This window comes from Protomyctophum parallelum, assembly GCF_964188405.1.
Source record: "Protomyctophum parallelum genome assembly, chromosome: 20".
Lineage (NCBI taxonomy): Eukaryota > Metazoa > Chordata > Actinopteri > Myctophiformes > Myctophidae > Protomyctophum > Protomyctophum parallelum.
This window is the reverse complement of record NC_139718.1, coordinates 26,080,775-26,207,164: the sequence shown is the minus strand read 5'-3', so window position 1 is coordinate 26,207,164 and position 126,390 is coordinate 26,080,775. Positions and strand designations below refer to the sequence as shown.

The window sequence follows — 126,390 nt, the reverse complement described above, 5'->3', positions numbered from 1 at the left end:
TGTACTGTACTGTAATGTATGTACTGTATGTTTATACATATATACAGTAAAAACCTCAGTGTTAGTTTATCTCTGAGAGTGTACAAATATGGAAGTGAAATTGCTTTTGGTTGTGTGTTGTTATGTGTTATTGGGAGAGACACTGTGTACATGATTTGTGGCCCCTCCTGCAACCTTTGGAAGCCAGTCGTGCCCAATTCGGAATGGATTATGAAAATAAATCTTGACCGCATAACTCTAATCTGCTATCACACTTGCCAGATTTGTACACTCTCAGAGTTATTAATGGATAAATGAACACTGAGGGTTTTACGGTGTATAAAAGTCAAAAGTGCATTCACCTATGTTGTGTTGCCGCGTGTGCATGCTTCCATGCGTGGGTGCGTGCATGTGCGTGAGTGAGTTATTGATAGACACATGTGCGTAACTGCGCATGGCAGTACAGTATGCATGTTGTCTGTGTGCACACCAAGTCATTTCTGTTGCTGACTCTGATAAAGACCTCGATACAGGATGACTGGGGAAATCGAAAGGGGCCCGTTGAGCGATGGCCAGGAGACACACATCCTCTGTCAGCATGTGCGATTTAAAGGAGAAACTAGCCATTAAGTTCTATGGTGTTTTCCTGTTTATTGATTATATCCATGTACAGTTTACATAAAAGGTATAATAGCAATTTCGAAAAGTCATCTGTAATCTTCGTCCTTTGGCTCCACCTACAGTTGCTAGTACAGCATCACATGTCTGCCACGTGCATTAGCACTAAGTGGGATGAAAGCAAAGGGGAATGAATAAGAGTAAAGGCACTGAATAGATTACTGTATCTACCTTGGCAGAAAATATTTATGATTATTTGATGGTTTTTCCAAATTGCTGGATGTCTTTATTACTCTAATTTCAGTATTTAAAAGTATTATATAACCCAGGGGTAGGCAACCTTAAGCACGGGTGCCAACATTGGCACAGGGGAAAATAAAATAAAGGTGTATGTATGTGAACAATCACAATCTGTTGGAAATAGATCTTATTTTGATGTGGTGTTATAATCAAACATGTTAGAGATATGGCACACTGACTATCAAGAAAATCAAAATATGGCACCTCATGTCAAAAAGGTTTCTGATCCTTGATATAACCTACTAACACTATATTATGGAGGAAATTAACAGAATCACAGTCTTTTAAGATTTTAGGGAAGCCAGGCATAAGACGTTAGCAATACTGTAATGTGTTTGCAGCTGGCAGCATCACCACTTTCTCTGGTGAAGCCAACCTGTGTCCCAGATGCAGCAAGAAAGTATACTTTGGTAAGTAATCCCAGACACCGCCTACACACTCGGATTCAAAACACAAAAAATTGTTAAAATGGTATCTGAGATGCTTTTCGTGTGTGTGTGTGTGTGTGTGTGTGTGTGTGTGTGTGTGTGTGTGTGTGTGTGTGTGTGTGTGTGTGTGTGTGTAAAAACAGCTGAGAAGGTGACATCACTGGGCAAGGACTGGCATCGTCCCTGCCTGCGCTGTGAAAGGTGCAGCAAGACCCTGTCTGCTGGCAGCCATGCAGAGGTAAGGGAGGAAGACGGACAAAAAAGCTGTCAGAATTTAAGGGAAATTAAATATTTTTTATAGACAAAACTACAGAGTGTGTAGGGAAGTGAAGAGAGGACATACCTGGTGGGGAACAGGAATATGTATGACTGTTCTTACTGTGGTCATGCTTTGTCTTGTTTTCTTACAGCATGATGGCCAGCCGTACTGCCACAAGCCCTGCTACGCTACTCTGTTTGGGCCCAAAGGTAACCGCTAGGGGGTGCTATCAACCCACCACATATCATCTGCACTTGACACAGATTATCATTACATTCAAGCACTGGATCCATGCAGCACATGTTGTACAGGAAGTTTTATAGTGAAGAGAGATTGCAAAATGTATTGTCAGCATCGAAACAGTCCTGTCGCAGTCAGGAAGTGTTCCGCAACATCTTAACGTGTGCTCAAAAGCGTTCTCATTACCCCTGTGTCTCAACCCGTGATACCCACTGTGCCTGTGGTCTTGTGCTCTTCCAGGGGTGAACACTGGTGGCGTGGGCAGCTACATCTATGACAAGGAGCCCAGTGCCGTGACCCAGCCCTGAGCCTTCTTCCCCAGCCTCATTCCTCTCTGCTCCGCAACACTCTCTACCATCCATCCACCAACAGTATTATCTGTAGCCCCTCTTCTCTCCCCATGTATATATATTCACCTGAAAACACAACCCTGTTGCTCACCTAGAACCTCTCCCCCGTCTCTGCCGTTCTCCTCAACTCTGACCCCCTCCCTCCCTTACGCCTAATTTATACTTGGTTGTGCGTCGACAACAGCAGATCTTCAAGCTCAAAATGTGTCCTGCTGCGACGCGCTGTGACCTTGTTGGTTTTTTTCCTGGTGCGCGACACTGGCGTACAACTAAGTATAAATCAGGTTTTATTCACAATACATGCTCCTCGAGTCTAGACTCCCCACCTGGGGTAATGATTCATTAATTAGGGTTTTACTGCATGTACTGTACTATTGGCCTACTGGTTTGATGGCTGCGTTTCTCTGCTTCACTTTAATGATTCATGTTATTCACCCCCACCACCCACAGCCACACATATTACATTTCACCTTGAGAGCTGCAAGAAGATAGGAATGCTCTCTACAGTATATATTTAAATTTTAGCACCCTTGTAACATCGCAATTGAAAGCATGTGTGTCAAGGGGGTGGGTTTGATATGATGCAAAGTCAAAAACCTTCTACTTAACTGTCTGAAAGTGATTCTCAGGTGTGAAGCGGTGCATTATGGGTGGCGATACAGTGCATTTACGTTCATGTGCCGATAGCTGGAGGAATATGTCACCTCGGAGGTGGCTGAAGCACACACAAGTGTTCCTCAGAAGCATGTTGCCAATACATTTGAAAAGGATTGTCTTTCCTTTTCTTCTCTATTCTATTTTTTGTTTTGTTTGAAGACTGCACTATATCTACCGTTTGGCTGCATGACAACATTCCAGATCAAATGGGTTTGGAAGGAGAAGACAGAAAAACAAAGTGGGGCTCAGTTACAAAGATGTTCAGATTATTGTCTGAAGATGGCACAGCTGATGCTTTAGGCCAGCGTATTTGTTAGGGGTTCTGTTACAAGTTGAACAGGCAAAGGCACTCTTTAAAAATGATTTAATCATTTTCATGTTTCTGGGTCTTGTTTGGGACGGCATGCGTGTGTACAGTGTATAACTTTTCAGCACAGTGTCATGGTAAAGTCAGCATGTGTGTCAATACTGTATGTGTTGAAAAGCCACTCATGCCGGCCTTGTCTCAAGCTAGACACATGCACATGTTTTAAGTGACCTGTTCTGTTTAAGAGTGAAGGCTGCGGGTGAAAATATGGGAGGGTAAGGGGGCTGTGGAAAATAGGTCCTAACCCATGCCAGGGGACAGGGTGGTATTTATTGATTTCTTAATCCAAGTCCTTTTAAAATTGCATTAGGCTTTGTACTACTTCCCCTATGGGACGCATTATAAAGGAGGGGACACTAGGCAACACAAACCGTATAATTCAATCTGACATTTTCTTGGTTATTTTGTAGTAAATAACCCTGCTGTTATTTTTCCTTTGGGTATTATGATGACGACGTGCTATTTGAAAGTATTGTTTTTTATTTGCCATTAGCGGATTTCTAACCTGTAGAAACAAATGAGCAAGACACTGCAGACAAGTCATTCATGTAAGAATGTGCATTCTAGTATTATTGCGACTGTTACTGTGTTACTGTTATCTTTTTGTCTATTCTATGTAGCGGAGCTCTGAACCTTGCAGGGCCAACAATTACACGCTGCACTTAAGCACCCGCTGAATTTGTGTTATTTAACCTGGATAAATATGTTTCCCCCCCATTGTTGTTTTTTTCTGGACTTGCAATAAACACTACATGCTCTGTGGTATTTGAGTTTGTTTGCATAAAGCTATTCAGATATTTGTTTTGGCTGTATGTGAAAACTTGCATTTGAAAGTTTACCTCAAAATTCAATTAAATTAGTTGACTACGGTACATGGCCCCTGTATTCACACCCTGACTGACTTAAGAGTGAATCGTGTATTGCCTCATTACCTGAGGAATCGGCTTCTGTCACAATACAAGGTGTTCCCAGTTTAGACACTAGACAGGTGTCAGAGAAAGAGAGACATGCATTGTTCTGAATCATGTAGCGTGTGTGTGGTGTGTGGCAGCCTAAGGCTTAGCTGTGTGTTAAAAAGAAAGTCCAAGCTTCCACACTGTAAATGAAGAGCTATTTGAATAGGGTCTTTTTCTATATAATGATGCCAGGTTGGAAGTATTTAATGATAACCTATGTTAATCTAAGGCCTAGGCTACTCCATGGTACGATGGAGTAGGTTAAGACTTCACCTGATAGGTAAGGGTTAAAATGTGTATTATGTGAGTAACTAATTGGAACGCTCCCACCTGCTTGGTGTGGGAGGTACGTCATGCATACACACTTGTTCACTGATTGACAGCCACAGGAATGCCTGGAACCTACTACAGTTTCAGCCTTACATCACACCGTTAGAAAACATGCAACAGTTTCACTCTGAACAGGTAGCACAGCATTGCTCTTGTATGCACACAAATATATACACACCTACTATAATTGTGTTATTATACTGTATAGTGTGTATATTATTAATATTAACAGCATAATTACTGATGTTTTGTAGTGTTATGCTTTAAATTCCATTTTAGTAAATGGACCCATAAGGATGTATGGCTTTTTATAGGTTTTACAGTAATATCTATATTTGGACCGTTTCAAACTGTGGAAACACCATGGCTCCTTTGTACTGGGTCTGTGTTGCGTTGGCCACACCCAAGGAAACTATGGTTCAACTTCATTTGGGTCCAATTGTATACTGAGGGTTTTACTGAACGGTTGCCTGGATACCAAACAGAAGTCCCTTTCCCAGCCAGTACAGACTCAAAGGGCTGCCAACATTGAAGACGTATTGTTTTTCAAATCAATGAATGACGACAGACCATACTACACTCACACGCGCGCGCACACACACACACACACACACACACACACAGTTGACCTTACAATATGATAGAGGTTGCCAAATAAAACAATGTGTTAAGGACAAAATTAGACAGAGGCACTATAAAGTATATAGTTCTCAGGGTGTGTGTGTGTGTGTGTGTGTGTGTGTGTGTGTACTCACAAACAGATGGAGAATTATTATCAGCCCCGATATTCACACCCATGTGAATGGGTGCTGTCCCAGCATGTACATTACAGTGTAGAATGTTTGTAGAGTAACATGTATCATTGATTCATTTGACATCTCCAGGCATACAGCAGTGTTTCTCAGCCAAAGGTTTAGGCCTATAAAGCTTTCAAAGTTTAAGGTTTAAAAGTTTGAAGCACATTGTTCTGACAGGATGGTGAATAAAGACAAACTATTATTCAGAGGTCATCGCCATGCTGTCTAAAGTCTATTTTTGCCATGGACATGCAAATGAGCGTACAATAATGCAAATAATAATGGTCACATCTCACATGCAAAGGACCAGAAACACTGAAAGAGTTAGACCTGAATTCCATTTGTACACTCAGTTATGGTGGTCCTTGAAAATGAAAAGGTTTGAGAAACCACTGTACTATTGGACTCCTAATTTTCCATAGTGTCATAGTAATGGGGTCTTAATTGTGATTAAAGAACATAATGTTATGGGAAAACCAAGAAACAATTGAGAACCACCAGTAGGCTAGTAATTCTCTTTTTTATTTCAAGGACCACCTGTTTGATATTCAATAGGCGATGATGGGGACCTCCTGGAATCCCCTCAAGGACCCCTGATGGTCCCTGGACTCCACATTGAGAACCAGTCCGATACACTATATTTGTGCTGTGCATACTGTTAGGCCCAAACCACACCAATGCAACTCCTTGCAAAAAAAAACAGTTTTAAGGACATGTCACACCAATGCAACTCCTTGCAACTGCTGGGGATATTTGGGGATAATGATTCCATGCAACTACTCGCAACCGTTTGGTTGCAAGGAGTTGCATGGCAAATCATTGCCTTAGGTCCTGCTGTATACCAGTATTGGGTGTGTCAGTGTGTACTCTGTACTGTGTACATGCATGCATTGTCGATATGTGCCTGCACACAGTGCACAGTGCACGTGGTCACTAAGGCAAATATGATGTACATTTACTGAACTTGGGTGATAAACCTTCTACAGTGAGTGAACTGTAATGTTCTTTCAGTTGACAGGAATCAACTGCTCTCTGTCTTTTCCTATATGGACAACTTTGCTTCACCGAGGAGAGCAAAATTATGTCTCGCATCATAAAACTATATTTCCTCCATCTACAGTAATTCCCTAAATAGAACATATATCCTTCCAGGGCTGTGAAAGTTCCATGGACTCAAGTCTTCTACCATATGGCCCAAAACCCTTTGTACCGATGCCAAAGCAACCTTACTGGAGAGGAGGGAGGAGTGTACGGGTCACTTATGGAACGGAGACAAGTCTCAATGGATCAGTTAGTCACTTTTCCCTACGTTCCAGTTTCCGTTTAAAGTGTAAACACTTCCGGCTTAGTAGATTTAGATGTTTGGTCATGTTACAAAGACAGGAACCAGACAAATCAGCCACTCCATTCTGAGAGGAATTCGATGACATTATCTCATGAAAGGGAGGTTGGTCGTCATTTTTAGTACCATGAGAATATTTAAACTCAGTCAAGGGAGGATTCAAGCCCGCCCCAATCAACTAAGTAATAGCTTACTGAGTAGAGTATTTAATATGTTAAATTTACAAATGGGACCATTATCTGTGATCAAATGAGAATACTCTCCCATTAAAACTCAGAGCTGTACATGCAGGCAGGAGGCAGGCTGACACTGAGCAACTAAAACAGTGGTTCTAAAGGGGTACCAGCTTTTGTCAGTTGTAAGAAGGGGGGCTGAGAACCACTGCACTACCAGGGAGGTATGCATCCATCACCATACTGGTTATGACCACCATTGGTCCAAATGGACCCTTCACGGGTCTGTAACTCTGAGAGTGTACAATGGGATATCTCTGGGACCCCCCATCTATGCTGTAAAATAAAATCTGTAGTATAATTAATTACAGATTATGGTTAAACCATAATCTGTGTATCTAACTCTGAGAATGTACAACATGCATTTGTACACTCTCAGAGTTACAGGGTACATTTGGTCCCTGTGGTGGTCCTCGGACATGGCGTTAACCGTGAGTTATGATCAGTATAGAGATCATCAACGCATTCTTTCTTCAGTAAGATAAAACACAAGGAATGCACATGTATTTGTCTGAGAAAGTTCAGAGAGGGAAATGGGATGAGTTACATTTGCCTTTACAATCAAGGTACCCTTGAGCAAGTCACATAACCCTGGCCTGGATAACAGTAATTTATTTATTATCCGTTATTATTACATATTTTAATGTTTATATATACCTTTTTTTAATCTGGTTGTATTATAAAATAATTGTACAGTATAAAGGTATTACTGTACATTACAGTATGTATTGTATCTGGTGTATTACAGTATCCAGGGTTACGAACTTACGAGGCGCCAAACTCTCAACTTCCCCAGTGAAGCTGAAAACCAGTAGAAGACTTGGGTTCTGTACTATTGATCTCTACAGCCTGGACCTCACTCAAGAATAAATTCACTGCGGGATCAACTCCCATTCACTTGGCTGACAGACAGTCAGAGCCAAACTGTTTTTCCTATTGCCTATTCAGTTAACAAGGCTGAATGAATGAATTATCAAGGCACCTCCCAGTAATTAGATTCCACTCTTCCCAAAGCTCACTGATCCACAGTTATTAAAAGGTCTGGATGTTAAACATAGCAACAATGCATTGGCCGTTGGGGTAATGGTTTTTCCAGTAAGCATTGTTTCTGTCATGCTCCTATTTTAAACAGAACATCTGCGATGGGAGGTACACAGCAATGTCTGGAGTGTTAAATTAACACTCTGGAGTTTACTAGTGTGTCCATTTGACTGATAACTCCACTAACATGCCGTCGCCCATCCCACATTTCCATGTTAGCACTGATCCCAGTTTAGTGACATGAGACGAGAGCATGTGCAAATGCTATCAGTGATATCTTCATTTCATTGATGATTGTGTGCATCAAGGATTCGGATTCCACCTTCCGACAGAGTTTCCTCTGACACACTACAGATAGGAATCTGACCCACAAACACACTTAGGTTTACCAGGTTTACAGGCGTAAAACAGTGGGTGAAATGTTTTTGTTATTTTGATAAGAGAAAGGGAGAGCTGGTTCACAGAATGATGTCTTGGTCGGACCCCTCTCTCCTATTGGCTTCTTCTGGTCAAACCAGGCTGAACAAAACAGATGCATCTATACATTCTGTACATTACGGGATAACTGTTGAGTCCTCATGACTGCTGGTGGCCCAAACACCAGCCTCCAAGCTCTCCTTCTTCCCTCTTCTGCGTGGCCAAGGTCATCTTCTCTCCTGCTGCCCGTCACGTGATCAGCAGCACATAATCGCATGGCACACGTGGACTGACCAGCATTTCAAACTGATGAGAGACGTGAGACCATGGCGCCATGTCCCTGTTGAGGCTATTGAGCCTTGCTTTTTTACACCTACACTTCAGTAACAGTTCTATTCCCCTCATCTCTCTCTCTCTCCCACTGGGCCCCTCTGGGTCCGCCCAGCCGTTCTCTCCCTCTGGGCCCCTCTGGGTCTGCCCAGCCTACTATGAGGGGGTTTTCACGCTTTGGTTTTAAGGGATTCTTTTATGCATTGATATCTGTAGCGAAAAGAGACCAGCTGCTTCTCCAGGGTTATCTCACATTTATTGTGTCACAGCTGCGATCAAACATGACACGGGTGAGGGCGGTCAGTGGGCTAGCAGTGGGAGACAATGGTGGTGGTGGTGGTGGTGGTGGTGGGGGGGGGGGGGGGGTCGTTTAAGTGCCGTCCTGGCAGAGCTACTGGTTTGTGCATGCCATGCCAGGAACGCACATCATCTGGTAGATCAGTCGGCGAGACACTGAAAACAGAGGAGCTCACTTTGGTTTGACTCCCAAGAGCAACAGCAAGGCTTTCTCTCTCCTCTCTGTTTTGTCTGGTCTGCACAGAGGTGGATGCAGTCAGGGAGAGATAATGTGTAGCTGCTTTGTTTCCTGCAACACTGCAGCTTGACGTGGTATTCTTGCAGAGATCTCAGGCAGCTGATTTAGTAACTGGTATTCAAGAGAGGTTACATGCTGTTGAAGTGTTGGTTGAAGTAATGGGTGAAAAACTGTCCAAGTTGTACATTATTAGTACAACTAAAACACCCAGCCCAAGCTGTGTTGAGGTTCACGTCAGGCCTCACTGCAACATGAAGGGTGCATATCTCTATGGCTTGCAATGTCACGTTACAAACGATTATCTGTATTTCAATCAATTTACAACAACTAACAAATTACAACAAGCTTCCACAACAGGCGAAGAGAAGATGCAAGTTTTATGATGATCAGATAATTTTCAGTGTGTTCTGCCACACCCCTCAGACATCAGGAAACAGCTGCAAAATTGATTATGTGGAACAGTTTGACCCGCATCATTACGTCATTAGTCTTTTCCCTCTTTTGTCACAGTTTCCTGTTTTTCTGTAGTTGTTACAGGTCCACATTGTAGACTTTAGTGCACAACTTAATCTGATTATGCATACCTGTATTTTCACCATTCTGCAGGCTATACATGGATGGCTGATGATTAAAAATCTTTTTTATTATTATCACCTATGCTGCTGCATTATCTGAAAGAAAGCCGAACAAAAATAAGTTTTCTCTTATACCGGCACACAAGATGTAAAAATCAAGTAATCACCCTGACATACAATTCAAATGTATAATGATTAAAAGGATCCAAAATGGGTTAACTCCATGACATCGTTTTTCACTGAATAATTATAATTTAAAAGTCACTGCATCTCATAATGAATGCTTATAATGCTCATAAAAAGCAGTTCCAGCGTTATTTCCCCACAGCAGAGCAGCTACATCATGCTAAAATGAAGTAGATAGCGAACAAGAGTTTCTTATAGTGTTTAAGAGCATCCCCACCGATCCAGTTATTAGCCAGGACAACAAGGTCTGGTGTGTATGTGTAGCAGAGTGGCTATTTCCCCCAGTCCAAAGGGATATCCCTTTAGACTAGTGGTTAAGATATTGGACTTTCACGTAGGAGACCCGAGTTCGAATCCCGGGTGTTACATTGGTGCTGTGACCCAGATCGGGTTTCCCCGTGGGAGGTCGTCAAAAGGGGGGCGAGTGTAGCAGAGTGGCTCAGAGGCTCTGCCCGATAGCCTCAAAAGTCTAATATCTCCCCTGGTCCAAAAGGGATATCCCTTTGGGCTATTGGACTTTGAAGCCCGGGCATTATATATGGTCACTTAAAACTATTCTACAGGGCGTGTGAAAGGCACTATTTATCTGACATGGTGTCAACTCCACCTATTTCTAATCTGTGACTAATCTGAGAAATAGGGACCAACTCATGAAGATCCAGTTATCAGCTGCATTGTTGGAACTGCAACGCTGATGCTAGTTTAGTGTACAAGTGGTTCTTTACTCCATTGGTATTAGAACATAAAGGTATTTACAGGGGTTAAAAGAGATAGATACTGTAGGCTAGATAAGAAGATGAGATTTCAGGTTCACACAGAAACTATATTAAAACTTAGTTTGTATTGATATACCGGTATATCAAAATAGATTTGTACCACACCATACCCGATGTTTCGGTATACTTCAAACTCATCTTCTGCTTTAAAGCTACAATCCAGGACTTATTTACAATAACATTTAAAAGATTAGTCATTTAACTTAATGAAATAACAAAAATAACTAATCAAAAATCTCACCATTCAAGAACGATATCAACCAGAACCAGGTACATGTATTTGAATGAATTTATAAATGAATTTGTTTTGCTTCAATGAAATTATGCAATTATGCTTTTATGCAATTCCAAAGAATCTAATCGGACGGAAACGATTGTGAGAATCCGAGGCCACGCCCAGTGATGTCACAGCCCCTTCAGTACTGTAGTTGTTCTGTAGCCGCCACACAGCCAAGGCCCATTTCTCCATACAATGGACCCAGTGTGCACACTGCAAAACTGACATGGAAAACTGCTGAGGAGGGGAGTTTAGCTGTAGTGTTGGAGGCAGTTTCCAGTCACTCACGGAGGAGGGAGAGAGATGACTGGAATGTCATTATTGACAGAAGATGGTTAATAGAGAAACCAACATGACAAGATAATTCATTGCAGAGCATGTTTGTGAAGTTCCCTTATTCCCCAAAACTCAAGTCTCTTTGTCTTTAGTCATAATATGGTGCAAACAAAAAAGAAAATAACTGCACATGGTTGAATTCTCCTTAAAAGTTAACATCATGCAACATAGTATTGTGCCAGCTTGCAAAAGAAACCAATGGGACTTGACAAAATCTCAAAGACAGAAAAAGGGGGCACAGACAAAATTACAATGCCGCACACCAGCATGTAAAGATCCCCAGCTGTTGCTGCGATATTATTTCACAGGATTCTTGAGCGGTCAGAGCTCTATTCCCACATACTGGAAGCCACCATAGCTTGGAGCCCTTCAGGGCTAGCCTATCACTTGGGAAAACATTTTCTCTACTCCCCCCCCCTTTTTTTTCCCTTTTTTTTTTTGTCTGGAGAGAGGATCATGGTTTGTTTTTGTTTTTTGAGGAGATGGTTACTAAGGAGACCAAAGTTTCTCAGACTATGGTAAAGTTATTTCTAACCTTTCTCTTTTATCATTTGTATCGTAAATAATAATCTTGGAGAAGTAGCTGAAAGCTTTTCCTCCTTTGGTCGAAGAAAGGTTGAAGAAACTAGATTAGACTCACGTTTAGTTTACATTTACAGTATATGAACGCTGATAAAATAACTTTTTCAGAAGATCCTGACCTCTCATGAGAATAACATGTTATTAGCACTAGATTATGGGATGCCTTGTTAGCTGCCAAAGCACGACAGGACAGGCATTGGTGCATTGCCAGAACTGTGGCTCAAAATCCCCCCACCACAAGAAACATCACTCGATTCAAGCCAATGGGAAACCACAGGAATATATGGCTCCAAAATACAAGAATGCAGCCTCATGAAAGTCCTTTCACAGCGAACCCATCTTCACTGATATTATCCAGGGATCAATTCAGTTTCTGTTATTGTATAGTATTGATGTATTTTTGGCATAAAAGTACTGTGTAAGCGGCTGTGTGCTTCAGTGGTTGCTAAGCAACATGCTAAAGCCTGAGGTTTCAAGCTGAGGTTGTGTCAAAACCTGTTTTCATCTTCACTCATTTTGAAAGCACCTCACTATCTGGAGCTCTGTTCAGTGTCTGGCTAGATCCCACTGCCATGAGTCAACTTCCTGGTTCCCCTCTGAGATGGAACCCACACAGGAGCTCTGCTGTTGGGCTGCCAGAAACCACATGACACAGCAATTACAAATGTCTCTAGCACTGACTTTGAAATAATCTATTCAGTTGGGCCTGAATGGACAGGGAAAGTACAGAGTGGGAGAACTGTTTTGGCTGGTTATGCAGTAGGTGAACCACAGTGGTCTGGGTACTGTAAGGCTGATGTCTAACTGTTGTACATCCTAACAGTGTCCTGACAGTGGTCAACAAACGTTCTCCAGGAGTTGTACTGTAACTCCAGTGAGTGGGAGCGACAGCATGTTTGCTCTGTATGCTTTTCATTAGTCATAATCATCTTGTGTGTGTTTCTCATTACTTATAATCCCACAATTCGTAGCCCTCTTCAAATTCACCAGCTCTTTCCGGAGTTCTGCCACACTTAATGAGTTGCATTTATGGCGAGCAACTGCCATCGTAAACAGGAGACCACATGGGTGGCCACCGGCCATGGCCGTAGTGATAGCAACTCCAGCAACAGCAAACAAAAATATTCAGATTATCATAATCATCGTTCATCGCTGAACTAAAATCACCTTTCCACAAAACCATTGAAATTGTGTTTCATTTGGATACAGGTTGTAAAAGACAAACCAGGGGACTGTCATTTATGACCTGTTAGATCAGAGGTTTTCAACTGGTGGTCCGTGAAGGTATTGCATGTGGTCCCTGGCCATGCATTTAGTATGTCTTTTATCAACCACTAGTTGGGAAACGAAATAGTTCATTAAGTGACCTGGTGATCTATGATGACATCAATGTCAGTTACTGGGAAGTCGGATGTTAAGAACTTCCACAGAAAGGGAGTTTGAATTTCAAGGGAAAGTGAACTGGATTGACTGGTTGAGTCTATTAGGAAATGTCAAATGTGCCCATATAATCATGCAATCGCATGTGTCTGCTATCTATGAGTTTAATATGGAAGGTTAAGAGAACAGAGTAAGGGCAACCATGGGAAAGGAATAGCTCCGGACGACTAGCATATGCCAGTTAAATTACTGACTGTTAAGGGCTTGATTTAATTCACCTCAAATTAACAAATTTGATATTAATTTTAATATCCCCTCACCCAACTCAACAGTGGTCCCCAGGTTGATTCTTAGTCAGGGTGGTGGTCCCCAGGTTGATTATTAGTCAGTGTGGTGGTCCCTGGTTCATAATCAGTTGAAAACCCCTGTGTTAGAGGAACGAGCTGTCAAAATAAAAGTTCTGCCATGATCCCATCCTGTCAAGATCATCATCCTATGAAACTGCTATCTCTACAGCATATCCATCATTATTTTCATGAAGTCGATCCTATAGTATTTATGAAAACATGGAGAGCTGTCACTCACATCGAGTGTCTAACAAGAATGATTCTCTCAGACCTCAGTATAATGTTGGGTCACTTTGGTATGGTGCCATTCACAGATTTTGTCCAGAAGAAAGACTGATTGCTTCTTCAGGAACACGGTGTCTTTGTGGAAGAAATACCACGAGACCTATTTAACTTCCATTTTTTCCAATTGGCTCGGAATTCTTCTATTGCACAGAGCATACAGTCATTGGGCTATTTTCCAAATACAAGCTTTCAATCATTTTGGCCCACTTATGCTACAATGGATCAAATAAACGTGTGTATGAGTGAGAATGATAAAGTATGATGTAGATGTAGATCAAACAATGCTGAAAAGGAGTAGAGAGAATGCAGAAAATTTACATACATCTAAGCATTCCTTTAGGAAATATGGCCAGTTGTGTGTGTGCGCACAACACACACATACACACACACAGCGTCTGGTTGCACCGCCTTGTGAGCTTGTAGAATCTGTAGATCTGCCTTTTCGGCAACGATAGACTGAGAAGTCGCACATTGAATTATTATTATAACTCTATGGCAAGGAGTTTTGAGTTTCCCAAACGTATTATTATGAATTGGATTATAAATTATGGCAATGGTGTCTTGCTGGGCAGCAATTAATAATAATAATAATAATAATAATAATGAATTTTATTTATATTGCACTTTTCATTCACAAGGAATCTCAGAGTGCTACAAGGTTAAAAACATATGGTCTATCATAAAAGGTTAAAAACAGGGTTAACAAAAACAGTGCAAAGCAACAGTTCAGCAACAATTAAGCACCACATGCCTTGGGTGGAAGAGGACGGTTGTTCCCGTTGAGCCCGTTCCCCAACGCTGGAAGGGTCTCATGTGGAGTTTCCATATGTTGATCTGACCCCCCATGCCAAAGCGCCAGTGCTCCCCCAGCAGTCTGCCGTCCCCCAGGCGGATGCGTGCACGAGACCTCAGGGTGTCTTACTGGTTATTATTATTACACAAAATTCAAATTGCATAGGCCTATCAACAAGCTCAAGCTCTAAATAGCAGAGAATATTAGGTAGAATTTCTGTGCCATCGGGTAAATGGCATTCCACTCCCCTAACAGACTCAAACAAATCTATTTCAAGATTTAAATACTGTATTACATTAGGTCATAAGTCAAACATGCCAACCTCATTCTTTATTTTTGCAAGTCATAAATATTTATGATTTAAGAGTAACTTAATGAATCATTAATAACCATGACGTGGTGAGCCTGCGTATGTTTTCTACTGCACGGTTGGTCACCATTGCTACTGGCTGTCCCTTGCATGACTTTACGAGTAGAAGCACAAGAAAAGCATGCAATTTCCTGCAGTTTGTGAACCATTAACAGTGACTGATTTGCAGCAGGGTTTTTCGTGGCATATTCACCGAAAACGTAACCTTACAAACCTTACAGTTGATGATTACTTACAGGATTGAAGACTTAAATGCACATCTTAGCTGAGAATGAAACGAACCATGAAGCTATATAAAGAATCAAAAGAAAACCACGGTGCAATTGCCTGTTAGGAGTAGTGGGCAGGACAGGCCATTCCAAACATTGGCTTTCTGTAAAGCTAGGAGCAGTTTCCAGGCCTGTTCGAGGGGACCTACTGGCCTTGTGAGCATATTGTATAAACCCCTCCTTATGGTGCAGTAAATCATCTCTTCAGTAGCGGATCTGTACTAATATTCCTTTTCTGCCTAACACTAAGCCTTTCTCCTACCCTAGTATTTTGTTATCATTTGATATATGAACATTTTATCTATTGTGTTTTATAAATTAGTAAAATTACATTGGTTATTACTCTCAACTGTTTGTAAATTCAATCTAGTCCTTTTGGTAAAATTCTAAGTATGTATCATTAGCCATAATAGGCATGGCAGAGAGATAGACTGGCAAAGTCATTGGCGACCACAGGATTCGTCATGAATCTACAGAAAAAAAACAAAAATGTCAAGGCAGCAGTCTCTGAAACAGAAGCCTGCTGATGTCATTTTTGAAACACTCTTCAAAACATTGTTTGAAACATTGGAAACCAAAAACGACAGATCAAAGTCTGCCCCCTGAGAGTCTGGACATGAAATATAGCCTATCTCAGCCTTAGGCCAATTGGCACACACATCTTGGCTCGCAGGCTGTGTAGCTCAAACATTGCACAAGGAGGATTTACAGTCCCCATTTTGTTGATCAAGTCGTCAATGAGGTGAGACTATAGGCCCATTCAGTCGTTAAAAGTGACTAATTACTTTTGGATGAGGACAATCCTGTGTTTACATGCATGTACTGCCATTTATGTTAAACAAAATATATGCCTCACAAAAGATTTTCTCAAACCTCTTACAGGATATTAACACTGTTATAAAGCAGCATGAGCTCAGTATCATGGCCAAAGATACGCTAATAATGTCCGGAAAGCCTAACATGTTGAGGTTTTTGGGGTACCGAAGGGAAAGCCGGTTGGTGTGCTAAATCACAGGGTTCACGGTTAGAAGATATCTGACACCTCCGAGGGAACGGTATTTTAATATACTATAAGGATCTGTCTTTATGGAAGAACTGTGCATGCGCGTGTGGTTTCTGTTTACAGTCAACTGGAAACACCTGCAGGGCTGAGAATGCTCAGAGTTGAATTACTGACTCGTATGTCCTGGAGGCCGTCAAATAAAAGAAGAATTGTGTGTTTTTAATAACTTGTCTGATGGAAGAAGACAAAACATAATTATGTGGAGAATATCTATATTTATTGGTTGTTATATGATTCAGCATCAGTCAGAGTTCCCGTTCATCCTGGGTCTCCCACAGAGAGCCACAGGGCTATTTTTATAGCACTGGTGCCATTGAGTGATTGTGGAAAATTGGAGTCATCTACTTAACAAATGCAAAACGCCATCATTTCAAGGTTGGCGTTTTTCAAAAAGCTGGTTGCCCATTTAGCTAATGACTTCCAGCACCGCTACTCTAAAGGTTTATGTGGTATTGTAAAAAGCTGAAGTGGGTTTCAGCAGAAAACAAGGAAGCCACAATGGAGCTGTTGGTGTTCTACTAGGATGCTCTGTTAAACCATAGACCATAAAGAATAGTGTTGAACGAGTATAGCTTCAGGCGAGCAATTCCATTGGACAAACATGCAGCCCGATGGCGCTTACAGTTCCCGCAAAGCTAACCCAACCGTGTCTGTATTTTGTTACAAACCCTACCTATTAAAAGAGCTCCCTACCCAACTCAGAACTAACCTAAAAGAATGGCTGGCCTTATTAAAATACAATTTAGCATATTATAGTTTAACTCCATGAACACCTTGGTATAGCATCCTCTGCCCCCTGCCTCTCCTTTCTCTGTAAATATACCTTTTGGCATAGTAGTAGCCATGCTACTGAGTTTTCTATCACTATGTATTTTATTGTATTGTAGTGTATTACTGATAAATTGAGTACAATGGACCAAATGGAAACAAGCCCCATGGGGCTTTATGCGTTATACTTTTAGCATAACCTTTGAGTACCTGTATGTTAACACATTTGTTAATAAAGCATTCAATCAATATAATCAAACAAACAAACTCTGTCAACTCTTGTGCTAACCAGATATGCAAGTAACAGTCATTCTTCTACATTACATCATGGTTGGTTGTAATCCCAATAAAGAATGACCTCTTGTGTGTTATTGCTGTATTGTTCAAGGTAGCCTTAGCCTGAGTGATGACCAGGTGATGTTCAATCTTCTGTCAGCACAGCTTTGTGTGGTTTAAAGCTTCACAAACATCACAGAATTCTATAAGCACGCAAGAGTTCAGTAATGTTGACACAAGTATGTTGACAAAGAGTTTAGGTTATCACAAGGCATGTTCTGTTAGCAATCAGATGAGTGTGTGTGTGTGTGTGTGTGTGTGTGTGTGTGTGTGTGTGTGTGTGTGTGTGTGTGTGTGTGTGGGGGGGGGGGGTTACATAGCTGTTGGAAAGATCTAGACTCAGAGCCATAGAGTTAAGGGTGAATTATGAATCTTCGGTGTCCAACATACAGTATAACAAATGTTGGTAAAGTTATGTGCAGTAGGTTATAGTACAAAGCATTCATGTACAGACAAATCTATCTCCCTAAATATGAACACAGTGAGTGCTCAAGGGGAGTCGTATACAAGCTTCCAAAACCACATGTCAGTGATATATGGACAGTTGGACACTTTGGGCAAGATTGTTTCCATAAGTATCCAAGTGGCAGGCTAATTATCTTTGTTGGAGAATTCATACAGATTTATTTGCAGATAAAGATTTCTTAGACCTACCATAGGCATGTCTGACTGAACAGCCTACTTTTTAACCACTTAAATCTTCTACACTTAATAAACTTGTCCGGGGTAGACTCTGTACTATAGCCTCTCTTTTTCCCCCTCTTTGCCAAAAGTAGCCTATCTGCATAGTGTTGTACGCGAGAAAATAGCTGATCTACATCAGCTATTTTCTGTGAATATTCCCTACAGAATAGTGATGCTAGCGTTTAAGTATTACAAATATTTTACAAAATACAGCAATCCACTGACAAAACCTGCAAATCATTTTAATTTGTATTTCCTTTTCTTGCATTGATTGGAGGATACCTCACTAATGAAGTTAGTGAGGGTTAGGCTATTAGTGTTTTCCAAGTTAGGTCAAGCTTTTTTTATTTGTATAACTTTTCATACAGGGAGACAAATTGTCTCATTTTGATTTGATACATAGATAATATACAACACTCAAACTATATTTGACATCATTGACTTTAAAGAAGCGAAAAAGACTTAAAAGGAAGTAGCGACAGGGCATCCTCAAAAACACACTGCTTTTTCAATTTCCTGTTATTGAGGAAACTGGTTGCCATGGCAAGAGGATGCAAACAAATACTTACCAGTTGCTAAGGAAATTGCAGTTTCACTGCCATGTTTATTTGTTTTAGCTTTTTCTTTTTTGCAACAAATACTTGTGTCCCTGCCAGGTCTGAGCCGTTAAATGAGACTTAATGACAATAGTTTAGTGGGGCAGGGTGGGAGGCTTTGAACTATAGCTAGCTTACTCCAAATGGTTTTCATAGCATCATTTTTATGGGAAATGTCTGCAGGATGTTTTGCTTTGAATGCAGTTGATAATGGCCATTTGGGACTTAATAATGTAATTCTCAAGATTCAAATGTATGTTTTGTGTGTGAGCGTGTGCGTGTGTACATGTGTATTTGTTTTGACTGTGTGCCACATGTGAAACGCAAATCAAACAGTCCAAATCAAACTAGAACTGGATTCTCTGCCTTCTTGCAGGAGGACTCTGGAATGTTTTCATATGACTATGCAAGTCCGACTCTAGAGAACTAGCATCCATAAACCCCACGACTCCAACAATACCTGTTGTAGTCACCTCATTCACTCACTATTAACACGTATAAAAACACGGGCGTGTGCTGGCAAAGTGGTGAAGCTCAGAGGATATGAGAGCAAAGTGGTCTGCACCGGGCCCGGGGCACACCTGATGAAAGATGATGTAATGTTATAATAATCTCTCTACAGATATGTGAGCAAGGACAAAGTGACATTATGTCTAAGGCAATTGAGGAAGTCTTTATGTACGTCATTGCGAACCATAGTCCTACTGTTTAGAAATACCATAAATGCGCTTAAAAATGCCAAAAGAATAAAAATAATCTGTCTCAGATTCTGCATAGTTATTGTCAACATCCTATTGTGATGAAGGTTCATTGACTAGATACTTTGTTTTGCTGAGTTTCTCACTTTAACAGAGTCACAAAACACTAACTCTACAAAGTATCCCATATCCCTTGAGTAACTGTAACAAAAATGCTATAGGCTATCTACATGAAATTCAATGTTTCTCCAACTGAGAGGCACTGAATTGTATATATTTACATAATATATACATATAAAAGTGTATAAGCATGTATTTGGGTGGCTGGGTCCCTGGGTCTGTCTGTCCTTGTGTCCCTGGCTGTGTCGAGCACAGAAATAGCATTATAGCGTTTGTTCACCACCAAGTGTCACTGTTGCACAGCCTAACACACAGATACACACAGGCCAGTGAAGAGGGCTTGTACAGTACAGTACAGTACAGTACAGTACAGTACAGTACAGTACAGTACAGTACAGTACAGTACAGTACAGTACAGTACAGTACAGTACAGTACAGTACAGTACAGTGACCACAGAGGAAGCCGAACGGACAACAGAAGAAGATTTTAGCATGCAGAACCTGTAGGCTACCAATGAGCATACAGAGAGCATGAAAGGTATTTTAGGTTAGGGGGTATAAAACATAAGTCTCCAGCTTGAATCTGGTGATGTTGCTTATATCAACACAGTAACGGTGGGCTCTATGAATTCTGTTGCCTGACTCAATCCTTTTTGGGGAATCAAGCCTGCATATGAGACCTTTCAGCTATGAAATCATCTGAAACTACTAGGGCATATCACGTATCCTCTTTACCTAATTAGTTCAGCTATAATTTATACTCTGTACTAGTATGACAGACGTGTTAGTGCTGACTGACAACACACGTGTGTCAGGGTTGACTTCTTCAGGCTCAATATTGATAATCACCCCGCCAAGCATTATTGAACCCAACCCAGCAACCACATGATTCTGCAGTGTTTCACACTCACATGACGTCACAAAGGAAATTACATCATCACAGGAAACTGATCTGGAGTCTGAGGTACTGTAATAGGACATCAAAGGAGAGCAGAGCAGATAGAGAGAGAGAGAGAGTGAGTGAGTGAGTGAGCGCCTATGGTGTGTATGTATGCGTATGCAACCTCCAACAGGGAACAGATTATTCAACAGTCAGCACATGTACAGTAGCAAAACAGGTGCTTTTACCAGCGTGATTACCTGTAGGCCACGTACAGTCTGTTGGCAAGGGTCATGCTTCCTGCGATGGCGTCACTGGACCAGCCCAAGCCATGATACTTTCCAACTTCAACCTGGCGATCTTGGAAAAGAGTCCATTATGTTTTGGTAGAATGTTCAACAAGATTTAATCCACAAGAACAAATATGAAAGGAGGACATTGTCCGAATATCACATTAGTCGTCTGCAACTTGTGGTCTCATGTGCCTAAGGCACTTATGCATCATAACACACACAGTCTGGTAGTATCCTGTCTGAATTCCATTGAGTCAACCTTTACCATCTGGAGCTGATCTGCTTTAATCAGGCCACCTGCTAATGCCAATCAAGTAACGACGCCCATAAATGTGCTGACTGGTACTGCTCAAAAGATGAATTCTGCTTTCAACTGTAACAATCTGGGGACACCGATGGCCTAGTGGTTAAGTATCATATACAGTAGGCTCTTATACAGCCTGACAGCGAGTCCAGGGGTTCGATTCCTGAGCCCGGCCAACCACTGCTGAGTGCCACTCACAAAAACGTTCCCAGTTTCCTGTCAAAACTCCGCTTTAATATCAATAAAGGAAGAAAGCACAAAAAATATGTGAAAAATAGAAAACTGTGACTGTATATACTATATACTGTACTGTATGTAGCAATGTTTGCCTTCTATGCACTTTGTAACTGGCTGTTCTCCCATTGTCTGACTGCACTGGCAGTGTTTATGTCCTTTGTACAAGGTATTCCTGTACTTCTGATTATGCGGACATAAATAAACATTTCAAATGTGTGTGGTGCGTGTGCATGTGCGCACGCGCGCGCGTGTGTGTGTGTGTGTGTGTGTGTGTGTGTGTGCGCATGTAACTTGTGAAACTGAGACACTTCCTCTTCTATCTCTTCTCACTCGCCATTGGTGACAGTATCTCAATTTGAAAGACACCATGCCCACGCTTATACAACTGCCACCATCTCTGAGGTAATGGTCTGTCTGCATCATGTTCGTCTTTCAGGCCTTTCAAGCCTCTCTTCCTTACACTGTTCCCAAACTTCCCATCATTGAAATATCTTCGTACGACTGATGACCTACCCCATAAAGAATTTTTTTTTTAGGCCTATGCCAAAAACATGTTTTTCAAATATATTGTAGATATTGGAAATGCATTATCACAAATGTGTTTGGGATATCCTGTAAAACTGAAATTCTATTTTACAGTATTTTACAGTTAAAGAAAATGCTGCATGGTCTACGTATGTCAACCATGTTGAATTCCCATGCAGGCCCCATGCCTGTCAGTCATTCTTCTTTTCTGTCAAGGCATTTGTAAGGCTTATGACCTACACCCTGCCACAGCTTGTTTTAATTCACTCCCTCATTACCTAATCACAAGTTCATGTTTGTTTGTTTTGGGTTCTGCTCTCTCATTCCCTCTGCACAGTGTGATCCATCAGTGTGGATAATTGCAGTTCCAACATGGATACCACAACCCTAGACAGTATTGGTTCAGCTAAAACAGGCAAAGTAGAGGTTATTTTCACACATGCAGGAAATGTATTAGTATCATTAGCAAGTTTGAATGTGATGCAGATGCTATACTATACTGTAATTTTCATGCGTATTGACTCAGACTTTCTTCCAACAGACTTGCAGCAAAATTAACGGGGCTGTAGTAGTGTATGCCTTCAGAGTTCAGCAGAAATGTAAAAAAAAAAAAAATTATATACTGTATTTTCAGGATTTGAGAATAGCTGAATGGTACAACATGCACAGTCGTCTCTCTTGTTATGACTGTAAGAAGCAACAAGAACAAGTTTGCGCAAGATCGGTGCTATCTCACCCCATCTTGCCCATCTCTCTCACTCCACCCTGTCTCTCTGTCTGTGATGTTGTTGGCTCTGTCCCTGCCCTGTGATGATGTCTTTACTATATGGTCCCTGCCCTAGCCTGACTGTGATGATGTGTTTTCTGTCCCTCCCTGTCTTCTCTATGACTGAATCTGATGTTGTACTGTCTGTCTTCTTCCCTGGCAACTGGAGCGATGGCGTGGCTTTCTCTTACAGGAAGTCCCTGTGTAGGCTGGGCAATCAGATAAAGACTTGGTGTGAACAGGATGACAGGAACAGAAAAGCCCCTGTAGATGGATAGTGGCTATGAGCAAAAAACAAAACCTGTCTGGGTCTACTACTGCTGTGTAGCACTGATTTAAAACATGTCTGGGTCTACTACTGCTGTGTAGCACTGATTTAAAACCTGTTTGGGTCTACTCTACTCACTCTACATACTGAATGCTGGTAGACTTGTACATCTAAGCTTTCCAGGGCGGCGTATACGACACTAACCTCAAACCACCAGTCCATAGCCATCATGAACTCAAGGGCGGCATATAGGACTGATCATTCAGAGATCTAATTACAGGGAGAGAGTCGTGATAAAAACAGGTGGCTACCTCTCTGTCTGGAAGACAGCCCAGATAAAACCCCAGATCTGAGGGCAGAGGATGGCACCGTGTGGTCCTCATAACCACCTGGGTGGCACTGGGATAGATGAGCACTTTGACTGAGCTGCTCATGCACTGACCTGATTCGAGGCAATTTAACTATCCCAGTGAACTCTGGAGAGTCCCTCCGTCAGAAAAGGTCTGCTGGTAATGACAGTGGAAACCTATTATAGCAAGTGCCCACTTGCAGGGGGCAGACAACAGCACGGTTCTTGGCTTAACCACATGAACATTCTGGCGCACACATTCAGCGAAAACAGCAGATCTACAAGATGTGTTGTGAGTATAGAGCCCTGATGGGGGTGTGTGGGGATGGCTGATGTATCCTTTGGGGTATGTAACTGTGTAATGATAGTGAGTCACACCTAGCTGTGAGTCTACCGAGTGTGACTCAGGAAAAGTGTGGCCACATAAATCTATCTAAGCTATTACCAGCCACTCACATATAATTCTTTTAGATGCTAAATTGAGTGAACAACATGGATGCAGCAATGCTCAAATCTGCACTCATACATGGATGCAGCAATTCTTTCACCCTGTTCATCCAAGGTTCTCTGGAGCAATCAGCATGCTTTTCACCCAAATAGATTATTTTGGGAACTTGCCTTTCAGTCACAAATCCTCAACTTGGACAGTTTACAAATGGTCCTGGACTATGGGAGCCATGGCTTTGGTATTTGTGGTTTTCAACTGTCATTCCATTTCCCCCACAAAATAGAAGCAGAAATAGGTCTAGCACTTTTGAAACACATAAAAATCCAACTTAGAGATAACAGAAAAAGTCAAGGGACCAATAAGTGAAGCTATATATTCTCAGGCTGCTCTCTTCCACACCACCGGGGAAATAAAGGACCAAAGGTCTGTGTTTTATCATCATACAATGGCCTATTGAGAGCTCTTTGTTTGGTTCCCATGGCAATAAGATTAAAGTATGGTGGTGAGCTATTGGTTGTGAATGCGTTTGCATCTGTGACGAGGTGAGGACGACCAGCTGATGTTCAAAGAATATACGACTTTGAAGTTCAAACTGCAACAGCAAATATAATTTCTTATACGGAAATTGCTCAGTTTTTTTATGTTGATCGTTATATCTTGTAACTGTTTTACAAATTACATAGAAATGCTACAGAACAGTGGTTCCCAAAGTGGGTTCCGGCGGGACCCCCAGGGGTCCTTGAGGGAGTTCCAGGGGGTCCCCAGCTAAATGATAGTAAGGAACCAAATGGAAGGGTCTGTAACTCTAAGAGTAGACAGTGTACAAATCTTGATTTTATATTATTTATTTTAAATAGGGATCCGTATGCAGGCACTTTTGAAATTAAAATGGTTGAGAATCACTGCTTAGAGTCATAAAAATCTTCTTTTATGTATGGGGGTCCCTGGAACATCTTTTCAAATGGGGGTCCGCAGGATAATTTGTGTCAATTTGGGGGTCCTTGACATGAAAACGTTTGGGAACCACTGCTACAAAGCATCATGTACTTTGACCTGATTTGTGTGTTTGGTAACATATATGCATCCAAGACATGATAATGCACATTATCAGGATGGCGTGTGACCAGATCCATCTAATAGAAGAGTTGCGATATTGAGGGTCACAGCCCGGTCACGTGGTTCATGTACTTGCACGGGCCCATAGACTCCAATTCATTCCGTAAACTTAGGGACAAACCAATAGAAGTCTATGTAGAAGAGCCGCCATTGGACTGGCCCCATGAAGTGAACGGAGTTTGCGTAACTCTGTCTTACTCTATGGCTCTGGGTGTGACCAGATGTTAGTCGCACAGCTGTGCAAAGACCTCATTCTGATTGTGGCTGATTGCATCATCAGTGACCCTACTCACCCTCTAGACAACAGGTTCCAACTAAGCCACCAGGGCAAAGGAAGGATCCTAGCTAAGTTTAGCCAAGTCTTTTGTTCCTTCAGCAATTCAACGACTTAAACCCTATTTATAATACTTCATCATTGACATGTGAAAGTGTCACATGGTGAAAGTAGTCGGTTTATTCAAGCTAGAGTTATGCAATCCAACTCTCAAACAAAAATGGAGGCAATACTGCATTCACTTCAGCTGTATTGCCAGAAAGTGAGCGATGGATACAAGGGGGAGGGAGAGTACTAACAGAGACTCTTTAAATGCTGTATAAACAGTAGTAACATAGAGGACTGTTCTGATCATGAGACGGCTATAAAGTGAAGATAGATTATGGCTCCTGCGAGCGACCAATGCTCTAATGCCTGACAGCGAGTCCCTGGTTCGATTCCCGGCTGGCCAGACCATTCGCTGCATGTTAGTCCCCTACTCTCTCTCTCTCTCTCTCTCTCTCTCTCTCTTTCCTGTTTACTGTCTCTCTCCAGTCTCCACTAATCTCTCAAGACAGATTTAGCAGACACCAAATTGTTTTTTTCCCTTTTTTTTGCTGATGGCCCAGGGTTCCCAGATTGCTCTCCACTGACTAAAGGCTAGACCCCCCCAAACACACACGCACACGCACACGCACACGCACACACACACACACACACACACACACACACACACACACACACACACACACACACACACACACACACACACACACACACACACACAATAATTATATGTCCCTTTTCCCCCAACATTTTTTTCAGTTATTGTCTTAATCTTCTACTACAGTATGTAAACAAATGAACTGCCAAGGAAACAAGGAGGCCAAAAAGTGTTGGACCATGAATATTGTGCTGGCCCAGATACATTGGACTGGTGCCATGATGAGCAGTGAACAGGTAGGGCCATATTCACTACCGGTCTGACAGCTCAATGAGTCTTAAATAATATGCACGGCCAGTCAAAATATCTGGAAGCCAATAGCAACGAGTGTTGATATCATATAATAACATTGAATTCCCATGCAGGGGTGTGCCGTGACAGCATATACCACTACCTTCTGCACCCTGACCACCTTAATGTCCTTACCCAGGATACATGAATCCTGAACCTGAGACGTGTATGTATCGTGTACAGGCTGTGTGCACAGCTTTAGAACCATAAATATGTGTGTGTGCGCGCGCACACACACACACACACACACACACACACACACACACACACAGAGTTGTGTGTGCTCTATCACACACACAGTTACCTAAGCTTACCCTTTGAACTGTGCATTGATAGAGTGTGTTCCCTGGACTTGGGTGTGATCAGCTAGCGTTGCAATAATTGCTTGAAGAGGCGGGACTCAAAATGGATTGAGTGAGCTGGGAGTCAAAACACTGTCTGTGCCAAACGCATCACGTATAATGACATCATGCCATGCATGGTTTTGCTACAGTATCATCACATGGGTGGGTGGATGTATGGTTGCTAGGCTGTTCATTGACTTTATGAGCGGCTCTGACACATGGCCAAGCCTAAAGGTTAAGTTACGCTGTAAACCTCAACGTTAACACTGAGAGTTTCCAATCGTCACCAAATGAGTTACAAATGGATACATTAACACTGAGGATCTGACCGTGTACTGCAACTTGTACTAATAACAAGTAATAATTTCTATTTTCTATAACATGTTCCATATGTCAAGGTACTTTAAAACGGAAGGAGCATGTAATAATAAAGTAAATAAATAAAAAGCGTATCGCCTCACTTATATCCCGCCCAGTACATTAGAACATGGATGTTTGCCTCCACAATCAGTGTCAATGTGGACAAAGCAAGCACCTTGGATTACAGTATCACCAGGCTAACCATTCTGCGCTGGACAGCAGTGACGTGTGGAATATCATATTATCAGTGGTGGAAAGTAACTAGTACTTGAATACTGTAATACTCGTAGTTAAGTACAACTTATAGTTGTATTTTTACTTCCTTTTTTAACTTTTACTGCCTTTACTGCATGTCACTCCCTCATCTCTCTCCCCCATTTCCTGTCAGTTTACTGTCTGTCCCTCTATAAAAAATATTAAATAAAGTCGAAAGCCGCAAAAAAAACCCAGTTAAAAGTTACTTTGCAAATTTCCATTTATTATTCCCAAACATGCATTGCCATTAACCAATTATTTTATACTTTGGCTTTTGAAAACATTTGACAGTCTTTTACTTCAGAGTATCTAAGTACTTGTCTGTACTTCTTCCACCACTGATCATATTTCAAACAGATAATTACAGAGCCAAAGGGGAGCTCCTCTGCTTGTGTCAGTTTCTAGCTGAGGGCAATCCAGGTAATACATACAGTTAAGAACACAGCTGTGCTTTCAAGAAAAGAACAGCATCATTATAGGCGTTTACAGTGCAAATGAATATTACATTTATTGCGACATTATAATAACGTTAGAGATTCCCAGATAGACCTACCTACACGCCACGGATACGAGAGGCAGGGTGCTATGTATAGGTAACACAATATTCCTGTGATCCTATGCACATAATGATAAGATAATCACTGCTGATAAATAACATCAAATGTATTCTTTTCCCTGTGGTTTCTTCACTTTGTTCTGGGAAGGTGTAATGAAGCTACCCAAAGGCAGCAGAGGTGTAGCCTAAATAATATAAAGGCTTTCACAAAAGAATAATTAATTCCCTTGGTGACATTTTACAAAACTACTTATGAAGATTAGGGGGTAGAGCAGAGTGTGAAATACACCATACTAGTAGGCCTAATTATTTGACTGAAGTTTCAGGTGTCATGGTGCAAAGCAAAGCCATAGCAGACAGCCTATACACAGCCATACAGAGTTAATGGAATGTGTAAAAATTGACCCATACAGTGAGTGACTGATAGTGGATGATATAAGTTCTTAAATTACAGACAGATGTGCTTTCACTCTGTGGTGTTTTGGTGTGGTGTAAAGGCTCTTGAGTCTGTCTTCCTCTATACACGCATGCACACGCACGCACGCACGCACACACACACACACACACACACACACACACACACACACACACACACACACACACACACACACACACACACACACACACACACACACACACACACACACCCCCCCCCCTTCTCTCTTTCTCTCTCTCTCTCTGAGTCAAGCCTCTCCCTCTATTCAGAAAAAGGGAAGAAAAAAAGCTTGACTGAGCACGACTATTTCCTGAGTGGTATAAATAGGAGAAGCCGCACACATCTGCACTTCAGAACAAGGCGTGGTCATTCTAACAGGTGGGATATAGCAGAGTCGCTACTTTGTTCATTTTTTAACAAGGATCATTTCTCTTCTGGACATTTACCACACATAAAACTGCAAAATGCCCAAGTGTCCAAAGTGCGACAAGGAAGTTTACTTTGGTAAGATCTTTTTTTTCTCTCTCTCTCTCTCTCTCTCTCTTTGATTGATATATTTTCTTGCTATATAGTTCCTCTAAGCAATGAATGTGTTGTTGATATTCTGTGAGTGATGTGCAGAAGCAGAACTATATGCATTCAACAACTGCAGAGTTAATATACTATAATATGCTGTCAGGGCTATTTCCTGATATTAACAAGCTGCCTCGCTGTGCTTTGACATAATTATGGTCTATAATAAATAAATACCAGAAATGATTTTTTTTTTTAAAGCATTATTTGAATTATAGCCTAGTTGTTTTTATTTATTTTATTTAACCTACCAGGATGGAGCCTCACTCAGTGAGATTAAAACAATATATACAAGAATGTGCTGGCCAAGACATGCCGGGCTTGCAGGCAGTAGCAGACAAACATAAAACTAGCTAGATTAAAAGCTCATACTAGGCTACTACCTTTTATGAAGGTGTGCTGCTGTTTATAGATGGTCTTGTTAACTGGTCTGGAGGTGAAGGTTAGTTCACGGTTACCCTCTGGGAATTGTTGATTTATGGCTATACTGCTTTATGAGGGACGAGTTTTACATGGAAAGAAAATACAAGATGGGGATAGGAAGTAAAATGTCTTTAAGCTGCAATAATGCATTATTCATTCTGTATGACAGTATGTCAATGTCCTACCTGGGATTCCATCCCTTGTTTCCTGCATGAGAGATGCCAATCCTCCTGTGCTTATGAGCTTCAGGCAATACTACTTGTCAACCAGTAGGTGTCCTACCTACCCCACACCATAGGCGATTTTAAGGGGGGGTTAAAAAGTTAAATATATTTTGTCAATTATAACTTCATACTCATTTATATTTTTCATTTCATTCATGCTTTGTAATGAACAGCAACATTACATGATTGATACTGTCATGACTCAAATGCTGTTCGGATATTGTATTCTCCAAAATGAGTAAATAAATCAAATAGTGTCTAGAAAAATAAGTATGTGTCTTGCATATTTAGTTGTTTATGTTCTATAACTTAGCCAGCCCATTGAGTTTTCACAGATGTGTATACCCAGATATTGTAGGCTATTATTATACCCCCTCCTCCCAAAAAAACTGTGTTTGGTACCCTAAAAAGAAATCGCCTATGCCCCACACACTTTTCTCTGAGTAAGACCACCTCCATCCAATCCACTGCAGATGTTCGTCTAGTTATATTTGTATTATTAACATACTCTGCCATGCAGATTGGTAAAACATAATGTTTTCATTAAATAACTTCCAGATAGCAGCTTTAAGTCTGAAATCCTCAGTTCATTTATCTATTTGTATCTCTCAGAGTATAAATGGCTCCATCTGTAGCCTACACCCTGTATGGGAGTGATCAGGGCACCTGGGGAAGAAAGGACGAGGTTCATTTCATGTGTCTTGGTCCATTTGTCACATTGTCAGTGCTGCGGTAGCATAAGAGAGTAACGCATCTCCGGAGACACAGAGCAGTGTCTAGTACAAGCCTTCAAAGCCTCGTTCTATATGAGCTGTGGCTTTGGACTGTCAGTCAGATGAATTGACCCTGTGGCTTGGGACCCATCGTTTCCATTCTTCCTTTTCGTGGATGAAATGTACCCTGTTGGCCAAAACAAGCAAAGCATTGTTTTGTATCATGTGACAGGAGAAAGTGCACTTAGGACTTATTTTATGTGTAAAATAGTTCAGGGCAAAAGTGCAATAAAACAATACTTTGTTTTCTTTAGGCTACTGTGATGCTGAGTTATCAGTTTCCTTTCAGTCCATTTCACTCTGGCATCCCAGCGTTTTTCTTTCAGAAATGTTCCACAATTGGCTAGCTGAAGTATAAATAGGGCTTCTTGATTGAGAGCATAGATGGATGAGCATAATGATGGCAATGCGTTATGTCCAGTCCATGGATTTGAGAGCAGAAAATGTCTGCATCAATAACCCATCAACAACACGTTTAACACACATCCTCCAATTTCGGTGGCTGAGCCAAACTGCAAGGGCAGTGAAATCGTTAACCCTTCAGCTTTTCCAGATGTCCACAGCAGTGTGCAACAAAGCCCGTCCAAAGACCTGCTCTATTATACTGTAACCTGCCTCATGTAATTTGACTCACGCCCTCAAGCTGCAGGAACCTGACATACTCACACTGTTTCCTGTGAGGACGTCACCTCACGACACCTCACATCCCCACACCGCACCACCCTGCCCTCTTTTCTCTCTCTGCTCGTCTGTTTTGGTGTAACTGAAATGCTCTCAGATGGAAACAATCATGCTACTGCTGCCTGCCTGCCTCGTCCAATGATGAGGGCTTGGAACGTGCTTTCCAGCGTGGCTGAAGCGGGCAAGAAGGCAATAAAAGCTGCTTCCCAAATCTCACTGGAAACTATGCAAGTCCACATACTGCCTTTGGACTATTGGCCACATACACTGAAGAGAGATTGACAGAGATAGATAGATTTATATCCTTTCTTTTATATCCTTTCTTTAAAAAATCGTAAAAAAGGGGGGGGGGGGGGGGGGGTGCAATGTTAATGGAGAAAGCTCTTATTCCATGGAACTATCCAGGTGCCATCCTAATTATTTTGGGGGATTCAGAACACTCTTCCATTAACAACTTTCCCATTAGTCTTGTTTCCTTTTTCTTTTTCCCCTATTGGACAGGATGTAGTGAATGGTGTGTGTATACTGGACATGATCCATAATACTCCAACACTTGATGCAAGGAGCAGATCAGCTCATTCTTTGTGCCTCTTACACCCTATGTCACAGCCAATTTGTCTTCCTAACACCGGGGGGAAATAAAACAACCCATGCATAAAACAATCTGCTCCATCATGTCCATGTTTGCTCAAACCCAACAGCCAACAAGGGCGGGAAGACATTTGAATACTTTCGCCTATAATGACAGGCGCAAAATAGGGATGCCAGGGTTAATATGATTAATACTGTCTGTCAACTGTGTGTGTCTGAAAGCAAGACAGAGGGGGGCCTGTTGTTGCCTGACCACAGTGACTTGTTATTGGAAGTGGAGTACAGTAATTAGTGCAGAGCATGCCTTGGTCGGGAATTCCATTCCACCACCGCAGTGTACTGGAACATGTCAACCAGTACCAGTCAGACCTGAGACTCTTGACCCTGGTCCATTCCACCACCGCAGTGTACTGGAACATGTCAACCAGTACTAGTCAGAACATGTCAACCAGTACCAGTCAGAATTCTATTCCACCACCGCAGTGAGTGTACTGGAACATGTCAACCAGTACCAGTCAGACCTGAGACTCTTGACCCTGGTCCATTCCACCACCGCAGTGAGTGTACTGGAACATGTCAACCAGTACCAGTCAGACCTCAGACTCTTGACCCTGGTCCCAGTGGTCTACTCTAGACAACGCTCCCAGCTTGTTCCGTAATCATAGCTCCCTTCATATCTATGCATCTTTCTTGAGAAAACAAGGATAATAATATCCTAATTTTCGGTGTATTACGATAAAATAAGGATAATAACATGATAGATGTGGTTATGGTAATATGGTGGTCTTAACATGTAATGCTTGGCATTATAATAGCACTAGTCAGAAACCAAAAGGCTTTTTTGAACTTATGCATAATACACAACTTCACCGATAACATATTTCCTCTTGCCATGGATTTGTCTTTTTGTCCCTTGAGTGTTTTTCACATCTCTGCTGATTCCAGTAACGTTTTTCGTGTTCCTTGAACATCTTTATGACAGATTTGTTGCTTTTAGCTTATATGGGACAGCAATAGCCTCAGTGCTCAAAAACATGAAGCTCCCGTCAGCATTTCCTGTCTCTATAGTTGGGTCAACCGCCTTGGCCTGATGTATGAGTCCTTCACGTACGCACACATGTACGCACGTACGCACACACGTAAGCACGTACACACACATGTATGCACGTACGCACATGGATACAGATGCTTGGGCCTTATGCTTGTCCTTATAATGATTAGTCTCTGCAGTCAACAGCCAGCCAAACTCTCAAATATATCTGGTCGTATAATATCCTGAAAACATATGACTCCCTGGAATTTTACGATCCTCATGATGGGTGTTTGTGAAAATCAGCCTCGCCGATAAAGAGATTCTTTATCAGGGTTTATGGTGTGTGGGGGGGGGGGGGGGTAAATTCCTCTGGGACTCTCCCTCCTCTCTATAAACCCCCCCCGCCCGACACTCACTCAAACACCACACCCAGACAATGTTCTCAAATTTATCGGAGAGAGGAATGTCGCTGGTGCGACTACCAGACTAGAATATAAATATTATCTGCTAAATCTCACAGCCTTATGATCAGACTCATTCCTGATAGCTTCTGGAGTTCATGACTTAGGCTGACCATGGACAGTGACACAACCAGTGCCGTCTGACAGTACATTGTCTGTGTATTGTGATTTTACTATATTTCAGTCCATGTTAACCACTTTCACCCTGGCGTTCCTATTTTGGTTGTGTCATTATGTTCAAAATAATTCACAAAATTTGAAAAAGTTGAACACAAAAATAATTGGCACAACACTGTGGTACAAATTCTTAAGTGGTTAATGGTGTATCTTTTGTATGTCTTTGTCACAGCGGAGAGGGTGACATCACTGGGAAAGGACTGGCACAGGCCCTGTCTGAAGTGTGAGAAGTGCAACAAGACTCTTTCGGCCGGCTCACATTCACAGGTAAGACACCTGAGAGACGCACACTCTGACACTTCTGTAGCTCCACTCTTATTAGGCACATGTATGTAAGCATACAGTATGTATGTACACTACATACACAGTGTATAATGAGATGTGCAGTGTAACCAGCACACATACTGTAACTGTTGCACAGCTACAAAAATAAAGCCATTCCAAGTCTGAGGCACAGTTAAGCTAGGTATATAACTACAGGTATACGAGAAAATAGCATAGAACAATAAATGAAATGCCTAGAATTTATGAACAAATGCTGATTGATATATAAATAGCTTAATACTGTGAAATGCCTGAATGTTTTCAGTAGTACTATAAGTATAATATACTGTAGTAGTAATACTATTCTGTTCCTTGTAGCATGATGGCAAACCATACTGTAACAACCCCTGCTACTCTGCACTGTTCGGACCTAAAGGTAAGAGTGGGACTCTAGTTTATCATATTGTTTAAAAGGTATTTTGTGATGGAGTCCAGGATAATTCAAAAATAATAATCTGGGTATCCCTGACCTCATCAACCTGTGTGGAATAATATTCTGCTTAGATAACACCCATAGACCGATAACACCAAACTCTCCCACACAGTTACTCAAAGGATTATCTCACTCTGGCCAATCAACATGACCATCAGAATAATATGAGGGTCAAACTCTTGGAATGATAGTATCTCCACTCCAATTAATCTTATCTGCAGTGATGGAAAGTAACTAAGTACATTAACTCAACTACTGTACTTTTAGTTCACTTCAGTATTTACATTTTTCAATACTTATTGAAATATTATACTTTTTACAGTTATTTAAAAACTTTGGTTGTTAGTTTACTTTGTATATTTAGATTATTAATACAAAACATACATTATAACCACTTAAGCACTATTTGATTCTTTGGATGTTTGAAAATAGCAGATCTACTAGATCTTGATCTACTTGTAGAATTGCAAATCTCTAAAACGTCAAAACATTTAGAAGAATTTGAGTATACTACTACTACTTGTGTATTGTGATATTTTACTTGAGTAATGTATCTGAGTACTTATTCCACGACTGCTTATTTGACAGTCCCATCTATACAGCTGTTGTTGTTTTAGACTGTAATAGAGATATCCTGAATTAGAGGAATAGCTGACATTCTAGGCTACATTTGGACAGGTTGTTTCTATAGCGACAGGTTGTGTTTGATTCAGTGTCGAGTCCATCAGATGTATTTTTAAAAGGAGGCCCACGGGGCAACCGGGGTCAGGAAAACATTGTTGTGGGTTTGCTACTCCCCATTTCCGCTTGAAACACAATACCTCAAATATGTTTGGAATTCTCACATGACATAATGTCTCTCGCTCTCTCTCTCTCTATCAGGATTCGGACGTGGCGGAGCTGAGAGCCACACATTCGCTAAATAAAAAATAGGTGACAAATATAGGTGAGCCCTGCATCTTGTTCATTTGGTTACATTCCAGTGCATTCCTGTTAATGTGCACATACAGTTGATATGGGTGCTGAAGATTCACATGTGTTGCACTTGGTTTTCAGGTTAACTGTCCACACCACAAATGGATACCTGCCTGAAAAATACAGTACAATCAAGAAGCCAACATTCACACAACCCAGTAACTGCAACCAAATAACGCTCTCCTCCAGAAGTACATTTTGTTATTTTTGTATTGATTTGTCAGAGTAGATACTAGTCCGAAGACATGAGAATTAACAATGCTATGTGTTCCCCACTGGTGGTAGAATGATTGTCCATTCCAATCTTCCTGTACCTAGGCTGACATTCTAATTAAACTCTTTTTTAAGTTTGCGTCATTGTTGTTTTATTGGTGTTACTTTAATCCCTCTCCTCCCTGTGACGCACAAAATGTTCTTTGGCAAGACAGCGCACGCACGCACGCACGCACACACACACACACACACACACACACACACACACACACACACACACACTGAGTAAGATAATTACATTGTTAGTCCCTACACACCTTGGCATGGTGAATCAATCTAATCCACATAGTATGGAATAATATGTGAACCTAGGTGGAACACACAATCCCTCTTTCAGTTAATATAAATAAATCAGAAGGAAAGCAAAAAGAAATGTGTTGGCTGTATTTTTCCAAGACATATTTAGAAGCTGTGATTCAATTCCCAAGATTGTATACTTCCAAATTGGCCACTTCTCAGCAATTAGAGCAAACATTCTCCACCTCCATCTAATCTAAAAGAATCCCATGCGTGTTGAAAAGGCTTCATAAACTCAAGGGTAATAATAACACATTAACCCAGGTGACCCTATTTGGGCAAAGACAAAGGATGTGACTTAGATGACCTATTTTCACTATTCGCCATACAACAGAGTATATAGGGCTAAAGTGGTTAATCAAATTGTACCAATGCAACTCCTTGCAACTGTCATTTTGGATAATGGTGCACGGAGTTGCTTCACAATTTCACAAATCATTGGTGTAGACTGGCCTTAAAGGAACACTTCACCACTTTTCAACCTATCTTCATATAATAGGTCGTCACTAATAATCATCATAAAATGGCACAATTATTTTCTGCTCAGTCTGTGTCTCATAGGAGGGCTGTGGGCAGTTCAGCAACCCGTCCACCAGTGACATCACTTTTTTACAAAAGATTTTTATTATCGTGACAACGATGGCTTCCATTTTCGCATTGCAACTTTTCAGGAATAGAAAGCCTGCCGTTTCTATTAGCTTGGATTCCCCATCGTTGATGTCACTACTGGTGGACGGATTTCTGAACTGCCCACAGCCCTCCAATGAGACACAGACCGAGTAGAAACAAATTGTGGCATTTTATAATGATTATTAGTGAGGACCTATTTGACCTGTTATACTGTATGAAGATAGGTTGAAATGTGGTGATGAAGTGGTCCTTTAACACATCCTCCTTTGTCAAATCTAATGTATGTATAATACTGTGGCTATGAGTTAGGTGACTTCATTCTTTTAATTTTCACTTGATATAAGTTGAAGGTAGAAGGGCTCATCTGTGCTCAACGGGGATAACTTGAATCAGAGAGAGAGAGAGAGAGAGAGAGAGAGGAGGGGGGGGGGGGAGAGGGGAGTTGCACCACTCGGTTCACACAGGTGTGATTTTTTACTTACGGTAAGTAAAAGTATCAATACTGCAGTGACAGTGTAGATGTAATGTAGTTATGTAAGTACGGAAGTACAGAATTCTAAATGTACTTGAGTAAAAGTACAAAAGTATTGGCATCAAAAAGTAATCATTATTTTTTCAAATGTATACAAATATGAAAAACATAGCAGATCTACAAGCTCACAATGCATCGTAGCGACACATTGTGAGCTTGTAGATCTGCTATTTTCAAATGGCCGAAATGTATATAGGGCTGAAGTGATTAATGTATGTTTAGTAATAATAATCAAAATCTACAAAGTAACTAAAGTTTTCAAATAAATGTAGTGGAGTAAAAGTACAATATTTGGATCCGAGATGTAGTTACTCAAAATGTTACTCAAGTACAGTACTTGAGTAAATGTACTTAGTTACTTACTTACAGCACTGTAGAGAATAATACTGCCACGTACTTCAAGAGAGACTACCCAAATAAAATACTAAAATAAAACTGGAGGGGTTAACAGTAATGGTTAGCCATGACAGGTCAAATCTAAGAGGGCAAACAGGAAGAACAGGAACATGACTACAAAAGTAGAAAAAGCGACCCTCGGGGCACAGGTCTCCACCAGGGCAGGTCAGGTTGTGGCCTCCTGGTGGTGCTATAACAGGCCCCTCTGGTCACAGGTCTCCACCAGGGCAGGTCAGGTTGTGGCCTCCTGGTGGTGCTATAACAGGCCCCTCTGGTCACAGGTCTCCACCAGGGCAGGTCAGGTTGTGGCCTCCTGGTGGTGCTATAACAGGCCCCTCTGGTCACAGGTCTCCACCAGGGCAGGTCAGGTTGTGGCCTCCTGGTGGTGCTATAACAGGCCCCTCTGGTCACAGGTCTCCACCAGGGCAGGTCAGGTTGTGGCCTCCTGGTGGCGCTATAACAGGCCCCTCTGGTCACAGGTCTCCACCAGGGCAGGTCAGGTTGTGGCCTCCTGGTGGCGCTATAGGCCAATGTGAATAGGATGCCATTTCTTCTTATGCCTTGGATGGCTGGATGATTGGATGATTTGAGGCATTTTGTTCCAAAAATGTGTTTTGCAAAAGTCCACCTGCGCTATAACAGGCCAATGTGAAAAGGGTGGGATATATTCCTCAGCCTAGTAGGAAAGTGTGTGAAAGATTTCACGTAAATTGCACGCTGCGTTCATGATTTGAGGCTTTTTGTTCAAAATGGGCCAATCCTGCAAACTTTGAAAGCCAATGTTAGATTATTATTTTTTTGCGGCTTACGCCTTTTATTGATGATTTTTTTTGAAGGGACAGACAGTAGGCTGACAGGAAACGGGAGAGAGATGGGGGGATGACATGCAGTAAAGGCCGTGTCGGGTCCGGGAGTCGAACCCGCGGCACACTGCGACTGGATTACCAGTCCGGTGCCCAGACCGTTACGCTACGGCCTGGGCCTGAAAGCCAATGTTAGCCAATTAGGATGGAATATGAAATATTAGAGATAGAGATAGTGTGTAACGACTTGTGGGATTGTGTGTTTTTCAAAAGTCGGCATCCTGGTGGCGCTATAACAGGCCGTTCTGGAAAATGTGGGGCAGAGGTTCATCGTTGGCATCCAGGGATTGTGTGTGCAAAATTTGGCATTGAATGTAAATCAGGCAAACAAAATTAAAAACCTAAACTGAAGTCCAAAGGTCAATAGCGGGCCATTACAGTTTATACTAAGCGGTCCCTGAAATTAGATTTCAGGGACACAGAAGACTGCTCATAACCTACAACAAATACAGACATGTTGAAAACAGTGACAGTGTCACTTTAACCAGAAAATGTTGAACTTTCTCACACGCAGACGCGCGCACGCACACGCACAGATCTAGTGGGTTATAGTACTATAGCAGTTTCTGAAGCATGACGGTGGAACAGTGGAGTGCACAGCGTGGGAGACAGGGCTTTGGTGCAAATTGAGGAAACGGGCTGAGAGTGTGCCAGCTCTGAGATATCAGATCTCCAGATCCTTCCTGCCGGGCGTGATCTACGGCTTCCGTTCCCACTACATGGTTCTGCAGGGGCCAGCCTCATCTCCATGGTAACACACGCACACACACACAAACACACACACACCGTCATGGTCAATACCACTGACAGTGTACTACCATCCTCCATGGGCATTGCCGCCACAGAAGGTAACACACACATCATATGCACTGTGCGGACCACCGACAGCCGCCCTCCTCCAACGCCTCTGCCGTCACAGTGCGACGGTTGCCTGGTAACAGACACAAACAGGACCCAACAGACACCCGGTGTTCGCACTAGGCCCATCCCCTTTAGTCTCTAGCCCGGTTCTCTCCAACAAAGAACTTCACTGTCACACAAAATGTGCACCAAAATGGACCCAGACACCAAGGCACATGTCCAAGTGGTCTGAGCAGCAGTGCATCACTCCTACGATCACTTCACTCTGCAACTAACGCCACATCCTAACTGTATCTGAAGACTATACATGTGGGATCCTGAAGCTCCTCTTTTCAAAATACATTGCTACAGTAGTTTGTATAGCCTGCTACACTGCCAAAAGAAGTGGTTCTCAGACATGTTCATGTCAAGGACCCCCAAATGTATACATTTGAAAAGAAGAGTTTGTTTCAAACATAGCTGAAAGAAAATCACACCTGTGTGAAGTGAGTGGTGCAACTCCATGTGAAGGGGGGGGGGGGGGGGAGCTCCAGACCCACAGGAACGAACCCAGGGTACCGGCCCGATTCCGGCAAGCCACCCGCGTCCGAAACGGTTGAGAAATAACAGAGTTACCGTGTGGTGGTCCCTCTACTGTACCCTCTACTGTACTGTAGCCTACTGTACTGTCACTGTACTGTTACACCTGAAATAGGTTGCACACAGGTGGTGAAAAACAACCATGCTGTTTTCGTGCTCAGACGCACCCACCCACCCAGCCAGCCAGCCAGCCACCCACACAGCTCCGTAAGGGAGTGGTTGCACCACTCAATAAAATGGGGCTTGAGAGTTAAACTGTTCCTCATTTTGCTGGAGACCCTGGAAACTCCTCAAGGACCCCAGTTTGAGAACCACTGGTCAAAAGTTAATTTGTTTTGTTTGTGTAATAATCCTCATCAAGACCATCTGAGCAGCCATCAGCTGGGAGAAGAATGGGACTTTCCATTCCTTAATGGTAATGTGCATACAGTGTGTTGTCTGCCTACAGTAGCTAGATAATTGAAAGTAAACAAGCAAATGGACTTGAAGCCGTGGTTTACGTGTGCTGTACTGGAGTGTATATTCTGCACCAATAACTGTCAGGGACTTGGAAGAGAGGTGACCTCAGACAGCTGGAGCTCACTGTGAGTGGGGAGTGTTGGCTGATGAATGAATATCAACATCCTCCTGATACTGAGGGGGCAAATTATGACAGGCAATTCCTGCTGTCAAAATATGACCCCCCAGTCAAAAAACACTTTGTTTGAAATAGACACTCATGCTTTCCAAGGTGTGATTTGGGCTGGGAGGAGGAGTAGGTCTAAGGCCCTATACATCCTCTCTGGGGGGGGGGGGGGGGGGTACTACCTGTGAGTGGGGAGTGTTGGCTGATGAATGAATATCAACATCCTAATACTGGGGGGTCAAATTATGACAGGCAATTCCTGCTGTCAAATATGACCCCCCAGTCAAAAAACACTTTGTTTGAAATACCCACAATCATGAGTAATTAACTCAAACTAGACTAGACAATTACACCTTTCCTTAACAGACTCTGAATGCATTTCAGGCATCAAGTAAATCACAAAACAATTAACAAAATTAGGCAATGCATAGAATATACTGTAGGGTTACAACATTGGCCACTGCCTGCTACACAGATACACCTTCAAGGCAGCTTGATGACAGTCAATTAATGGAAGCAGCTGTACAGTGTGTTTCTAATGTTCAGTTTAACAATGTGGAGTCCTTTAGTGTGTATAGGGCACAGGTTGGCCCATGACAGGACCCTTTTGGTTACATTTTTTAACTTTCTGAATCAAAAGAACACAGTGGCTATCTTGGATCCAACTATTAGCCACACGGCTGGGCATGGGAAACGAAACTGTAGCTCTTCAGCACGTTCAATAAAGAACAAATATCCAGACATTTTTGCTGTTGGGTGGTGTTCCGATTGATGGATCACAGCGTTGTTATTCACAAAACATATTATATCAAAACACAGGCCCAGAGCCATCTAATAAAAGAGTTACGATATTGAGGGGGCAGAAAACAGCCCGGTCATGTGGTTCATGTAATTGTGTGAGCCCATAGACTCCGTAAACTTCCGGTTGTCTCCATTCAATAGAAGTCTATGTAGAAGAGCCGCCATTGGACTGGCCCCTATAAAGTGAACTGAGTTTGCGTAACTCTGTCTTACTCTATGGCTCTGCACAGGCCCAAACGGCTATAGGTAGCGATCTGGGCACCTAGGCTGCTGATGCAGCTTGAGAGCGTGTTGTGGGTTCAATTCCAGATCCGGATGACCTTTGCTGCTGTCATTCCCCATCCCCAACTGTAGTGTGCTTATTCTGGGCATGCTATAAGTATAAGAGGTGAACATTTGGCAAAAATAGGCAAACATTAAGCAAAAATGTGTAGAGGGAGGAAATAATAGGTGGTCAAGGATAAAACCCTGGGAGATGCCGGTCAACAAAGTACTCATGAGTTTAAGTGGCTCATTATGTGATAATAAGGCACATACACATTCCTGAAGTGATGGTTTGCAATTCAATTCTGCATAACGTATTACCAATTTTCCTGTTCAGGATTAATGAAGAAGGTCAGTAGACCGAAAGCTTGCCAAAAATAAACTGATTGTGCGCAGATCTGAGTGTGCAGAGCTTCCCTTTATTTTTCCAGGATTAAGGTTGGAAAATCTGATTGAATTGCCAACCAGGTTTTGCTGCATCAGCATGAATCAGTTCATCCTCTGCCATGAAGCTGTAAAATGAGCCCCATAAAACTGTTAATGGTGGAAAATTAGTGTGCAAGTGTCTTCCAGCCTTTAACTCAGAGAGCTGGAAGGGGATGAGGGTTCAATTTGGTGTGATTTACCTGCTCTACAGTGATATGCTTGGGTCTTTATATTGCACCTCCTCTATTTGCATGCTAATGCTCCTGTCTTGTTTAAGAGGAAATTGTTAAGGAGGCAATTAATGGCCGTCAGTCCCCAGTTATTGTTTCTTTATTTTGTGCTATCATGCATGATCATTCTGGGCCAAAGTAGTAGTATAGGCTACTGGTACAGCTATGAATAAGATCATGATAGCCTAAAGAGCGTGATATTACCACAGCATGCAGACATGCGGTCTGTCCTTCCCCGATTTTATGACAGGATATTTCTTAAGTTCCTGCAGTAAAACGGAAAATAACTGACTGTACAACTATATGACCACTGGAGACCTGGGAAACGTATATCCTGAGTATCAGAGTATACTTTGATGCACAAAAAACATCAAGTCACAGAATTCGTCATAAAAGAAAGCAGGCTTGCAAATTCAAAAGCTGTGTAGCCGTGTATCCATCCATCATTGATGATAGACTGTACAATATATTCATTGGGGATAGTGTACTATAAATGCATTCATTTACATTTATTAATAACTGTTGGTAGAACTGTAGTAGGCGCAATTTGCAACTATAGATTTTTTTATAATGGGATGAATCTAGAGTTGCAATACCCTCCATTGACTCCCCACTCATCTTTTTTGGTTTGCGATCTGCTTGTCTTAAACGACGTTAAACTCACCAACATTGCAGCTGTAGTACAAGCTTGAATTATCCTCTTTCAATCTGCCGAGCTTGTTTTTCATAAAAATCCACCGTAGAGATGTTATGAGCTACTTTCTGTCAAGACATTCTTTTTCTAGGTGTTGCAGTTTGGAAGCACTCGTTTTTATTAACGGGTCGCGCTGCTGCCTCCTGCATTATGTGCAAATTCGAAACAGGTGGAACGCAGGGCCGTTCAGTGACGTATGACGAGTGCTTCCAAACTCCAGCACTTAGAAAACTAATCACTTGCAGAGGATGTCTTGACAGAAAGTAGCTCATAACATCTCTACGGTGGATTTTTATGAAAAACAAGCTCGGCAGATTGAAAGAGGATAATTCAAGCTTGTACTACAGCTGCAATGTTGGTGAGTTTAACGTTGTTTAAGACAAGCAGATCGCAAACCAAAAAAGATGAGTGGGGAGTCAATGGAGGGTATTGCAACTCTAGATTCATCCCAATATAAAAAAAATCTAGAGTTGCAAATTGCGGCTAGAACTGTAGATAATAATAGATTATACATACTGTACTTTACTGTCAGGACCCAGGAAGTGTTTGTTTTGGAACTCAACATCAAATGTACTCAGGAAACCTGGGTGGACTACATAAACAACAACTGTAGTGTTCTCAAGCAGTGTATGGGACTGTCAATTAACACCAAGCTAAACCGCACAGCCGATGAAGACAGAATCATGGTTGGAATTGACCGTTTATGGTGAAAACTGTAAAATAATAAAATACAAACATTCAGGGTCTGTTCTTAATGACAGCATTAAGCATATACCTGCACTGCTCTGCAGACAGCAGTAAACATTGTTTAAAGAATTCCAAACTTCCAAACATTCACAAAACATATCACAGAAAGTTACAGTAACTGAATTCACCAGCACAACTTACGACATTGCATCTAAAATGCTTCCAAGTGGGTAAGATGTGGCTCAAGCTCTGAGCAGGTCTGTCTTCTCTATGCTCTGCAGCCTCTGCTGCATGCAAAATGGTGCTAACCGGAAGTGACTCATTAAATACAGTTTTCAAAGTAAAAGTAGTGGTACACAATATAGAATAGAATTGCCTTAAGGCAACACAACAACTTTACTTAGAAATAACATAATACAAAACAAGGTACACCTGGCAAAAACAGACCTAGAAACTAGCAACAGAAGAATAACCACAAAGAGCAGTCCCAGACAGACAGAATCTCTGGCCAACAGCTCACACCTGTGGACACGGGTGGAGCCCAGACTGTCAATCAAGGACTCACCTGGTGGGGACGGGGCAAGCAGACTGCAGAAGGTTGAAATCAGCTCAGCCCGTGCGAGCAGACAAGTGGTAGGACAGGGAAGGGGCTGGGAACAGACCCAAGACATGACATGTTTTTTACCACTCTCATTAATTGACCGGGGTCATGGGGGTCACGCAAATTGGGCAGGTTGTATCATACAAGTACCTGGGGATCCAAATGGACAACTAGCTCAAATGGAATGTCCATGTGGACTATCTGCAGTGTGCCAAATTGGCACAACGCTTGCACTTTCTCCGCAGGCTCAGGCTCTTTGGTGTGAGCAAGGGACCTTCTATGATGCAGTGCTAGGTAGCATTATTAGATATGGCATGTCAGCTTGGTTTGGGACACTCTCTGTCCAGCTCAAATCTAGAATAGCTAAAATGGAAAAAACAGCCATGAAGGTAATTGGTAGGAAAGATTCTCCATCTCTTCAGACAATCTTTGAGAAAACGGTGCTCAGTCTGTCAGATAGAGTGTTGTCTGATCCTTCACATATATTATCTTCAGAGTATGAGCTGTTACCCTCTGGTAGACACTACAGAGCGTGTCGTTGCATGAGCAACCGCTTCAAACTTTCTTTTCTTTCCACTTCAATTGTTCTACTAAACCGCCAGGTCCGCCACATAATTCATAGTTCTTAGTGGGGAAGGGACTTCTTGACCGTCATCAGTTATTTATTGCACCTGTGATACTATAAACTGTGAATACTCTAGTACTTTATATTTTATACCTCCTCTGATTGCAATTTTGCACTGATCTCTGGTGATACTCTTGTGATACTATACTTGTACATTGCTGCTACTGTGTATTGTCTATTGTGTATTGTCTGTCTGTTTTAAAAAACTTTGATATACTACTGCACTTTTGCCCAAGACAAATTTCCCCTTGTGGGACAATAAAGTATATCTCATCTCATCTCGTCCTCCAGCGTCTAGATACTCTGTCCCCTCCTAACCTTTTCCCCTACACCAAATGTCTGTGCCGAAAATAGCCGCACAGTCCACACTACAAGTTGGAGATCTAGCTGCCATTATGCCAGAATGTTTCCCTATTAAGCCATGCCCATAAAAGGGATGCTAGGGTTCATGAGGTTAAACTGATTTAGAGGCCAGGATCAGCACAGATTACAAACACCTTTATGTGAACCTGGGAATGACTATGACCAGTGCATGGACCTCTGCAATGTAACCATATAGCATATAGCTACATGTACATGCTCAACAGCTCATTTGTGGATGGCTATGTTTTAGGATTTTCAAAAAGTTCACATGAATTCTTCATGTTTATCATTTGGAATCTTGAGATTCAAGACGTGCGTATGACTACAGTTATTTCATTAAACGAATGATAGTAATAGGCTATGCATGTCTCTAGTGTCGGGAACTTGTCCAGCACATAAATTCCTCAATAAAATGTATACTCAACGGTCAGGGGATCTTAGTATATAATCTGATCGACAGGAGGAATTGACTTTAAAGAAACAGTTTTTTTCTGTTTGTTTGTTTGTTTCTGAACAAATATCAAATATTGGTTAGTTTTCCTAATTTTCTAGCCCACAAAAGAAATCAGGACAATGCGTCAATTTTCGATTGAAAAATAAATAAAAATAAACTCTGTTCTTGTATATCTAGTATATCTAGTATGTATGTATTGTATGTATGTATGTGTAGTAGCCTATATGTATTGTATGTATTATATCTAGTAACTTGTATATTTATCACCGTTTCATCAGTATTTCTTCACGCCGGGGTCAAATGAAGCACTGTGCAGCATGAAATCCTGAATCGTGTCTTTTGTGAAGTTTTGTCTTGAGAAATGGCAACACTGGGACCATAGAGTTATAAGACTGGGACTGACTGCAACCACTATGAAATATTCCCCAGTGACCCTACTGGAGTGAATTTCACTGAGCGTTTCAATCCCCATGTGGGGGAGTTATGTGCGTGCATGCGTGTGTGTGTGTGTGTGCGCGTGCGTATGAGTGTGTGTGTTACTGTTTAGAATCTGTTCCTTATTTCTGTAATTGTCTATGCATGGTTGTTTCAGAAACTCCTCCACATTCAATTCCTCTCTGCATCCCTCCATCTCTCTCTCATTCTGTCATTCTCCATCCACCCTTCATCTTCCACTCTATTCCCTCCCCGATTATTACACCCTCCCATCAATCCTCTGTCCCTACAGTTTCTCCTTCTACCGCTCTTATCTCACTCTCTTCCTTATTTATGTATCCCTTCCCTCCCACTCACTCTTTCTTTCCCACTGTACATCCTTGTCTCCTGCTATGTTCTGTGTATCTCTCCCTCCCTCTCTCCATCCATCCCTGTTTTTCTCTCTCGTTCCATCCTGTCTTCTCTATACGGACAGGATCTGGATGATTTCAGAGAAGCGGGGCATCTGTTTTCAGTGTTCAGCCCGTCTCAGCAGATGTGTAATTGCTAATAAGGGTGGAGGAAGTGGAGAAAAGAGGCTTTGCCCCTGTAAGCTGCTGCCATAAGCATCTGCCTGGCAGCCAGAAGGCTTCCTTAAAAAGCACACAGAGAGTGATCCATCAGTGGCTCCAGACCCCAGCCCAGGAGGACGCCTCTGCACTGGGATGGATAATGACGTTTCCCAACTGGGGCCTCATTTCCTCGATTCTTTTCATCTTCTTTTCTCCTATGTCTCGCAATTTAGTCATTCTTTCAATTCTGAAGACCCCCATGTTCTGAGCGGCCATCGGCTGAGTGAAGATCATGTAATGAATTTCCCTGCTGAATTATAGGTCCCCTCCCACCTCCTTGTTCTGTAGTTCCTTATCGCTGCTGTCCCCTACTCGTTGGTCTTACTCTTGTGAGGGTATAGGAGTGTCTACTCTGATGCACGTGTCACCCCAATGAACAGGTTCCTTGACCAACCTAGCAGTTGCGACAATGGACAGAGAATGCACTCCCCACCTGGCTTGAGGCTTCACAGTTCATACCCAAGCCCTATAGTCTCTGCAGTGGTGGGAAGGATCAGAGTGCCCGACAAACTGGAGCCTCATTTCTTTCAAAATAATTTAGAGATTTATTTTAGAAACTCGAAACTGAAACAATTATGAACAAAACATATATAGATTTTTGGGTATATAGGAATGGGGGTTATTTTACTTGCGACCCATAAAAACACTGGGAAACACTGAGCATGGTGATGCATCATGCATCATGAAGCTGTTATGCAGTTATGCAGAGCAGTTTAAAATGAGTGAGCAGATAAGCCCCCTGCTCCAGGACACCTGGCTGCATGGCTCACGCATGCATGGGAACATGCAGGTGGTACGGGTGGTCTCATTAACCGCTAGACCTCTGGAAACTGTCTATCGCACAGAATAATAAATTAACATTCCAACGTTAAAAAACACAATTACACTAAAATCCAGTTACTCATGTGCGTCATATTTTGGAATTTAAAGTCATTGTAGTATTATGGAAAGTGGCTAATTATGGACTGCAGGATTAGGGGCCTATGCCAAACGCACGCACACTCTGTTTGGCAGGAGAGACCTTCAGGGCTACAGTACTCCAGCGGTCCAGCCAACAGAGATAAGACTTTTTTTATTTAAAAGGAGAGAGGGCAGTTGCCGTCATATTATACAGACAGATTAGTAGGAAAGCTGAAAAAATTAAGACAGTAGGGGAGGCACAGGGGAAGGCTTTGGGGATGGGGGGAGGGGGTGTAGTACAATTGGTTCCAGAGACAGGGGTCTGACTCTGAAGCACCACTTATGGATTCCATTTGAGAGAGACAGCGAGCAGAGGGGTCTTCTTTCATTTACAGTTCAGTGCTGAGCCTGGCTTTGCCATAACATATTGGTGCAAGGCAAGGCGCGCGTGTGTGTGTGTGTGTGTGTGTGTGTGTGTGTGTGTGTGTGTGTGTGTGTGTGTTTGTGTGTGAGAAATAAAAAGAGGTTAGGAGAGTCGGTGTCGGTGAGGCAGTGAAATAGGAGCGAAAGAGAATTAGAGGGAAGGATGGAAAAGAGAGGGAATGTGAAAGGAAGAATGAAAGACAACGACAGTGGGGAGACTTTACAAGAGTTTTCTAGCAAAGTATAAAGAAATGCCTGCATCATTTCCCTGATGCACACACGCAAGCGCACGTATGCACGTACGCACACACACACACACACACACACACACACACACACACACACACACACACACACACACATGCAGCTTGTGCCTGGAGAGATATGGAAATGGAATGATTACAAGGGTGGAAATGAAAAATAACCCGTGGTTTGTGCATCTCGCTGATGAATGGACCGCACATCCTAAGTTCCTAACATCATCAACGATGAATTTGGCAGAAAGTACAAAGAGTCTATTTCCTATGATAAGTTTTCTCATACTGTTTTGAGATCCGAGCCATATTTAAAAACGGTTGCACAAAGTTGCACAATAGTCCAAGTAGAATCCAAGATTATGACACACGCGAGACAAACTCGTTTGATCCGAGTTCTGTCTGTTCTGCCATTGAGAACAGACAGATATATTTTAATGAGATATTTTTTATCTCATTAAAATAATTTGAAGTCACACTGATCTGTGATTTTCGGCAGCTGTGAGATGAACCGATGAACTCTCGCTGTGTTCAGAAACCTCCTTAACTTATATCCATCTGTGACTCAGAGAGTGTGCAGCTGTTGTTCACTCAGTTAAATGAACACTCAGGTTTATAGAGTGCACGGTTTGGAGCAGGCATGCAGGATGCAGACTGCAGTGTGTTTGAGGACACATCTGAGCCACATATTGCTATTGGCAGCTCTCCCCTCCATCTCCACATCCTAAACAGGTGACAAGTTTGATTATTATCAAACTACACTGCAATATGGCACATCGCTTGGAGGTGCTGCCATCGTGCCATGTGCCATATAACAAACAGTATTCCCACAAACTTGAGTAAGAGGAAAATGTGTGTCTTTGTAAACTGTTTTTGGAAAAGTGCTATATAAAGTTGATTTGTATCTCTCTCTCTCTCTCTCTCACACACACACACACACACACACACACACACACACACACACACACACACACACACACACACACACACACACACACACACACACAATGCATAACCCACAATCAAGGTGAAACCGATGCATTCATCGCCACAAGACAGCGCCAGCCCACTACAGTAACGGTTATGGCCACCACACACTCACAGAGACAAACCAGCGCTGCATCCAAACTGTAACCATACAGTTGGAGACTCCGCCTAACAACCACATCTGGGAAGAACACAACATCAGAGCCATCAGATACAGGCACTAATGGAACACAGCAGGCTGGAAGTTACCGGAGTCATTTCTGCACAACATCGCCCCCCTCTGGTCTTCCTATGTAATGTTAGTGCCATCACTGCTTTGTCAATGCTGTCCTCTTGAGGCAAATTGGTGAATTGACTCTGTCCCTTGGTTAAAAAGAAAAAATCACACCAGTGTGAACCGAGTGGTGCAACTCCCGTCTATTGGTTCTCTGTATCGTTCCAATTTGTATCGTCCAATTTCTTCTCTGTATCGTTCCAATTTCACGCATGCGCACACCACTCGTGCTCATGACAACAGGATCATTGCTGGTTGTAGGAGTGGTTGCACCACTCTGGTGCCCCCTACTGGTATAAATAAGTAACATACTTGTGCTCACTTATACATACATACATACATACATACATACATACATACATACAGGTACACACACAGGTACACGGACATTGCTGGATGTAGGAGTGGTTGCACCACTCAAAAATCTTAATTTTGGTTGGGAAAAAATATGCCATCTCCCCCTAAACCTGTGCCAGTCCAGCTAACTTATTTCAAGTCGTTCTGAATAAGCATGTGGCAATTAACCCCCTAGTGGCCGATGCCGTTATCTGCGTGTTAAATCAACAAATCCCTCGTGGCCAATGGCGTTATTGACGTAGTAGACGTACTGCCCTGTCAGTACGTCTTATTATAACAAAATAATGGAATTTTTTGATTTTTTTTATGTAATCTACCAAAAACCGGCCGAAACCTGCGCGATCGTGCACTGTCGTGCACGCGCGCCGTCTCTATGTGATTCGCGGCAAAAAAATTGATATTTTGGGATGTTTCTGGCCATTTTTAAGCTGAATTTGACTAAGTTATGAAAAAGCTAATGTTAGCTTAGCAATCCGGACAGCCAAGCTATGTGCTTGGGGTCAAACTAGCCTCGGTTGTTTACCTCCGTTTGACAGGAAGTGATTTAGCCAGATTTGACACTTTAGCCAAAATCAGCATAATGGTACGTTCCCGCCATCTGGTGGCAATTCTGGGTATTACTTTGAAAGTGAAAGTAAAACGTGATGTATTTTATTTAGATCACTTATCTGTGATTTGCATTAAAATGACGAATTAAGAAATGGGGCATTGGCCAGATTTGGCGACTTTTTGAATGGCAATCGAAAAATGTGAGATATGACCACAATGTCACGAAATGTCTCATTTTATAGCTCCAAGTCACTACTTTACAATGAAAAAATAATTATGATTATAGCTGGTTCCATCGTTTACTTATAAGCTTTTTAGTAGACCTTGGTTTCAGTGATAAGTCAAACCAAGGTGTACTAAAATGCTTATAAGTAAACGATGGAACATGCTAGGAACATAATGTTTTTCGGTGTAAACTAGAGACGTGCAGCTTTAAAATGAGATATTTCGTGACATTGTGGTCATATCGCACATTATTCTATTGTCATTCAAAAAGTCAGCCAAAGCTGGCCTAAGGCACAATAAGATGTTATTAAGGGTGGCCATAAGTGGGTTTTAATGATGAAAAAAAGATGAGAATAACATTCTTTCGTGAATATTGTAAAACTTTAATATACAGTGCTTTGTATATCATTACTAAAAACACAGGTGGTAAAAATCAAATTGAAAACAAATAACTTACATTGTAGTAAAAAGCTTGAGATTCCATTCCATTTTCATCATTTAGTTGAACCCCATAGGAAAATAGCATAGAAAGTATGCAAACATAGAATTTCAGTCATATATATATTTCATATTCTTTAACTAAATAAACCTTTTTTTCTCCTCTGCAAATTCCCTTAATATGTCCAGATGAAATGAGGAAGGTTACAGCTAGGCTTGTCATGGCAATTTCAATTTCATCCGTAATTCTGTCAAACAGCATGAAAACCATTTCTGAACAATGTCCCCCCTGACAATCTGGCAACACAAGAACTTCCAAATATAAATTATAACATAAAAAAATGTTTCTTTTGTTTTCTCTCGATTGGATGACTATTTTTAAAGTTCTGACCTCGAAGCACGCTCATAAACACAAACTTGCACGCACGCACGCACACACACACACACACACACACACACACACGCACGCACGCACGCACGCACGCACGCACGCACGCACGCACGCACACACACGCACGCACACACACACACACACACACACACAGTGCATAGACCCAGTAATATGTGAGGATTTAATGGGTAATAGGATAGCCGTTTCTATTATGCTCTCTCTCCAACTTCCCATTGTAATAGTTTATAAAAAACAAAACACCTTCAGCCCTTTTACTGCCATGGCGACAGAATGTGACTTAAGGTTAATGGGGTCTTAAAAGTGATATGCTGATAGGTAGCAGACCCGTCAGTGAAATTATAGGTTGGACAACTTGACACTGAGAAAACCATAGATGCACCTTGGGGTCCTTGTGACCCACAAGGAACTGTTGCCTTTGTCTTTCTGTATCATTACAGTCATTAACATTCATTCTTCTAATGATTCTACAGGCTACTGACAGCACACAAACAGACGTTCGTAAGGTAATGGCACAACAAACTCAACATCAAAATAAACACTCCAGATTTTACCATGATGTGTAATGAAAACACAAAATAAATACTTAAGATTTAGTTTAGTCACAAATTGAAAATACATATTTTGCGGTTGGACACTATATGAGTGTTAACCTTGCTCAGTTATCATTTTGTTTGTATAGTTACCCACATTACAACAGACCCACATCAGTGCTTCCAGTGAATGTCAGGGCAACCATAGAGAACATGGTAACATGGGTCAAGTTGTTCTATTGCACATAATCTCTGCTTTTATCTCTCACTTTGTTCTGGCTTCTCACAGTTACAAAACAGGCAACAAGGAGCAAAAACAATGAAAAACTTGTATAAAGCTGCAAATCTTTTTTTGCAGTTGAAAACCATGTTTTAATAATAAACAATATGAATATTCACAAAAAAAACAATTATAGATACACTGGCAGATTAAAATAATAATAATATAATAATAATTAAAATAAACAACGCTGTAAAATTGATTGTCATTTCAAGATGAAAAGCGCTGTAACATTACAGGCATCAACACAGAAACAAAATGGAGAAGGGGATGTTTAAAAATAAAAATAAAAGTGACAAACGGGGCATTTCACAGAACGCAAGCCGAATGAACGGCACATAGAATGATAGGAACCCGTTTGGTGTGCATCATGCTTTCATAGTGAGCTTTTGGCAGCCATGTGGGTGGAAGGGATCCGACCAGAAGGCGACAGCTTGCAGGGCCTATAGGCCCGGCTGTGTCTGAAGTGATCCTTCACATGGAGAGAAACTGTGACAACAGCCTGTCTTTATAAGTCTCCCCACCAGGTTTCTGCAGTTATGTATTCGTTTCAAGATTGCACTGCTCCTGTCGCCAATTGCACCCTATTCACAATAACGATCATATGTCAAAATGAGTGCAAATGAATGCATACTGTGGCTCATCATGAGAAAGGTAGGTGGGTAGGGGTACTGTCTAACAATTCCCAATGTTGGCTGAGCAGGATGAGGCTCAAAAAGTGCAGAGAGCGGGGTTGCAGACTGCGTTGGGTATGTGAAGTCTGGATGGCGGCGCAGTGGCGTTGCTTTGACATCATAGAGCCATGTGTGTATATGCAGAAACTCTTGAAAGCTTTTCAAGCACGGTAAAGAGAGAAATGGAGCTTCTGGGAAGCACACACAACGTACCTACACAGTACACACAGACACACACCTACACCCAGGCTCAACAGCACAGGTCTGTGAACGGTTCAAGCTGGGCGAATCCCATTGTGCCATTAAAAAAAAAAAGACACAATGCTGTCCACGAGAGACTCTCTCAACCCCTCCGTGAGTACTTCTTCCATGTCCCTGCAGAGACAAATGGAGTGTGGGCTGCTGCTCACCCAGCTTTAGCCTTGGATATGCAGCAGAGGGATCCTCCTCTGAAGGAGATCATAGATGCAGGGCTGCTGGCCCGTTTTGGAGAGTTCCCGGATATGGATGACCAGCTCCTCTTCGCAGTTCACAGCAGCTACGCATCCGGCGCAGTTGACTCAGTCCAAGTTGAGTCTCTCAGGCACATAATCCCCATCACGCACCCTTTTTCTCCCGAACGGGAAGGGACGTCTTACATCTCAGTGCCAGTCCACGTCGTCCTCCTCGTCCTCCGACGAGTCGTCGCTGGAGCTTTCACCCCTGGCAACCTGCCGTGTCCCGTTCTGCTGCCGTGCGGCCAGCGCGGCCTCCGCTGCAGTAGCGGCGGCTTGGGCCACCGCCCGCTCCTCGGCCTCCTTCTGCCGCAGCGCTGCTGCTTTCTTCTCTTGCTCGGCGTGGCTCTTCATGTGGGCACTGCGGCTCTTCACTTTCAGGAAGATTCTGCATGGAGTGCAGAGTAGGGAAGGGGAGAGGGGGGTAAAAGGTCAGAGCGGGCCTGCTAGTCATTTAGTGGTTGGCTAGCTTTGGGCACCGTGGTGGGAAACTAAGTATTGGAGGAATTAACTTCCTGGGAGGGTAGAAGGGACAGGGCGCCAGAATTGTTGTCATTGGATACTTTTATCTAAGAAGTAATGACATCTTCTCCGACCAAATAACAGAGTAAGTCTCTTGCTTTGGAATCTTGTGATATATTTAATTAAAATGTGTACAGGTGCCTGGTGGTTCAGCCAGTTGGTGCACAGACTACACTACAGTATATTCTCCTAGTGCGCATGAGGACCTGGGTTCGAATCCAGCCTCTCCTCTCTCTCTGACCATGGTTTCCTGTCTTTCTACATAAATCATAAAATGCCTCAAAATAAATGAATAAGATTTGTGAACACACCATGAGAAGTACATCAAGATAAGAAGGCGTGTTCAGATCATGTACACAGTCGCTGGGCAGAGTTGCATTGGCAGGGGGCACGGCGTGCCATATCTGCTGCTCTGTGTTTCAGTTGCTAGGAGACGGCTGGCAATAACAGGCCTGCGTTGCCATGGGAGATCTGGCTAGTTAATCAGAGCAAGTCAGGCAGGTATTATTGTGTCCTGCTCAAACACACACACATACACACCAAGAGACACTTGGCGCTATTTACTGACACCTTGTCCAATCGCTGGAAGAGTGTCACTAGTAATACCCGGGTGCCTGCTCGGGCTGGGGGATATGACCTCAACTGAATATCACAATTATATTCACCTTTACGAGTAATGTGCAATACAAAAAAGCAGTTCCACAAGCTCAAAGAGCGGGTTTTGCTATTTTTGCACGCCACCATTGTATATGAAAGTATAGATAGAGCACCAAAGTCTGACATCACTGCCGCTAGAGGGTGCTCTCTCCCTGGGCCACAGCGTTATTTTTTGGTATTGGAATTTTCCGTAAGGGAATCTTAGATTGCGTCAAGTAATAACTGTGTTCCAGAAATAAACAAATCATTTTACTCATATTGATGAAGCATCAACTGACGGTGAAAAGATACTAATTTATCTAAAGAGTAACTGACGTTATCAAATGGAACTGAATATCATAGACGTCACAGTCACATACCTGACAAAATCGCCACGGTGGTTTGTTTCTTTTTGGAACACAGTTTTTATATGACGCTATCTAGGATTTGCCTATGCTGTGGGGATTCCAATATAATACATAGCCCTGTGACACAGGGGTAGTGAGAGTGACGTCAGGACTTCGGTACTCTAAAATAAAAATACAGGGCTTTAGTTCACTCCAAAGGGAGGAAGAGTGTCACTGTGTTCACTCCAAAGGGAGGAAGAGTGTCACTGTGTTCACTCCAAAGGGAGGAAGAGTGTCACTGTGTTCACTCCAAAGGGAGGAAGAGTGTCACTAGTACCTGCTGCTCATCCCCTCTGGGAGAAGACTGCGGCTGCCGAAGGCTACGAAAGCCCGCCACAGACAGAAGTTTTTTCCCTCCAGCTGCCTGGCTGCTCAATGACTCTGGCTTCCCTTCCACCCCTGCCTCCTAGTGACACCGGCACTTTAATCACCGGCAACATTTGATGCACTATGAACTACTGCATAACCCTGCACTTTATATTTATTTCCCTGCACGGTGTTGTCTTATGTCTGTTTATTTGTGAAAAAATTATTGAATGCACTCATGTTATGTCAAAGCAAATTCCTATGTGTGTATACACAAATGGCAGATAAAGGTATCTGAATCAGAATCTCATCCCTTCTGTCTCTAATTATGAGATTTTACTAAGGGAAAATTATACCAAACTAGGGCTGCAACTAGCGATTATGTTCTTATTGCTCGTTTGAATTCATTTGAAATCTTTTGGCTTTAATGAGTAATGCCGTGCCTAAAATAGGGATTTGTTATTCTTTTGAATGGAAATGATTGATTATTTTGTATACCCCTAGAATACCATCTGCCAAACACTGGTAGATATCAGTCATGGTTGGTAACTTGTCAACTCTACAAGACATTATCCTGATTGCTGAGGATTGCTTGCTATTGTACCATGTACTCGTTCATAAATTGTGGATAAAGTCACTCAAGAGTTTTAGAATCCCACAGCTGGTATGATCAGTGGATTCAAAGTGAGTTGCATTGCACGCAATCCCAGCAATTAGCCACACTTAATGTGTCCTATTGCATTAGGAAGGTTAGTTTTGCATAAGTAAGCAGAGTCCCCTAAGCAACAGGACGACAGTGAGATGTTGTGTTTATTCAGATCCCCATTAGGAGGGACCCAGCTGACACACAAAGCCTTTTTTGAGCAGCAGAGCACTTTGGAAATCATGTCCAGAGCTCTTCACATGCACTGTCAGCAAGACGCTTGTGGTTGTGTCAATCCAACTCTTTGCATAGGAAAGTGATGAGCAGCGATACTCTCCAAAAGTTGAACTATTTTCTACTTGAGGCACCCAGTGCGCTTCACAAATGCACACTGGGAAGAGGAGAAATGCATGGCAGGAAGGTGCTCTTTCTGTGGACACAGACCTTAAAACCATAAGACAATAGCATGCATGGCTATGTTCACAATGTATAATGGCATGCAATTCCACCCTGCACAGTAAAATCCTCAGCGTTGATTTGTAGAGTGTACAAATGTAATGTAGTTCAAATGGATTAATTGACAAAGAAGTTTACTGTGCACTCACTGCAACTATAAACTATAACTCTGTTGCTTAAATGATGATTGCTGACTCAGTGCTCAAATGCACTGTTGCATGAGTGCTGCCTCAAAGCTCAAAGGCACTGTTGCATGCTTGCTGACTGTGCTCAAATGCACTGTTGCATGCTTGCTGACTCGGTGTTCAAATGCACTGTCGCATGCTTGCATCCTGTGATTGAATGCTGAATGTATGCATAGTATATCTGCATATTTTCATCTTATGTTACCAAGTCTGCATCGATATTTTTAGACAAATTCCTATACAGCTATAGATAGGGAGGACATACAATATCACTGATTTATTTAATCCTCCCTAATGCACAAATGAAGTGCATTAGGTATTATGTAAGCAAGTTATGCAATGCAGATTTCTGGTGCTGTGTCGTAATGGGATTATCATACAATTTGGAAGCAAATAAACATTTACTGATTTCTTGAACATTGCAGCTTTTCTTGTTTCACACATAATTTATTTGTTTAAATACCATTAATTTAAGGAGAGCAACTCATGTTTTGTGTAACTTAATTATATTAAGTAGAACTAGGTGTCACTGTCTACACATTGAAATCCATACTGTTATCTTAACTCAGTGAGTTACAACAACAGAACTGAATTTTGCATGACGTGTGATTCAAACACTGACCTGCCACATTTCTTGCAGGGGAACTCTCCCTCTTGGTTGGCAGGGGCTTTACTGGCAGCAGGAGGGCCGGGCTTGCGTGGTTTGGGTATGGAGCTGGGAGGTGGTTTGGGTATGGAGCTGGGAGGTGGTTTGGGTATGGAGCTGGGAGGTGGTTTGGGTATGGAGCTGGGAGGCGGGGGTTGAGGAGGTTGGATGACCCGGCAAAGAAGCTGCTCCCTCCCTACATCCTCTTGGCCTTTCCGAACCAGCAACGCTACAGCCTGCACACACACATTGAGTGAAACTAAATTAAAATTGTATCGTGTATAACACATGAGTGTCAATCATACCAGTCGTCACAAATAAATACAGTCACATCATGTAAAGGTGTTACAATACGTCATTTGTAAGTGCTTACAAGTGCAAGAGCAAGTGATTGACATACACGCTGGGTGCAAATCACAATGTCAGCTGAAATGGGGCACAGCTGACGAGCCAAATCAACTAAGAACCTGAGCACTTTTGTCAACAGCTTATTATGGACGCTAATCGAGTTCAAGCGCAATCTGAAAAATGGGATAAAGGTTTCTTGCCGGGTCATTGTTTGCCCGACAGACATGTTGAGGTTACACAATCCAGTCCAGGAACGGCAGCCAAAACAACTAATAATAACAACCAGTAGAGGGCAGCAAACCTATGACCTCTCTTAACTGTGACATTCTTGTTGAGTTCAGCATGGCAGAGCATAGCAGGCTGAAAGCAGGCTAGTTTTGATTAGACAAGTACATGGATGGGCTTGTTCCAAAATGAGTTCAAAACAGTGGGTTGCGCACATCCAGTTCGTTGCTGGTGTTGGACAAAGAGTGATAGTTCAAAAGAATAAAAGTTAAAAAAAATTACATGATGTTTCATCATGTAATTCTTTCTGTGTTTTTAAGTAAACACTTGAGGAGCAATGCTGTTGTGCAGACTTTTGTTCTTTTGTTACTAAATGAAGCATCCATCATCCATGTGAAAAAACGCATATACCAGTATGAAAGCATAGACAGGATCAGATTAAAACTATGGTACTTATTAAAACATAAGGGGATTCCGTAAAGAGATGGCACTCCCCTTAGTGGAGTGAATGATGAATGTAAGGAATATACAGCATTATGCTGAAGATCTACCCACATACACAAGTTTAAATCATGTCCCTTGCAATAAGCATCCTGTTGAATGCAACGTTAATGTGAGTCTTAATAGATAGATAGATATTTTGCTAGCATTCTCTGCCGTCGTGCAGAAACCAGAACATTTTCAAATTATTCAGGAAATGAAAAAGAAGAAGAAAACAAAACATGTTTTTAGAACAACACAATACTGCCCCATCAACTTGTCACAGTGACTGTATACATAATCAGATACTTGAATGTGTCCTTAAGTTATAATATAATAATCACAGTTAGGAGGCCACATGCATGGCGTGTGAGTGCCCTCCCATGCATGGCGTGTGAGTGCCCTCCCATGCATGGCGTGTGAGTGCCCTCCCATGCATGGCGTGTGAGTGCCCTCCCATGCATGGCGTGTGAGTGCCCTCCCATGCATGGCGTGTGAGTGCCCTCCCATGCATGGCGTGTGAGTGCCCTCCCATGCATGGCGTGTGAGTGCCCTCCCATGCATGGCGTGTGAGTGCCCTCCCATGCATGGCGTGTGAGTGCCCTCCCATGCATGGCGTGTGAGTGCCCTCCCATGCATGGCGTGTGAGTGCCCTCCCATGCATGGCGTGTGAGTGCCCTCCCATGCATGGCGTGTGAGTGCCCTCCCATGCATGGCGTGTGAGTGCCCTCCCATGCATGGCGTGTGAGTGCCCTCCCATGCATGGCGTGTGAGTGCCCTCCTCCCACTCACATTCTCAGTGGCCTGCAGGTTCTGTGTCACTCTGTTGGGACCGACTTCCGGCTTCCTGTCAGCTGACCCCTCCCACTTCCTGCTGTCCTCCTGCTGTAATCTCTGAGAACCCTGTTGGGCCAAAGAAACACATCTCTGAGAACCCTGTTGGGCCAAAAGAAGCACAAATCTTATTATTATAAAGGCAACCAACAGATTCATCTCTGTGATTAATCATGTGCCTGTGCTAATTTTAGTTACTGGTAGTGGTAACGTAATACTTCCTACGGTTAATATGAGCGTCCAAGCAATATTTAAAATACTTTTTTGTTAACATGTGCATTCCATAAATTCCATAGGGCACACCACATAATAGACAAATGACACCGTCAATGTGTGACAGGAGTTGTCCTTGTTAATATTTAACACAATGGGCTGTATTTTGCATGTCTTAAGTATTTAATTTATTATTACTTAACTTAAGACCTGGAGGCGTGATCAATGCCATTTGTCTATTCTGAGTGGCCGAAGAGCATTGACCACGCCTCCAGGTCTTAAGTTAAGTAATAAGCCCAATGTGTGCTTCCCCTCTAGGCCAGAACGTGGCGCCAGTGCCAGAGAAATCTGCGCTATAAGCTTACAAGACGGGTTACTTCCGCCCGATCCGGAAGTGATAGCCGCCCATATTTCAGTTACTGTGTGGTGGATTCACTTTCTTAGCGGGATCAAAGTTTAGACTTTTATAAGGTCTCAAATATCGCAGCTTGTCTCATTTTGAGGAGAAAAAGGACTATTAAGCGTGTGCGGTTTTTGCGGCTTCTATGGAACCCAAATGACTGAAATCAGTCGTGGCGACTGAGAACTCTGAATGCACGTGAATGTGATTGTTGCCTGACCTTGTGGTCCAGGTCCTCTTCAGTGGTCCTGGTCTCTGGGACCTCGGCCTCGCCGTACTGCAACGTTCCGCTACGACCGATCTTCACATGCTTCTTATAGGTGTAGTAAAACTCCACACACTGAGACACCGTCTTAGTGCTCACCTGTGAACACAAACACTTATTACTATTGAGTTCGTCATTATGTAAATTGTTTATATAATTACACAGACACAAATGCCAGGGAATGGAGTTTAAGTAGTGTTATTATTTTTTACATCATGTTCCAAAGGAAGGTTTACTGAACATATATGGTAGGTAAGGTAAGGTAAGGTAATTGTATTTATAGAGCGCCTTTCAAAACAGTTACAAGGTGCTGTACAATAAAATAAAAGGAATAAAACAAGAACATCTCAATCAGAAAACATATATACAGTATGTTATACCAGTAAGACGCCCTGAGGGTGAGAAGCGACCTCGCCCTAAAGGGCGAGGTCGCTTCTTGCATGCATGCATCTGCCTGGGTGATGGCAGACTTTGGCATGGAGAGTCAGATCAACATATGGAATGAATTCTGTACTGGCCATTTAAGGAGTGTGTCTTGAGTGTACAGGGTTTGATAAGGTCAGATCAACATATAGAATGAATTCTGTACTGGCCATTTAAGGAGTGTGTCTTGAGTGTACAGGGTTTGATACGGTCAGATCAACATATGGAATGTCAGAACAGGTCAGCTCCATATATGGAGATCTAAGGGTGGCAGCGGGGGCAGTGTCTTGAGTGTACAGTGTTTGATGATGGCACAGGTAGGGCCAAACCTTAATTTTCAGGCTAGTTGAATGGACAGGTATCAGTCAAAAGGGAGACATCGAAGAGGAAGGATGGGTGGGGAGGGATTAACACTTGGAATGTCAGAACAGGTCAGCTCCATATATGGAGATCTAAGTGTTTGAGGTCAGATGTAGAGTTGCTGACCGGCTCCATATATGCAGATCTAGGTGATGATCCAGTCTTCTCTATGTATGGCTATACAGGGTTTGATGAGGTCAGTGTCATGATCTTCATATAATGGAGACGGCCATATATGGAGCGTCGACCATATATGGTGGCGTGACGTGTCACAAGGCGCAACGGGCTGACGGCCATATTATACGTATGGTGGCGTGAGCTGACGGACAGGTTTTCATAGCAATAAGCAACATGGCAGTGATGATATAATGTATACATTACACACATACTGTACATTCACATCTGGGAGCAGAACAGCTTATTGGCCACCAGAGCTAGTCAAAGACAAAGACGATGATTTTTTTGTTTTGTTTTTTAGATCAAAGTTCCTTCAAGGACTTGAATAATGGCTAGAGGCCTTTAATCCATTGACTTGTTTAATAAACAGGATGAAGCCTTTAAACACGTTTTCACATTCTACCTCTATTACAGAGTATGATGGCGTGTGAAAATACCCAACAGTCTCCCATCAGAAAACCCATTAGGTTGACCACTCTAAGCAAGCTGCTACCCCCGTGTAAACCTGGCTGCTAATGTGTTTATAATCTACAGGGTGGGGAACTTGCACTAATCACCAGCTAAATTCTAGCAAGTGAGTCTATTGTACCAGAGAATTTAGCAGGAAGCAAACACTACTTCCCATCGCATTTCAGTTGGTCTCTCCATCTAGGTTTCCAACTTCAGTTCCCAAACAAGATATCTTGAAAATGCCTGCCATGTTTATCTTTGTAGGTTGGAAAGCATACAGCCCAATTCCCAAGTTCTGGGATGAACTAGACATTGACATTGGTTGACACAATTTAACCTTCTTGTACTGCATCCATCTATCTTTTATCAGCCATTTGTCCTTGCAGAAACAAACAAATACAGGCTAAACAACATGTCAGCTGCCAGTCAGCTTTACTACTACAAACTGTTAATATTTCCTCTGGTCTGGGGCCACACATACCAATTTTTGCACCATGAAGAAATCTTTCTTGTAGGTTGTGATGCCTTTGTTAAAGTGGCGTCTCTCAGCTGGGGTCCAGCTGTCTGATCCTGAGGAGCAGAGAGACACACACAGGAGAGAGAGAGAGAGATAGAGAGACAGAGTCAGATAGAGGAAGAAAGAGAGGAGGAGAGTTGAGAGAAACGGCATTAGTTAGGCATTAGAAAAACGTGACCGGTCCAAGTGTGTGTCAGAGCGTGTGCAGACCCCGATTACCCCCCACTCTCACATAAACACACACAGAGTCCACATGCACATGGCTGGATAAACAAAGGCTCCCCTGTTTTCTGCTTGGGATTAACCACATGCTGGAAACGCACCCCTCCCTCTCTTTGTCTCCCTCGCTCTCCATTTCCTCCCATCTATCCCTCATCGTGGTGACCCTGACAATCCTCCAGTCACCGCCCCATGTCCCCTCCGTTCCTCATCATCACCAAAGCCTACTGTCCTCCCTGCCCACACACAAGCTGTCTCCTACCACCCCAGCTGTACTCTCGCTGCAGCAGTTGCTTTTGTACAGATACAGGGTAACAGAAGGGGGGTGGGGGCTGCACAATATCCAGCAAGGTTGCAATGTAGGAGGGCAGCACACAAACTAGATAACAGAACAGAACACACCCACCCACGATTAAATAATAACACCACACAAGATGAAGTAATAACACCCACGCATGCACCCATGGACACACACACACACACACACACACACACACACACACACACACACACACACACACACACTTGCAGAGACATGCATGAAGTGATGCAGGGATCAGCCTTGGGTGAAACAGTATTTGCAAAGAAATATTTCTGTTTGTTTTAACATGTTTGCTGTACCAGATGGGTGGGGTCTACTGCTTAGATAGAACATAACCAGTGCCTTCAAGTTTAGAAAGTATTTGAAAGTAAACTCAATCTTGGACGCTATTCGACGTGCCCATATGTAGTCACTCAACACCACACTCTGCTGTTCCATGCAGCTTTTAACGCTTTGAAGTAGTTACATAATAGTACACAAACAATATATTGTTGCTGTCAGGAAGGTCCATATTTCGTCTGTTTATATATATTTTAAATAAATGAATGCAATATTTTATACTATGACAATTATGTTGCGTAAAGTCAGTGTTGCGTAAAAAGTACCAAGAATTGCTGATTCTTCAACGAATCACATCGCAATTATTATTAATTATTATTTTGCTTTGAAAGTAATTAAGTCTGTGAGTTTTATAAATATTTAGCCAATGAAAAGTATTAACAAGCGCTTCGTGTGACTACATAAATAATAACTACATTGTATCCATCTGAACACAGGGTTCTTTTTTTTCCATTTCTGAAATTCCAACGGTTTTGGACATTCACGTTTTCCATCCAACAGCAACAATACAGTATATAGGCTACTGTACTTACACAAGCATAGTATTTCATTAGTAGTGACCAATACAGTGGGTGATTGCTTACCTGAGTAGTGGTATTCTGATAGGTGATGAGGCTTTGGGAATATGGGGTTCTTCAGCATTAGGAGAGACAGGGCAGCCTGAAAAAGCAAACCAATGCATAATGTCAGTTTTCATCACATTGAAACTGTACAGAGACTGCACACAAAATACACTGCAATAACTCCCATTGTGTGCCTTATGAGTCTTTATGTAATGGGTAGTTGCAACCAAGTCATCTGATTGGACTAACAGGCACTCCAGCCCTAGTTTATGAGCTTGTAAAGCACCACTCTGCAATACTGTCAAACGGATGCTGAACAAAGCGACTGGTAACTAGGAAATTAAGTTTCATGTTAGCACTGTGAACACCCTGTATGTATGTATGTACGCACGCACGCACGCACACACACACACGCGCACACACACACACACACACACACACACACACACACACACACACACACACACACACACACACACACACACACACACACACACACACACACACACACACACACACACACACACACACACACACACACACACACACACACACACACACACATCACCCCTACCTCACACACCCCCACACAGTTTCCTTGACAACTCTGGACCAGTTGCTGGTTGCTAATGCCTGCAACAAACAACCACTTCTACAAAAAAAGTGCTCTTGTCCGGGGGCTCGTATACATTAGAGATTTAATAACAGAAGTATGATCTAGGAAGTATCGGTGATTAGGTTATATGAAGCACATATGAATGAACTTGCTTCTAAGGTATTGTGTTAATGTGTTTTGGTTTGACTTGCACCAGTCTGAGCACCTACTGCAAAGCCTATAAGTGAGGATGGCGACAGGTGTAAGAGAAGAGATAACAAGCTAGTTACAAACAACTACCCCTCACCCCCACCCCCCACCCCACCCCAAACACCATTGTAAGGCTTTGTGCCATTAAAGGAACTTGACGTCTCCCATCCAGCAGTAAAACACAACTTGTTTTTTATTCAGTTACAGTATGCTACACCAGCGAGTACTCTTAATTGTTTAGTATTGGCTTGATGATACTGTGGTCAAGAACAAGACTTTGTAGAGCTCTGCCATTTAGCTACAGATTAAACTTTACCCCTCTTGGATCTAACGTTACCCCATCTGGCTATTGTTCATTTCTATCAGTGGAGTAATATTTGTGTTGATAAGGCATATTTTACTGGAACACGGCAGATTGTGATATATACATACATACATACATACATACATACATACATACATACATACATACATACATACATACATACATACATACATACATACATACATACATACATACATACATACATACATACATACATACATACATACATACATACATACATACATACATACATACATATTTTAAATATATGAAGGTATTGCTGGCAGGGATTTTTACCAAAAAGCCCCCCCTTTTAAAATACATGCACACATACATACCTACATAAATACATTTCAGAAGTTTTAGCAGTTTTTAAGGACCCACTTTTAGGCCAGTGCACCAGAGCAAACTCTTGCCTTTTTTTAAACCCTACCCATTCTAACCAAATACATACATACACTGGTAACCCTATTTTGGACTCATTTTAAATATATAAAGGTATTGCGAGCAGGGATTTTTACAAAAAAGCCTCCCCTTTTAAAATACATACACACATACATACCTACATACATACAGTACATTTCAGAAGTTTTAGCAGTTTTTAAGGACCCACTTTTAGGCCAGTGCACCAGAGCAAACTCTTGCCTTTTTTTAAACCCTACCCATTTTAACCAAATACATACATACATACATACACACACACACACACACACACACACACACACTTGGGAAATTTGTGAAAGAAATTTCTTTATGTATATTTATAATAGCCATGTTTCTGTCTGATTACTGAACAGCACAGCACACACTGAACTTTTGTCTAAATCCTAGTCATAAATATTCATAGGAAACGCTGTAGACTAAGCAGAATTATATCACATAGACCTTGCACACAGAAATGCGTGCAATTTTGTTTGTATACATTCCTTGCTAATCCTATTAGTTTCCCTGATATATATTTTTTCTAAGTAAATGTTTATTAACCAGATAGTGACCATGTGATGAAAGAAAGTAAGAAAGAAAGAAAGAAAGAAAGAAAGAAAGAAAGAAAGAAAGAAAGAACGAAAGATCACCTGAAGCAAGACCTGGCAAAGAAATGGGAGCAGTAGTCACAAAAAAGAAGCAAAACAACAAATCATAGCTTGACATTGCTCGCATCTCCCCACCCGCTCTCTTTACAGACTGAAATCTTGCCCCTTGCCAACTTGGTTGAAACGAGCCTGTGTGGATACAAACCCTGCCCTTTACTCGGCAGTGTTCAGACAGAGAGGGAGCTTTCTTGTGTGTGCTAGGGACAGCGTTGAGAATATCGGATAACAAAACAAGTCAAACCGTCCGGGAAAACATGGCTACCAGTGCAAACCCAATAGCCCCCGTGTACCACAACTGCCTGGACTGTGCAGCTGGTGTGCACTTCTTAACCACTTAAATCTCAAACCAAATATGTTGCTGTTCGGGGTCTAACAGGGCTCTATACTAGGTGCCCTCTACTCAAAATCCCTTCACTGAAAATTGCCCATCTCAACGCATGTCTGAGTTGCAAGACTCAAGGCGGGAGCTTGTAAACCTGGTACTTTTGCAAAATGTTCACCCATTTTCAGTGAATGTTTGACTATTATGACATACCCAGAGATCCAGAATTGGGATGCTAGGGTTCAAGTGGTGGTTAAGTGCTGCCACTATCCATTCCACTTCACCGCTGGACCATTCGGTCATCTCAGTCTGCCACAGAGTTTCACTGAAACTCTAGCTACAACTCATGTCCTTTGTATAAAAAGGCTCACAGATGAGGCCTGTATAAGGTGCATTGTGCTAATCTCCTTTTGATAAAAAAAAAAGAAAAAAGCTCCCAGTGAATTCTATCAACTGTGAATTCACTGGATTGCAAGCTTTTGGGTTATCATGCGCTACATCAACATACAGTACATTTGTTTTACAAAACTGCCAAAGTCCAACAGAAACAACATAAATTCATGTCATCTAGGGTAGATACAGTACTTACAGTAAGGTATGTTACAGTAGTAAGGTATGTTAGTGAAACAGTAGAAAACCATTAAACTTTGCACACTCACTGTTATATGGATCACTGCCATGTTGTACTGAAATGCTGCCATGCTTTGTCTCAATTAATGGTGGAAATATAGTGTGCTGGTTTTAAGAACGTATTATTCCCTCATAATTGTACCAGCTAAATTACCATTTACAGTACCTAGGGAAATTTCAGCAGCGGAAGGATCGTGCTATTGACAGCGATCAAATGTGCAGATATTTCCACTGATTCACAGAACATTCCTCCTGTAAGAAACCTTAGCAGATGTTTTAAAGATTAGTGAAACTACACAAATGTCTGCATGATCACTGTGTTCAGTGCTGTTCAAACTAAAACAATAGGATTTTGTCATGCCCATCATAAATGCACACGATAATATCAAGACATTTTATATCAAGACCAGCAAGAACAGGGAAAGAACATCTTCAACCACAACAACTTGTGAGGAAACAAATTCAGCTATGCCGAAGAGCCTAGCTGAAGAGAGCTCAGATGAATAAATAACAAGATGCATCAGTGAATATAAAGTCACAGACTTAAGGTAAATTTTTCCTCCTAAACGATTGATAGTGGCTCGGAGGCTGCGTACTTCTCCTAGAGGTACACGTTTCCCCATTTGAGAAACACTGCTTCAGTCAGACAGTACGAGCTCTGTGCCAAAAGACAAAAGCTTAAAGATGGAGTGCCACAATTTTTGTATTTTTTCATGTGTCTATGGGGTGATAGTACTTCATTAGACACCCTGGAGTTGTTTTTATGTGCAATGGTGTATTAACTTTGTATTTAGGGTTTCTTCCTGGAGGCTGAACCCTTGACAGTCAAACGGGCCAATGAAATAAACAGTAATATAGTGACATCACAGCCCCTCCCCTAACCCCTCCCCCTTTATCATACAACTACAGCTGTGGGTGTGGCTTCAGTTCAGGTGGATCACCACCCATCACCACCCACCAGGCAAACCAGGTATACTTAATGAACTGGTGGGCATGCCCACATAAAAGCATGATTTTAACAAATACTGTACACTTTTTGGAAAAACTTCTTCCTCCTTATATAACAATAAGACCTGATGATCATGTTTTAGGGTGGAAAAAAATCACGGCACTCCATCTTTAAGTTTCACTAAAACAAGCAGAGTGCATCTCATTAACCACAGATGGGTGGATTTTGCAAGAGCTCAGAGCTATATAACCGTCAAAGCTCATGTTATGACGCAAATGGGAAATGGAATTAATATATAATGATTTTAATAAATATTGTTTTTATATTGTGATAAATATCGTATCGTAGACTTGTTGTAGTGATATTATCGTATCGTGAGGGTGTGTTATTGTTACATCCTTAACAGTGAAGTTAATATTTGCATATATTTGGTCAAAAGACTATATCAGTCAGTTCGGGAATTTCCCATAATGCTTACCATGATATCACCGCTGCACTCGTACAGACAATGAAGCGCTAACTCCTGGTTTGTCCCGCCGCCACTCACTGCACTGGAGCAGGCCAGGTGCATAAGGTCCTCCACTGAGAGAGGAGCGGGGAGAGAGAGAGAGAGAGAGAGAGAGAGAGAGAGAGAGAGAGAGAGAGAGAGGAGAGAGAGAGAGAGAGAGAGAGAGAGAGAGAGAGAGAGAGAGAGAGAGAGAGAGAGAGAGAGAGAGAGAGAGAGAGAGAGAGAGAGGGAGAGAGAGAGAGAGAGAGAGAGAGAGGGAGAGAGAGAGAGAAGCATGACTACAGAAGAACATCACAAAGCACTTATAGATGTGATGAATAGTGCAGCATTGTCCTGAGTGGATGTTCTGGGCTGCTATATACAATCAACACACGTGACATGCATCACTGCAAAATGAAATGTAGTTGGAGACACCCCTCAATGGCCTTAGACGTCTTCCAGACACAAATCAGAACAAACAATCTAAGCAAAAAAGGAAATGTTTTGTTTTGAGATAATTTTTTATGGCATTTCCGCTTTATTCGATAATATAGTTGAGAGAGAGACAGGAAAGAGAAGGGAAGCATAGGATTATTTACCCTTCTGCCGGAAGTCTGGTTTTTCCTCAAGATCGTGTAGTGGAGCCCAGACCAGTTCAGCCTTGTGCTGGTCCAGGTGGACATCCGATCGCTGCCTCTGATCTGGAATCTCTGCCTGGTACCGAGGCCCAATGTTGATCCGCCTGGGGGACATGACATGACATCAACGACAGACAGTGTGGAAGTTTTAGCTGAAAGTGAAATTGTGACTCACTAATGTAAGACTCTATATTTCGGTTTGAGATTACACACACAGTATTTCATGACAATCTTGTTAAGGGCAAAATGTTTATTTCAAAAACAAGAATCCACTTTCTGAATTAAGGTACTTCCAGACGGGCATGGATCAACAAGGGGTCTGCTCATGAGGGGGCGCGTTAATCGCTGCCCATCTGAAAGTACCTAGAAATAGTGAAATGGGAATGTAGAATAATAAAAAAGTGCCTTTTTGGTTATGCAGAAATTAAGGTCTGCGGTTAATGTACTAGTGAGTCAACGATATTTTATCGTATGCTTTCGTATTTAGTTCTAAGACATAAATGTCAACTGAGAAATCTTTATCGATAAAACAATTCCCTACGAACTAAAAAGTTGACTCTGTGATTCTACAATCAAAAGTCATTCAAAAGCAGACAATTCAGAGCTAAAATGGAAACTGGAAATGGAAAATAAGCTGTAATCATGTTGCATCATGTTGGCAGACTATTCCTATCCAAGGATGTTACTTTCCTCCCACCCTCCCTTGCCCCTCTCAGGCCCCATAGCCTGCAGTATTTCCAGCTGAGTATATGTGTATTCTGGCAGACTACCCCCAGGGTGAGTGGGTGGGCTGGGGTAAGCTAAGCCTCTATGGCTGGGTGCATGTATGGGAGCAGCAGCAGGCTGGGCCGAAAGGGTGATTTATGGGGCGCTGGCTGCTTCTTGTCCCCGCCTGACTGTTCAACAGCTGGTACCAGTCAGTGAACGGCTCCCACAATGCATCCTGGTTTCTCCCAGTCCCTTTCCCCACCCTAGCACACTGATTTTGCTGGTAGAAAAGACACAGATAAATTGACTCTATCTGGGTCAAATCCAATGGGATCCAACTCTGTTCCTTTCAAGCCCACGGGAATCAGCACACACTCTTCTGCCATCCCAACTTTCCAAACAAAATAATGTCCATGCTATCATTGGGAGCAGACACACAGACAGTTGTGGCACTAGCTAGTTTTGAGGCTGAGTCAGCTTTTAGGCTTTCATTCAGTAGTTAATAACGGGGGCCTGTTCTGACAAGAGGCACTTTATTATCTGTGTCTATGGCTATAGCTAGATGCTTGACAGGGAAGGAGATACCAGTGGCAACAGTGGTAGATTGCAAGCTTCTTTGGAAGGGCGGGTTATGGTTTTTCAGAAGTCACCGTTATTCATTCCGGGACTCCTTTCAAGACTTTTCAAGTCTTGATCCCAGTGTGTACAGTTTGAGAAACCGCTTGCAGAGCTGCTGTTGATGATTCATAGCAATGCTACTGCAAGTTTCACTATTTCACAATTCGTTTCACTGAGGAATGACAGACCAATTCCACAGCTCTGGTCTTTTGTAAACAGAGGAGGGTTTGGTGGAGGGTAATGTGGATATGCACTTGCAGACTTGCAGAGTACTCACGGCTCTATGCTGACTGGAGTGGCCTCGCCCATGGCTGATAGGATAGGAGGTGTGATGTCGCAGCTGTCTAAAGGAGCAGAAAAATAAAATATCCACTCAATAATATCATCAAACCATATTTCTTGTAAACAGTGGTAATAGATGTCTATTACAGATGTCTATTACAGACTATTAAATACTTGTCACCTTTGAGAGGGAGTACACCATTCAGTTACCGTTCCATTTTCACATTACAGTCAAATATTCTGACTAAGCTAATCATTAGATTGCTACTCCAGAAAATAATGAACATTTATATTCCTGACTAGATAATAGATATATATACACTGATATTCATGGGCAGGAGGAAATAATTGTTTCCTGTGATTGTTAAATTATGATTCAACTTGTCTTCCAGAGGCTAGATGTCTGAGAAGAACCAGCAAGTGAACAATGCAATCTAGATCCAGGAAGACTGGAGGGCTTTTTTTAGACTCACTGGAGCGTAGCAGGCTGCGTGTGGCTGACTTGGGAGTGACGGGCGGAGGCAGACCCTGGCTGCTGGCAGCAGCAGAAGACAGGAAGGTGGAGAAGTAGAGACCGGAGCCCTCGCGGACAGGGCTGAGGATGGGCGGCGGGGTGTAAGGGGGCATGGTGAGGGGGTTGTCGGCCAGGCGGACTGGGGAGCGCAGGTGGCTCTGGTAAGGAGTCATGGTGGAGTAGACAGACGGGGCGATGAAGGTGCCGGGTTTAGGGGGTGGGATGAAGAGAGGCTCGGGTCGTGGTCGGCGCTTGGACTTCTTGCCGTCGTCTTCTTTCTCGCCCTCTGTCCCGCCATTCTGGGGAGAGGTCCAGTGATGTCAGGGTTTTGTTTTGGACATTCATTATAAATGTATTTCAGGCTGTTTTTGTTTACATGACAGTGTAGACAGGAAGCGGACTACAATGTTAAATGTAAAGAAAAGACAGTGATGCAGTATAGGTAGTGTGGGCGCACACACACACACACACACACACACACACACACACACACACACACACACACACACACACACACACACACACACACACACACACACACACACACACACACACACACACACACACACACACACACACACACACACACACACACACACACACACACACACACACACACACACTCCCTGGATTATTTATCCAGGGAAATCCTTGAGAGAGCAAGATAGCTGTGCAGTATACAGTAATGTACCAGTACCATATAGTCCACTCTATCCTGTAGTATGGATAAGCCCTGTTAATCTTCCTGATCTGGGACAGGGCACCCAGTTCACTAAATCTACCTCAGCTGAAAGAGAGTAGGGGACAAAGGGTGGGGGGCTGAAATGGGGGCAGACGGATTCAGGAACATACTGGGGTGGGGTGCCGTCGATCGGGAGAGGGAAGCTAAGCAAAAATAAAACAAAAAAGGAAGGATGGATGCAGATTGTGGCAAAGATTATAGAAGAATAAAGTGTCACACAACAAAATGTACTTTCACTTCCATTTAAAACAGAAATGTACTGAAGTTAAAATCCCACTACTTCCCCTATAGTCTCACTGCCACCAGAAAGGCCATGACATTGAAAGTAAAAAATGTAACACTGGACTCACCTGGCCTGAGCTCTCTGACAAGTTGTTTCTGTGCGAGCGTCGCCGGGTGACGATGACAGAGGGCTTATGGTCGGCTCTGCCCAGGTCCTGGAAGTCCTGGGGTCTCGGGGGCCAGCCGGTCGAGTCGAGAGCTGCCCCATCCTCCCCGTTTGGGGATGAGGGGTCGGGTCTCCGCACTGGTACAGACACAGGGATGACAAGAGGCAGGAGGCTGTCATCTCTCGGCCTCTTGACATTCAGACCCTCTGCTTCAGCGGGGCTCCATGGCCTATGTGGTTCCTAAGGAAGATAAAGGAAGGGGATGGGGGGGGGGGTCACCTGTTAGGTTACAGTGTCTGTAGTTTTGTAAACAATACATAGGGTGGAAACCTCTATGATGTTGTGGATGATCTGTGTTGTAAATTCCACTGATCTATTTCCAAACCAATCTGGATGAGTAAACATCAGCTAAATGTGGGTATGTGTACCCCTAGGGGGTAAGCAGGGATACTACAGGTACATGAGAGGCAGTGGGATTTTAAGTTTAATGGTAAAATATTGATAACCTTTGTGTTACATAACAACTTGACTTAAGCCCTAACCACACCAAAGGGTCGAGACGGTTTTAGCGTTGTCCCAGCGGTGTGATACGAGTCCTGTTGCACGTTGACACGCCTTGACGCGTGTTGTCCCTAGTGATTCAACGCATGGAATTCAATGGCCCAAACCACACCAAAGGGTCACCATGCAACTCCTTGCAACTCCTTGCAACCGTTTGGACCCAAGAAGTTACATGGCGACCCTTTGGTGTGGTTAGGGCTTAACACAACTGTAACTGAATAGGAAGCTATTCTTATGTGCACAGTATTTTAATATAGTGACATCAAAACTGGTTATGCTGCTTATTGTTTCAAGTAAATCTGCTAAGGAGGTACATTTCTTTGTAATGTTATATTCTTCAAAGGTTTTCTTATCAATCATTGACAGTCTCATATGCTAGCTATGAGTTTCACTTGTATTTCATTGCCATTACTATTTTAATATTGATGAGCTAGGCACTTCAGATGATTCTGGATTTGCATTCACATTATAAGAACAATTAAAATGAACACAGGCTAAATAAGGGCTGAAGCACAAAGCCCCCCCCCCCCCCCCCCCCCCAACCAAGATGACGGTAAAACTACTAGGATATAGAATCAGCAAGCAAATGCGGTATGAATCAGAGAAGTCAATACAACATCATGAGACTGATTTATGCATGCATTATTAATAGGAAGAAACCCTAAATAGAAAATATACTGCTGAAAATGCATTAAGACAAGGGTTTGGGTGGTATATTGCACTCATTATCTGTAAGATTTCCACAACAAGATATGATGACATTAACCAAAATCCAAAATAATTCTGCCAGCTGAAACGCAATACTTTATTGAAAGATAAGCTGCTCTGGATCTCGTCAAAGGGTATGCCTGCAATGGCATTCTTCACATTGCTGCATGCAGTAACCATAATGATTGGGCATGAGTTGCACCAGCATGCGTATGCATTTGAGTAATCATCAACTTTGAAGAAGACTCTGAAGCCATGAAAACCAAGACCACATTGTGTGTCAGATGAGGACTGTTGCACGATGTGGCCATACTGCGCCAACGTATTTAACAGCGGAAGGAGAAGCGTGCATATTTAGGACTGTGGTTGCAAACTTGCGCTGGGTCCCTTGTTCATTATTCCCAATGGAAAACTCCAGCCCCTACACCACGGCTAGGGAGAGAGCAGTATTCTGCTGAGCATTGCAAGCAGAGCAGGCCAGCCCCCCCCACCCCTGTATGAAGGGGGAGGGTGCTGCCAGGGTGGAGTTTCACTCTACCGCGGGGGAGATGGGGGGTGTACACTACAGGCATGTAACCGACACAGTCACACAGCCTCTCTCTGTATGTTTCAGTCAACTTGTGGTGGCGAACCCAGGGCATGGCCTTGCTGAAGCAACAGCTAGTCTAAAAGCTAACCTAAAACTACAGCCATATGACATTTCAAGCCATTTTGGGGGAAATCATAAAAACGCAGCAGTCTGCAGGGACCGTTACTCAGTATACTGATTGCACTGTGTACAAAGAGAGATAGAGACAGAACCATCTACATAGACAGAGTGGACTGTACCATTCAGCTGTGGTTTGTTGTGTTCACAGAGTGTTGACAGTCTTTTTTACTGAAAAAGCATCATTTACAAAACAACACAAATCCTGGCAGGCTTTACCTGACACTAGATGTATTAGACCTAGTTTGTTCCCATACCCGTATTTGCTTGGGGAGCTAAGAAATCCCATTGCAATTATACCCTGACTTACCATAATCAAAATGGATTCTTAGCTCTCACAAAGTGGCTCTGAAGCTATAGTTAAGGCATTCAGCTTACAGTGATAGATATACACTAGCGTAAATACTGTATGCTCTGTCACAGACTGTCCTACAACTTAGTTTTTTTTTTTTTTATACGTAGATTTTCAGGTTTATTAACAGTTGAAAGGAATGAAAGCATAAGTAATGATTTAGAAAGAGAGAAAATAGGACAGGGACAGAGAGACACAGATAGCAGCAATATCCGATATACAGATTTGGACTAGAGTACTAAAGCTAGACTAAACATTCACAACCTTACGCACCATGAGAGTGCCTTAACCCACTGACCCACTGCTGCTGACATCCAGCTTACTCACCTTAACCACATGAGATGGCAGAGACTCCATTTCTGAGGCCTTCTGTGCGAGTGTTTCCAGGTTCACTTCCTGAGAGACCCTGCGCTTCCTGCGTGTGCTTTGGATGACCCCTGTCGGCGCCGCCTGGATCTCCACTGCACCGTTCTGGGAGGAGCCTGGCGGCCCCGGGCCCAACTGATCAGAGGAAGAGATGAGGAAGGGGTTGTCGGACGGTGCCCCACCTTCCTTGGAGAGCCGCCTGGATCTGCGAGGCTGTAGCTGGGGCTGAGACTGAGGCTGGAGAGAAGGTTGCAGGGGCTCACTGGGTTCCTGTGGTTCTGGCGTGATGTCCTGGATGATGGGCTCCTGGACCTTTGGTGGAGCAGGTACAGTAGTCTCCTGGGAGTGTACCACCACGGGAGGCTGTGCGTGTGGGTGAGGGTGTGTGTTTTGTGAGCTGGGGTAATAGTCAAGCACATGAGGGTTTTGTTGTGGCAACTGCTGATGTTGCATTTGCTGCTGCATTTGGTGCTGCTGCTGTTGCTGTTGTATTTGCTGCTGCTCATGGTGTATTTGTTGTTGCATTTGTTGCTGCTGTAGTTGTTGCTGTACATGTCGTTGATGGAGGATCTGCTGTTGCTGCATCTGATGGTGTTGCTGCTGCTGTTGCATTTGCTGCTGCTGGAGAATGTGGTGTTGCTGTTGCCGATGTATTTGCTCTTGCTTCTGTTGCTGCTGCAACTGGTGTGGGGGCTTTGCCTGTGTTGAGTAATTCAGGTTGGGTAAGGTTGTTCTGTTGCCCTGGAAGGTCTGGTAGTAGCCTGCTAGGTGCTGTTTAGGCTGGCCAAAGGCTAACTGAAATGGCTGTAGGACTGAGCTGCCCCCTGGGTTGGACACATTGTGTTGCTGAGCATTGAGTGCCCCTGGTTTAAGAGGTTGCTGAAACGCCTGGGATTGCTGCTGCTGCTGTTGCTGCTGCTGCTGCTGCTGTTGCTGCTGCTGTTGCTGGTCCCACTCCAGGTCCCTGGCCTTGGCCACATCTCTGTAGACCTCACCAGCAGGGTTGGCCCCTACTGGCTTGTCTGGAGCCCTGGTAGGTGGTTGTGGCTGCTGCTGTTGTGGCTGCTGCAAGCCAGGGGTCTCGTGCAGTGCCTTTGCAAACGTCCCAGCCTGGGGCCTTGAGTCAGTCACATTAACACCTCCCAGGTAATTAGCAAAGTTCTGTCCCCAGTTAGCCATTGCAGTCCAAGCTACGGCTCTCTGTTGCTGGGGCTGAGGCGGCTGTTGTGGCTGGCCAGGCTCCTGGGGAGCCCATTTCATAGGCACTGTTTGCTGATAGTGACCCCGGCTCTGGTCACCCTTATCCGGGCTGAAGATGACCGAATTGAGATACATGTGAGGGGCCTCTGGGTTGGAGGACACGGTGCTAGCGGCCTCGCTTTGTCCGGGCTCTGAGGCAGGGCCACTCAGACCATAGTATGGGCCCTCTGGGTGCTGAGATGTTTCCTTCATCGTTAAGCCTTGGTCGGTGAAAAAAGTGATGCGCTTTCCTGTTCTCTTAGTGCTGGGCTTCTGCTGGGCCGGTACGCTCATGGCCAGCATGAATGAAAATATGTGCAGGTTTATGGACTGGGGGGGGGGGGGGGGGGTTACTGCAAGCAAAAGATATTCCCTGCCCCAACAAGTCCACCAGCTATTATTTATCTATTTATTTATTGAAGCTAATTATTATTTGTATAAGTCCACTATACAATGAAACAGCAAGGGAAAAAATGCTTGCGTATACCCCTTAACAGGGTACATACAATAGCATAAAAAAGGTGGTAAGAGCAGTTGTCTGGGTCAAACAAGGTACTCCCCTCTGCTGTTGTACGTGATCTACTCAGTGGCCGGCTTGAAGGAGTCCATGTGTTCTGCTGATTCATGTACAGCTCCCTGTGAAATGAGAATGGGAGAGGGGGGAGGTCAAGCAGGGTGCACTCAAACTAAAGAGGTCCCCTGCAGGGGGCTTCCATTGTCAGCCCCGCCTCAGCGATGTCAAAACCTGCCGTTTGCCTTTTCAACAATAGACCTCGGCTGAAAGGTACTGGGTGGGAGAATAGAGGAGGGGCGGAGAGATAAGAGGGGGTGGGCGGGCTAAGCTATGTCATTATTAGCTAAACTCACATGACACTGGGATATGGGCCTGCAAACAGTCGATTGTACAGATAGATGATCTAGCTCTTTAGGGACCCGGGTGGGAGTTTGGAGAGATGTCTCAATCGATGGTTCCTGAAAATTATGTTGTGGGGTGATATTACGGCACAGTTTATGACAGCCTGGGCGTAGCACTGAAGCTCATACAGAAACACTGACACACATAAATGGACAGACTAAAATAAATCTTGCACTTCTATCCTTGTGAAGACGTTTGAATGGTTTCCATTGACAACGTCAAACTCCCTAACCAGAACCCTAACATCACTTATACATGTCTACATCTGAGCTTAACCTAAATCTAATTATAAGCTGAAAACTATGTCCCAACACTAAAACATTCCCATGACAAGTGTCCTCACTTACCAATTCCAATTATTTTAAGCTCTGTATATCCTTCTGAGGACATTTTGGTTCTCACAAAGATTATCAGGCTACAAAAGAACACATGGGTGGGTGTGTCAACTCAGGTTCAATATGTGGAGTTAATTGGTAACTGGAGCACTTTCTCCCTGTGCAGTGTGCACTCTAAAAATATTAATTACTATAGCTCACAGAAACCTTCTGCACTTTTCTTGAAGCCCCCCTGTGGTTTTTGTCGACACCAACATAGAAAGAAATGGGTCAAAAGCAGTTGTTGAAACGCTACACAAATTACTCTTTACAACAGCCTCTGACTCATCAGTCACAGAAATAAAGGGAAGCCAGTGCCCTTTGAACCATGCATGCATCCTCAAAAGGGAAGGGCAAATGAAAACTGAGCAAGGCTGAGTCATTACAAAAGGAAAATGTAAAAAATGAAAAGTGAGTGCTGAATAGTCTTGTAAGTCAAAGCAGCTTTACATGCCTTGCAAGAACTGGTACTCAGAGAGACATTTGCACTGCCATGGCAACAGATTGCAGAATATAAAAACATAAATATCTGGGGAAATTATTGTTATTGTTCAGATAACATTAGAATGCTTATGTGTGGCATTAGCAATACTTGAAGCTTTCCTGCAAAGGCAAAAATGGGCAAACCTTAACCTTGCCTACTGCAGAATTTTACACAATGCAATTTGTCAGGATGACATGCATAAATATAGGAATCTAAGATATATGGGGTACACTGAGGCTACCTCTGACATCTGAAGAAGAGATCAACAATTGTCACCCTTTACTCTGGTGCCCCACTAATGTAACAAGCGAGCATGCGTGCATGTGCACGCGCGCACACACACACACACACACACACACACACACACACACACACACACACACACACACACACACACACACACACACACACACACACACACACACACACACACACACACACACACACACACACACACACACACACACACACACACACACACACACCTTAAAATAGACAGCTGCAGCTGTTCAGATCCTGCACTGGCTCCGCTGTGGGGCAGCACACAGACTGAAGAACCTGACTGACCAGGGCAACAAAAACGTGGTGATCCAAACTGCTAGACATGTCATGCATGCTTATAACGTGCTATGCATTGTGTATATAGGCCTACTTCGCCATAGTCTGGGGAGCAATTATATCGTTTTTCTATATGTGTATAATGCTAAATCTCAAAATTGTAATGCTAAAGGAATAATTATCTTTCTGCAGAATGCATGCACTGTGTTGAAACAGTTATTTTAAATGAGGCGCTCGGTGAGCATGCACAGTATGCACACTGACTCTATCTGAGGTGAGGGATCATGACGCATCACAGGTACAGTATTACACAAGCATCATGGGTTTAACTCAATAAACAAGACGACGCGTTAAATAGTCGTAAATCCATTACCGTTTCCCAATTTAAACCACCCCATGCCACCCCAAGTCGCGGCGAAAGTGAACATGCAAGAGTCAAGACAGACATGATCGTGTAGTTACTATAGTTAATAGACTACAAGTGTGAATTGGGCTGTCATCATCAGACAAATGGAGAAAGACAGAGAGAGAGGAAAAACACCTACTATATACTATATAGACCTTTCCCGGACCCCCTCCTCTGTTGCCAGCTAACTCAGCGCTATTTACGAGAAGCCCTTTGTTGCAGAAAACGGATTATCCAGTTACTAATGCCACTGCAACCCAGGCAACAATGCGCCTAGAAGCAGTAGCATGAGTCCCGAGTTGAAGTATTGGAATACAATAATGTCATGGACTCACTTATTACTTGTCAACACATCTGTTACGCCACACGTCCAATATAATCCACTCTCCGTGAGGAAAATACCCTTTATTCCTAGTGTATAGTATATATACCAGTGATAATAAGCACATACGTCGATGTGGTCGAACAATAATAAGTGAAGTGCAGAGGGGGTCCGTGGAAGGGAGAGAAGGTAAACAAACTTTGTCAACAAACTGTCGCCAAAATAACCACATGCTTGTCGATCACACTGCACTACAACCAGCAGCAACGATGAGGTTTTCAGCTCGGGTACTTACGGTGTCTGTCATAATAATAGCTGGTGCAAACAGCGTTGTTGGCCGCAGATCACCACCAACTACAGGTCCTCCAAGCATCCAACTGGGCCGTGCAAGACTGAGCCCCGATGATGACTGCATACATCCCCAAGGTTGACTCATGCAACGCTGACCTCACGACTATTTTTCAAGTCAAGAAGCAGGGGTGGGCTCTGGGTTTGCCGAACACCAGCGAGCTATCCGGTCCAAAACGAGGCGCCGATCTGCAGAATCGCGGAGGCCACTCCGCCTTCGTTGCACATTATTGCACTACGATTGCACGAAAACAGTCGCTCGCATTGGCAATGCGGCCTTTTCTCTTCGTAGCGAAACAACACATTTCTCCCCGTCTTGTGATCATCTCTCTCTCTCTCCCTCTCTCTAGCCTGTTCGCCACACCCACTTCCATGCCCATATATGGCCTTCCCCTTGCATGCAAACCGCTGTAATTTACGGAGCAAGCTCACTCAGTCCATGCGGGAAATTCCGACACAGGGGCAGAGAGGACCCCGCATTGTTGGCCCCATGCGTGGTTACGAGTTTCCAAACCGTTGAGAACACAAACGTGTAGTTTTGTTTTGTCAGCGGGCTAAATATCCAGATACATAGCCCTACAGTAGCCTACACTGATTTCCATTTCCTAAAATGCAGCCCACAGCATTCCAGTTTCTATTAAAGAGGAATCACACACATTACAAATACATCTATAGGTGTGAAATGACTATTTGCAGCATGTGGTTAAGTGGTTTCGCCTCAATCTGGTTTTGTGTCATGTAATTTATGTTTAATATGAGGCCTACATGTACAGTGTACATAAAATGATCATAACATAATAACAATAAGCCTACTGCACATTTCTCTCTCCCCATCACACACACACACACACACACACACACACACACACACACACACACACACACACACACACACACACACACACACAATTATATATATATATATATATATATATATATATATATATATATATATATATATAAACTAGTTTAATACGTTTTTTATTTATGCACGCTTACTTACCTACCTTTTCAGACAGCATGGCTATGGGCATGACCAGGCATATGCCTGACAACATGGTGATGGCATGGTTGCTTAAAATGTACATGTCGAGTCAAATTAATACACCTGACCTGCCATTATTGTGTCCCTGTCCGTTATCGTTGCATCATTATAGAAGCGCGACTCTTTTCCTGCCATTACCTGTGCCCAGAAATAAATGGCCAATCTTATAGGATATCAATTCCGCGCATGCATGGTGGCGGACATATATAACAGTATACTGTAAGATCCAGATACTGTGCATTTGTGCAGGATGGAGACATGGCTGATTTGATATGTAGGCCAATGAAGGCCATATACCAATACCCATATTGCACGAGGCTGTCGCTTGCCAAAAAGAACGGATCTACAAGCTAGGTTAGCTTGTGTGTAGTCGACTCGACACTGAGCTAAACAACTGTTAAATTATAATTGCACATGAACAACATAAGGCATCGAGGCTCGAGCTTTACCATACATATATTAAACCATGCATTTCCAGTACTTACATCATGTAATCCTAATAACGCGATGTCCTCTGCATGATACGACGCACACATGTTGTTGTCTTGTTTCACGCCATTATCCCCATTGTGCTGTAACATTTCCTCTGCTGCCCGCTGCAGCTGTGTGTGTTATAACGTTAGATGACAGAAGAAACCCCCTGAAACTTTTACCCCCCCCCCCCTCCTTTCCTCAGCAAAGCGTCACTCACTTCCCAGTTCCACTTCTTTTAAGAAACGTCCATAAAAATCTAAACTTCACCGGGACCAAAAAAAGCAACGATTAACGAAATAATAATCCTCTATTGTTGTTAGGGAACGATCTGTTACAAAAGCACCCGGCCTGCTCGAGTGCAGTTTGCTGTTGTTGAATCAGTTCATCCGCTGCGCTCTTGATAAACTGGCCGATTATGCATGCGAGCCAGACAGACATAACAACAGTGCCAGAGCGAGGCCGCGTTCCATTTCTTCCCCTGCACAATGCTACCTTTGCGGCCTTGCGCCACCTTAGTCGATAGATGGCAGTCATGATAAACAGTAGCCCTGAAACATGACTGTCATGATTATCATGACAGTCATTGCGCAACTGCAGCCTGTTTTACGCAATCTCTACATTACAGTCCAAACGTGTATATAAACATTCCGATTTAAAATTCAAGTCCTCGCCACATGTGCCACGGGTGTTGTGAAATTTGCTGGTACAGTGATTAGCATTGCTGCATCCCGCGTTGTTTAATAAAAAGCATATTTATCCGAGCGCCCCGGCTACTTTTCTCAAACGGGGTTCGTTTGGGAAATACACAGTTCCACACCGGGAGCGCACTTGCCTATTAAGTCTGTATTGGCAGTGCGGTCAGCGTGAATATATCGAACACACCGATAGTGCCACACTCCTGAGACTCCTCCCGACCGATAGGGGCGCGTAGTTGAAAGCCAATGGCAAAAAAACAGCTCGGATAAAAATGCTTTTTATTAAACAACGCGGGAGGCAGCAATGCTAATCACTGTACCAGCAAATTTCTAACACCCGTAGCACATGTGGCGAGTACTTTATATTTGGGATCTGAATGTTTATGTACACGTTTACAATGTAAATGTAGAGATCGCGTAAAACAGGCGGAAGTTAAGCCATGACGCTCGTGTGAACCATGGCTAGGTAAACAGTAATCACAACGGACACATGATACGGCTGTGTATTTTAGCAGCTAGTTGGCTACAGTGTGCACCGTGCTTGCTTATAACGGCTGTACCGTGTCTCCTGTCTTAAGAGTTTGGTGAATTGATTCTCGAGGACTCTCAGGCGTCGGTCGTTGCATGTGTGAATATGTTGCAGGTGCAAAGAGTGGTGTTAAACTCTCGACCCGGTATGTATGTATGCATGCGGTATGTATAATGTATGTAGAGTAGACCAGGTTGTTACCAACTTTTATAGAGTTCTAACTTCTGTAACTCCTTCTCTTAATTAAGGTACAAATGGGGTGCCAGTTCCAGACAATTTCCGCCTTGAGAACGCTACTCTATCACGCGACCTGAAACAGGGAGAGGTCCTCGTGCGAACTTTTTACCTCTCTGTCGACCCTTACATGGTAAGTTCATTGGTAACTTTACATCTGCATTATTTTTTATGAAACAATCATAGGTTTGGGAGCAATAAGCAGTATTAATAAATGGGGGAAGTGCTCCTTTAATTGTTCTGCAACAGATTTGCTTCACACCAGAAGCAGTTAGAGCTCTCGTTTTGCAAAATCATAAGCAAGAAACCCATCTCTGATATCCAATGCAACTATTGATTATCTTCTTATTGGTTTGTCTTTTGTCAATAATGTTTTTGATGATTGAATAATCGAGAAGTTGCATAATAGTTTATATATCAACAAAAACATCTAATTGATTGTTCATAGTAGACTAAATCGATTTGTCTGATGAAACACTTGAGCCCTATTTAATTGTTTGTCACAACAGTGTCGCACAGAAATAGTGAAAGTAGTTGATCTTCAAGATCACTTGTTAAATTGATTATAAGTGTTGCATCCCTAAAGCTAAACCATTCTATGACACCATTTGTATTGTGTGATTCTAGAGATGTCGTATGAATGAGGACACAGGTGCTGAATACCTGACACCTTGGGCCCTGTCTGAGTGTGTGGATGGTGGAGGTGTTGGGGTGGTAGAGTCCAGTTGCTGCAACACCATTTCTGAGGGAGATACAGTGACTTCGTTTATGTGGCCTTTCCAGACCCATAATGTTATAAAAGCAAGTTGTGTACAAAAGGTAATATTAGTGTATGTATACAGTGCTTGGTTTTTGTTAGATCTAGGTTATACCATGTTGCACTGCCGGTCTGCCACTATGTGTGCCATACCCATACCCCAAATTTACAGATCAATTTATGCACTTTCCGGGAAAGCATCTGTGTCATTTTTCAAGAGAACATTCACACAAACAGCTTTGTGTGTTTGTGTGAATCATAGCGATGATTTGGCTGATCACCCATAGCGGTGATTTGATTGGCTGAGCAAATTTTATTGAGGATAAAAATCACACCTGTGTGAAGTGAGGGGTGCTCTTATCATCGTAGACAGTGTCCTGATACAAATATTTGTGGCGATGATAATTTGTCATCATGACGTAACATGTCTATTTGTAAAGATTTTTTTTGGCTTTTCTGCCTTTATTGATAGTATCAACTGAATACTGACAGGAAGGGGGAGACATGCAGCAAAGGTCATCATAAACAGGACTCGAACAGCGACGCGCTGTCAGGCCAAAGCCTATATGTGACATGCACCCGGACCACTGTCTATTGCTTCATTGTTAATGGGAATTTAATCTTTGTGATGAGGTATGATGACAAGAGCGCCCCTCACACAGGTGTGATTTTCTTTTGTTCAAATCTTTGCTTCTGGGTGTCCCTGGAACAACATATTTTGAGACATGAAAACGTTTTGAGAACTACTGAAAACAGAGAGAATTGTTGGGATTTAGAAGACATTAGATTCGGCATCAGGTTAAATTAACACAAGCTTTTGCCGTGCACTCAAACTGTCATAATCTTTCTACCACAGGTTGATCCCCAGTCCGTAGACGGGCATTTGTCCCACTTGTTGGGTGCAGTTGGCATGACAGGCCTCACTGCATTTCTGGGCATGAGAGAGAAGGGTCATGTGGTCAAAGGGGCTAATCAGACCCTGGTGGTGAGCGGAGCAGCTGGGGCTTGTGGGTCCATAGCTGGGCAGGTAAATTCAAAGTGTACAATAATAATGCATTTTATATATAGCATACAAGTGAATATAACACTTTTTTTTTTTTTATTCACATGCTTTACACATGCAGGGTTTTAATCTAAAATGTGACATCTTTCTTAGTGTACCCAGGCCAAATGTCTTCTGAATGTTACTAATGTTAATAAGCCATTTACTTTGTTTTTACAATATTGAGTAAAGAGCATCTGCTTTCCAACTTTGTTACAATTTTCCATAGAAACTTGAGAGACCTGCAATAATTTGGAAAGGACCAGGCATTTGTATTTTAATTTTAATTTACTATGAACTTCTCGTGATTTGGGGAGATTTCTATATTTATCCCTCTACAGCCCTATAAATTGCTTTGGCAGCCTTATTAACAGTGTTCCTGAGTCCTTGTAAGCATTTACTTGGCAATACTAAGCATATATATATTATTTAATAGGACCGTGGACAATACTAGCAAGCCATTTTCACATAACATCAAGTGTTAACACAAAATGTGCATGTGACAAGAAATGTTCTTGAAAATTGAAGTGAAACCCTAATAATATTTAAAAAAATCTCATCCTTCTCTTTCTATCCAAGATAGGGCGTCTGGATGGCTGTGAGAGGGTGGTGGGGATCTGTGGTTCCAATGAGAAATGTAAAGTTCTCGTAGAGGATCTGGGTTTCTCTGCGGCAGTCAACTATCGTCAGGAGGACGACATTTCCACCAGGCTCAGGACGTGCTGCCCTGACGGGATAGATGTTTACTTTGACAATGTGGGAGGCCCCATTAGTGATACTATAATAGCACAGGTACAGTTATGGACACACTACACCTACTTGGATCCAAGAACTTCCTTATAATAATCATTTCAAGTATAGCTTTTACTGCAGGAAATAGATGACATATGGGGGTTGGAAGATTTCGCTGAACTGCATATTCCTCATGCATCTGCACGTCTGTCAGTTGTGTAGAAGTGGTGGACGCTCATCTTTCCCCCACTTCCCCTCCACCTACAGATGAATGATGGTGGTCATGTGGTCCTGTGCGGTCAGATATCTCAATACAACAAGGATGTGCCTTACCCTCCGCCTCTGAGCAAGGAAACGCAGGAAGTTCTACAGAGCAGGAATATCACTAGGGAGCGATTCATGGTGTTGAACTACAAGGATGAAATTGATGCTGCCCTCATTCAGCTCAGCCACTGGGTTAAATCTGGACAATTGAAGGTGAGGGGTGTGTGTGTGTGTGTGTGTGTTTGTGTGTGTTTCTGTTTGTGTGTGTGTGTACTTTACTACTTGCCCAACATTAATAATTGTCTGCATTTATCAGGTCTTGGAAACGGTGGTGGATGGCATTGAGAATACGGGAGGTAATGTGTGATAATTTATTACCTTATCATTACTGTTGAAATGTTTATTTTGGTGTATTCACTCGTACGAAAAAAAGATATGCAGTCCATTTTCTTCCTTTACTGTACATCAAGTGACTATTTTCATCAAGTGACTATTTTCAAAGCAGTGATGTTTTTGTTTTTGGAAATTAATTTAATTCAAATCAATACAGAAATATTTTCTTGTTCTTTTGCAGAGGCGTTTTGCTCCATGATGAAAGGTGGAAACATTGGCAAGCAGATCATTAAGATGTGATTGAAGCACCCACACTATGAAGAGATACTGTCATATTTGCTAACACTTCTGCCGGGGGTACAGTATATGAAATGATTGAATTCAGAATAGTTTTAACTAGCTGTAAATTTGGAAGTTTATGCAATCACTGATTTTAGAATTTGAACTTGCACTGTAATTACACGTACAATAAAAACAATGAGTTGTAAATCAGTCTTATAGCAGTAGTTACAGTTTACATAGGCCTAATTGATATACTTTAGTGGGCAAAGTATTGTGGTAATGACAAAGGATTATAGTAGCACTTTCATGTTATGAATATAAAAAACTGGACATCTGATTTATCATAATGAACAATTTATTCCACAGCACTATAAACCATTCATGAAATCAAATTGTGGTTTCCTCTCATTTGTCACAATTAAAACATGTGGCATGTGTAAAATCATTGATTTCTTAATATATATATATTGAAGTAGTCGTTTTTACCACAGAAGAGGATGTGGAAAAAGTCTGATTTACATCAGTCCGTACAGTCAAAGTGAACTTTTCTGGTGGTTAATCCTCAATGTACAGTACAAAACAATTGTCTCTAGTTTATGATTGGTGGCATTTCGTGCTGATGACAGTAGAGCTGTGAGGCTTATCCCTTTTAGACAAGGCATTGGTGCTTATGATGATGCTGAAAAATAATAGTCCCATGCATAAAAATGGGGAAACTGAGCTGAACTAAAAGAAAGATCCAATCAGGATGTCCGGGTCACTGGGTGGCGCAAGGATACATTTCCTCCCCACCACCGTGGAGGGACTGGGGTTTGAATCTTCCACGGTGCATTCAGCTTGGGCCGGGCACTCCAATGAACACAGTTGGTCGTGTTTTCAATAGGATCCCGGGCAGGGATGGCAATCTCTGTCACTGCAGGTTTGTTGGGGTGCCTGTTCAGCAGGGAGTGGAACTGAGAACGAATTCCTCTGAATGGGTTATGCCCTCCCAATGAAACTCCTCACTGTCAGGTGAAAAGAAGCAGCTATCAACATCAGGTGTATTGCAGCAGCAAGGCTGTGGTTGTCACTACATTAAAACGCCCGGGTCCATGAGGCCACCCTCTCCAAGAACAACCAGTAGGGGTCAGCAGTGACAGAGGGATTTGGAATTAGCATAATGACAAATGGGGAAAAAAGTAAAAAACATTGATCTGAGAATACTGCCCCCCAGTGGACTTGTCAGATAACATTTGAGAGGTACCGAATGAGCATCTATACAGATTTTAAAAGGTTTTCTCAAAACAGAAATATAATCAAGAGATCTGTGAGAAACAGGTGGAAAACATGCCATAATTGAAGGCATGGTCCATTTCACATGGCTTTAAAAAAAATACAGTGGTCCAGTGGTATAAGCTGTGATGGGCCACATAATTCCCAGTAGCTTCCAAGTTCCAATGTCCTTGCAGATTCGAATTAGGATGTATAAGTTTTGTCTTATTACAGCTTTGAATACAAAATAAAATACATTTTAAACAAATATAGACCGAGAGTTATGGATGCAACTATGAATTCTGCATGACTGCCAGAATAGTCACTCTGAAGGCTAGCAAAAATTAGTTTTTTGTAAACGGACATTAGGTTTTTATACTGGCCGTGTAACCTGTCGTCCCAGGTGACTTTGTCTTTGTCAACCAGCCCATGCACGAGATGGAAGCATCCAGTGCTAGAAACACTGCCTCTGATGGTCACCCAGAATAGATCTGTAGTTGCATACATAACTGTTGCTTGCTCTCACACACTCACAAAAGGAAGTTACATTCTGAACAAGGATGATTTCACAAACAAAGCTGGAACATTTTACTTCATACTTCATATTCTTTGCTTAACTTAAACAGACTGATTGCAAGGGAGGACAATCCTCCTAGATTAAGATCCCCACCAAGTGCAGTGATACAGACATGGGATCACACAGTAGTACAAACAAAATAAATAAACGGCATAATACAAGTGCATCTCATTTCACCACAGCTATAATCACATTCATCATTTCTTAAACTTATTTTTAGCCACCACACGTCTACATTGTTCAACATGGTTTATCACTGAGCTACTGCAGTATAAAAACATCAGTTACTGGAAAAACTACTGGGTCCAGCCTAATGTTCAAGTGCTCACTTTCCTGAGAAACGCACAGCTGATGTAGTGTGACATTTAGCAAGGAGTATGAGTCAGGCCAGCCTCTGTGTCATCATGTTTGGCATTACAATACAGTAGTCCAGAAATTAAACGGCAGGACAATTTTCAATTGCCCAGGCAGGCAAAAAGGTTTGCACACACACCATATTTTAAATATTCATAGATGAATTAAGTACTGTTTTGATCTGTGTGTAAGTGTACTAAATATGTACTAGTAGTAATAAACATTTTGTATAAAATGTAACCACTTGAACCCTAGCATCCCATTCTGGGGTGGGGTGGTGGGGGGCAAGAGATTGATGACGAGGGAAAAGTAAAGAACATAACCCCGGTCAACTACATATCAGTTGGTGTTGATACACTATACTCCTTGCTCATTGAGGGTCACCAATGTGTCAGTAAACACAGGGGGGGGTCAGTGCTTTGGCACGTTCAGCCTTCAACAGTGAGGAGAATGGGTTTGAAGCTCTTATTCATCCTTTGGCAGAGGTAAGGTGGCAGTTGGCCAAGGCAACCCTTCCAAAAAAGTGCTAGATCAGAACACAGCTGATGGCAGAACACAGCTCTCATATAGTAGTATCATCTGCTGTATACAGAAGACCAGTTCCCATACAGCAAAACGCTATATATCCTCCTTCACTATATCCAAGTTTATAGTTTTTCTTTTTACACTGTACACATGCTATGAACATGGCCAGAAACAATAACATGCATATTAAAACAATACTACCTAGAAACAGGATAGTGATATAAAGTGACTTTGGAAGGAGGTGAAAGACAGGTGAAGGGAGTACAAATGCTGTGTGTGGAATGGGGGTGGCATGTAGGTAGTGCAATGACAAAATATATAACCATGAGGAGAGTAAAAATAGATTTTTAGACTTGTTTCACACTGCTGTTGTGTGGCGATCCTCACCCACAGTGTCCACACTCCACAAAGATGAAATAATAGTCATGTCATGTGTCATGCATTTCCCCTGTGAGCTTCTGTGTTGTTGTGCACTTAAATTGTGCGTGCTCCTGTTTGAGATTGTCTATGACAATGCTGTTATGCTCTGATGACTGACTAAGAAATTTGTACATGCAACTCTGTGGTTTGTGCAGTATGTCGCACATAGTTACAGATATAAACAAATGAGACGAACTCTACAGCTTGTGTATTCACTAAACTGTATATTCCGTCAACTAGGATGGATGAATGTTCGATTTGCTTTGCTGGGTGAACCGCCAGTGCCGCACAGACTCACTGGAAGCAGTCTGTTGAGCTTTCTGTAATGGCTCTCGATTTCACCGGAATCAGCGCAGCACAGAAACGTGCAAAGCAGTACAATAATAATAAATAAAAAAAATAAAAAATCCAATGGCGCTAAGGCCACAAATACAGTGTGCGATTTTATAATAATTCACTGGTTGCTGATGTTTTTTTAACATAGCTGTAGAAATATATTAATGTTGTTTGTGATGCTCAAAATATTATGTCTTCGTGTGTCCTGCACTCCTCAGGTTCTACAGGACCTGTGTTGGAGCTGAAACGGTTTGTAAAAGGACAGTGGTTTTCAAAGTGGGGGCTTTCATAGGGGCAGTGCTAATTGGAAAGGAGAGGAAATATAGGTATAAAAAGTTTCATCAATTCAAATTCAATTAAACCTATAGCATCCCTATTTTGCATTCATAATATTTTAGGGAAGTAATTCACCAAATTTTGACAAACATTTCCTTTGTTTTTGTGATTCCGCAATAGGGGCCACAGCCAGAGAGGTCCTTGGCATGGAATAGTTTGGGAAACCCTGTAATTAGACATAAAGGAAATATCATTCATGATAAGTTGATCTGCTTTACTTGTACAGACCAGTGTTGGGGAATACAAATAAAAGCCTGCCCACCATGGCAACCCATTTCATTTGAAACGGTTGAAACAGCTAAACGTAAGTGAGGCTCAAGGAGAACTGGGCTGGCACAGTGCAACTAAATAAAATAAAAATAAAAACAAATGTTACTGTCAAGAGGGAGAGGTGGTCTTGCTGTTGTCACGGAGATGAGGTGCCGGGCCAGACCAGGCACGGTAGACCAGAAACAGGCTGAGGCCCAGCGCCCACGTGCGGACCGGAGACAGGAAGAAGGCCAGCGGGCCGTAAGTCTCCAACAGGAAGTAGCAGGAGTAGGCCTGCCAGGTCAGGAGGAGCAGCATGGCCGCGTGCACCGCGAGGGTCCGCCAGCGGCAGCCTGGCCGCAGGAAGTGGGAACGAAAGGTGTTGCCGCGGCAGCGCTGGTTCAGGCTCCAGCACAGGTAGCAGGTGAGAGGCATGTTGAAGAAGAGCAGCTGGACACGAAGCAGGGAGGAAGGAATTCAGCTTTATAGCTGCACACCATGAATGCTGCTGTCAACACATTCCACCAGTGTTAATATGAAAACTCCACACCATCTATAGAAAGGTCTACTTACTTGAATGACACCAACAACATAAGTGAGACTGCCCTCCAGGAAGTGGCCATCGATGAATACTCCAAATGCGAAGCAGGCACCACCATGCCCATCTATCATTTCTCCTATGAACCACGGGCCTGTGGGATGACAGAACAAGCCCACGACAGCCGTCATGACAGAAGAAGAAGAACTTTTACAATATCAAAATGTATTGTACACCCTACTCTTGTCTGACCGACACAAAGGACTCACCCAATGCCGTACACAGGTTGAAGAGCAGTAGAGAATAGTAGAAGGTGTTCATCTTACTGACCAGGTGCAGGGAGAAGCAAGCTTGAGAGGACAGCCCTGTAGATGCTGGAGAGGAATGGCAGTAAATTACTTATAGTGACCAAAAATACTATTTTGATAGTTCTTTAATCTATCTTTATTCTTTATTCGGATCCCCATTAGCTTCCGCTGCTGCGGTCACTAGTCTTCCTGGGGTCCACAAGTCATGGTTGAGAAGACGGAAAAAGCATGATTTATACATTTTGCAGCTCAAGCTGGAGGTGAGACGATTCTCTGTCAGCTCACTCTCACTGGCTACTGCAGGTTTTTGCTCAATATGCCATGGCTGTTTAGAAAGGAATCTATGATATCAAATCAAAGAAAAGTGTCCTGCACACTATCCGAAACTTGCAAAAAAAAAAGATGCTATTTAATAATTCAACATGTTGTGTGTGTTTTCTTTGATTTGATAACAAGTTGTAAATATTACAGACTCTGTCCCAGTGCTGTGGTTGACGTACAGAGTAGCAGCATCAGCTGAGCTGTGTGGTTCGTTCAATGCATGTGGCACACAGCTGTGCTGTGATTGGTCTACTGTATGTGCGGACAGATACACATATAGAGACAGAGATAGCTATAGAGATAGACAAAGCCTGTCTGTTCTACATGCCGTAATAAAACAAAAATTGACATATAACATTAGTGTCCAGAAGGAGAAGAAGTGAATGGCTGAGGAGAACGGATCCTCGTTTTACGAGGCTGCCATGATGATGGATGGGAGGTGTAACTGACCTCTGCCAGAGGGAACAGGGAGGAACCTGAAGAGCAGCAGTGTAACGACATTCAGCAGCATGATGATGATGAAGGCCACACGGCCCAGGATGTAGTGGTCTGTGAGGAGGATGAAGGACTGAAAGAGGCCGAAGCTGGGCGACAGGTCCTCCTCCAAGGTGAACTCCTGCTCCCGCACTGTTGACCGTCCTGCAGAGTCCTGACACACACACACACACACACACACACACACACACACACACACACACACACACACACACAAATCATAGTCATGATTCCATTGCACAGAACATACGTCAAACACAAATAAACAAACCATTCCAGAGTCTCAGCATGTGTAGTAGAACAGTACCAACCTCCACTTTGACCCGGATGCTGTGTAGTCCAGTGAGGTAGAGAGAGGGGTCCCACAGCACGACATACAGAGGGCCCCCAGCAGGACGACCCGCTCCTACCGGCTCCCCGTCCACATTCACATGCACTGCCGTGACCGGAGCGTCAGAAAAGGCCAGAATTCTGGTGGAAAACAGGAGGAACAGAAGTTAGAATTGAATAGTAGTGAAAGCTGATGTAAACCAAACAAGAAAGCTGTACTGGGGTGGCAGGGCAACAGGAAACGAAGAAAATCAATGTCCATGTACTGTCTAGGAAACGGAACTTTAAAGCAAAGATCCTGAATACTCACATCCCTATACAATATTATAGTCATGCAGACGAACAGGTGGTCAATTATAATTATGATAAACGATAACACTGGCTGGACATTTTTACATAAATCAACAGATAATGCATAGTTTGAAGAAGATGGAGAGGGCAGTAGTGTGGGAGTCTGTCACGGTTCAGGATGACACACACAGAGGGGAGACCTGATGTGCGTTGATCTCTGTATTCGACCCAGAGGCTCCAGGCCAGGGTGCAGGTACTGTGCCTCCTTTGGGTTGGTGATGAGCACAGCAGGCCACTGCTCAAACGTCAGGTCAGAGAAACTCAGCATGTCATGGTCAAAGGCCAGAACTCTATACCTGCAGGAATGAACCATGAAATAAGGGGTGTGAAACAGTTCATGAAACCTAATCGATTAAAAAAATCGGTCGATTTATAAAATATTCAATTAATAATCAATCGTTATTTAAGGCTAAACGTTTAAAAAATAATGTCAATACAAAACAAAATAAAGACCGGCTATATTGACTATTTCTGACACTGTTGCCTGACAAAAATAACACTTAAAATTACAATTATTCGATTCGTTGATCCATATAAAGAAATCCATTCTCAAACGATTCTCAATTATTCGATGAATTACAAAATAATCATTAAGAAAATAATCGAGCCTACACGAAATGTACCAAATTGAGATGCAAAGAAAGTGAAAAAGACAAATGGAAGGAAAGAACCAAAGAAAGAAAAAAGGAATAATGAATGTCATGCTGTATTACCTGCGGTTGTCCATCCAGTCCCCTAGCTCCAGCTCCAGGGTACCTTGGGGGTGTCGGCTGTGTAAGACTGGCATCAAACCTCCCAGAGTGTGCAGGTGTCCACACAGATAAGCGACAGCTGAGCTGCACATGGGGGGGAGGGGGGGGGGGTACACTTAACTACAGTACTGTATATACTGTACACCACATGAAGCAAACTATGTGTCAATTGATATGTAACAGTATAAGAACAGTAGAACAACAGCCTTAGCGGAGGTATACCGATTAATTTATGCATTCCACTGTTAGTTACCTCATCACGTCCCTGACTCCGGGAGAGGGAGAGATGACAGTAGAGGTGGTGTAGTGACCAAACCAGATGGACTGGTTGCTGCTACGACTCTCAGCCCTAAACGATGCAAGCAAGTTCATCTGGGTCTGGGGGCCATTGGCAGGGGTAAAACATAGGTGAGGAGCTTTTGTCACTCTGTGCTTGTTGTACAGTAAGTGATGCATTTTCACAGAGGAGCACTCAACCATCTCACCATAGTACACACTGTAGTTACAGCAGGTATAGAATTATTTGCATACCTTTCTAAGCCACACACAGACACACACGTATAGAAAAAGCATTTTTACCAGACAGATCAGAGTGGCAGGGATTAAAACAGATCCAAAATTAAAACAGATCCAAAATTAATAAACGAGGGAGTAAATTACTTATGCCTACAGCTTATATATTATTCACTGATTGCATTTTATTATGTTATTCTTCTGCTCCACTCTCCCACCCAGCGGGCCTACCTGGTTAAGAATCCCAAAGAAGTTATATGGCCTCTTGGGTCCTGGTGTGAGGGTAGCATCAGCACAGATGAAGGAATAGTTTCCAAAGGGAGTTTTGTGAACATAATGGAAGGAGCCAACTTTCTGATTAGCCGAGTACTTTCTAGAGAAACATCAAAGTAAAGAAAGTCAAAGTAGTAAACACAAGTAAGACGCGCAAACGCGGGAAGCGAACGCAGCTCGTGTGTGTGTGGTTGTGTATGTGTGTGTGTGTGTGTGTGTGTGTGTGTGCTACAGCTGCGCCCTGTGTGTGTGTGTGTGTGTGTGTGTGTGTGTGTGTGTGTGTGTGTGTGTGTGTGTGCTACAGCTGCGCCCTCTGGTGGCGGGCGGGTGGTGTAACAGCGGGACACACAGACATTCAGCCCTTGCTGTCATAGTAAGTGGCTCACTGCATTCGCAATCACTGCGTTCGCAAAAAGCACAGTTTGGAACTGAGCCAGCGGCTGGCTTCCAGAATGATCTCGAGGATAATCTAATTCACGAAGCTATAGAGATGAATGAATGAGGCCTCTAATGCCTCTGAGGGAATTTGTCTTGCAGGAGATGACCACAACATTAGAAACATTAATGAGACGTGACATCAATCAGCTTCAAGAGCAACAGAACAATTGAGGCATGAAATATTGTTCATGTCAAAAGGACAGGAGCAGCAGTCTGGCCACGTAGGCTTCTATTTCTGTCTTTCAGATAGCTCAGATAGCTTGGATTAAAGTCAATAAATGGGCCTGCTACCACTCATGTTTCAAAGACAGGCAACACAGTACAGAGATGTGCACTATGGTTTACAAACAGTCAGATAAGACTAGACGAATCATACTTTCAGTTTACGGGTTCAACATTAAAAAAAAACGTTTTTAATAAATTAAATTAAATAATCATCTAATAGAGCACCGAAGTCTGACGTCACTTTCAGTAGAGGGCGTCAGTCCCCAGGTTCATGTATTTTTTTAGTTGCATTGTAATCCCCATAGGGGGGATTTTAGATCGCCTCATATAACAACTGTGTTTGAAAAATAAACATGTCACCCCGGCCGCTTCACTCATATGGATATGAAGAATGAACTGACTGAGAGAAAACGCTAATGTTACTGTTGCTGAATTAGTTAGATTTTCGCTAGAAGCAGACTGTATCATATATGAGTGACTGACTGTTGCAAACGATACAGAGACACCTCCCTGACAATAACGCCGAGACAGCTTGTTTATTTTTGGACCACAACGCTTATAGTAGACGATATTAAGATCACCCCATGTTATTCTCCATAGAGAAATTACTTCCGCGAACCAGGGGAATCGAAGGGATGAGTGAGTTACGTCAGAACTTCGGTGCTCTATGTCAACTACTTTTAACCTGGCATCCTTTTTAGGTATGTTTACATTTCCGACTAATAAAGTATTCAATCAATCAATCAATCATATATGTCATTATAGACTAAATAGTTCAGAAATAGTGAAAATAGCCAAGCTCACAAGGTGTTTTCAATTTTTTCAATTCTTGCACAACATTGCAGAAGGAGAGGACACTGGAGCGTATAGAAAATAACCTATGCGGTCTTCATCAGAGGCATGACTCTGATGAAGACTGCATAGGTCAAAACGCTATATTACCGTCGATAAAAGAAGTCAAATATACTGAACAACATATTTTATTTAGAATGATATAATATTACCATTTATATAATATTGTATTTACAGTATAATATGCTATAATCGATTATGTCATGTTGCTGCATCGATGCAGAATCGTGCATCGCGATGCATTGTTGAATCAATTATTTGACACCACTAATATATATAATTTAGATATAGTTGCATGCATATGCAAGCTTCAGTTAATGCCTAGGCCCTCTTCTAGAACATGGTGTAATGGTGTATTGACCACACCATATTACAGACCTGTAATAGTTGTTGACGCTGTCCAACGAGATTATGTTGAAGGCATCTGTTGGGAGAACGGAAATGGGGTAAGACACTGAACAGTGAGCTCCAAGCACATCAGAGCCCAGTGACATTTAACTGTTATGAACACCAACAGGACAGACCAGACCAATTATAAAAATGACAGAGGGCAGTTATTTTTAGTTCCCTTGCCGTTTATAGGAAAACAGAGGGTAACAGCTCAAAGGAGGGAATGTAGCCTACTAGCAGAATTCAATCCCAGGGCAGGAGGGCTATGTGTGTGTCCAGAGGGACAGTGGATGGGGATGTCTTAACCAAAGAACAGTCCAATATTCACATGAAGAATTTCCTTCGAGACAATGGATGTTTAATTCCACGACTACATTTCCTCGTGTTACTCTGAGTCTGAGATATCGATCGACATCATTCCCTCGTCGTTACCAGAGAAGAGGAAGAAGAAGAAGAAGAAAAAAACATGACAAACTGACAGGACATTTGTTAAATAGATGTGATCAATAGTATAAGAATATCTGTCAGGAAAGGAAATGCCTCCACAGATACAATACCATGGATTTTTCTAGTCTGTACCAAAGTGGGGATATCTTGTTTCGCATCTAATAGCCCACGATCCAATAATGGAGGGGGGGCTCTTTTCATATGATGCTACAATAAACAGCTGAATGGACAATGGACTCTTTCCATTCTCCAATATGCTGTAATCTGTTTCTCTGATGCTCGTTCAGTTCAAGGAACAGCATTATGCAGTGTTGGTTTAGACTGATGAAAAACTGGCCTAGAGATTTGCTGAATAATGCTTTCATTTTCAGCACTCGGATAAATGCTCCAAAATATGTGGGTGGTCAGTGGAAAAAATGACTTAAGTTCAAGATCAACATAACAACGGAAATATCAACATAACAAAGGATATTCTCTGACATGCAGCTTCATTATGTAGGCAAGAGATTCATTCTGATGGAAGCAAGAAAACATTTGTTAGAAATCTAGTGTTCAGAGATGCTTGTAATTTTAAAAAAAATCAACATTTTGTGATTTATTCCCCCCTACAGATTATTTACATAGCGTTTACTTTACATAGCGTTTATTTACTCTAGCGTTAATCACCATGATTTCCACGGATGTCGATCCATTTTGTGCGCTCCATCACTCTGGACCTCTTCAGTACATTGTGATAGGCCTGCCACTCCACCTCGTGCTGAAGAGACCCAACCTTACTCTCTGTCTTAGCGTCCGTCAGATCTCCTGTCATACACAAAGAGAGGGAAATATTGATGCTTGACGATACAAGGTCAGGGATAAAGCACATTCAGCACTACTGTCAGACAGATCTATGACTAAGAGTCAGAAAAATGAGGACCCCACCCACTCCGGTAAGGCAAGGTGCAGCCACAGTGCATACAAGACTCTTCCTATAGGCATCTGATTATGTGAAAAGCATCAAGTTTCAATGTGTAAAAACAAGCTTTACAAGCTTAACAAGCAGGAGAGAATGACCAATTACCTGTTGCAAGCACCAGAGCTGGTTTGATAACCTCAATGGTTTTGGTGCAGAACTTTTCAAAGTCTGGAATGCGTCTTGGGTCACGGAATCGGCTAATGTGAATGTCAGAAACCTTGAGTCAAAAAACAAAACAAAACACCAAAATATGGGTGAATGAAAAACAATCTAAGTCCACACTTTTTATCCATAATGTATAAATGATAGATAAGGGGTCAGGACAACGAGGCCTTTTCGTGGAGGGGTCAGAATGAAATTTGGACTTTTAGACTGTTTTTCGTCTGTGGTACTCAATTAACAAGGCCTGATATTAGATGAAACATCATAGCAGAGTGACAATAAGTACTTATCTCAGATCCGCCTTGCTTGTCCTTGTATAATACCCAGGTTACTATGTACACAGTACATAGACTCATAGAGGACACCAGCAGAGTTCAAAGTCTTCACTACTGTGGTCGACTCAAGCTGATTTATTTTTTAAATGATAGCTCTCCGGTCAGTGACCCAGTTTGTAAGGAGTTAAAATAGGTTGGCAGGGCATCAAATCCAGCTATAGCCAGCAATTCACTGTTAGATCATGTCCTACTTAATTCATAGCTTTGACAATGTTAGTCAATAAATACTCGATATGAAGTCAATGCTCTGTCAAGTCAATTTGACAGTGCATATAGCTATAACAAGACATGAATAACGCCTCCCTCACCTGTATGAACCAGAATATATTGTCCAATTCGCCATCGGGATAAGGTGGCAGAGCCCCCCCGGACACATCTCGGGCAGAGGGGCGCTGGATGCTCCGCTTGGGGTGCCAAGCCGTGTCGTAGCTGTCCAGCACCCAGGAGGTGATGCACGCCAGGGCCAGTCCAAGCAGAACCAACGACCCGAACAGCCTCAGCATCCTCCTCCTGTAGTGGTGAGGTTCGGCTAACTGCTGCTGCTTGTCCTGGACACAATAGCTAGCTAGTTACTTACTGGTGGTTGTGCTGGTGGGGACTAACTACTATACAAAGCACACGAGCATTAACTAGCTACATGGCTAGAAGCCGAGGCTCACACCGCTGTCGCTGTGTCCATCGCAGCCCGGAGGGTGGCATCGAGGCTCAACGTTCATCCAGAGCTCCGTTCAGGTGTCTTCTTGTCAGTGAGGAGGGGTGGTGGAGGAGGAGGTGGAGGAGGAGGAGGAGGAGGAGGAGGAGGTAGCCTGCTGCTAGCTCGCTAAGCTACCAGAGCCACCACACTGACCGGCTGGACTCGGAGTCGTCATAGCTAGAGTCGTCATAGCTTTGATGCATCCTCCCACAAGTCTTTGCGGGAAGTGTCATTTTTTTGGGGTCGCGTTCCAAACAGATCACTCCCATCTCTGATCCATCCTCTGCCCAACTCCTACACAGCTCCGCTTTGAAGCTCTCCTGCATCTCATGGTCAGGAATACAGGCCTGCACCCACTGCCTCGTGTGTTTACATTATATAACATGATATATGTTGCTCACACTCAACACATAAATAATTGGTCAACACTTGACTTTAATGAGTGGGCTAAAACTAAAAAAGACACGTTCACGCGCTCTCCGATTCGAAGGCTCCGTGAGTCCGTGCACGAGCTTTAAAGACCCACTGCGCGTGCACGCGATGCTGTTGCGAGGGGCGATCGAGTCGTGAGCGCGCGCGCAGGAAGGTTGATCTTCAGAGAGAGAGGGAGAGATTGTCGTCAACGTCACGGATCTGCAGCGATCGAGAGAGAGAGAGAGAGAGAGATGCTGAGGTGACAGGGCGAAGGAGAAAAGGGGACGATCATATATAGCCTAAACACATTTAGCGCCCTCCCTTATTTATAATAATCACACGCACGCAGCAGTCACTATTGTGCTGGACGTCCATTCGCCATGGGATTCCGCTCCTCGACGTCGCTGCGGTCACATCAGCCTCCGAACGTATAGAGGATTTGTTGTAAGCAAGCAAGCAACCACACCCGGCACGGCCCGGCCCGGCCCGGCTCCGCTCGGATCAAGGACCAAGGTAAGGAGGAGGAGGAGGATACACATACAGCGGCCATGCCGTAGGAATGACAGGCAAACGGCCCTAATATTATTTATGATTTATCATAGTCTTAGATCGCAGCGATACTCTTTCTTGTCTCCACTCTCGACACAATATTGCACGAAAATAGTCAGTCGGGTCTGCAAGCGCACACACCGCGTCGTGGTTGGATGCAATGCGTGCGTGGTGACTGGTGCGTGAGGCTTGTGTAGACTATAATTCTATTTTTGGCACGCGACACCCTCGTACGACGGATAATACGTTATAAGCATCATTCGGACTAGTAGCTAAAGAGTAGCTAAATAGCCCGTCGGCACTCCGGAGACTAGATAATCTGATGCGTTGAGTTTGTTATGAGCTGGCGTTGGCCTGTGCTGTGCGTGTACGCGCATCAGCAAATCTGCTGTGCTGTAGCTATGCAACAGCTCCCACACACACACACACACACACACACACACCATGCAGTCAGACTGTCCAAGGGACAAAAAATTGATGTTTTTTTGTTTTGTTTTTGCTGAATAGCAGCATGACAGCTGGCTCAAACGATACTACTGCAGTCTGCTATCTGCCAGAGTCCATCGAAAATTGACCTCGTCACAGCTGTGTGCGTATATATGCATTTATATTTATATTTGTCCAGGCATTTATTCATTTATTTTTGTACTAGACAGGTGTTCATAATCTATAGGCTATTATAGTGAATGCATTTGTTTAATTTGAAAGCACTCAAATGAACTTAACCATCTATCTTGATCCCCGGCTATAACATTTCCCCTACTCAGACACTCTTCCATTATTATGTATGCACTGACGTGGGTTTATTTACTGCCGCATTACCATGTTATGTAGCCTACAGGGCTTTCCCTGGCTGTAAAGTATACATTGCAATCATGCTGTGAGTTGGATGGAGTCAGAGATGAGGGCCTCCACTCTTTGGCACCTCTCCAGACTTCAGAGGGGGGCTGTCATTGTCAGGCGGCAGGCCATCGCCACCACCAGCAATCCATCCATCCAGCAAGTCTACTTTCTTCAGTTCTGTAGGGGGGGGGGGGGGTATAGGGTTAGGGTTAGGCATATTAGAATAAAGTTTAAATTATAGAGATGTATGTGACATTGCAAGAAATAGGTCAAATTAACTTAAAATACAAACAGAATAATTAACAATGTACTGTATGGTAGGTTATAGATAGATAAAGATACAGACATTTTAAATTAAAAAAAATGCCAACACCATTTATCTCTCAAATGAATAACGGTATCTGCAGTGCTCTGTATGTATGTTCTATATATGAGCAGCTAGGGTACAGTCATTACAGAAATACACAGATGACTGGCAGTCTTTTATGATGGTCCATGGTTGTATTCCATTACCTCTCTCTCTCTCTCTCTCTCTCTCTCTCTCTCTCTCTCTCTCTCTCTCTCTCTCTCTCTCTCTCTCTCTCACGCACACACACGCACACACACACACACACACACACACACACACACACACACACACACACACACACACACACACACACACACACACACACACACACACACACACACACACACACATGACAGCTCATGACATACTATTGTATTGCTAATTAATTAGATCATAGTGAACAGGAAAGCTGTTTAGATGATTGTAATGAGTTGATATGCTATAGGCCTATTTACAGTCAAACTTTGTGGGCGCATGCATAAGTGTGTAATGTGTATCCACGTGTGTGTCTGCATGCAGATTTTAAGAATTAACAAAAGTTGATCCTTGTTAGTCACGACATAATAAGTAGTTCCAAATCAAACTTCAGATCAAAGTAGTTGTTTTTCTCCTTTTTTGCTTAATATTTACTGACAAAACATCTCTCTGGGCTGGTTTTAAAAAGCACACAGATCTTTGGATGTGCTCTGTCACTGCATGACGTTTCATGTTGCTTTATAAAGCCATGTTTCCTGCAGAGCAAAAGGCCAGAGGATAGGACAAGCTGCAGTCAGCAAATGAAAATGGCATTGCACAGTACAGTCAGCATCTGTGATTCACTGTGAGAGAGGAGCGGTTGTTATTGATAATGGGTCTAATTACTGAAACAAAGCCTGGCTGTTACTGGGTTTTTTTCTGTTAGTTTTCTTTTTTTATGATTTTGTATGGAGGAGAAGGAAGAGGTTGAAGAAGAACAACAGTGTACCATGCGTCTGTGAGGTGTGAGATTATAGTCCGTGTGTATGCGTGTGCGCTCGCGCGCAGGCGTGCGCGCCATGTTGAGGTGGCTATAGCCTGCTGAATTCCACACATTCGATGATTGTCTCTTATGCTTTCCTGTCTAACTCAGGGCTGATTTACAGAAGAGATGTAGAAGTACAGAAGTAGAGTAACCTTCTTTCGCACAAACACAACAAATCCAATGGGGGGGGGGGAAACATGATGCTTCCCCACCCCTCACCCAGCACCCACCCTTATTTGTATTTTTTATAAATGTTGACAAAACACCCACCATCTGTGTTGGTCTACCTTGAAAGAGCCAGAGAGATAGCAATCGCTTTGGATAAAAGCTATAAATGCACCATTTAATGGTTTTATTGATATTATCAAGTGAAGACTGACAGGAAAGAGGGAGAGAGAGAGAGAAGGGGAGAGACATGCAGCAAAGGTCATCATGAATGGGACTCGAACACCTATAAGTGGCATGGGCCTGGACAGCGGGCCAGAGGGCACCCATAAATGCACCATTTAGTTTAGTTTTAAGTTAGTTTAAGTTTAGTTAGTTTAACATGCAATTCCGTACAGAGTAGTGGTCAAATCCCAGTGTTTACAGCAAGCTACAGATCCTTGGGATTGAATGGAGTTGAATCATATCACTGCATGTTTCATTTTCTTGTTTGGCTCAAGAGCCTTGTTTTGTCTCGTGTATGTCAACACCGATTCAAATGGATTTTAAGACTAGTGGTGGTCTAGAAAATACGTATATAGCTTGTGAATAGGTCCTCAGTTACAGCATCTCTTATGGTCTTATCTGAAATGTAATTTAATAAAATATTGAGTTCATCACCATTTAGTACCTACCACAGCATTGTTCTACTACCTGCAACAATGCTAGATGCTTCCAGCCCAGGCCACCTCTCACCCGAGTGTCACCCTCTGTGTCAGATTTCACAGTCTTCTTATTTTCCGTGTTATGTAGTCAGCTTGTCCTTATGGCTCCCAATGCATGATGACGGGATTGATTTCATCCTTGATGTCATTTCACTGTAACTGAATAGTGTTGTAAACACTTGTTGCATAACCCTAGATGTCTGTAGAATGATTGATTTGGAAGCATGGTTTTTACCGGATCCACTGTGTGTTGTTTGTCTGAAACCAGACCAGAGAAAGTTTAAATTGACAGCGTGTTGTTCACCTGAGAGATGGTTATCTATCTCTGAGGTGACTGTGTAATAAACGTCCCCAGACAGTGCTTTCGCAGGGGGTCTCTCATTTCAACCTGATTAGTGAGGCAAGACAATATTTTTGGGCAAGCAATGTGCAGAGTGTAATAATTTCATCACTAGTTGTGTTCCTCAGTTCCAGCAAGTGAGAATCAGAGAACTACTCTAGCAAGCATTTCACCGTGGACGATATTTCCAGTTGCCATTTTGCTATCTTATGTCTGTCACATCAGGGTGGGGTTTCACACCCCCAAGTTAGTATGATGTAAAGGAAAATGGCTGTCATGTGAATATGGTCAGTGGGTGGGGTTGGGACACAGAAATGGGTCAATGTGTTTTGGAGAAAAACAATGTCAGTGAATAGTGTGTTATCTGAAACTTTGGGTCAGTGAAGCATGAAAATTGTAAAACACTGATCCATGGTTTGCAGAAACCACCGTGGCAAGGTGACATATTGCTTATATTAGCCTAATGCCAATTCGGCTATGCATACAGTAGCTTGTACTGTATACTTTCAGAATTTAGTCTCTGGGCTACTTCCAGACAAGACGTAGCCTACTTCTTATCATGGCGTCAGTTGGCGAGTTGGCTGACTGACTTGTCTGAGGGAGAGCTTGTCTAGAAAGACAGCTGCAACCAGCAGGTGTAACAGCTGTAGCTAAGGCAATGCATTACAAACCACTCACTCCTAAACCAACAGATTAATTTTCACCCATTGAAGATAAACTTTCATTCTCTCTTTCATGCAGCATACAACCTTGCTAACCTACTAATATTACTTTAGTCACACTTAAGGCTATGGTTAGGCGCTTTCATTCTTCATGCTATGACAATTTGTAACACTAGTTATTTTACTAGACTTTTTATGAATAAGCCATGTTGAGATTTTTTTCAAAGGTTATATTTTCTTCACATTCAGGGGTTATGGAATGTGTTCATAAGTGACAATTTATTTTATGATTAACAGAGAGATTATTGTGTTTGCCATGGGCTTCTCCTGTAGGATTCTCCAGCCCAGATGACCAGCCCAGTCTAAGGCTGTAATAGGTTGCAGCAGAAGCACTGAGAACAACGGTCCTGGTCCACTGACGGGATGAGCGGGGCAGCGGAGCAAGCTGACATCCTAACTGTGCTCGCTCTGGTTAAAGAACGATGGAAAGTGGTAAGTTGTATCTGCTGTGCGTGCGTGTGTGCGTGCATGCGTGCGAGAGGAGAGAGAGGGAGATATGACAATGGATGGTCTGTCTCTCTGACACGGTCACAGCCTGTCCCTAACCCATCCTCACCAGCCTCCCTTCATCCCCACAAATTACGATCGAGGTCCACGACACAGTACTCCCTCTGTCCCCCACTTAACAATCAAGGTTCAAGGTTGTACTTTATTGTTACATCTTGTGTGCAGGTACATAAGAGTAAAACTTATTTTAGGTTGGCTTCCTTTAGTTCAAACAATGCAGCAGCATAGCTAACAACAACAACAACAAAATAAAAAATAAATAATGAAACAATGCCTATCACTGCATATAAGAAGTCCTTCACCTTCCCCTTGTCTTCACTCGTGGCCTGGGACAGTATGGGATCACGCCTTTGTTGTACAGGTAGTGCTGGCGCAGCATTGGAAGGGAGATACTTAAAATAAACTGTGTTGAGCTATTTGTGGCAGTGCAGTGTGCTACAGGCAGAATAAGAAGCGGCTGCAGCAGCAGTGAGTCTGCCCCAGCCCCCAGGGTCCCCGAGTCTCCTGCTGCGCTGCAAGCCTGGATGCCATGTGAGGCTGCTATTCCTCTCTTTGGCAATGCAGCTCAGCTCCACTTCCTGTCTACTTCATTGAGGAGCGCACGCAGTTACGTAACAGTGCTGCAGCTAATCCCTTAACTTGACTTGAGAGAGTGAGGGAGAGAGAGAGAGAGAGAGTGTGTGTGTGCGTGTGTGTGTGTGTGTGTGTGTGTGTGTGTGTACTAGGACAGTGAAGGACACGTGGTGAGCTGTTAATGCGCTACTTCCGAGAAATGAATATGGATGCCGGTGGGGTGATTGAGATTGTAATGTAGCAGACTACAATAAGCAGTGGGCTCTGAGAAGGTCTGGAGTGCTCAGAAGTCCAAAAGTGTGTAATGAAGGTGTTCTTTGGTAGGGGACTCAAAAGGAAAAAAAAGTCTAAAGGTGGGTGTGCACTGGACGCGTTTTTCGGAAAACCGATGGAGAAACGCCGCTAGAAATCCGAAAAACGCGCTCTTTATAATAGGAAAAGCGATATTAGAAAACAAGGGGATAGAACCCATTCACAGCAATACAACAGGCTGTTGCGTGGGTTGTATCCCCTTGTACGTATGTATTGTTTTAAATATTTCCAACATGAAAATAAAGGCTTTAAATAAATGCTTTTTGACTGAGTGCCTTGTATTGTTTCGCCTAAGCCATCTGGTACTATTAATATATGAAAATGGTCAGTATGATTTTTATTTTAATGAATGACACTATCATCTTCTATCATCTTTCATCACTGTAACAGAAACCAAAATCATGCTATTTATAAATTAGATTTTTATTTAGCAACCACATGAACGCTAGTGTCCTGATTCCAGGAATAGGTGAACATTCACCAAAAGTAGTTGAATATTTGTTGAATACAATGCATCAAGTTGGGAGAACTTGTGAGCTTTTAATTAGTTTGGCTATTCTTGTCAAAGAGATTTCGTGTAGAGAGGGAACAAAAGTGAAGGGGCCAAGTACAGACACCTGTGAAATCCTGTATCAACGAAGTACAGTATCGAGGGTTTTAATAGTTCAAAACATTGTGATAATACCACTGTTGAATTACAGTATTGAGGGTTTTAATAGTTCAAAACATTGTGATAATACCACTGTTGAATTGGGGAAAGGGAAAACTTGGCCATACAAATCAGATTTTCCCGTAATGTTTCATCCTCCTCTTCCTCCAGGCGAAGAAGATCGGAGGAGGTGGTTTCGGGGAGATCTACGAGGCTTTGGACCTGCTGACACGGGTCAGCGTGGCGCTGAAGGTGGAGTCAGCCCAGCAACCCAAACAGGTTCTGAAGATGGAGGTGGCCGTGTTAAAGAAACTCCAGGGTCAGTCCAAACAAAGGAAAGCTCAAATGAATGCATTTAGCGAGCGGCCCACTCTCCTTTTGTACCATGCATTTTTTTTATTGAAATATTATTTATTTTAAATTATTGTAAGCATTCCTGAAATCCATATAATATTTTAGTCGCCACTGCCTTGGAGTATTTTATGTCACTGTACATTTGCACATATGTGAAATTTGTTTTACCCATCCATCCTAACTGGGCGCTATTAATACAGCGCCTGGGGAGCAGTTAGGTGTTAAGTATCCCAGGGACACGTAGACTGGGTGAGCCGGGGGTGAACTGGGGACCTTCCTATTTCCCAGGCGGCCTCTCTTCCCATTCAGCTATGGCTGCCCAAACACGTTGCATGCAATGGGAGCATTGTAAGCTTGTAAAGCTATTTACAGCGAAGAGATGTGGTGTAGAAGGAAAAAAGGAGGAAACGAACCGAATATAGACAAAGGGTTTAACTGGTTAGACTTTGGACATCGTGTTTATGTTGATACAGAGACACCAGGTGAAGATTAATTATGAACGGAGAAAGCACTAACCGAATGAACTTCCAGGACAACCCCTACTCTTTTTTTGTTGAGGGACAGTGTATAGGATTAAGAAGCTCAGGGGGAGATATTGAACAGGATTTACAGGAGGAAGAGACTGGGGTATTTGACCCTGGGAGGCAGACTTTCTAACTATACTCAACCATCTATGGATTCAAATTACATTTCTGGGCTTGATTGATCTCGACCTGACACGGTATAACCTATTGAGTTGTCCCTGCTTGGCATGCTTACCTTCAAAATGCTGAATGGAATGGAAGGGTTTTTCCGTCGGTACAACAAGAAGACTTGAGTGTTGAGTCTTGAGTGTTAATTGATCCATTTTGTAGACTCAAGGCCCTATCTTCTGCCGGGCTCAAGTTGCCACAACCGGGCAGAGTAATTGTCATTGCTATGTGTATCTTCTGACCGACGCAGTTGTAATCTTTATGCCTGGTGCCCATGTTGTCTAGATACATGATCTTGCTCCTATCCTATTTAGTGCCCATGGTGCGTCTGGTCTGGCACAATCAGAGTGCATCTTATTCCCAGATTCAAGGTGGTCTTATCAGCCAGCGCAGTGCTGGTGCAAATATTTCCTTATTATTTAGATATTTTATTGTTCATAGAAATATATACCTCATCATGTAAAAATCCAAATTGTGAATCCATATAGCCTCCAGGCATTCTTTACCTGTCTATCTGTAACTACAAATGGAGTTCCCAGGGCACACAATGACACAGAGCACATTCTTGCTGTGTCTCTGTCAAAAATGACCTAGTTGAGAATGAGCATGTGAATATTAAGCTGATATTTCAAGACATCATGTATGTCTCTTGGACATGAAGAGAGCAGCTCAGGAGACATAAGGTGATTCTGACTGCAGAAGCATGTTCACTGTGTTTGGTTTACCTCTCCTTTCCAGATGAAGTTCTGGTGAACAGAGAGCTTTTGTTTACTAACATCTACTAACGTAGAGGCTCAGAATCAAACTTTCCTCAGCAGTTTGCGTCTCCTCCAAATTAATCTGTTACTTAACAGTGCACTATGATGAAGTACTAATCAATGTAACGACCAAAACAAACCAATCTCTGAACTAGCACTGAGCACTCAGAGAAGCACTGTGCAGCTATAGCACTAGAAGTTTTCCCACATACTATTGGTCCGACTGTCATTAGACAAGCACGGGAGCAGCACATGTTCGACCGCATGTCAGACCGCTGTTTTCGCATGTCGGACCTTTGGTGTGTCGGATCTGCGTGTACATCCCTATCTAAATACCCTCAGAGATTTTACAATGTCGATTACAATAATCTGGGATCTGGACAGGACTGACCTGACTCATACAGTAGCACACTTGCGTACAGTGCTGCTTTTCTATTCTGTGGTCATAGCCTCAGCCACTCAGCTCAGTTTGTTTCAGTCTCTGCGATGCGAAGCAAACCATGATTCATCAAAAAATGAGGAAATGCTGATATATATCCTTGTCACGTATCCCATTCGATTTAAATTGTATATTTAAGGATTATATTCCATAAAAGGCGTCATATCCTTTATAATACTTTATATATTATTTTGGGGTGGGAAACCATCATTATCTACAGTTTGTATTATCTTCAGTTTACATTTACATAATAATAAAATGTAGATAAAATAGTTATACATTTGTCAATCAAGCACTTAATTTGCTCACAATTTAATGTCTGTTATTCATTTTCTTGTAAACACCTGTCAAATATTTTGATGACTGGTATTATGGAAAAAGGGTCGATTTAAGTCCTCAAACAATGTCAAAGGTGTGGTACTGTGGTTTTATGACATCTTTAGGGATGTCTATGCCAGTATCAGTATCAGTATCACGCGCGTGTGCATGTGTGCATGCATGTGTATGTGTGTGTGCGTGCGGACATGTCCCAATCCTTCATAACGAGCAAAGGATCAACAAATTAGGAGAGTAGGCTATAGGTAATTAGGAGAGTTCCTTAGAGGGGGGGGGGGCATTTTTGTTTGCTGTGTTTATCTTTTCTGTTCTTTCTTCTTAACCTTGTCTTTTTACCTCTCCTCCTCCTTCCTGCCTTTTTACCACTGCCTCTTTTTCTTCTCTCTCTCAACCCTCCCTTTCCCCCCCTCTTGCTCTTACGGTCTCTCTCTCTCTCTTTCTCTCTGTGGGGAAAATCAATGTGTAGGGATCATGTTTTCCATCCTAATGGCAAGCTGAAGCATTATGGTTCTGTTGCATCCTGAGGGAACCAGGATGTAACCTGAGACAAGCTGAACCCCATCCCCCAAACCCCACAATAAGACAATAAACACTGACCCAGAATTGCATAAACAGGAATATGGGTGGTTTTATGTCGGTTTTACATGTGTTCCAATATGGTTAAAAGACGGCGAAAAAACAAACGACAGACATTACACTTAAAACATAAATATAGTCCTAAATTAGCTTCTATAGGCCCCTCTTATATTTTAAAATCTGTGTGTGATGCCCATATTGCTCAAATGCTGCAAGGGGCAGGAATTTTGGTTTCAAATGGTAAAAGGTGCCTTGGATGGGGTAGCGCTGACCATAATCAGACACAGTTTGATTCTGGCTGTCCCTTCTCCTCTCTACTATATATCTTTAAAGAAAAAAACAAAACCTACCTTGCCTGTACAATATATACATTCTGTACTGTGTATACTATACAGTATATTACAGTATATACACAGTGTTCTGAGTTGTTGTGGCGTATCAGTGTGAAAGACATTTGGGTGTGGCTGCCCGTACGTAAGGCTGGCAGTACAGTGTCCCCCAGAGACAACACAGTATACTGTAGGTACACATACATGCTGACACTGTTACACCAGAGTAGGTACATGCACATCTGATACACGCACATGCAGTCAAGACACGCACACACAATTACACGCATACACCCCCCCACACACACACACACACACACACACACAAACATACATCACACACGCCCATTGACAGGCATACACATTGCGATGCAGACACGCTTAGTGTTATAAATTCACTTACAGTATGTAGTCATGCACACACACACACACACGCAGGTCGCCATGCAGTCACGCACTATAAATCTGCAGGTAGTCATGTAGGGACGCTGAGCTCGAGGTTGATCGAGGGAGGGCGATATATAGTCTGTAATGACGGGGAAAGGGCAGGAGAAATATGGCCCCACGCCCAAAGTGACTCATACAGCAGGTCATCTTCTGATGACACTGTACTGCTGATCCTGTCATTGAAGCCCCTGTTCTCCCAGGAGAGCCTACTTTGCAAACCTAATGTTCTCCTTCCACCTCTCTTAGGTAAAGACCACGTGTGCCGCTTTGTGGGATGTGGGCGAAACGACCGCTTTAACTACGTCGTGATGGAGCTTCAGGTGAGTCCAAGTTGAAATAAATAAGATGAGACAATGTGAAGCTTTCTAATAATAAATATAATAAATAATAATATAAATATTTACCTACGGTAAATGACCAGGGATTTTTCCCTGGATTCCTTGGGTCATGACGCATCTCCCCATATAGGCCACGCCCATTTCCGCCATGATAGATTTTCGGCCATTTTGAATTTTGTCCAAAACACACTTTTTGCTTTTCACAAAATGTATTTTCTCCAAATCTCACAAAAATCTGTACACGTGATCTCTGGACCTTTCCGATGAAAACTCGAACGGCGGAACTTCAATAGTGCGTATCGTTCGGCCGTAATCGTCGTCCGAAGTTAGTGGGAGGGGCCCATTTCACAAAAAATGACGCAAATCACGAACGGAATGTCCAATCCATCCCAAATTTGAATCAGATGTCCGGGGTGGTTCAATCAACCAAGTTCTATAAGCAATTCCATTTTCATCCATAGGGGGCGCCGCAAATGCGAGAAATGTAACCGTTTGTCAAAAACATGAATTTCGGGGGTTAAATCCCCTCCCAATCACTTACGCATGATCACAGGGGTGACGCGACATTGTAATTGGCTGTCAACATTAGTGGGAGGGGCATATGTAAGCCACTGCGGCAACCACACTCTGCAATTTTTTTAAATTGCGAATTTTCTAGTTTTATACTGCAGCTCTGACTCCAATACCTATCCTGAACTCATCTGCAAGTTTGATCCAAATGAGTTTTACTGTCAGAGCAAACGCAATAATTACGATGAGTGTAAAACAACAAAAATCAAGATTTCTACAGGTACCAGAGAGGATTGTGCTATTCTGACGTGTATATCGGCTCTTCCAGGGCCGTAACCTGGCTGACCTGAGAAGGAGTATGACCCGGGGAACCTTCAGTGTTAGCACCACCCTCAGGCTTGGGCGTCAGATCCTGGAGGCCATTGAGAGCATCCACTCTGTGGGCTTCCTGCATCGTGACATCAAACCAGTGAGATAAATATTTATAATCAATATAATGATAATGATAATACTGTAGCAGCCTAAACCTGGCCATGGCAGTGGAGAATTTGACTTTTGTTTATCTGGCACTTTTTCCTGCATTGTGGTCTTGCAGGTCATCACCTTACTTTTGGCCCCAGTGTATATATTTCTGATTCAGGAATTGATCTCATTCTAATTCTAAGTTGCACTTACTGTAAGATGCTCTGAATAAGAGAGTCAGCTGAGTCAGTGCCTGAAAGGTAACATAATGTAAATGTGTTGTCTTCTGAGCTGCCATGCTATTATCTCCCCGCATGGAAATGTAATTGATTCTCTCAGGGATACATTAATATAATTATAATGTATAAATCATTCAATCATGAATCATAATACAAATATTGTTAAAAAAAAATCATATGTCTGGGTAATGTGTTTTATTCGTCGCCTCATTAAGCCCACTTCTGTGACATTATCTGCCTTGGTTTCAGTCCAACTTTGCCATGGGCCGATTTCCCAGCACCTGTCGAACGTGCTACATGCTTGACTTCGGCCTGGCTCGACAGTTCACCAACTCCTGCCAGGAGGTCCGACCAGTGAGTAAACATCAACTATATATATGTGAAGAATATGATAGTGTACGCCTGCCGTCCCTATTTTGGGCATGTCATTCTAGGTGAAGACCTCCACATAGCCTACAGTATATGGTTACAGTTATTAAAATAAATAAATAAAAGTAAAGGTTTTGGGTGTCTGCGGCTTCTGTTTGAATGTCTTTATTGGTTTAGCACACTGCATCAGCAACTTTGTTTGATTTCTGTTTCCCTTTTCCTGTCAGCCCCGTCCAGTTGCAGGGTTCAGAGGGACGGTCCGGTACGCATCTGTCAATGCACACAAGAATAAGGTCAGTACAAGCCCTGCACACAGGGCCTGTGTGTATGTGGTCACTGTTATCCATCCATGTTCCTCCAAACGTTATTCCAGATTGAAGATTAATCTAAAATGATTTATTTATCCTTCATCTGCATGTATCGTTACAATACATTGACTTATAGCCTATCACAGGGTGTTAATATAGTAGGTAGCAAGGGGCCAAGGTTCATGAACCCCCCTAAATCATTCTAAATTATGAAAATGTGAGTTAACAACAAAAACAGACTACATGACCGCTGCGTTTTTGCTTGCTGTCTGTATTCCCAGTACTGTTTCTGTCTGGTGTCCCATCACCACGTTTGTGTTGCAATTCTACAGGAAATGGGTCGTCATGATGATCTCTGGTCACTCTTCTACATGCTGGTGGAGTTCCTGGTTGGCCAGTTGCCATGGAGAAAGATCAAGGACAAAGTAAGGACGGCCAATCTTCTTTCCCTTCTGGAAACTAATCAGCCATGACTAGGTAGCTGTGTGATAAGTGATAAAATATGACATATGATGGTTTGTGTGTGTGTGTGTGTGTGTGTGTGTGTGTGTGTGTGTGTGTGTGCGTGCGTGCGTGCGTGCGTGCGTGCGTGCGTGCGTTTTCTCAGGAGCATGTTGGGAAACTGAAGGAGACCTACGACCATCGGCTAATGCTCAAACACTTGCCTGCCGAGTTCAGTGTGTTTCTGGACCACATCGCCAATCTGGATTACTTCACCAAACCTGACTACCAGGTGACTTGCTCTTGGCCAGTCTTATTTAAATAGCACATTTAAAAACGACCGCCAAAGTGATTTCCAATCAAGAATGACCAGCAACAATATGATAGCCATATAAAAGCTAAAATTAAAATATGTAAGCTAAATGTACTTACAGCAAAAACAGTAAGTACAACTTAGAGTGAGATCAATATTCCTGAATGAGACACATATAAACTGTCTAAAAGTAACCTGTAACCCACCGGTCAAAGCCACAATGCAGAAAACACAAGTAAGAAGTAGGAAATAGCCCAGGGTCCAAAATGATTTTGGGTATTATCTGAGTTAACTGGGTTGATTAATTAATGAAATTAATTAGATTTTTCAACCCAATTAAGTCTTACAAATTGAGTTTATTGAAAGTTCACTGTATCTCAAAGTGTTTTATGTGGACCAATAATTGTTGACAGAATGTAATCGTCATAGTAGCTCAAGTAACTGAGTATGTGCTGTTGTTCTTTCCTTTGGCTTTGTTAACAGTTGCTGATGTCAGTCTTTGACAACAGCATGAAAACGTATAACGTAGTGGAGAACGACCCTTACGACTGGGAGAGGACCGGCACAGATGGCACTCTGACTATCAATGCCAGTGCCACTACACCACAGCACCACACACGCCTCACGCCAGCACACATGGGGTGAGTTCAGAGGAAACTGTTGGGGTTTTATGTCAGGATTCACGAGATCTGATCATTAAGGAAGTAGTTCTTCTAAGCTGGAGATAAGAACCTTTTTGTATTTATTTCATAATTATTTCTCATTAATACATCAGCTGAGAACTATGTAATTTTTATATTGCTTAAAGTTCCAGTTTTTGCATAGTTTTATACAAAAAATGGGGAAAAAATAACATTGAATGAACGTTTTAACCTCAATCCCACCTAGATGTTTAAATGTCACCAAAAAATTGCTGTTTGCATTCATTGTGCTCCAGTATGGCAAATGCTTCTGTGATTCCTGGGGACCATATGAGGGAGAACACAGACGATGTCCTGCAAGACCATCAGCTCAGTGACGGGGAGAACAACCCGAACCCGGCTCCAGACCGCCTGCATGGTTCCCCCGTTCCTCCTCTCCGCAATCAGGAGGCCGATGTATGGGAGGAACTGGATCGCAACCGCAACCGAATCAGGACTGCTGTATGGAAGGTACATATGTATGAACCTACAATCTCCACAGGTGGGAGGGGAAGGAGGATTACTTATTGAGTATGGAGAGTGATTTTTATAACCAAACAAGGCAACCAAGGCATATAAGCTGCATGGCTGCGCTTTATCCCAAGTTTGTTTTGGGCGTTTGCAGCAGCACCCTCTGGTGGACAGATTTGTGGACAGAACGACATACTGTACATAGGCTGCTACACAAGACAAAGACAGTCTTATTAGAATAGTTTCACACATGGTGCCTCTGGCTCCAACAAACATAATTGCCCGTGTTAGTGGGTGGGAGGCCGGTTGTGGAGGGAATAGCGAAACCTAAGGGTTGTTCTTCAGGGAGCGGAACTGGCACGGACACTCCCCCAAAATTCCTCACTGGACACATGGTTGTACAGCCTAGCTCCCAAAGACCAAACAGTATGGGTCAGCAGATACAGGGATTTGGAATTGTCTCATTTTGCCAAATTGAGTCATAAAGGTTTTGTGATATAAAACATATATGATGTTTTATATCAAACATGATGTTTTATACCTGATGAAAAATATAGAACAGTTATAAATACCTCATCCACACTACAGTTAGGTCAATTAAAAGTGTTATTTATTATATAATGAATAAATCTTTACAACTATGGATCTTTTTTTGCCATAGGCTGCCACAGAGGAGGAGCACAGTAACAACCAGGGCCCTTACGCAGGACCCAGCTTGGGCTCGCCCATCAAGGGCCAATCTGAGTTGGTGGCCTCTGACCGTGACGCCCCCCTGCTGAGGAAGCTCCGCAACATCCACAGCTTTGAGCTGGAGAGGAGGATGGGTCTGGAGTCCAAACCCAGCCCAGAGCGCTTCCTGGAGGCCTGGTGAGTCCACCTTCTATCCTCCCATGCTCATGTTTACTTGTAAATTATAGTTACAGCAGTGTTATTTTTTTATTGTGATTTATTTGTGTATTTATTATTATTATTATTATTATTAATTCATTTATTATTGTTTTATATTTGTTGTATCTTTGCACCATTGAAAGAGGGTCACTCTGTCCCTCACTGTATTTCCAAGTTTGACTTGAACTTGGAAATATGACTTTACAAGTTGACTTTTTACCACTTACCATAAACGGTATATACTCATACGGTATTAACATTTTATCCTCTGACTGGTAATGTCATTTTCTTTCATTCTAGAATAAAGACTTGACCTTGACCTAATTCAGGCCCAAATACAATACAACAGAACAAATAAATATAGTGTCACCCGTGTGTGTGTGTGTGTGTGTGTGTGTGCAGGGGCGTCTGGGAGAAATGCGTCTGGGAGAAATGCGAGGCCGCAAATTAATTAATGAATTAATATTTACTTTTGAACTTCACTTTCCTACAAATATCATGCCAGGTTCTCATCTCCAATGAGTAATAAATTGACATGCACTGCCTACTTTAGCAGCTTAACAGTGTGAATGCAGAGATTGTGGTCCTCCACATGATGTTATTTTATTTGTTGTAAGGAAGCTATAGTTGCGAATGCAGTGAGCACTAACTATGAGACCCTGCAGATCATGTCTGTCTGTGTGTCCGTCCGTCTGTGTGTCTGTGTGTCTGTCCCGCTGTGACACCACCCGCCCGCCACCAGAGGGCGCAGCTGTAGCACACACACACACACACACACACACACACACACACACACTCACTCACTCACTCACTCACTCACACACACACACACACACACACACACACACACACACACACACACACAGTAGAAAACTTAAAAAATACTAACAAAAAAGAAGAAAAAAAAGTACGTAATTTATTCTAATTGTTGTTATTGCAATTTACGAGCTGCGTTCGCTTCCCGCGTTTGCGCGTCTTACTTGTTATTAGTTAACATGACATGAGTCATGTCAAGCAAGCTGTCACAGGAGGGGTCTCTGGGGCTGACACTGTCTGATGATCTTTATGAGCAATTTAACTTGTCTATTACTCTACAACGAATACCAATGGAACACAAACCCTGATCATAAACTGATATAAAAAACTGATATAAAACCACCACCCTGCAGTGCAGCTCAAATTACTGGTTATAAAAGTAAAATGAACAGCTGCTTGTGTTGCTGTTATTTGTTATAAATATTATCACATTTGCTTGATTGCCTGCCGACAGTTTGTGATCGATCAAAATTCAATTCGAAAATTGTGAAATCATGACACTGACTGACTGGACTGACAGAGAGAGACTGAAAGAGAGAGTGAGAGAGAGAGAGCCTGAGAGATCGTCGGTCCATGCCTGACAAAGTATTTGAAATAAAACCTTTTTTTTGTCCACACACAGTCCTACATGACATGACAGCATACCTTTTCACTTCACTCGCGTCATTTTGTTTGTGAGCGGAGCCGTTGTGCACTCAATTAGCCTACATGTGTTCAGTTGTTTTTGTTTCGTTTCCATTGTGTGTATAATTCGACTGCATGCGTTGCGCGGTGGTGCGGCCGATCTACAAGCTCACAACGCGTCGCGCTTCAACGCATTGTGAGCTTGTAGATCTGCTCTAATTCTGCAGTGCAAGCCAGCACGGCAGAGGGGGACAACAGGGGGGCCCACGACGGGACAGCCGGGTGTCGCTTAACGGTAGGATGAAGAAGTGACGGCGGTTGGAAGGAGGAGGCGACGCGCGGCCGTCGGAGGCCCCCCAACCGACCGCAGCTTAAATAGGTGAAAAATCAACTGCGACGGAACGGGCTGCGAACTGCGATGCAGGGAGAACGTAGCTGCCTATATTTTAGCTCTGACTCTGAGATGGAAAGTGTTTAAAAAGAAGAAAAAAAAACGCGCGAGGCCTCGCATGCGCGAGGCCTAGTGCGGCGGCACCATTCGATCTACCCTAAAAGCGGCCTTGTGTGTGTGTGTGTGTCTCCAGCTCGGTGAAGCAGCAGGTGGGGCACAAGCAGCAGGTGACGGAGGTGGTTGAGGGGACTGCGGTGGTGCCTGTAACCCAGGGTGAAGCTCTGCCCACTGGGGAGCGACCTGAGAGAGTCTGGCATTATGATGAGGAGTTCATGTCTGGTGGAGGCTCTCCTAAGCCAGTTTCCCCCGGTTCCCCAGAGCAGGGTGAGGGGGCTGCCAGCAGCGGGGGCTTTGTGGCTCTCAATCTGAGCTCTGGCAAGCAGGATGTAGACTCTAGGGAGTGGGTGATGGTGGAAAGGCCCAGTGGCTCGCCGGGGGCAAAGGCCGCCACCACCTGCCCCTCGGAAGAGGACGAGGAGGAGCCGGAGGTGCTCCAACCAGAGGAACAGTCTCCTGGTTGGGCGAGGGGCAGCCCCAGCTCTGGCAAAGCTAAACAGGACACGACAGGAGCCCCCAAGGTAGACAGGCTGGAGCTGAGTGTGGACCATCCAGGGAACCTGCCCCCCATCACTCCCACCAGTCCATCTGGTGCTTTGGCTGAGGGAGTTATCACTCAGGTAAGGCCCTTTGAACTTGACTTGAGTTCCATTTCATGACATAACATACGTTATACTGACCACATTCAGCATTTTACTAAGTAAAAAAGCTGCAGTCAGAGTTCTAGCGATAGAACGTCAGTGGTCGATATCATATAAGTAGTTTTCCACCAGCTGCATCTTGCTCTAAGTTGAAGCAAAATGTTAAGTGCTTTCTGTGTGCTTGCTTCTGTGCTTCTGTGTGTATTTGTTAGCTAAGTATACTACTGAGACAGCTCCACAGCTTTAACCAGATGGAAGGTAAAGGGAGAGAGCCCAATGGCTTATGCATTTTGATTTGCATTTTATGTCACACATATGTCTTATTTGCATTCACTCATTTGCGATGCATTTGGTTGAATTTATTTAAGATTTGTTTTAGTTTGATTTCAAAGTCAGTGGTTTATTTCTGGAATTACAATTACCAATGACTTGCTCCTTTTGCTATTCATAACCTTCAGTATTCAGCCAGTCTAATGCCATGCACCTTTCATTCAAATGTCGAGCTGGTCTTTTTATACAAGAGGAATGAATGACTGTGACCTGACCCTGCTCACCATCATCACCACCAACACCACTACCACCAGAGCCACTCCCTCTAATGAATGACTGTGACCTGACCCTGCTCACCATCATCCCCACCAACACCACTACCACCAGAGCCACTCCCTCTAAGTTCCATATGTACACTCCCTCACTAATCCCCTTTACATCCCCCTCTTCCCTCCCCATCAGTGCCCTTTCTGTCCCCGTTTGGCCAAAACTCAAAACACCCTACCTACTCTCAAGCGTCTCAGCACTGCGCTATCCCACCTACTGCTGTCCTCACTGTCCTGCCCCTAAGAAATCCCAGTCCCTCACCTATCTCACCACCCTCCTACTTCCTCTCTCCATCTCTCCACCTTTCTCCACTCCCCAACCCCACCGTCTCTCTTAGTTCCCCACCTCTCCTCCGTCTCCGCTGCCCGAGGAGCTCGCGGCCCGGACCTCCAGCCCCATCCTTCTGCGCTCTCCCAGCCCGCACACCCTCCTGACCACCCTGTCGGACCCCCTGCATCAGCGGCAGCCGCTGGGCATGCGGCGCAGCCAGTCTGCTGATCAGCAGCAGCCAGAGCGCCCTTCCTCTTCCTCCTCCTGCCATGCCTCCTTACCGCTGCCACCTTCTCCCGCCCCTGGTGCCCGCTCGCCCGGACGCAGGAAGCTGCCTGCGATCCCAGTGGGGGCCGCCAACACCAAGTTCCCCTCTGTCATACGCATCACCCGAGCCCAGCTGCAGCAGGTGAACGGCCAGCCGCCATCCCTGCATAGTCAGAGAGGGAACCTTTTCATCCAGTCAGCTTCTTATCTCTCTCACTCACTCTCATCACTCGCCATACACCGGCTGTCAGCTGCTTTCCAATGGTTTTTCTTTCCTCATTCTTTTTGGTTGCTTTTAGTTTGGGCTTTTTTCTTCATTTCGTTCTGCTTTGTTTGGTTTTGTTGACTTGGTTGTTGTTTTTGTTGTCAGGCGGCTCTCTCCAGAAACCAGGAAAGGGCATTATGCAGGCCAGGCAGAGCATGCTCAGATGTGCCCTTGTGTCTGGACATGCTGTTGTTGTTGTTGTTGAATTAGTAGGCGTGTGTCTGTCTGATTGTTGGCATGTGTGTTTGGAATGTGGAGTCATGACTACAGGTTGCATGGTCTCTTTTGTTTCAGATCGTCTTTGTCTTCTCTCTCCTTCTCTTCCTCTCTCTCTCCCTCTATTTGTTTCTCACCCTCTCTTCGTTGAAGCCCCCTGCGAAGTTGCGTGAACGTTTCCTGTCCTACTTGCCGGTTTAGTACTCACAGCTTGACTGACACTGCCATAGCACTTGTGTGTGTCAGTCCGATAATGGTAGCTATGGCATTGCATGCGGTTGCCAAACTAATCTCCATTTTCAATACCCCATAATATAAAAAATCCTCTTTTTTTGACACATCACTATCAGGCTCTTGCTGCAGAACTACAGCACAACTCGACATGTTGTAGTCGGTCAGCAACAGGCCATTGACAATTAGAATATTACTCCCATTTTATAGTGTGGCTCTACATTTATACTGAAACCAGTGTCTCCTTCTCTTCCCTTCCTCTTCTATCCCTCTACCTCTCCCCTCCCCTCTTCCAGCTGACGGCCCAGCGACCCTCTGGGCTGTCCTCGCAGTCGGGATCAGACACCGTTCCCCAGTGCCTCCTGCTGGAGAGGCGTGGCGATGCTGAGACCCAGCAGGCCCTGGAACACACCGCCGACATACACTCACCCCAGGACCATGTGCCCACCCAGCCGGGAACGCCCACTGACCCACTGGCAGAGACCCTGGTCAACGGAGACAGCCATACCAAAGTCCAAAGCCCCGTGCCAAGCCGAGTGTCCTCCCCTCGCTCACCCCATTCCCCTCACTCTCCACGTTCTCCTCGCTCGCCCTCCTCTCCACACTCTCCCCTCTCCCCTCACAGCCCTGTGTTTGCAAATGGCCACCTGTCCCCTCCTGTTCATGGCCAGGGGGACATTAGCAGCAGAGCCTTCTTCTCCAAACCAAAAGACAATGGGAATGACTCTGGCTCCCCCTGCTGTGCCACCGAGCCCCAAGTAGTGGAGGAGATTGGAAGAGAACAGAGATGGGCTCTAGAGGAAACCAATGGCCCAGCCTCCTCAGCCTCCTCCCCCATCGCCCCCCGTAAGAACCCCAGCCGCAGGCAGAGCCGCATCCCCGTGCTGGAGCCCTCCAGCTTGCTGGAGCCTCCTCCTCCAGGCTCTGCTAAAGAGAAGCTCCTGCAGAAGAGAGCGAGCCTCCATGGCCCTGCTCCTTCTCCCACTGCCTCTCCGTCCTTGTCCACTGACCGGCGTGGCCCCATGGCAGCCTCCCTTCCCAGGGACCAGCTGTCCTCCGCCTCTGACCGCTCCCAGGATGAGGACTCCCTCCTGGGCTCCCATTCTGACCGACAGGGAGATGATGCGCCCTCTTTGTCCTCCTCCTCTAGTCCTCTGTCCCGCAAGAGCAGGATCCCTCGTCCGGTCAATCCCACCCCTGCTCCAGAGCAGCTGGCTGCCCACTTCCTTCCCCGCCCACCGCCTGGGAAACCACCAAGCCGCCCCACAGCAGAAAACAGGTTGGTTCTTGTATGATTTCATTAAAATAATCACGAATGAATGACTAATCACTTAGAGGTAGCTTCATTAAGACCATAGTTCAGACCAAAGAAGTTGAAACTTGCAGCCATTTGCAACAAAATATCAATACAAATGAATACTACCATTATACCAAGACGAAACCCAATTCCTCAGTCACTCCAACGTTGAAACACAGTTAATTTGTTTTGTCTTATATTGCCCCACGACTCCCAACCAGACTCAGGCGTTTCCGTATCCGAGCAGGAAGCAACAGCGACTCAGACCTGCTCAGCTGCCTGGCTCAGCTGATGCATGGCTCTCGCGGCTCGCCCCTTCACCACCGCTCCTCGGCCCATCATGGAGGCTCTAGGATGGGCGTCTGCAGCCTGACCAGCTCCCCTCACCACCACCACCATCACCGCAGCTCCAGCGCCTCTCCGCGCAGCTCCTCCTCCCTGCAGCGCTCCGTCAGCTCCTCGCCCTCCCGCCACGAGCACCGCGGGGGCGGGGGAGGTGGCTGCAGCCGCTCGCCGCCCAGTTTCTCTGGCTCGCCCCCTCCCCGGCGTTCCCACCCCCACCACCAGGAGACCTGCTGCGGCCGTCAGGCCCGTGTGGGGCCCTTCCACCTGTCCAGGGGGAAAGTATGTAGCCGGGAGGGCAAATGCTCCAGCAAGCTTAGCAGATAGTCAGCCATCCGACCGCCCGGACGCTAATTCCGCAATAGCCAACAGCAGAGGAGAGGAAGACAACAATCGGGATGGGGAAAGAAGGGGCTCCCTAAAACTATAGGTGTTTCGTCTGGGGACTGCCCATTACATATTCGCATTCTCGTCGGCTCGCACAGGGTCGTCTTGTCAAGCTAAGCTAAACTAAGCTAGGTACTTTGAATGTTAAGGTTTCTGAACCAAAATTATGTTTCATATCAAGTACTATTATGCAATTTCAAAATAGATAATAACTGATTCCCACCCTATCGGTATGCAACTCAGACGCACTGGTGTGCACTGGTCGACGCCAGAGGCTGCTTGGCGGGGGCACTCGATGGGGTTTGCCTCTAAATGCCTCACTGTGGGCCCACCTGCCTTGTTCAAAAGCATGCACTACTATGTCCTGCTATATACCACTCCCATCTGAGTGAAACACCTGTCGTTTTACTGAGTCCCTGGGAAAGAAGGCCACAATCAGGATGATGAATGTCCAAGTCTTCCTGTTAGAGTGTTGGTCACACAAGATAATTATCACTTCCCTCCTCGCCTTGGATCCTCACCCACTTCTCCTATACCCTCACATTGTCCACAGTCTTTCCATTTTGCACACTGTTTTGACTCTCCTTTATGTTCCCGGTTCGATGGTACCTAATCGAAAGGGGTGGGAGGGACGTTTTTGGGTACTTAGTTAAGATTGTCCACCATGTTGTGTAAAAGTAGTATAGCTGTAAAACTAAACCAATTGCTTTCCTAATAAAAGGAAGTACATATTGTTTATCAACCAATGGACAGTGGCCATAATCATATAAGTCAGCTCTGGTTATTCAGTCTGTGCCACAGTAAGCAGTAACTCATTTAACCCCATTATTAATGCACTTGTCTTATACTGATGGTATATCAGTATAGCTGATAACTACTTATAATTGAATACTAGTGCAATGTCAACCCAATTATCTCCTTTGCATTGGAGAATGCAGGCAGGGTATCACTTTTACTGTACAGTATGAGATAGATGCATTAAGCCAGAGTAAATGTACAGTACTATTTATTGAAATGTTATTATTTATTATAACTCTTAGCAGTGGTTAAGGCTTCCCACCCCGCCTCAGATCGTGGATGTATGGTCCTGTGTCCCTGGCATTAATATTAAAGGTTTATCAGGAGTTGCTTTGAGGTGACCCTTTATAACAATCATGTAAAGCTTTGTGGGGGACACACACCTACTGTACCTGTGCCTACTGACTGATTTATACTGGGTTGCGTGTGGTGGTGTTTTGCACCGAACATAGCAGATCTAAAAGCTCACAAGCGTGATGTGTTATGTGCTTGTAGATCAGTGGTATTCAGGGCACGATACCCACGCGCAACTATGTATAACTCAGGCTTACCGTGTTGCTAAGGGGGAATGTTAACACTGATTGAGTCACAATTACTTTAGCTTTACTCCTTTACGGAGATTGCTTAGAGACTGACCCCATCGACGTACTGTAACATGTTTCTCAATACTCTTCTTACAGTAGTGGTAGGCCTAAAGAACACAGGCACATTTATTATGAAACAGAAACACTAATTTATTATTAATGTCTAGACACAGATGTGTCTCAGCGTGTGCCTTGGCACTTTGGGCAGCTTTTGGGTTCACTGCGGTATGTTTGTAATTAGAACAAAAGGGAGCCAAAAACAAATAGACTTAGCGTTAATTTGTGCCAGTTTGTTAAGACAACCCTTTTCACCTTGATGTAACAGTATTGTTTTTGCCAAAAAAAAAGTGAGTGTTGCAAAGGTTTGTAAATCAAATCTCAGTTTGAGCAAGAGTTTACTTGAATAATGAGTATTTACTATTTGTGATGATGAAAAGGGAAACTTTTGAGCAAAGCCAACTTTAACTGTCGTGTGATATTTATAAAGGACCAATGACTACTTTTCCGATAACATTATTGGAATAAATGTGAATTTTAAACGGCAAGAAATAGTCATGTCATGCAATGTCATTATTAAGTACTGGTTTTCCACATGTATGCTACTGTATGCCATACCAAATTATGTTCCATGCCTCTGAAGTGAAGGAGAACGTGTTTTGTTTTTATCCATTTACCTTGCGCCAGAGAATGTCTTTTATACAAAAACGACAAAGTAGCTCTAGTATTGTTTTGAGAGCCACTTACACTATTTATTTCATGTTCCTTACTCAAAAGCACCCTTCTTGCCACTCCTCTGCTTGTATGATACTGTAATATAGCTCCCAAGCTTACAATTCTACGCTTTGCATGCATGCTCCAAAGAGAAAAGATTGTGGGGAAACCCTCATCAGAACAATCTTCTGCGATAAAATGCCATGCCTGGTTCCATCAACCTCCATTTAACTTATGAAGATTTGTGCTGTCAAAGAGATTTCTTCAACATATTACATGTGTATTTTAATTGCAATATACTGGTATTATTTGACCCCCCCCCCCCCTTCATTTTCTTCCCCTTTCCGCAAAATTTCAGTTTGCTACTTTGCTCTTATAGTCTCCTCTCCTCATCTGATCTTGAACACTATTTAAAAGCGTTTCAAAACTGTTGACTAGAATGTCGCTTGAACACGACTGCCTGTATATTTTCATCAGTGCATTTGGCTGAAGACCATCTTGCATACATAATGCATACAGTTATCATATACAGAGAAGGCTTTTGTTTTTGTTGTGTTTTAAGAACATGCATTTTAGGAGACTACAGTATACCTGGGATGAGAGCCACAGTATGGTATATGGCTGCACATAGATAAGAACAATGATATTACAGTTATTTTGATTGATATTGAACATGTGAGTATTAAACGTTCTAATACACGTATGCTCTAGTATCTTAACTAGGCATTGCACTGTAGACATGCGTTCTCTCTGATTTGTTCGGCTCGTGTGGATCGCGCAGGTACCTGCACCAATCTCCTGGAGCAGATAACGATGACTCATCCTGAGGTCAGACAGTGTTCAGTCAGTCAGATAACGATGACTCATCCTGAGGTCAGACAGTGTTCAGTCAGTCAGATAATGATGACTCATCCTGAGGTCAGACAGTGTTCAGTCAGTCAGCCGCCTTAATGTCTCTTCTGTCCCCCTCCGTGCATAGGGAGGGATGACTGAGCCTTGTCTGTCTGTGCTGGAGAATGGAGATCATTCCAGTGATTGGTCAGCTGACCCTTGTCTTTGGAATGGCATGTGTGGTCTGTCGCTATGGCTGCCTATGGCTACATTTGAAATCAAGGCAGGATTTTGCTGTTGACGCTTTCAGAATCAATAGTATTGTTGCTCATTTGTGATTGCTATGGCTATACTGGAGAGTGCTCTGTTTCTGTGAGAATTGAATGATTTAATAGCAAACTTGTGGGAAACAAGAGCACAGTATCAAGGGGTGTGATGACAGATACTTTAATACAGGTGCTTGCTAATTTCCATATATTGCCAATGATCAATCTTTGAATTCATCCTCTTTGATTGATTTTAAGCTTAGAACTTTCAAGGTATTTCAAGCTTACAACCTTCCGAACACAGTTGCTCAGACCTTTCAATATATACCTGTAAATGTTTAAAGTATTTATTTAAACAGAATCACTATTGTAAACAATAACTTATTTGCTAAAAAGCTTTGGTTAAAGTGAGAAACGGACACTTAAACAGTTCTGTTTTAGGAAAGGATAATCGGATTTCCTCTCTTTGTTTTTAATCTTTATTATGATTATTGCACAAAGTTGTGTGTAATTGTAGTACTAGTGTTACCTTACCAATCAGATGAGTATTTTGTCACTTTTTTGAGTGGCTTGCTGATGGCAAGGGAGTCATACACAGTAGCTTGCCAATATCTCTCTAATGTGCGTCTAATCCACAGTCTATGGTCTAATCCAGTGGTTCTCAACTGGTTTCACAATTGCACTCACATTTTGTGTTGACCATGAAGTAAATTAAGGACCGAATATATTAAATAATACAATATTCCTCTGTTAAACTTGCCCTGTCAGAACATCTTCCGTTGCAGGTCAGACAAGTTAACACAGCAAGGCAATGTTTTTGAACAAATAGTCAAGGCGTAACTAATCAAAGTTTTGGAGTGTACTGTCACACTCCAAAACTGATATTGGAATACTTGTTTATAAATAATACTGACAACAATTATTTGATAATTTGATCAGATTTGATCATTTTCCCAACCACCGGTATGACTTCAACTGTTGAATGTTTATTTATTTTTTATCTTATTAATATTTTGTTTTGTTTCTGAATGGTTGATATTGTTTGTGTTTAATGCAATGTATGTTAGTTATGGGTTTGAAATGTAACTACAGTCGCAAGGAAAGAATGTATAAGTGGAAGTTTTGCATTGTACATAACTGTAATTATTTATGTTTATTCTATCATTTGTATCATATCAATGCCTTGTACAGTGTTTCTTTCTGTTGGTTTCAAATTATTTTGTATTTTATTTTTATAAACTGGTTATAAATAAAATACTCATTCGGCATGCAAACACAACTTGTTCAAGCATTTTATGCATTGACCAAAATGACCACAAAGTGATAATTATAGTTCAAGTATACATTATAATTCTTAATAACTATGGCGATGCCCATTGGGTATGCATACCCTGTTCTCTGATTAAATGGTTCCTCCTTCAGGAAGCCTTAGGATTGAGAAGAGCAGAGCGTGAAGAAAATGTTTGGGCATAAAATTAGTTTCAATGGCCAGCCATGGGAACTAAAATGGCTTGGTTTCATTCTTGAGGATTATTTTTCAAACATTATAGACCAATCAGACCAATACAGGTATACTATGTGGACATACCTGGCTCTGAAAGGCCATATATACTGTTTTCCTCCTGCCAAAAAGTGATTACAATTTACAATTTAGGCATTTAGCAGACGCTCTTAATCCAGAGCGACTTACAATAATCAAGAACAAAAGCATGGGAATACATCACAAAAGCATTTATCATAAAACATGCGTAAGCTAAGAAAGATGATTGCAGCATCTACCTGGTAACTGATAGCATCTTTCTGCCTCAAAATGACTTGGTTTCTTTCTTCAGTGTTATATTTCAAACATTATATAGCCCAGCCAGACCAATATAAGAATGGACATCCTGACAAAAAGTTATGGCAGCTCCTACCTGTTTACTGAGAGGTATTGGCTGGGGTTTTTTTAAGAGTAAAGAGAGCTGTTGTTTTTCCTGTCATTGACAGCATCAGAGCCGTTACTCTACTCACATGGAATGCAGGCTGTGTGGGGGTATATTCACATTGCATTTATAATGTTTGGCAGCCAAATACTATTACTGTTAAGTCATACTCTGTTCCACTCCAAAGGACATTAAGGAAACAACTCCAAGATTTACAACTCATTCAACTTTTATTTTCCAACTTTTTCATGCTGTGCACAGTTGGCTTAATTTGTTGGTTCGTAAATCATGTTAGGTTGAAAACCTTTGAAAACAGAGAGACGAACAACAATGCCAAACAACAAATGATAATGCTTTTTAAACACTTTTCCAATCAATAAGTTATTTTTAACCAGTCTTGTTTTTAAGCAATAAAGTATTTTAAACAATTAAATGTATTTTAAGCAATCCAATGCCTTATTTAAAAGGACTTTTAAACTAATTTAGCAAAGTCATTTTAAGAACCATTTTAATTAAATATTTCAAATTACCCATTTAAACACTTGGAATAAAGAAATCAGATAATTAGCTGATCCTTGAGCTTGTAGCTCAGCTCTTTTCCAACTAGGCATTTTAATCCTTTAACACGGTGAAACATGAATTGTTCACATTTTAGTTAGTCTTTTACATTCTTAAAGTAAATCATTTCTAACTTATTTTGTAAAGTTATACTTTTAGACTTCTTTTTTCAAACACAAATGAAAGCTTCCAATCACAACATGAAATACTGCAATGTGGTCCTTCTCCAATCCAAACTGTAGCAGTTACTAAATACATAAATACATTAGCCCATTAAAGCCAGATTTTAAACACATGACATTAAGCAGTATTGCAAATATCACAGATTAAGACAAAATAATATCACCGACCTTTGAACTTGGAACATGCCGAGTAGATCTTGCTTCTTGTCTCTGGTGTATAGTTTGTTTGAATGCTCCCTCCAGCCTTTTCAGGTGTTCCAGCTCAGCTCAGCAAAAATGATAACAGCTTCAACTGAAATAAAGTAAATAAAATAAAGCTGTGTAAAGTACGGCTTCCCACACACCCCCTCTCTCTCACTGTGTGATCAGCAGGTGAACAGGTGACGTTAAAGATAACCAGGTCCGCCCCTATGCCCGTCACTCACTCAATCATCAATCATCCACTTTAGGGTGTGTGGGCAATAAAGTACATATACACGGACGTGTATATGCACGCATTGCGCCAATCCGTGGTATTTCGCCGACAAACTTCTCAATGCAATAAATTATATTCCTCTGCCTAATAGGAAAGTCTGTGAAAGATTTCACGTAAATTGCATGCTCGTTCGAGGCTTTTTGTTCAAAACGGGCCAATCCTGCAAACTTTGAAAACCAATGTTAGCCAATTAGG

The 126,390-nt window shown here is 42.9% G+C and overlaps 6 protein-coding genes across 12 annotated transcripts in view; 4 read left to right on the top strand and 2 right to left on the bottom strand.

The window, feature by feature from the left end:
- Nucleotides 1–3,961, top strand: part of crip2 (cysteine-rich protein 2) — a 23,208-nt gene extending 19,247 nt beyond the window's left edge. Inside the window, exons 5-8 of the mRNA XM_083792083.1 lie at nt 1,239–1,307; nt 1,469–1,563; nt 1,736–1,793; nt 2,065–3,961. Of these exons, the coding sequence (XP_083648209.1) occupies nt 1,239–1,307; nt 1,469–1,563; nt 1,736–1,793; nt 2,065–2,132 (290 nt within the window). The 3' untranslated portion in view covers nt 2,133–3,961. The remainder of the gene's footprint in view (nt 1–1,238; nt 1,308–1,468; nt 1,564–1,735; nt 1,794–2,064) is intronic.
- Nucleotides 3,962–28,341: 24,380 nt separating this feature from the next.
- Nucleotides 28,342–35,045, top strand: crip1 (cysteine-rich protein 1). The gene is made up of 5 exons (XM_083792085.1): nt 28,342–28,529; nt 33,134–33,228; nt 33,604–33,661; nt 34,601–34,664; nt 34,775–35,045. The coding sequence occupies exons 1-4, from the start codon at nt 28,490–28,492 to the stop codon at nt 34,642–34,644; spliced, it is 237 nt and encodes a 78-aa protein (XP_083648211.1). The 5' UTR covers nt 28,342–28,489; the 3' UTR covers nt 34,645–34,664; nt 34,775–35,045.
- A 15,674-nt stretch (nt 35,046–50,719) lies between these two features.
- On the bottom strand, nt 50,720–80,374 carry mideasb (mitotic deacetylase associated SANT domain protein b). 4 transcript variants are annotated; one of them, XM_083791506.1, is made up of 14 exons: nt 80,044–80,374; nt 77,365–77,441; nt 73,828–75,741; nt 71,135–71,413; nt 70,002–70,341; nt 69,524–69,590; nt 67,882–68,024; nt 67,274–67,377; nt 62,695–62,770; nt 61,195–61,283; nt 59,259–59,402; nt 58,384–58,494; nt 56,515–56,774; nt 50,720–53,125 (listed from the first exon to the last, which is right to left on the bottom strand). In XM_083791506.1, the coding sequence occupies exons 3-14, from the start codon at nt 75,406–75,408 to the stop codon at nt 52,885–52,887; spliced, it is 3,435 nt and encodes a 1,144-aa protein (XP_083647632.1). In that variant the 5' UTR covers nt 75,409–75,741; nt 77,365–77,441; nt 80,044–80,374; the 3' UTR covers nt 50,720–52,884. The 4 variants fall into 4 exon arrangements, with proteins under 4 accessions (XP_083647632.1, XP_083647629.1, XP_083647630.1 ...); XM_083791503.1 differs by lacking the exon at nt 80,044–80,374 and adding an exon at nt 78,461–78,828; XM_083791504.1 differs by lacking the exon at nt 77,365–77,441.
- A 685-nt stretch (nt 80,375–81,059) lies between these two features.
- On the top strand, nt 81,060–85,292 carry ptgr2 (prostaglandin reductase 2). 3 transcript variants are annotated; one of them, XM_083792178.1, is made up of 9 exons: nt 81,060–81,193; nt 81,306–81,401; nt 81,505–81,623; nt 82,118–82,309; nt 83,104–83,274; nt 83,869–84,081; nt 84,289–84,498; nt 84,602–84,641; nt 84,860–85,292. In XM_083792178.1, the coding sequence occupies exons 2-9, from the start codon at nt 81,362–81,364 to the stop codon at nt 84,916–84,918; spliced, it is 1,044 nt and encodes a 347-aa protein (XP_083648304.1). In that variant the 5' UTR covers nt 81,060–81,193; nt 81,306–81,361; the 3' UTR covers nt 84,919–85,292. The 3 variants fall into 3 exon arrangements, with proteins under 3 accessions (XP_083648304.1, XP_083648305.1, XP_083648303.1); XM_083792177.1 differs by lacking the exon at nt 81,060–81,193 and having other exon boundaries at nt 81,212–81,401; XM_083792179.1 differs by lacking the exons at nt 81,060–81,193; nt 82,118–82,309 and having other exon boundaries at nt 81,208–81,401.
- A 1,432-nt stretch (nt 85,293–86,724) lies between these two features.
- tmem62 (transmembrane protein 62) lies at nt 86,725–97,602 on the bottom strand. The gene is made up of 14 exons (XM_083792176.1): nt 97,298–97,602; nt 96,945–97,184; nt 96,245–96,356; nt 95,848–95,985; nt 94,723–94,768; nt 92,788–92,929; nt 92,297–92,421; nt 92,005–92,127; nt 91,432–91,587; nt 90,922–91,081; nt 90,566–90,764; nt 89,756–89,860; nt 89,522–89,640; nt 86,725–89,398 (listed from the first exon to the last, which is right to left on the bottom strand). Exons 1-14 carry the CDS (start codon nt 97,313–97,315, stop codon nt 89,078–89,080), a joined length of 2,004 nt encoding a protein of 667 aa, XP_083648302.1. The 5' UTR covers nt 97,316–97,602; the 3' UTR covers nt 86,725–89,077.
- A 357-nt stretch (nt 97,603–97,959) lies between these two features.
- On the top strand, nt 97,960–124,326 carry ttbk2a (tau tubulin kinase 2a). Of its 2 annotated transcripts, XM_083791302.1 has the most exons (16): nt 97,960–98,257; nt 102,690–102,848; nt 104,629–104,776; nt 108,635–108,708; nt 109,565–109,705; nt 110,187–110,291; nt 110,534–110,599; nt 110,947–111,039; nt 111,222–111,347; nt 111,852–112,009; nt 112,306–112,519; nt 113,181–113,386; nt 115,432–115,975; nt 116,931–117,272; nt 118,139–119,121; nt 119,361–124,326. In XM_083791302.1, exons 2-16 carry the CDS (start codon nt 102,780–102,782, stop codon nt 119,806–119,808), a joined length of 3,717 nt encoding a protein of 1,238 aa, XP_083647428.1. In that variant the 5' UTR covers nt 97,960–98,257; nt 102,690–102,779; the 3' UTR covers nt 119,809–124,326. The 2 variants fall into 2 exon arrangements, with proteins under 2 accessions (XP_083647428.1, XP_083647429.1); XM_083791303.1 differs by lacking the exon at nt 116,931–117,272.
- Nucleotides 124,327–126,390: the final 2,064 nt, after the last annotated feature.

What these genes read in the sequence shown, in the direction of transcription:
- ptgr2 (XM_083792178.1), top strand. Translation starts at nt 81,362, where the DNA reads ATGTTGCAGGTGCAAAGAGTGGTGTTAAACTCTCGACCCG. An exon ending in GGTGTTAAACTCTCGACCCG is followed by an intron (nt 81,402 to 81,504) that starts GTATGTATGTAT and finishes CTCTTAATTAAG; the next exon opens with GTACAAATGGGGTGCCAGTT. An exon ending in GTGGGTCCATAGCTGGGCAG is followed by an intron (nt 83,275 to 83,868) that starts GTAAATTCAAAG and finishes TTTCTATCCAAG; the next exon opens with ATAGGGCGTCTGGATGGCTG.
- crip1 (XM_083792085.1), top strand. Translation starts at nt 28,490, where the DNA reads ATGCCCAAGTGTCCAAAGTGCGACAAGGAAGTTTACTTTG. An exon ending in CGACAAGGAAGTTTACTTTG is followed by an intron (nt 28,530 to 33,133) that starts GTAAGATCTTTT and finishes TCTTTGTCACAG; the next exon opens with CGGAGAGGGTGACATCACTG. An exon ending in CGGCCGGCTCACATTCACAG is followed by an intron (nt 33,229 to 33,603) that starts GTAAGACACCTG and finishes TGTTCCTTGTAG; the next exon opens with CATGATGGCAAACCATACTG.
- tmem62 (XM_083792176.1), bottom strand. An exon ending in AGCTCTGGTGCTTGCAACAG is followed by an intron (nt 95,986 to 96,244) that starts GTAATTGGTCAT and finishes TGTGTATGACAG; the next exon opens with GAGATCTGACGGACGCTAAG. An exon ending in GCATCCGGGTCAAAGTGGAG is followed by an intron (nt 90,765 to 90,921) that starts GTTGGTACTGTT and finishes TGTGTGTGTCAG; the next exon opens with GACTCTGCAGGACGGTCAAC.
- mideasb (XM_083791506.1), bottom strand. Translation starts at nt 75,408, where the DNA reads ATGCTGGCCATGAGCGTACCGGCCCAGCAGAAGCCCAGCACTAAGAGA. An exon ending in TCTTCATGGTGCAAAAATTG is followed by an intron (nt 59,403 to 61,194) that starts GTATGTGTGGCC and finishes TTGTGTTCACAG; the next exon opens with GTGAGCACTAAGACGGTGTC. An exon ending in AAGAGGACCTGGACCACAAG is followed by an intron (nt 58,495 to 59,258) that starts GTCAGGCAACAA and finishes TTGGCCCAACAG; the next exon opens with GGTTCTCAGAGATTACAGCA.
- ttbk2a (XM_083791302.1), top strand. Translation starts at nt 102,780, where the DNA reads ATGAGCGGGGCAGCGGAGCAAGCTGACATCCTAACTGTGCTCGCTCTG. An exon ending in CCTGCCAGGAGGTCCGACCA is followed by an intron (nt 110,292 to 110,533) that starts GTGAGTAAACAT and finishes TTTTCCTGTCAG; the next exon opens with CCCCGTCCAGTTGCAGGGTT. An exon ending in TCACCAAACCTGACTACCAG is followed by an intron (nt 111,348 to 111,851) that starts GTGACTTGCTCT and finishes CTTTGTTAACAG; the next exon opens with TTGCTGATGTCAGTCTTTGA.